We start from the raw sequence: 109,762 nt of genomic DNA, 5'->3' as shown, positions 1-109,762 counted from the left end.
GTAGTAGTTATAGTTGTAGTAATAGTAGTAGGAGTAGTAGTAGTAGTAATAGTAGTAGTAGTAGTAGTTGTTGTTTGTTTTAGTTGTAGTAAGAGTAGTAGTCGTAGTAGTAGTAGTAGTAGTAGTAGTAGTAGTAGTAATAGTAGTAGTTATAGTAGTAGTAGTACCCCCCCAGTACCCCCCCCCCCTACACACACACACACACACACACACACACACACACATACACACCTCCATCCTGGGCTTTTATTAGCAGGTGAAGAATACAATCTGGCACTATATGAAGGAACTGGTTTGACTTTAATTAATGAGAACATCAAAACGCTTCAGTCAGCGTCTGACCTCCAACACTCAGCACCGCTCTGCTCTGAGGAAACACACTCTAAAGCAGGGGTGTCAAACATACAGCCCGTGGCCCAAAACCGACCCGCCAAAAAAGTACAATCCGGCCCCTGGGATGAATTGACAAAGTGCAAAAATTACACTGATATTACCAGTCAAGAGTGTCAAACTCATTTTAGTTCAGGTTCCACAAACAGACCAGTGTGAGGGTTCAAAAAGTTTGTGTTCTTGTGGACACAAAGCCTATCCAATACAAAACTTGTGCAGATACTACTGAAACCATCTTCATCTGGACTGGGCCAAAGTAATGATGTTCAGAGGGATCATGTGGATCTGGACAGGTGTCTGGATCAGCACTTAGGGCATTTTCACGCTGCGTACTCGAGTCCATATCCGAGTACGTTGGACCCCAAAGTCTGCTTAATTTTGTCACTGCAGACTGATCTCATGAAATTGCGTTGTATGTGATGACAGTTTATTGCATTTGGGGCGTTATATGTATGCATTTTCATCCTTTCGCGTGCTAATGCCATTTGATAGCATCTCAATCCGCTAGCCACTAATCGTGCTAATCGCTAACTGCTAACCATAACCGCTAATTGCACTAGCCGCTAATCGCTAATTGCACTAATCGCTGACCCTAAACCTAACCCTAACTGCTAATCACGCTAGCCGCTAATCGCACTAATCACTAACCCTAAACCTAACCCTAACTGCTAATCACACTAGACGCTAATCGCACTAATCGCTAACCGTAAACCTAACCCTAACTGCTAGTTGTGCTAGCCGCTAATCACACTAATCGCTAACCCTAAACCTAACCCTAACTGCTAGTCGTGCTAGCCACTAATCGCACTAATCACTAACCCTAAACCTAACTGCTAATTGCCCTAGCTGCTAATCGCACTAATCACTAACCCTAAACCTAACCCTAACTGCTAGTCGCGCTAGCCACTAATCGCACTAATCACTAACCCTAAACCTAACCCTAACTGCTAGTCGCGCTAGCCACTAATCGCACTAATCGCTAACCCTAAACCTAACCCTAACTGCTAATCGCGCTAGCCGCTAATCGCACTAATCACTAAACCTAAACCTAACCTTAACTGCTAGTCACGCTAGCCGCTAATCGCACTAATCACTAACCCTAAACCTAACCCTAACTGCTAGTCGCGCTAGCCACTAATCGCACTAATCGCTAACCCTAAACCTAACCCTAACTGCTAATCGCACTAGCCGCTAATCGCACTAATCACTAAACCTAAACCTAACCTTAACTGCTAGTCACGCTAGCCGCTAATCGCACTAATCACTAACCCTAAACCTAACCCTAACACTAACTGCTAGTCATGCTAGCCGCTAATCACACTAATCGCTAACCCTAAACCTAACTGCTAGTCGCGCTAGCCGCTAATCGCGCAGGAACACCCACTCCTACTCGGGCACGGGCCACGGTACGTGCTTGTGAACGCAACATCTGCGGTAAAGGTGTGAATGTATCCAGGCACAGTATGGATCCGAAAATACCCTTATGGTCTTCTCATGTTCTAAAAGTGATATTCTGATGTTCTAAAATGAATGTTCCTTTCAAATTACATTTGTTTTTATTGTTTTTGTTCCTTGGATTTTTTTGTTTTTCTTTTTGCCACTTACAGGTAAGAAACCAAATATGGTAACTTCACTGACCTTAATTTTTACATGACAATAAAAGATCTTGAAAATTTTCTCAAAAGTAATAAAGTATTGTTCCGTCCTCCATTAACACACTAAAGTTCAAATGTTGAATCTCAGAGAATTTCTATGAGTGAACTCTAAAGGGTTAAAAAGAGCCAGAAAGTGTTCCTTACATGTGTAGTGACAGCTTTATGATACAGTTACATAAGGATGCATAAAGGAGTCTGTTGCCATGACAGCCAGAATAAGTGTGAAGAGTGAGGCGATAAATACGTCATGAATTATTCAGTGTGTAAACATGTACATGAGTTTCATCACCTGGTTCTAAAGTCATTCCAGTAGAACAGGAGCGTCAAACACAAGAGGAATTTGCAAAATGAAAAAATCACACTGAAGATGTTAACAAGTAAGGGTGTCAAACTGCATAATGAAGATATTTACATTTATAAACTATTCTCACAATAAAATGCGAATAACCTGAACACATATGAACAATTTGAAATCTTTTAAGAAAATGAAAAAACAAGTTACATTTTAAAACTGTTCGTTGTGTTAATTAAAGATCTTTTTTTTGTCAGTATACAGTAAATTTTTTTTACCACATTTTTCTACTTTTAACCCATCAGGAACACAACACACACTGCTTGCCATAACAGGCACCTGGGGAGCAAATGGAGGGGGGGTGCCTTGCTCAAAGACACATCAACCATCAACATCTTTTTTTTATCAGCCCATGGAGTCGAACCAGCAACTCTTCAGTCACAAGCCGACTCTCCAGCCCTCTAAACCACAGCTGCCTTGGTAATAATAATAATAAGCTGAGACATAATATTGTTGAAATTGTTCTTATTTTAGTTCCAAATTCCAACATTTTAACATTATTACGCCTATTACTAAATGTTTGTTGTGTAACAGTGTGTGTAATGTACATGTATAAACATAATATTGTTAAAAATTGCACTTATTTTTCTTAAGAAATGTCACAATTACATGGTTGTTGAGGTGAATCATATTTTCAGAATGCAATTAGACTTTTTTTTCCACACAAAAGTGAAAAATTTGCATTATTATGTAAAGTTTATTATGTTATTTTACTAATCCGGCCCACTTCAGATCACACTGGGCTGTATGTGGCCCCTGAACTAAAATGAGTTTGACACCCCTGCAGTAGAAGATAGTTATGTGATGGAGGTTTGGCGCCATCTTCTGTCCAAGTATACTCAACAGCATTTACAGAGAGACACCACAGGAAGCAATTAGCCATAACATTGTGTCCACAGACAGAACAAGTGTTCTTAACCCATAAAGACCCAAACAACCACCACCGACCAAAACCATCTACTGATCTAAACTGTTTAATACCTGCTGATTCGTTAATCCTATCAATACATGTAAATAACTGGTGTAAAATACAGTTTGTCATCTTTTCACGGTCAACTAAAGTAGGGCCTTTTAATGGTACTTGGTCAGAATACTATTTATATTGACTATTTATGCATTGTAAAGAATATTTTTTTTAATCCTGTGTTATTTAGACTATATTGTTATTATTGCATTTTTAGCTTTGTATTATATTGTATCTGCACTGTGAAAAAGGGGGTATCTTAAAACAAGATTAAACACTAATTCTGAGGAAAAAGGTACTCAAAACAAGTGAAATATCTGGCCATGCAGCAAGAGAATTTCACTTGACAAGATTCTTGAATTAAAATTGAATTAAGATTGTTAAATCTTGAAATAAGCAGATGTACACAGATGTATGAACACTTAAAATAAGAAATGGACTCTTAAAACAAGATAAACTATCTAACACTTCTAAATCTAAGTTGTTTTATCTTGGTAAGAACCAAATAATTTGCAACGTATTTCGTTTTTAAATTGCAGCAGAGCCATAAAGTCCTGGAAGTAGAGGTGGACTTCCATACCTTCTACAGCTGACTTTAACTCTTTAACTCATTTTGTCAATTATTTTGTTCAGTTTTAAGAGGCTTTTACTTCATTTTTTCCAATTTGTTGACTATTTTCTTTCTGTCAGTTCATTTGTTGATTATTTTGTTCATTTTCAATTAGCTTTTATCAACTTTTTTGATTATTTTCCTCATTCTTGCCCTTTGTATTAAATATTTTGGTCATTTTATTGATTATTTAGCTAGTTTTTGTCCATGTTGTTGATGGTTTCTTCATTCTTTTGGCTATTGGTTAAGGCACACATCTGCAGTACACAGCCTCGCCACAGGGGTCCCCCAGGGCTCTGTGCTGGGCCCCTTCCTCTTTGCCATATGTACCACCTCACTAGGTCAGATCATCCACTCACATGGTTTCTCATATCACTGCTATGCTGATGATACCCAGCTCTATCTGGCATTCCCACCTGATGACTCCACAGTCTCAGTGCGAATCTCAGATTGTCTCTCTGACATATCTGCATGAATGAAAGCCCATCACCTTCAGCTGAACCTGCCCAAAACTGAACTGCTGGTTGTCCCAGCAAAGCCAACCATACAGCATGACATCTCCACCAATACTGACTCCTTATCTCTGGCTCCTACCAAAGTAGCAAGAAACTTGGGAGTCATGAATGATAATCAGTTGACCTTCACAGATCACGTTGCCTCTGTCACCCGATCATGTCGTTTCACTCTGTTCAACCTAAGAAAGATCAGGCCATACCTAACTCAACAGGCCACCCAGCTCCTGGTGCAGACTATGGTTATCTCCTGCCTTGACTACTGCAATGCTCTTCTAACGGGCCTCCCAGCTTGTGTTGTCAAACCACTACAGATGGTCCAGAATGCAGCAGCGTGTCTGGTCTTCAGTCAGCCTAAAAGGGCACATGTCACCCCCTTACTCACTGAGTTACACTGGCTACCCATAGCTGCCCGCATCAAATTCAAATCATTAATCCTAGCCTATAAAATTCTCAATAAGTCTGCTCCTACCTACTTAGGTGCACTGATAAAAGCTTATGTTGGCTCACGACCACTCCGCTTGTGTAGGGAACGTTGTCTGGTAGTCCCGAAACCTTGCACAAAACAATCCAGGCTCTTTTCATTGGTCCTTCCACAGTGGTGGAATGATCTACCAAGCACTATGAGAACAGGGGCGTCCCAACCTGTCTCCAAGAAGCTCCTGAAGACCCAGCTCTTCCGAGAGCACCTCCTGTCCTAGCTCTTTCAGACATTTCATTTTAAATGTATCATCACGTTTATTCTGTTGTTTTACTTGGTATTTTTATTTCACAGTTTTAATTGTACAGCTATTTTTATGTATTCTTAATCTATTCTTGTATCTTAGTCTATCATTTTGCCTTTTTATACTTCTGTACAACACTTTTTTTAAATTGTACCGCTGCTTTATGTCTTTAATCTGTTGTATTTTATTTTATCCATCCATCCATTATCTGCCAATTATCCGGGGCCGGGTCACAGGGGCAACAATCTAAGCAGGGACTCCCAGACTTCCCTCTCCCCAGACACCTCCTCCAGCTCTTCCGGGGGGACCCCGAGGTGTTCCCAGGCCAGCCGAGAGACATAGTCTCTCCAACGTGTCCTGGGTCTTCCCCGAGGTCTCCTCCCCGCGGGACATCCCCGGAACACCTCCCCAGGGAGGGGTCCAGGAGGCATCCGAAACAGATGCCCGAGCCACCTCAGCTGGCCCCTCTCGATGTGGAGGAGCAGCGGCTCTACTCCGAGCTCCTCCCTGGTGACTGAGCTCCTCACCCTATCCCTAAGGGTGCGCCCAGCCACCCTGTGGAGGAAACTCATTTCAACCGCTTGTATCCGGGATCTTGTCCTTTCGGTCATGACCCAAAGCTCATGACCATAGGTGAGGGTAGGAACGTAGATTGACCGGTAAATCGAGAGCTTCGCCTCTCAGCTCAGCTCCCTCTTCACCACAACCGACCGGTACAGCGACTGCATCACTGCAGACGCTGCACCGATCCGTCTGTCAATCTCACGCTCCATCCTTCCCTCACTCGTGAACAAGACCCCAAGATACTTGAACTCCTCCACTTGGGGCAAAGACTCCCCACCGACCCGGAGAGGGCAGACCACCTTTTTCCGGTCGAGAACCATGGCCTCGGATTTGGAGGTGCTGATCCTCATCCCGCTCACTTCACACTTGGCTGCAAACCGCCCCAGGGCACGCTGAAGGTCCAGGTTCGATGAGGCCAACAGGACAACGTCATCTGCAAAAAGCAGAGATGAAATCCTGTGGTCCCCAAACTGGACCCCCTCCGGCCCCTGGCTGCGCCTAGAAATTCTGTCCATAAAAATAATGAACAGAACCGGTGACAAAGGGCAGCCCTGCCGGAGTCCAACATGCACCTGGAACAGGTCTGACTTACTGCCGGCAATGCAAACCAGGCTCCTGCTTCGGTCATACAAGGACCGGACCGCCCTTAATTTTATTTTATTTTTATTTTATTTATTTATTTTTTAATTTTGGTTTTCCCCTGTAAGTCACTTTGGAAAAAAGCATCTGCCAAATGCATAAATGTAAATGTAAATGTAAATGTATTTTGCTCATTTTTTCCCTTTTTATGTTTGGATTATTATGTTCATTTTTAGTCCTTTTTTGTCCATTTTGTTGATTGTTTCTTCTTTTTCGTTCTGTTTATTGGTTATTTTCTTCATTTCATTGATTATTTTGTTCATTTTTGTTTGTTTCCATTGATGTTCAATGGTCCTGAGACTAGGATGTCCTTCCTTAGTCCATTTTTGGTCAGTGCTGACCACTGCAGACCAGGAAAAACCAACAACACCTGCAGTTGTGGTGATGCTCTGACCCAGACTTCATCATTACAGTATGAACCTTGATCTTTTTCTGCCTCCGTCACATCAGCTTTGAGGACAAAATGATCACTTGGTGTCTATAATAATATATCCATTCCAGTAAAGGGAACTATTGAAATTAACCCTTTCATGCACAGTGACAGTGGACAGTTATTCTGCATCTGTTCTCTAATATATTCATGGGTTTTGTGGTTTTAGTTCCATGTGAGCTGACACAGTGGACGCTTATGCACCATCCCATAATAATACACTGAAATTCATATTACTGTAACTTTGCTGTTCTTGATAAACCTGATCTGCAGTGACATGTTTGAGTGGAAATCAATTGATAATAAAAATTGGGAATATGATAAAATGTGAAAAAAACATCAGATTAGCTGCAAAAATGTTTAGATTTTATAGTTTCACACAGTTTATCACTTTCTGATATTTGCATTCCTTCCTTCAAAAATTAAACACATGGTGTTCAGCGGAGTGGACATTTTTGGAACTCCACAAAAAATTATCAAAGTAGATTTGTTTCTTTATTGCTTTAACCCCCAAAAAATATGTTTTCATTTTAAAAAAAAAAAATTCTATTAAAAAAATTTTAACTTCAATCAAAGAAAAAAAAAGTGTTCAAATGCAATTTTTTTGGATCACATTTTTTTTTTTTTTTTTGCATTCAAAAACTTTTTTTATTGATTTTTTTTTTGTTTTTTTTTTGTTAAAGCAATAAATGAATAATGAATAAACATCCAGTTTAATATTAACCCTTTCATGCATACTGGTCACTACAGTGGACAGCTATTCTACAGCTGTTCTCTTGTATATTCATGGGTTTTGTTGTTTTTTTGTGTTTTTTTTTTGTGTGTTTTTTTTTTTTTTTTTTTTTTACACATATCGTTATTAAAGTTTTAAGACACTACATATCTTTTCTGACATGAATTGGTAACCTTGTGTAGATCTTCCCTGAGCGTAAACCCCCAGAATCACAAGCCCCCCCTCCCCATAGTTTTCACACAATTTATCAGTAAATACTCGTTTCTTCACATCAAAAATTAAACGCATGGTGTCCAATATTATTATTACCTCCGCCAAGGAGGTTATGTTTTTGCCAGGGTTTGTTTGTTTGTTTGTTTGTCTGTTTGTTTGTCTGTTTGTTTGTTTGTCTGTCCGTTAGTGTGCAACATAACTCAAAAAGTTACGGACAGATTTGGATGAAATTTTCAGGGTTTGTTGGAAATGGGATAAGGAAGAAATGATTAAATTTTGGTGGTGATCGGGGGTGGGGGGGCCCACAGGGGGGGCCACTGATCAGCCTTGGCGGAGGTCTGCGCTCTCTGAGTGCTTCTAGTTATTATTATTATTATTATTATTATTATTATTATTATTATTATCATTATTATTATTATTATTATTATTATTATTATTATTATTATTATTATTATTATTATTATTGTTACTTTTTAAAATTTTTATTATTACCTCCGCCAAGGAGGTTATGTTTTTGCCAGGGTTTGTTTGTCTGTTTGTTTGTCTGTTTGTTTGTTTGTCTGTCCGTTAGTGTGCAACATAACTCAAAAAGTTATGGACAGATTTGGATGAAATTTTCAGGGTTTGTTGGAAATGGGATAAGGAAGAAATGATTAAATTTTGGTGGTGATCGGGGGTGGGGGGGCCCATGGGGGGGGCCACTGATCAGCCTTGGTGGAGGTCTGCGCTCTCCGAGTGCTTCTAGTTTTTTTTTTTAATCTATTTATTTATTTTTTTTATTTTTTATAAGACGTTTTTCAATTACATTTTTTTTTTTTTTATGTTTAAAGAGAAATGAAAACACTCAGGTAAAAAAATCTTGATTAAGGTTCTCATAATTTGTGCATGAAAGGGTTAATAAATAAGTGATGAAACCTTAAGGGTTGTTTTAATGTAAAATATATTTACTATTGCACACTATTGTGTCCTATTTTCCCTATGACAGGCACACAAAAATATGAAGATTCTTAAATGGAAAAACTAAAATGTTCTAGACCTGGATGAATTAATTTATAAAAGTTACATCCATTAAAAATACATGTTGGCAAAGTAGAAGAGTAGAAAACTGATCACAAAGTAATGAAATATAAAGTGTGACTTTGACTCCATCTTTATAATAATAAAAAAAAATACTAAATTAGATGTGGGTAACTTCTGGAGCTGACATAAGAAGGAAAATTAAAACACATGAATTAGGTTATTGTTTCTTATTCTTAGAAGTATAAAAAGTCTGTAGCCTGTTACATTTTACCAGTATCCAAACACTTTCTTCATAAAACATGAGGTTTTAAAGTCCCAGTTTGGATTCCCTGCAGAACAAACTGAAACTAACTTTACCTTTAAATGGTCTCTTGTGATAAGTGACATCAGCTGCTCAGTCATCTCTATCAGCTGATGACCTCAGGGAACCTCCTGTCAGTCAAGTAGAGCTGACTGACGATGAAAACACCGGAAGTGGACCTTTCAAAATAAAAGCATGTCTCTTAAAGGAAATGCACATTCATTGGACTCCCAGGATTTACAACTTTCATTTAAGACAATATCATTAATTTGCAATAAAATTAAGCATATTTATAAATTATTATTAGTCGTGTTATATTCCTAATAACCTAATGTGACAAGGCATTTCTACACACTAAAAACACACAGTCTGCATAACTTTATTTTCTTCCCATCCAAATTTGCCTTTATATAATTTTTTATTTTATTTAATTTTATTTTCTGCCTGCTTACCTTTTCACTGTATACAAAAATAATTTCCGATAAATATGTTAATTTACATATTTTTAAAGAACGTTCTTATCAAAGTAAATGAAGCTGATGTAACGTCTTATAGATTTAAACCTTACAAATCAATATGTACTTTTAGAAGCTATTAACTACCTATTTATTGATTTATTTCAAGCATTTTTGCTCTAATTCAGCACATTTACATCTGAAATTTTTTAACACAGATGTTCAATAATGTGTACTGTCCCTACCAAATAAACTAATAAATAAACATAAATATTATAGCTTCATTTTACAATAAATTCCATGAGACCAAACAGACTCAATCAATACATAAATAATCCACACATGTTTTTAACTGTTTGTTATGCACTGTTATATTTTAAGTGATATAATAAGAAAACGAAGAAATTTGACAGTCTTCAGTGGATCTACACACAATGATTTGGCAAAAAAAAAAACAAAAAAAAAAAACTTCTTCTACAAATTTAGAATAATGGATCTGAAAACTTATTGGAACAGCACTGAAAAATTGAAAAGGGAAAAAAATAAATTAATCAAAACAACTAAATTATACCATGAATTTAAATTTAATGTGTAGCAGACCCCCGAGTGTTGATATGTTGTATTTGTCTTTTGTTCTTGTCTCTTCTTTCATAGTTCTGACCTAAACATGTGTCAAGTGAATGTATGTTTTTATTGTGTTTGTGTTAAGATTGTATGTTAAGAACTGATAATAAAAGTAAAAAAAAATTGGGTTAGATCGAAATTTTTGCTTTCAGGTTACATTGTATAGAGACAACTGTTTATAACCTTTAACTACAACACATGGAAATATTGTACATGTTAGATATAGCCACGTGTGTACGAAAATCCAATAAAATGATTTAAAAAAATCAATAAATCATCCATCCATCCATGATTATGATTTTTTTTTTTTTTTATTATGGCTGGGGTTTCAGTAGCAGTTAGGATTAGTCTTAAACATTGGAAAACACCTAAAGCCCCACAGTTTAAAGAATGAGTCAACAGGATGATAAAGACTGCTTCATATGAATGTGTGTTTTATAAGCTTAACAACAGGGATGGAACTAAAGCACCAGTTTAGGAGTAGGGGTGTGTATCGGCAAGAATCTGGCGATACGATACAAATCACAGTACTAGGATCACGATACGATATATCACGATATATCATGATACTGTTAGAAAAGCTATTTTTTGTTTGTTTCTTTTTTTTAAATGATTATTTCCTTGAAGAATTGAATTACACCAGAAATCTGCGCAAATACTAAACACATTTTTATTTGATCACAATAGGATCTAACGTTATATCACAAAATGTTCCTGTTTTAAAACTTAAATGATGTTTTACAGACATTACAGTTTAAGATCCTGCTCAAATGTTCATATTCTATTAGTTCAGAACTAACATCAGAACATTATTTTTGTGCAATCCCAACAAAGGAACTAACATTATTGAATAAAAGAGTGTTAAATAAGAATACATAAAATATAAACAAAAAAGAAAAACAAAAATAACCTCCACAATAGCTGCATTTGAATAAATACCTAAAAATATTGATACAGTACTTTTTAATATCGATACAGTATTGCGAAATGAAATATCGCGATATATTGCAGAACCGATATTTTCTTACACCCCTATTTGGGAGCTATTCTGGTCTTACATAACTATGACTGACAGTCAGCAGGATGACAGCTAAACCCTCTTGTATGTATTGTCAAGTTAGGTAGAGGAGTAGGGCTCCTCGGGTTGACATGGGCATAAAGTGGGAACGTATGATCCAGGGTAAAAACAGTGATTAAATATAACATAATATTGACATGATGATTTGAGTTGATTTATTAAGTTGAATTTAAACTGATATAAGTATTGTAATCAATAAGTGTGATTAAGATGGAATAATGTTGATTTATTGAATGCAAAAGGGATGTGTTGAGACATGTTAGAGCAGAGCAGGGGCATGTCAGGACATGTTTTCATGAACACAGTAAGTGTTGCGCAATCAGAGAAGTGAGAGAAACAATCGGCTATCTGTCGCACCCAAAACTGGTCAAAACTGGAAAGAAAGGGAAGTTCCAACGGAGACATCTGGATATGACTCATCTGTCGATGAAGTCATCTGGGTGTAGCCGGGGGAAGTCTAAAGTTCTGTTAAAATCTAAAGTGCTATTATAGCATTTTCAGAAGTACGAGACGCTCCGAAGGAGAGGGTGTCCTACGTGTTCCACGTAGAGATTAGACTTAGAGTTATGCTCTTTTAGGACCAGAAAAGAGTGTGGCAGATTGGCTTCTAAGTTGTTAATCTTACTTCTCAGATAATGCTGGAGGTTTCAACAGATAGAGTAACTTTGCATCGAAGAGTCGAGATTTGAAGACAAAGACCTATCTCATCTGTGAGACAACGGATCAAAGACTTTAAAGACAAGAATTGTCTTTTAAGAGACTTTTACCATCTCCACGGGGACATTGACAACAAGGAAGCTGTTCACCGGAGTTTATTCGGTTTTTCCCTGTTTGGTCCGGACTGGAAAAGAAGAAGATTTTTATATTTCTAAATTCTTTTTCCTTTTACCCAGCATTGGATTCATCAGTTTGGCCAAACTGATGAGTTCTTCATTAAAATTGAATTAATTTTTATTTTAGTGAAATTTGAACCTTTTTAAATTTTCCTTAAATTCGGAAACAGAGGTCTTTCCTTTTTCTTCCCTTGAAGACCTCAAGCAAGGCAACCATTTGGGACAATTTCGTAAGGACTCAAAGAACCGAACTGTGGGTTTAAAGATTACAACGTGGTCAGGGTCGAAGTAAGGAAAGTAGAAATCAGTTAAGGTTAATGATCCAGTTGATGATTTATAACTTAGAAGTTCAGTGGAGGATTATATTATTGATTAATTGATTGATGATTTATGTATATGCTTTGCTTTGCTAAATTTGCCTACAATAAATATATAAAAAGTATATTCTAAATTCTCCTTGATTTATTCCCAATGTGGTACATTATGATGGTGTATGTAAAAGGTTAGGTTCTTTGTGTGCATGACAACTAAGGTCCTGAAAATTTCTTAGCCTTAATCCACCCACCATTTTTATGTCCCGAAAGCCTATCTTTCCTGGCTTTTAAATTATTACCTGTCATGTAACAAGCGCACTAATCCATGTGGAACAGCTACCAAAAACCAACTGGACTGGTATTATTACTGACCACAGAGTGGGTTTCTCCTGGCAGTTTTGGTATCAGAGTTAGCGGGGCAGAGGTTGGAATTAAAGGTAGTTAGAGGACAGGCGAGTGTTCCAAATTAAGTTCAGCTTAAGTAGTAATCTCAACGACTAGTGTTCTAGGGTAAGACCCTTGCCTAAGTGACGTGAGATCAGGACCCTATTTAAACGGAGAGCTGAGTCACGGTAATACCCGAGGATTAACACGTGGCACCCCAGATGGGACAAGTTCCGAACCAAGAAAGGATTCGGGGTCCCGACAAAGAATAAACCAGTGGTCAGGGGACTACTGGTCGTGTGAGATCCCCGAAGGACTTCTGGGTGCGGCCTGGCGGAAGGCATTGTGATCCTGACGACACCAGGACCCAGAAGGGCGGGGCAGTTGAGAGGAGCATAACTGCCCCTTCCACGTACCAAGTCTGCGGAGAAGAGGCAGCAACGGGCGTGGCAGCAGCAGTCGCTGAGATCTTCGAGACTAGGGAGAAGCAGTCGACTCTGCGGAGAAACCCAACCAGCTGACACCTCTCCTTTCTTGCCCCGAGGTACTAAGGGGGTTAGGAGTGGTGCAGCCCGGCAATCGACAACGCAGAGATGGCAGAGGGGGGAGATCCTCGCCCCCCAAACACAGATCATCCACCGGAGAGAACCCCAGCGATGGAGGGACCGGGACCAGGGACGTCGGACCAGCAGAGCGGGGGACCCTCATCACCGGCAGCAGAACAGGGACATCCATCTGCATCGACGACTGAGGAGCAGCCGCCACCGCAGCCGACACCTAACCCCACGCCATCGACGGGAGGAGGGGGCTCCAGGGAAGGTGCAGCGTCTACGCAGAGGGTCGAGGGGCAACCACCGCCACGGACGACATCCGAGCTTCACCCACTGCCGCCGGACGAAGGAGACCTGGGGGACCCTGCGGCGACATCGGATGAAGAGGACGACGCGGGATCCCAGAAGGAGAGCATCGGAGTCTACTTCCACATCATTCCGTGGGGACAAGGATGGAGGTTCTGGGATGACACCATCCGGGTCCATGTCTACGAGCGAAGTGGCCGTAGCTCGGTAGAAGACTGTATGACTAAGGTGTGTGATGATATTTCTCAGCGTGGAGAATACACCACACCTAAATTACGAGACAACATTGCTGTGAAGGTGGTGAGATCACCTGATACGGCCAGTACCAAGAAAGACATTAGAGACTGGATAGAATGGGCTATACGGGTTCTGCTTCCCGAGTCAGGTCCGTTTGAGGGAGCAGCAACCTTGATAAGTCCACAAAAGAATTTTGATTCAATTATAAAGATGCTTGCCAAAGAAGCCGGGCTCCAGAGGGTGACCATAAAGCAGAAGGTGAAAGCAGCCAATCGTTACCGAGACCACTACTCGTTGCTGGAAAAGCTGGCCCAATATCAAGACCATGTAACACAGCTAGACAACGACGGAGAAAGCTTGAGAAGCTATGCCACCGAGCTGAGGGATGGTGACTCTGAAGTCTCGTTCGAGTCGGCATCGGCAGAATGGGACGACATCTCTGAGCGCACGAGACTACCGCTAGAGCTGAATATGGAAACACCAAATTTGGCAAAGAAGGTACTCAACCAGTATAAACGGGGTGAAGGATTGTTTGAGGGGCAATCTGCACTACCCAAGCCAAGCTTCGGGAGCACAAGAATGCGGATGCCCCTTCATACCAGTGCCTTGCTTCAGCTGCCCAAGCAGGAGCACGAACGCGGCCTGAAGGCTGTTTTTCCACCCAGCGGACGGGAGCCAATGCTGCCAGTCTTTGGAGGAACAGCGGAGGAGACGCGACGGTGTGTCGAATGGCTGCCCACTTTGCCACCCATGGACAACGGGGTACCCAAGATAAGAAGCCCAGCGGGTTTGGTCCTGTATAATTATACAGGACAACCATGGGATCTGCAAGCCCATGGACTGGTTTTCATTGTAGGTGAAAACTATAAACCACGAGATAAGAAGTTTCGACATAATCTGCTAGAGAATGCTGGAAAAGACTACAGTGAAGAGTTAAAAGAAGTAAGAAAGACAAGTAAACCAACAAGAGATGGGACTTCCATTATGAGATTAACCAGCGGGGGGTCTACCGGCTATTACGGATTCATCCACGTCCCGTTGGAGCAGTGCAGCATCAACGATCGGCCGCAAAGATACAAAGAAATATTGGTCGACGCCCTAGGCCAGGCCCTGCAGTTTGCTAGTGAACAGCAATTCAGGAGAGTGGTGCTGCCGGTCGAGGGGCTACAGTCCGGAGCATTCCCCTGGATGGAGGCTGAAGACGCGGCACTGAAAGCAGGACAGATCCATCTCATGGGCCGGAACCTATGGTCCAACCTGAGAGAGGTGGTGATCGTCACTTCAGAGAAGCAGAGGCAGAAGTGGCAAACCATGGCCACCCAGAAGGTGATGGGGGCCGGGGATATAGAGGAAGCACCCCCAGAGCCAAAACCTACCCCGGGGCTATCAGTAACCATCTCAAAGCCCATGAGGGAAAGAAAGACTTCCACGCCGACGTCCACGAGGGCGAGTGGGAGGACTGAACAGCCAGCTGAGGTAACCTTCGGGCACCCTGATCCATCGACAATCAGGGACCACCACCTGTCAACGATACCGCCGACAGGATCGGCAAAACCCACGTTTGGTACTCCATGGACGCCCCTACCAACGGGAATCACGGAGTTCCTGGACGCACCGACGGCCCCAGTACAACAAGGAGACCAACGAACACCCAGGAAATCGATTCAGCTGGAACAACCCCCGGCGGCCCCACCATCATCGCCAACCAACTCAGCAGCACCGGAGGGAGCGGCACAGTCGGAGGAAGATGGGGGACTCTCGGATGAAAACCCACCATTTTTATGTCCCGAAAGCCTATCTTTCCTGGCTTTTAAATTATTACCTGTCATGTAACAAGCGCACTAATCCATGTGGAACAGCTACCAAAAACCAACTGGACTGGTATTATTACTGACCACAGAGTGGGTTTCTCCTGGCAGTTTTGGTATCAGAGTTAGCGGGGCAGAGGTTGGAATTAAAGGTAGTTAGAGGACAGGCGAGTGTTCCAAATTAAGTTCAGCTTAAGTAGTAATCTCAACGACTAGTGTTCTAGGGTAAGACCCTTGCCTAAGTGACGTGAGATCAGGACCCTATTTAAACGGAGAGCTGAGTCACGGTAATACCCGAGGATTAACAGTATGTATGTATTTATTTATTTATTTTTCTCTTCTTGAGAACTTCCACGCTTTGCAGCATTTCTTTTTGATACTTTTCATGTAGTTACAGAAGCTCTCAATGTTAACATTAACCCTTTCATGTATACTGGTCACTACAGTGGACACTTATTCTACAGCTGTTCTCTTGTATATTCATGGATTTTTTTTTTTTTTTTTTACACATATCTTTACTACAATTTTAAGACATTACGTATCATTTCTGACATGAATTGGTAACATTGTGTAGATCTCCCCTGAGTGTAATAGTTATAGTTTTCACACAATTATCAGTAAATGCATGTTTCTTTGCTTCAAAAATTAAATGCATGGTGTCCAGCTGAGTGGACATTTTTGCAACTTCATGAAAAATAGGTTCCTAAGAATTTTTTTTATTATTATTACTATTTTTTTAAATGTTTTTTTTTTTTTTTTTAACTTTTTTTTTTTTTTTTCATAAGAAAATTTTCAATCACATTGTTTTTTTCATGCCTACAGAGGAATAAAAACACTCAGGAAAAAAAAATCTTGATTAAGGTTCTCATAATTCGTGCATAAAAGGGTTAAGCAACATCGTATGAATGAATGAATGAATCAATCAGTCAATCAAACTTTATTTCTATAGCACTTTTCATACATGGTACATGTAGCACAAAGTGCTTCACAACAAAACCCCCCACTGTCCCGCAGTTGCAAATAAAAATAGAAGCAACAAAGTAAAATTTACAGTAAAGGTTTAATTAAAAGCTAGACTAAAAAGATAAGTTTTGAGTTTACTTTTAAAAATATGAACACTCGCAGCGGACCTCAGGTCCTCAGGTAGACTGTTCCATGGTTTGGGGCCATACAAGCTGAATGAGGCCTCACCATGAGTCTTAGTGTGGACTCTAGGAACAGTTAAGAGGTGACTACCTGAGGACCTGAGGGTCTGAGAGGGCTCATATTTTAAAAGCAAATCAGATAAATAGATAGGACTAAGACCATTAAGAGTTTTAAAAACCAGTAAAAGCACTTTAAAATCCATCCTGAAGCTCACAGGGAGCCAGTGCAGAGACCAGATGAATGTCCAAGTGAAAACTCTAATAAAAACTTGAATTATATAATAATAATAATAATAATAATAATAATAATAATAATAATAATAATAATAATAATAATATATTTTTTTAAAGCACAGTTTTCCGTGGTTTGTTTTGATAATCCCATCCGGAAGTGCTCGGGTTGATTTCCGGTCACTTTGCGGCTGTCGCGGTTCTCCACTTGTTTGTGCGTCAGCTGCTTAAATGTGATTTACTGCAGCTGGGACACACACAAACCTGGTCGTTTTCGTCCCAAACAGGTGGATTCTACCGGACCCGGGTTTTCCAAGTCCACCGGGGTTCCACACGCCTCTTACCGGCCGCATGACGTGACTTTTCTCTCCTTTCCAACATTCCTGGCCCTGGTCCGGACACTTCTCTCGGACCTCCCACACCTCCATCTCTGTCTTTTCGGACCCTCCAGGTTCGTCGACCCCCGCCATGGCCGCCGCTACCTCCACCCCCGTGGCCTCCGGCAGCCGCGTCGGCCGTCCCTCCGCCGGCCGGACACCCGCATCCGGCTCCGGCTCCAGCCCGACCCGCCGGTCCCGCATCCAGGAGAAGGATGAGCTCCGGCACCTCAACGACCGCCTCGCCAACTACATCCAGCGGGTCCAGGAGCTGGAGGGGGAGCGGTCCACCCTGCTGATCCGTCTGGAGGAGACCGAGGAGTCCAAGAGCCGGGAGACGGGGACCATGCGGCGGCTGTACGAGGAGGAGCTGGCCGATGTCAGGGCGACCCTGGACGGGGTGGCCGGGGAGCGGGCCCGGCTGCAGATCGACTATGGGAGCCTGAGTGAGGAGTATAAGAAGCTCCAGAGCAGGTAAAGAGGACAAGGAAAAGAAAACACTGGGTTATTCAACACATGCACATATTTATACACACTGCAATGAATAAATGAATATGTGAACCTGCAGCCAGAAGTAAAATAGAAAACAAACATAACACTGGATTGGATGAAAGGATGACTTTTTTTTTTTTTTTTTTATAGGATATTCACAAAAATACTCTGAAATTCAAAATGTCAGTGTTAGTATGTTATTACAGGACAGTACAAAACTTTTACTACTTTTGTTAAAGTTTTCCAAAAACTGTATTATCATATAGAAAATCAAGGTCAATGAAGTTACCATATTTGGCATGAATGGTAAAAAAAAAAAAAATCCAATAACTGTATATATAACTAGAAAAGCACTGGGAGAGCGCAGACCTCTGCCAAGGCAGATCAACCCCCCCCCCACCCCCCCACCCCCCACCCCCCATCATCACCAAAATTTTTATCATTTGTTCCTTGTACCAGTATCAACATTTCCTGAAAGTTTCATCAAAATCCTTCTGTAACTTTTTGAGTTATCTTGCCAACAGCTAGACAAACAAACAAAAAATCTGCCCCACCCCACGCCCATCACCACCAAAATTTAATAATTTGTTCCTTGTACCATTATCAACATTTCCTGAAAATTTCATCATAATCTGGGCATAACTTTTTGAGTTATCTTGCAAACAGCTTGACAAACAAAAAATCCACCCCCCCCATCCCCACCACCTCATCACCACCAAAATTTAATCATTTGTTCCGTGTGCCAGTATCAACATTTCCTGAAAGTTTCATCAAAATCCTTTCATAACGTTTTGAGTTACCTTGCTAACAGCTAGACAAACAAACCAAAAATCTTCCTCCCCACCCCATCACCACCAAAATTTAATCATTTGTTCCTTAGGGCGTCTCATTTTTTGGACTTCTTTTCCGATCAAGCTCTTAATTTGACCAGTTAATCTCTTATACATTAGTAATTCCCCAAAAAATTTTCGGCCCAATCCATAAAGTTTTAGACCCCCCCCCCACCGCCATCTGTAGGGTGCCTGTCAGCCGAGTGCAGAAAACCCATATTTCAATGGAAAATCATGCATTTGTCAGTTAGTTATGCCATATTTGCTCATGTAAATGTCATATTAGAGGTTTTGGGGGATACTACTGTCATTTATGAAGGTCTCAAATCATGTACAGGTCAAGGTCACATGATTTTAGACAAGTTCAAGGTCATTTGACACTGAAAAATGGGTAAAATCACACGTTTTTGCTGATTTCTTTATTGCCTAGTCTTATTTCAAAGATCTGCACTCAGGGCTTTCACTGGAGAACATTTGATCCTAGATTACCCATCTGGTACCCTCCCTTTTCTTCAGTTCAGTAGGTACCAGATTTCTTTTTCCAGAGAATGGTAACACATTTTCAGTGTAAATATGCCAAGTCATCCTAAAGGCAAAACACCCAAGAGTAGTGAGAAGAAGAAGGTGAAGCACCCTGACAGCTGATGGGCACCCTAAAGATGGCGGTGGGGGGGGTCTAAAACTTTACGGATTGGGCCGAAATTTTTTCTGGGAGTTACTAATATATAAGAGATTAACTGGTCAAATTAAGAGCTTGATCAGAAAAGAAGTCCCAAAAATGAGACGCCCTATTGTTCCTTATACCAGTATCAACATTTCTTGAAAATTTCATCCAAATCTTTCCATAACTTTTCGAGTTATCTTGCTAACAGACAAACGGACAGACAGACAAACTCAGATGAAAACATGACCTCCGTCGTCCTTGGCAGAGGTAATAAAAATACAAGAAAACCACAGCGGAAAAGAACGTTTATTTTAGAACTTTAGACCAACATAAGTGCTGATCCAGACCCCTATCCACATCCACATTCTCCCTTTGAACATCATTCCTTACATTAGTACCATTACTTCATGGTACCGAACAAAGCAGGTACACTCACTGTTCATGCAGAGGTGGACCTTACAGACCCTGGAGACCACATTGGACCTGAGATTGTTGACTCACTGTCCTCACTGGAACTGGTGCTGTCACTGTTTTGTAGTGAATGAGAAAATGACCAAATATAGTCACTTGCCTGATAAAGGGTCAAACCTGTATTAATTGCAGTTTTCTTCTGTTAACCAAGAGAACAAATTACAAACAACAAGGCACATGTACACACAAAAGAAACGACTAATAATATTACGGGGGGGGACACAATCAATGAAATATGAAAATATATCAGTTTCTGTCATCCATCCAGCCATCAACAGGTATATTGTTATTCTCAAGAAAATTGTAGAAAATGCTTCATATTTCCAGAAACTTGTCAAGTCTGTTCTTTGTTGCTTAACTACTTGTCTTTTATAAAGCAAGATATAAAGTCATTCCCCTCAATCATTGTGAAGCAGTACTGGGGGGGTCACATTTCCATTATCTAATTATACACTGTTTAGCTTCCAAAAACAAATATTCAGCAAGGATCTAACATTTATGGAATTTATAAGATCCTTTGGATAAAATTCAACTAGAAAAGCACTGGGAGAGCACAGACTTCTGCCAAGGCAGATCACCCCCCCCCCCCCCCCCCCCCCCCCCCCCCCGCCAATCACCCCCAAATTTAATCATTTGTCCTTTGTGCCAGTATCAACATTTCCTGAAAATTTCATCCAAATCCCCTGCCCCCCCTCCGGTCGCTGTTTTAGGCTTCCTAAATTGAGAACTGGACGTGCTAGGGATTCTTTTATTCTTGTGTATACAAGGAATCTGAATTCACGTGGCTGATATCTACAAATTTTTTTATAATGTGATTATCTATCTTTTCATGCTCATGGCTATTATGGCAATTAACTTGTTAACTGCCCCATTGGACCTTTGTCATTTTTGTTGGGAAGGGAGCGGCTCCATTGTGTGTTGTGTAATTTTATTGTGGTGGCATCAGCTGTTTTTGTGTATGTGTTTATGACGCCTGCTGCACATTGAATTTCCTTTTTAAGGATAAATAAAGTTGAAAGTTGAAGTTAGATGCTTTTGGCCGCTGGAGGCTTTTTAGGGTTAAATTTTGTATATAACTATGGTACTTTTTACCACCTTCATCCACAGCTGGTCCAACAGGGCCCGAGATAGTCACTGTACTGTTGTTTTGTTTTTTGTTTGTTTTCTCGTCAGGTTCCAGAAGATTGAGGGTGATCTGTTGAATACTTCGACCCAGAAGAAGAAATTAGAAGCAGCTCTAAACTCCAAAGAGGCTGAGCGCTCAAAGCTGCTGTTGGAGAACGGGACATTAAATGGTGACATAACGGACCTGCAGGACCATCTGAGAAAGGTATGAACACAAACTACATCTGTGTTGTACAACCTGATGATAAAAGAAGTTGTGTAGTGTCTGACAGTGGACATATTGGATATCCAAGTCGTATAATCACAGGCTTTTATTTTTTCTGGGGAATAGCCTTAGCTAGTAGCATTAGTACCATCATAGATATTCATTCCATGGTATTGGTTACCTGCCCCCTGAAGGGAAGACAAGGGGTATTGTTTTTGGTTTGGTTTGTCAACACTTTAGCAGCAAAATTATTGGTTGAACTCATACCAAGTTGGGTTTATAGGTTGCCAGTGACCCAGAATAGATGTGATTACATTTTGGGAAAAGCAACTCAAAGACCAAATTTCTTATGAATTTTTAAAATCTTTTTTACCCCTGTTTTCTTATAATGGCCGAAATTTGGCAGGGGCATCAAGATAGTCGTACCCATTCCCTCATTGATCTCTCAACCATATCTACCTTCGGGGTGGAACAATTTGGCGCTCATTGAAAGATTGCTGAGAGATCATTGGGAGATTGATGAGATTCGTTGAGGGTTCCTTGAGTGTTCATTGAGAGATAGCTTCCCTTTGTGATCGTTGAGAGATTGTTTTGGACCGAGTCAAAACTTTGAGACTGCGGTAACCGTGGAGATCATTGGAAGATCACTGAGAGATCTTGGTGATCGCTGGGCGCTCATTGAAAGATCGTTGAGAGCTCAGGCCATTTTTTTCATCGCTCAACGATGTGTAAAGGGGGTTTAAACAAATAAAGGTACGAATGAGAAACAAACTAGGCAACATTCATTGGAGGTGGTGGTATTCCTGGTTGTGATCTGTTCTCACAGGTCTGTGTGCATGTCTGATCGTTTCCCCGCAGGTTGAGGATTCTCTGGCAGAAACCAAGAACCACCTGAGCACTGAGACGCTGAGGAGGGTGGACTTGGAGAACCAGGTGCAGACCCTTAGAGAGCAGCTGGCGTTCCAAAAGAACATGAGCGAGCAGGTAACGTACAGGCGCATCCTTCACCTGAACCTGACTCCTGTTTAATTCTGTGCATTATTTATTCAAACCAATTCATGGAAGGATGGGTTTCAGTTTTAATGAATATATGTGGGGTTTGTTTTGTCGGTAGGAGACTCAGGAGATCCGGCATCGTAGCGAGACCCAGTTAATGGAGATGGAGTCGACGCGACGGCGGGAGTTTGAGGGCAAACTGGCCGAGGTGATGCAGCAGCTCCGTCAGGACCACGAGGCCCAGATGCAGCTGTACAAAGAGGAGGTCGACAAGACCTTCAGCGCGAAGGTAGTTCCAGCGTCTCTGCAGCCGTGTTTCTAATGAGTCCAGGATCGTTTTCAACAGTAAAACACACATGCTCCCCGTGGATGGCTGTTCTGTTTACGCTGTTCTTGTTGTTTGCGAATTCTAGCTGCAGATTGCCCAGCAGGCCGCGCTGGACAACAACAACGCCGCCTTGGCCACTAAAGATGAACTGGAGAGCACTAAACTCAGAGTGGAGACCCTCAGCTCGCAGCTTCAGCAGTCCCAGAAAGACGTGAGTGGAGCTGTTTTAATCTTTGTAAACTAGATTTGTTAAAACCGAGCCCAAGTCAGCTTTTTTCGTCGCCTGTTTCCTGTGCTCTAGATCTGCGAAAACCGAACTAGCTGCAAGTCTCTTACATGTTCCGTAGTTCAGATGAAGGACTTCAATCAGACAAATATTTACGAGCACTGACACAGAACAAAACCACCTGAGGACTTTAAACGTATACGAGTGCCCTAATAACGTTTATTATACCTACAATAATCCATTTTATTAGACTGTAATAAACAGCAAAGTAGAATATAATTCCGAAAGTGATATTTGATATGAAGTATGAGTTGGAGGAAAGGAGCCTGGAAATGTCAGTGTGAACCGTATACAGCTGATGTTTGTGCTGACGAAGCAAATAAATGATTAAACAAACATACTCATTCACTTACTATAATTATCTAGTATATGACTGTTGTATAACCTGCATAAAAGTGATATCATGCATGAGGAAGACGACCTCTACACTGGTGGTAAAGTTGGATAAAACTGATCAGCTGGACAAATGTTTGGGAACTGAGCCAGCACAACCTTTAACACACTGAACTATGAAATGTTTCTATAAAATCTGTAACTTCCCTTCTTCTTCAGTGGTTAAGTTGATAGCTTCTAGCCGATCCAAATAGTCAGTTAATTTTTATTGAATTTTTTACAGCAGTAGTACAAAAAAAATGTCTAAATAATAGGAATTGTTGTTGGTGGCCTTTTTTTTTTGTCAGTGAGGCAACAAATACGTTAAGGATTTAAGAGGATTTAAATGTAGGAATGGAATAATAATCATTTTTTTCCCTTTAGAATGAATTAATTTTATTTACAGAAGCAATAGGTCCACAATGTTGGACCATCATGTTTCTGAAATGGCTCAGAACGTTTGTTTCCATTTTTCATTTTTAAGATACAGTCCCATCAAAAAATTATATTCTCTTTCATCTATATAGGTGTTGGTGGTTTTCATATTTTGAGATCCAGGTTTGGTAGGGGGGGGTCGCCATTAGTTCTGGGGGGGTTATACTTTGTGTGTCACAAAATCTTGTATCATAAAATGCGAATTTCTTTCTTTTTTTGTATTGTGCTTTTGGAGATGCACAATGACAAATAAAAAATTTATATAGATTAAAAAAAAAGATACAATCCCATCACCTTCTGCATTTGATTATGGACCTTTTAAAATTATTTAGTAATAATAAAAAAAACAGAATAGATAAACAAATTGGCTGTGTTTTAATAAAATCATTAAAAAGACAAAAGCAAGTAATGGTTTGGAGGAAATAAACTGGCATGGTATTATCAGCAGGTGGCAGTATAGAAGAGATGAAGAGGAGAAGGATATCTTCATATTATCTGGGAAGATGACAGAAACGGCTGATCAGTGACTTAATTTCTACATCTTCTCTATTAGTTTTTATCAGAAAACTTGTGCAAATTTATCAGAAAAGCATATTTCCATTTCTCCTTGTCTGTATTTACTCTTAAAAAAACAAATCGCAAACAACATATCCAGGACTTTTTCTTCAAAACTTCTAAATGTGCATTAAATATGTTTATAGACATGCTTTGACTAACTCTAAATGACATTTCAAGTATTGTTGCTGCAGTCATGTGGAAATGCTGACAACAGGGGGGTGTATTCATTTGTTTGCAATAACTACAGTTGCAGAAAAAAATATTTGACCGCTCTTGTTTTTCTTCAATTTCTTGTTCATTTTAATGCCTGGTACAACTAAAGGTACATTTGTTTGGACAAATATAATGATAACAACAAAAATAGCGCATAGTAGTTTAATTTCAGAGATAATATCTATCCATTCTCCATGTTTTCTTGATAATAACCAATATCATTTCAGTTCTTACATCAATATCTATGGCATTGTACTGACAAAAACAGTGCTTTTAGGCATTCCATGTTTTCTTTTCTGTCTGTTTTAGTCACATGATACACACAGGAGTTGGTACTTGATTGCATAACCATTGTTTTTGATGACATTTGATCTAATTAATCAATTGACTCATAATTTAATTAATTTTGGTCTAATAATTTTTTCTGCTACTGTATGTAAATGCATTACAGATCGAAAAATATAGATTTTTTTTTTTTTTTTTTACTAATTGTCACTTCGGCTAACAATCAATAATTGCTTCTTTGGGTCAGGGTGAGTGTGTGATGCATCCACGTGTTCTTAAAGTTCTGAATAGTGTGTTATGGTCGTCTGTTCTTAAAACACTGGTCATAAACATATTTCCATCGTGCACTGTATTGTTTTACTGCAAAAATCCATTTTACTTTGCACATTATAGTTTATTGTTGCACCTTACTGTTTAATTGTCTAGATTTTTGTCAGTTTTTTTATTCTTCTAATTTATTATGTATTGTGTTCTATTTTTTATTTTTTTTTATTCTATTTTACTGTTTGTCATGTTGCTGTTGCTGCACTACAATTTCCCAGTTTGGGATCAATAAAGTATGTGGGTGCTTCCACGAAACTGGTCTCTAAAAACAGGACAGAGGGGCTAAAAATTTAAACCAGATGTAGACTAATGTTATGAAGCAATTTTGGAAGCAGTCCGGGTCTATTTTAAAAACAAATACTTACTTAGATAAGAGAAGCTATTTTTCAGATAAAACACATTTTTATATTATTTTCCATCATTTTTAATACAAAAATCAGCATGTAACACAGTCAAAAGGACACGAAAATTATGCGCTATTTTTTTTTTTCCTGTCTTTTTATCCTCTCACAGGTACATTTTGGGAATTGAACTAATTATTGAAGGCAGAGTGTTTTACAAAAATGACCACTGTTGCAAAATCATTCACAATTTATTTGTGTTTAAATGGGCAGATTCTGCATGTAAGTGGACACAATGGGTTACACACCAAACCTGGAATGAGACTGAGATTCATGAAAAACCTGCATGTCTGGATTAGAAAAACCACTAGGATCGACACATTTAACACAGCGTCTTTATTTATAGTGCTATATAAGACCATTTACAGCCATGTTTTCCAGATCAAATACACTGACACTGTTTTTCATGTCCCAATTTTGTTGGGACATGTCCCATGTCCCAATTTCGGCCCCAATATTTTATTAAAAATTCATTAATTTTGGGATGGCTCAGAGCAAGAGTATGATTTTTTTTTTTTTTTTTTTTTGCATTTATCTGAAGTCATCATTAGGTGCATCCTGGGGGAAATATGTCTACATTTAGCTTTTATTATTGCAGTGGTTCCCAACCTTTTTTGGCTCGTGACCCCATTTTAACATCACAAATTTCTGGCAACCCCAGACATTTTTTTTTTTTTTTTTTTTTTTTTTTCTTAGCTAAAATTAACTTGTTTTTGATCATGTAACAGTTTGCTATACTATGTTGCAAATAAACGTTAATTTTAAACAACATTTAGTCTATATAATGTATATTATTATGGACGGAGGCAGAAAAGCCAGGTCGCAATTACTGCGTAAAGTGAGAATTTAATTTTCCTTGGTCAGGATATGTACAGTCAGTCCAGCTTGGATTTAAAAGGCTGATAATTAATATCGAACAAACAATAACTCAAACTATGAATTAGTAACACTGGTCAACAACAAATTTATTGTTTAAGTTTTTGAGCTGATTTAGGATCATTTTGGTGTGCTGAATCCGTAAATCACATTAATTTTGCTCAATCAGGTCAACTTTCTGAACTATGCTACATATTGGCTTTTTAACATTTTTGCTTACATTTATGGGCATTTTCACATCATATGATACAAAATTCTTTCATATTTCTTGCAATAAACGAGTTCTGAAGATTTTACTTTTGCCGATTTTTGATTAATGGTTTTTTTTTAATATTACAGGTGAATGAAATGGCTTCAACTAGAAGATCTTGCAAAAATAAGCCTGACGTATTCTGCTACATCTGCGGTGAATACACCATTGTACCTAACAGGAATCCTGTTAGAAAATGATTTTTTTTTCTCTTAAAACCTATTTTGGGTGAGAACTATATAAAAAAATCAACTGATAAAGTCACAAAAATGTAATCAATTTTGTGAGAAGATGAGATTTTTCAAAATCAAATTAGCAAAAAAACCTGACCTGATTGAGAAAAACAGATGTCTTTTTTGGATTTAGCGGTGCAAAATGGTCCTAATTCAGTTGAAAAAACCTAGACAACTTGCAAAAAACATTTTTTTTCTTAACCCAGTGTAATTAATTAATAATTTTCATTGCTGTTTAGTGCTTGTACTTTGCTGCTGTAAACCTGAAATTTCCCCCTTTGGGACTAATAAAGGTATATCTTATCTTATGAAAGAGCTGCAGCATCTGAAACCGACCACAATGAACATTTGAAAGATAAACAGTACCACAGTGCTTCAGTTTCAGCTTCAGTTTGTCATGTCTTTTATGGATTGTGATTGTCTCTCTTAACTCACCATATATTTTTTATTAGTAAGTTTTTATTTATTTTTTTTATCAATTACTAGAAATTTCGGCCAACCCCATGTAGGGTCCCGACCCAAAGATTGAAAAACACTATTATTGGGTCTAAAAAGCTGGCAAAGTCCTCAATACCAAAATGTGCCCAGTTTCATAGAAGCAGGCATATATAGACTCGTATCGCTGCATACGGCCGTAGACCCATGCATACATAGAGTACACATCAGCTGACTACAGGTTTTTGGGGCGTGTCCTGCTGCTGACTGTCATGCTAATACTGTGTGCCGTTTCCTACCTCTGCCGGTCAGAAAATGGTCCTGGAGGATCGCTTCCAAGAGCTGGAGAGGACTCTAGACCTGGAGCGGAAGGTCTGGCAGCAGAAGCTCAATCAGAAGGAGCAGGAGATGCTGAATATGAGGAGCCAGATGTACAGCCAGATGGAGGACTACGAGAACCTGCTGGACGTGAAGCTCGCACTGGACATGGAGATCAGCGCCTACAGGAAGATGCTGGAGGTGGAGGAGCAGAGGTAGGAGATCGGATGATAAACTTTATTTCAAACATAAGTAAGAATAAAACAGAAAGTTGAACAAAAGGCAAAAAGGAAATTCCAAATTTAAACGAAACACTCCAGAATATTGAAGGTAATAAGTTAACCAAAAAAAGAAAATGTCAGAATGTAACAACTGCTTCATGTCCGAAATGAAGTCCTTATATCATCCAACCCCAAATTTACAGTATATGACTAATGTATACATTCTATAAAATAAAAAGGTCAAGATAACAAATTAAAACATACAATCAATAACTATTACTGTTGTGCTCCTCTTCATTATTACGATATCTGTGGAAAATAAGGTTTTTATACATCATCTTAAATGTTATTATACTTTCACACTGTTTGATAATTTTTCTATGTTATTTGGAACTAATTTATTTATTGCTTTGTATAATATTTGTGCTGTTTTAACCCTATAAAACCATTTGTGTCATATTTGCTACACCAGGTTCTGAGACCTCCATCTTATCAACAAAATCAATATTTGCCTTAACCCTTTCGTGCACAAATTATGAGAACCTTAATCAAGATTTTTTTTCCTGAGTGTTTTTATTCCTCTTTAGGCATGAAAAAAACAATGCGATTGAAAATTTTCTTATGAAAAATAAATAAATAAAAAAAAGTTTAAAAAAACCCCAACAAAACATACATTTAAAAAAAATAGTAATAATAATAATAAAAATTCTTAGGAACCTATTTTTCATGAAGTTGCAAAAATGTCCGCTCAGCTGGACACCATGCATTTAGTTTTTGAAGCGAAGAAACATGCATTTACTGATAATTGCATGAAAACTATAACTATTACACTCAGGGGAGATCTACACAATGTTACCAATTCATGTCAGAAACGATATGTAATGTCTTAAAACTTTAATAAAGATATGTGTAAAAAAAAATTTTTTAAAAATCCATGAATATACAAGAGAACAGCTGTAGAATAAGTGTCCACTGTAGTGACCAGTATACATGAAAGGGTTAAAAACCCGATACGTGTTTTCTGCCCCCTGGTGGGTTATTATCCCGCTGCAGCCAGTGGAAGGACTTTTTTTTTTTTCTTTTTCTTTTTTTTTTTTTTTTTGCCTTTTTCAATATGGCCACTATCATTAAATCATCCACACACTTTTTGCAGGAAAGTCTTTGGTAATTTTTAAAAAGTTACGTTAAGAACAACATTTATATTTAGTGTCATGCTTTTTTTTTTTTTTTTTTTTGGAATAAGCACTTCATGTACTGAAACGACGCATAGTTACTTGATAATTGACTCTTTATAATATAGTTAAATTGTGTTTAAAAACATGCGTGTCAAATTTGGTACTGCAGGTATACAAGGGGCTTTATAAAAACTCCCATTGTCCAAAAATATACTATAAACAAAGTGATATGACAAAATGTTTTGTTTGGAAATTGTTGAAAGGTCTAATAAATCCAAAAAATTAGAATTTAGTGGCTGTTTTTGATGGTTTTACAGGGTTAAACTCCACCAGATCCTTTGATGTGTATGTATGAGAGTAAAAACAGTTTATTGGTCTGTTCCCCATATCCTGTATTTATTTTCTGTTTCGCTGTCTTTTGAAGTGTGCATTATGGTTGTAGTTTGGTTTTGTAGGAATTTCCCCGTACATTTACAGTCATTCAAATCCGGTCCTTGAGGGCTGGTATCCTGCATGTTTCAGATATTTCCCTCTTCCATCACACCTGGTTCAATTAATGATCAGCTTATCGTCGTGCTCTGCAGTAGCCTGATAACGATGTAATGGTTTCTAGGTGTTCTGGAAAACAGAAATATTTAAAACATGCGTGATACCGGCCTTCGACGACCGGATTTGAACTCCCTTGAAATAGAGGAACACAAGTGAGTAATAGAGACTGACCCTATACCACGATTTCGCCACTTTTTTTTTTCCATCAGACTGCAGCTATCTCCGAGCCCCTCCCAGCGTACGACTGTCCCTCGAACACAGGAGGAGGGCAGAATCAGGTTAAGAGGCAGGAAGCGGAAACACGAGGACGCCTCCGGGAGCACACCTGCCTACAAGAGGCCCGGTCGGTCCTTGGACGTCGGCGCCGTGAGCGTGATGGAGGTGGATGCGGACGGCAGATACGTCCAACTGAAGAACAACTCTGACACGGTAAGAATGTGGTTCACAGGGTCAACACTAGGGGCAGCGTTGCCCCCTTATCCACCCACTTCCTGTTGAGCTGAAGGTCAGGACGGACCACAGCAGATGCAGTCCATTCAGCACAATTCAGAACTAATTAATGGTAACTGAGTACTTTTAGTCTAGGTTTAACTACATATTTGAGTTACTTCTTTACTTAACCGCTTACCTCAGGCCATTTTTGTCCGTTTTTTTTGTTTGTTTTGTTATTGATAGACGATGAGCTATTGTGAAGGCACTGTGTCCAGTGTAGTTGTTTTTGTTAATCTCTTCAAACATTCATTCATTCATTCATTTTCTGAACCCGCTTTATCCTCCCTGGGGTCACGGGGGTCGCTTGGAGCCTATCCCAGCTACATAGGGGCGAAGGCGGGGTACACCCTGGACATTTCGCCAGTTCATCGCAGGGTTGACATATAGAGACAAATAATCACTCTCACATTCACACCTATGGGCAATTTAGATTAACCAGTTAACCTATGAGTGCATGTCTTTGGATGGTGGGAGGAAGCCGGAGTACCCAGAGAGAACCCACGCAGACACAAGGAGAACATGCAAACTCCACACAGAAAGAATCTCTTCAAACATCTTTGACTAAACTACTGGTCAGATTCATTTAAAATTTTATGTGTAGTATAATATGTGAAATATGAAGAATTAAAAATTAGCCTTTACTTATAATGGTCCATATTTTGATGGTTTATAACATGGAAATGGTTAAGATGTCAATATACAGGGTGGGGAAGCAAAATTTACAATGAACATTTCGTTGTTTTTTCTCAGCAGGCACTACGTCAATTGTTTTGAAACCAAACATATATTGATGTCATAATCATACCTAACACTATTATCCATACCTTTTCAGAAACTTTTCCCATATGAGTAATCAGGAAAGCAAACGTCAAAGAGTGTGTGATTTGCTGAATGCACTCGTCACACCAAAGGAGATTTCAAAAATAGTTGGAGTGTCCATAAAGACTGTTTATAATGGAAAGAAGAGAATGACTATGAGCAAAACTATTACGAGAAAGTCTGGAAGATACTATTAAAGAAGAATGGGAGAAGTTGTCACCCGAATATTTGAGGAACACTTGCGCAAGTTTCAGGAAGCGTGTGAAGGCAGTTATTGAGAAAGAAGGAGGACACATAGAATAAAAACATTTTCTATTATGTCAATTTTCTTGTGGCAAATAAATTCTCATGACTTTCAATAAACTAATTGGTCATACACTGTCTTTCAATCCCTGCCTCAAAATATTGTAAATTTTGCTTCCCCACCCTGTATTTACTATTGAGCACTGACAGGAAGTCATATATAGACTTTCATTTCGGTTCATGACCTTTTGACCTTGAAGGGTGAAACACAAGGTCACCAATGTCTAGATTTCAGCAATCTTCTAGGAAACTAATGGTCGGATTCATTACAAATTTGGATATGGTTTCCTTGGGACAACATTTATTCACAGTTTTGAGAAAGTTTGCTTTGTCAATTTTTGACAAATTTTTGAAATGGCAAACATTAGCCATTACTTATAATGGGTCATATTTTAATGGCTTATAACATAGAAATGGTTTGAGATATCAATATAGTTACTGTTGATCACTTATAAGAAGTCATATTTGGACTTTAACTGAATTAGTTGCGTTGACTTCCAGTGAAAGTACCACCCTTTTCTATTGGGAGATTGATCCGCATCCAGACCACAAGACTCGAACATAGAGACAGAACGTGACAACCTCACAAATTCAACTTGGTATTGATTCTTGATAGAACATGACTGAGATACGAGGACATTGTTCCTGATTTTAGCTTACCAGCTGACAGGCCATAAGCTATTGTCGTCATGCGGCGTCCGTCGGTGTCGTCTGTAGTTGTCGTCTGTCGTCCGTTACAAAAATTTCAATCGTCATCTTCTCCAAAACTACAATTCTGATTGACTTCAAACTTGGTATGCAGCTTCTTTATGATGATGTCAACAAAAGTTAGTGAAATTGTTTGGATCTGGATCTGATTCTGGATTTGGTGCGACTTTGAAAAATTTCCCCATTATAAGAGATAGGAAGTGGATCGATGCAGTAACTCAGTAAATATAAATGATATCCAGTGTAAATTTCTACAGTCCTATCCTGATGGGGAGATGACCAAAACATAATGTCCACATGCTGATCAGGATCTTCTTCTGGATCCGGGAACTTACGGAAAATTTAACATGGGCTCTTATGGGGAAAAAAATTCAGTCGTCTTCTTCTCCGAAACTCCAGTTCTGATTGACTTAAAACTTGGTATACAGCTTCTGTATGATGATGTCAACACAAGGTAGTGACAGTACTTCGATCTGGATCTGATTCTGAATTTGATGCCACTTTGAAAAATTTTCCCATTATAACAGATAGGAAGTAGTTTGATCCAATAAATCAGTGTCAATGATATCAAGTTGGAATTTGAATTCTTTACAGATCTGATTGGAATATGACCAAAACATGGGCTATTTCTGTACTATGATAAATACACAGAACTGGGTGATAATAAATGGCATCTGGATACATTTCCCAAAGCTTTTAATTTGGCCGGTAAGCTACAGGGCCATTGGTCCTTTTTTTCTGTCTTGATCTGGTGATTATTATGGTATGAATTTCAGCAAGAATGTTTCTTTTTAGACATATGTTAGTCAAATATACACATAAAACTGCTATAATGATGATCATCAACAATATTTTTTTTTCCTGCATCAACCTTTAAAACCACTTCAGCCCTGTTGAAAACAACATAATGTTTAATGATTTTCAGCCTTTTAACCCATTAAATGCCACTTTGAATACTGATGCCTGTCTTTATTTAGAAAAACACAAAATCTAAGACTATATAAAATGGATGTGGTATTGTTTAATATCAGTCTTGGACATGTCAAAGGTTAACAATAACACTGATTTCATTGCATTAGTAGCTTTTATGTGAGATTAAAAATGTGATTTCAATGCAAGTCAGTGAGGGTCCTGCACTGAACAAAAACTATCCATGCAATGAAATGAGTGTTATTGATGATCTTTAACATGTCCAAGACTGATACAAAAAACACAGCATCCCTCCACAGTGTATTACATGGAACATTTGTCATATTTTGTGAACTGGAAAAAACACACTCCAAACTGATCTGTAATCCGTTTTCCACATAAATCACTGAATGGCTTTATCTCCAAACCCTGAAGCCTTAACTGTATCTGAGGCAGCCATTGTGCTTTTTATTCCTCTATTGTTCTTGGTCTGACAGCTGTAGTTACTTTCCATTGAAAACTTTAATGGCCAAGACGTTTAAAAGCCTGTTAAATGATCCATTGTGTTCAGATTAAACTCAAGCTTTCCAAGTATTTCGCCGTCTGATGTCTATAAAAAGCAGAAAGAATTCAGCTCCACATATTTTTTTTTTTTCCCCTCTGAAATTATCCAGTTTTGATTTCAATAGATGATCAAATCACGCAATATCTTAGAAAAACTGACAAGAATTATCGCTTTTTTCCTGTGTTCCTTCCTCTTTCTTTTACTTCAGCACTTCAACTTTCATTAAGGTCTTGCTGTAGTAATGGAATATATTTCTGTTTCTATGACTGAAAGGACACATCTCAATACCCATTCTATGAATTAGGATACAGTCTGTGGTAGAAAGTGGCTGAAATCTCTTTAAATATGAAGGCTGACCACAATTTTCTCCATAAAGCCATTTAATGAATATGTAGTATTTTAGATCTCATTTTTCATGACTGAATAATATGCTATTTATTTGCTTATTAGACTGTAAGAGATCAGAAAAGAATATAAAATGTCTTGAACTATTACTGTCGTCTTGAATACCTACCCGTTCTGTAGGTTTGAGTCTTCAGTCTTTAACACATCCTGTCTCCACTTCTTTACTCGGTGCCAGCAGGTTAACAGTTCCTGTTTGTCATGATCTGTTCCAGGATCAGCCGATCGGAGGCTGGGTGGTCCGCAGGGTGTACTCTGATGCGGGGGACATCTCATTCCACATCCCCTCTCCCTGTGTCCTGGCTGGGGGGCAGACACTCACTGTGAGTCCTTCCACCTCATACGTTTATTATATCCCTGAAAGTATTTCGGGGATATAATAATGAACAATAATAGCTGAAACCCTCTATCACAGGGTTTATACTCTTTTTTTTTTTTTTTTTTTTTTTTTTTTTTTTTTTAAAATCATAGTAATAGTACAGTAATGGTAAAGTAGCCACACTGTATATCTTCACTTTTTTTTTTATCTGTTTTCCATTTTGAACTCACCTACACATAATTCCTGTCCAGAATTAGTCTATTTTCTGTCATGGTCACTGTTCTCCATGGTTTTGTGTTGCCTTTTGTGCTGATTTCTTGCCTGAAAAAATGACAGAAAACTTATCGTGACATTTGCAAAGCTGTGATATAATGCATGGACCATAAGATGAAATGATGGTTTTTGCATTGTGAGTCAGCCACTGTTTTGCTGTTTATTTGTGCACTGTCTTTACCCTCTGTTTCATAGTGTAACAGTAGAAAAAAAAACTGCTGAAAGTGCTCCTAGTATGTAAGTATGTAGTGTGTACAGATACTTGCCACCAGGGGGCAGTCAAACAACTGGTTGGACATGAGGGAGTAGATTGTTTTATTCGCCTAGTCTTTTATCCCTGATACAGTGTTTTATTTTATTATTGGACTGTCTTTTCTCTGTAGCACTTTTAGATTCTGCTGAACGAAAAGTGCTTTATAAATGCTATTATTATTATCATTATTATTATTGTTGTTGTTGTTGTTCTTTACATTTAAATTTCTAATTTTGTTTATTTCAAATATAACATTAAAACCAAACAACAACAAAAATTATGGGTCAAGGGAAAGTGAACATGTATGATAAAAATCAAAGTTATTGTTAGAATATACTGCATGGACTCTTTTTAGTTTTTTATTTTTATTTTTTTTTAGCTCAGTCTCTCTGTTTTTTGTAACGCTTTTCCAAATTTCAATTGGTTCAGTACAAAACAAAAGTTACAACCGATGGAACAAAAGTAACTAAATTTATTGACACCTCTTGGCACAGACTTTTTACCACATTTTCACAATACTATTACTTTGTCAAAGAATTTAAAGTAACTTGTATTTGTTACTCGTATTCATTCATATTATTATTGTCCTTAACAGATTTTTACACATTGTTTGTAGAAATCGCAAATCTTCAAGATTTATCATTGCATGGTTCTGATTTTGGGGATGTAGCTCCATAACTAAAAAAAAAACATGTTTTTTATTATTTACTTTTAATATTTTTTTTAATGAAACTTCCAAAATGTAAAGATATTTGAACATACTTTAGAGACCTTAACCAGTTTTTACAAGTATGGAAAGAAAATGTGCATATTTGATGTCCATTTCTGTAGCTCCATAACCAGTAGTGGAGCCACAACACAAAAAGCATTTCATATACCCTAGAAAACTTTCCATTCTCTGTTCAGTCCAGTTTTCTGTCTGCGACTGCGTCCGGGCAGGTTGAAGCGTAGTAACGTACGCAGTCACATGATCAGGTCAATGAAGATATGCCCTCTCAGATATTATAACCTGCATTTTATTTGAACTTGGTTTTTATTAGGAAAAGTGTGGGTTTTTTTGTTTGTTTTTTTTTGTTTTTTTATTGTAATGAAATATATATTTATTGAATCATTAAAACATATTTTTATTACAAATTTTTTTTTATCAATTACCAGAAATTTCATGGTTCAAAAACACTGGTTTATCCGTTAATCTAATTCTGACCCTAATTAAAGCTAAATGCATTGTTGTTTGACTTGTGTGTTTGTACCGGTCAGATCTGGGCAGCAGGTGCAGAGGAGGAGGCCGACACCGGGGACCTGATCCTCGAGGGCCACAGGAGCTGGGGTCCGGCCACCGACGTCCGGGTCATCCTCCTGAAACCCGAATATGAAGTAAGTGACGCCGAGCGCACGTCCCCGAGTCCACCCACTGTGTCGAACGCGTTACTACGACTACGTCCTACTTACAGGAGACGGCTGAGCGCAGGGTTCGTCTGGGTCGGAACGAGGAAACGCAATTGGAGTTCGATGAGGAGTTTGTCGGTGGCAGCGACATCCAGCACTTTAGGAGACAGGTAAAAAAAAAAAAAAGAAAAAAGAAACAGACACTAGTTATTCCACCAGTGGAAATTGGAAGTGAAGTGTATGAAACTGATGCACATTTGTTCACTCTAAAGCCAAAGAGAAAGAAGAAGAAGTGTTGCTCTGTGTCGTGAGTGCACAGTTGAGTGGGTTGAACAGTAAGTGACGTCCACTCGTGTCCTTTCCACTCGGCTGCTGCTCCGTCGTGTCCCTGTTCAGACCTGGCTTTAACATTCGTCCCGAGGCATTCAATCATAAGTGGGAAAACTGTGGTACAAATGTTGAGATACGATCACTCAGACGTCTTTAAAGGTGGTCTGGAATGTGTGTGGGGGGGGCTTCATACATGCATACATACAGTAGCTTTGACATGGTTTCAGTGGCACGGCCCTCAGTTTTACACAGATGGACTTAAAGGCTGGTACCAGCACTTACGAAGTGTATTAACCCAGATGGAGCATATTGTTAGCCTCGTAGCATATTTGCCTAATAACTCGTATTTTTGGCCAAATTGCGATATATATATATATATATATATATATATATATATATATATATATACGTAACTTTACTATCCGAACACTGCTGTTTCATTTTATGCAGATATCGCAGTTTGGCCGAAAATATGACGTAGATTTACTGTTATATAAGCAAACTGTTTCTTTCAACATTGTGACACTTGCTTTATATTTGTTAGAAACATTTGTCTTTGGAGAAATGTAGATTGAAACATAAATACAAAGACGTATGGGTTGTTTAAAATCTAATAAACAAGTTAAAAAAAAAAAGATTTATTATGCCATAAGGCTAATGATTTGTTGAAAAATAAATATAACTTGAACCGTTTTTTCAAACTGTACTTTTTCTGCAAACTTTTTGAAGCCCCCTCGTGTATATACAGGGTGACACAAAAAAACGGGAACTTTTTAACAATCCAATAAAACCAAGAGTGATGGAAGAAAAATATTTTATTCATAGTAATTGAAACCTTAAAACATGCCATTTAAGAAACGATGATGGAATTTTCATTTTTTAAAAATGACTTCCTGTAGATGGCGTCCTCCTGTACGAATGCATTCTTGAAATCTGCTGTTGAGATTCCTCATTGACCGCTGCAACATCTCAGCTGGGATACTGTGAATTTCATCCTGAATTCTCTGTTTTAACTCATCCGGAGTTCTTGGTCGAGTCGTGTACACTTTACTCTTGAGATAGCCCCACAAGAAAAAATCACAAACGGACAAATCTGGCGATCTAGGGGGCCAGGGAACGTTACCGAATCTTGAGATCACACGGTTACCGAACAATTCTCGCACAGCCGCCAATGGTTACTAAAATGGGAGTGTGTTTACTTGCTGAAGGTCACTGTCTCACAGTGCTGCCACTTGCTCATGTCTGCCAATACGCACTTCAAAAATTCCCGTTTTTTTTCCCATAGTAACCACTGGCGGCTGTGCAAGAATTGTTCGGTAACCGTGTGATCTCAAGATTCAGTAACGTTCCCTGGCCCCCTAGATCACCAGATTTGTCCGTTTGTGATTTTTTCTTGTGGGGCTATCTCAAGAGTAAAGTGTACACGACTCGACCAAGAACTCTGGATGAGTTAAAACAGAGAATTCAGGATGAAATTCACAGTATCCCAGCTGAGATGTTGCAGCGGTCAATGAGGAATCTCAACAGCAGATTTCAAGAATGCATTCGTACAGGAGGACGCCATCTACAGGAAGTCATTTTTAAAAAATGAAAATTTCATCACTGTTTCTTAAATGGCATGTTTTAAGGTTTCAATTACTATGAATAAAATATTTTTCTTCCATCACTCTTGGTTTTATTGGATTGTTAAAAAGTTCCCGTTTTTTTTGTGTCACCCTGTGTGTGTGTGTGTGTATATATATATATATATATATATATATATATATATATATATATATATATATATATATATATATATATATATATATATATATATATATGTGTGTATGTATATATATATATATATATATATATATGTATATATATATATATAATTATAAAAGCCAACACACAACAGTAAACACACGTCCTGCTCCCTCAAATTAAGGTTTCCGATGATAGGGGAAAGGAAAATTAGCTGCACAACAGCGGGAGGCTTAGAGGAATTAGTAAAACATCTATAGGTTTCACTTTTTAAGGTCCAGTAGTGATGCGCAAGTCAGACCCACAGGGCTTTTGTGGAATTATTTGACCCAACCCGTGAGTAACCCGCTGATGTGCGCATCACTAACGTACGGCACAGAACGCACCCCCATATAATACCTGGACGGACCTGTCCATAGACCGGCTAACGTTATTAAGAGTCAAAGGTGTGTGTGTTTTAGTTCAGGTTCCACATTCAGCCCAATTATGATCTCAAGTAAAACAGTATAACAGCCGATAAATAATGACTCCAAATTTAAATCCAAATTTTATTGTAAAAAGTCTGTATAGGATCAGTATCAGATCGGTACCGGCAAAACTAATCCTAAAAAGAATCGGATCAGAGGCAAAAAATCCAGATGGGGACATCACTAGTCCAGCCCGTCAGATGAATTTGTGAATTGCAAAAATTACACTGACGATATTAACAATCATTTTAGTTCAGGTTCAACCTACAGATCAGTTCAGTATCAGACTGGTATCGACAAAACTAATCCTAAAAAAAACGGGATTGGAAGCAAAAAAAAAAAAAATCCAGATCGGGACATCGCTAGTTTCAGCTCCTTGATTTGAGTCGAAGCAGACATCACCTCACGCTTTGAATAATATGTGAGACAATATTCCACCTTCAAAGCCCCTACGGTCTGAGGTGCAGATGAGCTTCATCAGTCTGTAGTCCAGTTACATGTGAACTGATCAGAACTGATGCACTTAAACACACATTTGGAGACGGATTCTAACGCCAGCTCTGAACAGAACCGGTGTCATAACATGCATGGCTTTTCTCTAACACGTCTGAGACTCGAACGCTCAAACCTGTGTGTTTAGAATAGAAGTGTGATGCAGCGCTTGAAATAACTTCCAGAGCATCTCCAGACACAACATTCCCATTCCTCATATTAACTTGTACTTCGCTCATACTTTAAGATTGTGTTTTGAGTTCTGTTTTGCTTTTTCAGACTTTACTGCCTGACATTAATGACTCCACTATATGTTTAAAATTATTTGTCTGTAAAGAGTTTTACACAATCTACTGCACCATTTGGGTTGGATAGGAATAACAAGTGGTTTTCTTTTTCTTTTTTTTTTTTTTTCAATAAATGGCATTAGCAATAGACTTTTAAAACGATAAACATGGGCTCAAAAATGTTGAGATGTTACAAAGGCATTAGTTTGTAACATCTCCCATACGGATGTTTCTAAAAATACACAGAACTTCACATGGAAACAGGACATAAAACAGAAACACTGTGCATGGGCTTGGCTGCGTTACTGCACGTTCAGACATTAATGCAAATGAAAGAAAAAAAGGATAAAACATGATTGACTCAAAATAAAGCTTCATTTGACATGGTCCACCTAGTTCAGGGGTGTCAAACATACAGCCCACGGGCCAAAACCGACCCCCCCCCCAAAGGGTTCAATCTGGCCCACAGGATGAATTTACAAATTCATTGATCACAAAGTAAAATTCTATATTTTTCATTCTATATTTTTCCTTTTGTAAATCCACTGTGATGTCAAAGTTACAATATATGTGTGTAGTTGAGGCATAATATTGTTAAAATTGCACTTCTTAAATTTCAGGTTGTTTATGGAACTTCAGGTTATTCACACTTTTGCTAATAACTTTTTTCACTGTAACTTAGCTAATAACTTTTTTCACGAGAACAAAGTGACAAATTTGGAATTGTCCTCTTTTCTAAGTTATTACATTATTATTTTACTGGGCCGGCCCACTTGAGGCTCCTGAACTAAAATGAGTTTGACACCCCTGCCTTAACTGCATGTTTCAATCATAACCAAACCATTCAGTAAAGACTAAAGAAGGGTTTCTGCAGGTATCAGCAAATCTGATTTAAGGCTTTTTAATGCCACTTTAAGCAAATTTAATTCCCATGTTCAACTGCAGATACAGTTTTATATATAGTTTTACATACAGTCGTGGAAAAAATTTGTAGACTACCCTTGTTTTCTTCAATTTCTTGTTCATTTTAATGCCTGGTACAACTAAAGGTACATTTGTTTGGACAAATATAATGAAACAACAAAAATAGCTCATAGTAGCTTAATTTCAGAGCTGATATCTATTCATTTTCCATGTTTTCTTGATAATAACCAAAATCACTTCAGTTCTTAAATCAATGTCTATGACATTGTACTGACAAAAACAGTGCTTTTAGACATTCCATGTTTTCTTTTCTGTCTGTTTTAGTCACATGATACACACAGGAGTTAGGACTTGATTGCATAACCATTGTTTTTCATGATTTTTGATGGTCTAATAATTTTTTCCGCGACTGTATACATGACGGTTTACTGTCGACAGGCTTTAACCAGGTTCTGAATAGTTCCTCCTTCAGTCACTTCTGCTGAAACATGCATTTTCCCATTTTTCTGACATTTGCTAATATTCCATCCGCTCTTTCACCACAGCATGAGCACGCTCACAGCACGTTGCATTCCAAGCATCCGGTGTTGATGCCTTCGCGCATCAGCCTTAAACAATAGCCAATCATCACACTATACTAGAGCCCGACCGATTTGGGATTTTTGGGGCCAATGCCGATACAGATATTGGGGGATAAAAAAAGCTGATATCCAATATTGGCCGATTACCGATATATTGGCCGATATATGAAATAAGAACATTGATCTACACAGGATATAATAATCTTATATTAGATAATTGTGGACAGGTGGATAAACAGTTGCATAAATCTTTGTTTATCTCACAAATATAATTGACATAACTTTTAAATGCAAACTATGCAATCACAAAAATAATTAGAGCAAAAAATATGACTGAGCACAAAATTATGTTTTCACTCACAAATTTGGATGTGTCTGCCTCACGACACTACAACTTCTTATGTGAAGTAAAGACTAAACTGAGCATGTGCAGAGTGAATTAGGTGAGTCCTAAGTTGTTCCTGATTGGAGCAATTGCAAGAGTTACAACTGACCTGTGTTACAACTGTCCCCAGTCTCCCCTACAGTATTAGCGTCATTGTCCAAGCAGGAGTGAAAGTGAAACTAACTCACTTTAAAGTTCCTCTTATTCTCTGGGCAGCGCACAGACACACACACACACACACACACACACTCACACTCACACACACAGAGAGAGACAGGAGCAGCGAGCGATAGAATCTCCGTACAGCAAAAAAAAAAAGTTAATATATCGGCTACATCGGCTACATATTGGCCGATGTTTATTAATTGGTGATATGCTATAATCGGCCTGGCTCTACACTATACTTACAATCAAAATTACTAAATGTTCATATAATCAAAATAACAAAATAAATCCTGAATAACAATGCTTTTCTCCATCAAGTGCATTTAATTTTCTAATGCCTCTGGACATTGAATTTAATGCTTTTTAATGCCATTTAACCCTTTTTCAAGCATTCCTCTATTCCTCTTTATGCATGAAAAAAACAATGCGAATTAAAAATTTCTTCTGAAAAATAAATAAAAATAAATAAATAAATAAAATAAAAATAATTCAAAAAAACTCAAATACATAAAAAAAAATAAATAAATAATAATGAAATACAAAAATTCTTATGAACCTATTTTTCATTAAGTTGCAAAACTGTCCTCTCTGCTGGACACCACAGGTTTAATTTTTGATGCTTAGAAACATGAATTTAGTGATAAATTGTGTGAAAACTATGGGGAGGGCTTGTGATTCTGGGGGTTTATGCTCAGGAGAGATCTACATAATGTTACCAATCCATGTCAGAAAAGATATGTAGTGTCTTAAAACTTTAATAAATATATGTGTAAAAAAAAAAAAAAAAAAAAAAAAAACAACGAAAAGAACAAAATCCATGAATACACAAGAGAACAGCTGTAGAATAGCTGTCCACTGTAGTGACCAGTATGCATGAAAGGGTAAAAAGCCTTAACTTTCACAATCTATTTGACTTGTAATGCTTTATAATGACCTGCAGAAACCCTGTGATTAAATGTAATTTCTTTTTTTTGGGGGGGCGGTTTCTAGGATCTGTCTAAGGAGGCGAGCTGTGCAGTTATGTGACCGCTTATCCATCTCCCGCTGCCTTCCTCGTCAGATTCCTCACTCTGGTCTACAGCAGTCGGATTCCAACATCATGTCATCCAGCAGACTGCAGTTAAAATCCGGACCTGTTAGATTAAGAGCTCACTCAGACGCCTTACAGCCACGACGTTCACCTCGGTATCCCTAACTAACCTCATAACTGCACAAGAATGTTTTAATTTAAAAGGTAAAATAAAGTTTTCTAAACAAATGTAATATTGGTCTATGTATTAATGAGCATTTATTGCAAATCCAGTTGAATTTGGTGGATAAAGCTGTTCAGATGAGACAATATGGGTGACCTGCAAAAAAAAAAAAAAAAAAAAAAAATTAGGATTATGAAAGAATTAAAGGGTTGAATCAGTCGAACTGTCATTTAGAAAACGCATTACAGGATGGTTGGCTGAAGAAAGTGGACATTGTTCCAACTTGTGCTGTTTTCTGAGACTTTTTTTATTTTTTAAAACATACACAGCCTGTTCAGTTCTGCACTGTGTTTTGTTGGATCGCCTTTAGCTTTGATTGCGGCACGCTTTCACTGTGGTGTTATTTTAATACGCTTATACAACATTTATTTCCATCCATAGCTGCCTTAGTTTTTGTCCAAGATCTTATGCTGATGATAGAAAGCTGGACCACTGTGTAAAATCTTCATCATATCCCAAAGATTCTCAATGTGGTTCAGGTCAGGACTCTGTTCTGTCCAATCCATGTGTAAAATGGTGTCTCATGCTCCTGAATCCCTCTTTCACCATCTGATCCTGATGAATCCTGGTGTTTTCATCTTGGAATATGAAGAAAAACTCCAGTTTATTCCGTATCAGCTGAACTCCTTTTACGGACATGGAACATTGTGAAGCAAGACTTGATCAAATGAAACAACCCCAGGTTACAACACTGCCCCCACAGGCTTGTACTGTGGGCACTAAGCATGATGGGTAATCGCTTCATCCTCCTCTGGTCCATCACACTGGGAACAGGGTCAATCTTGACTCATCAGACCTTTTTCCATTGAAGCAGTCCAATCTTTGTGCTCCTCATTGTATCAGTTTAAGGGTTAAATAACTGAAACATATTAATCACTACAGGATCTGAACACTTTTCTAAGATAAAGATCCAGTTTAGCACTTGGTTCAGGAAAGAGACAAGACCTGGGTTTAATACAACGATGTGACTGAAAAAACGCCCCACAGTGTATTGAAAAATACTTCCAACCAAATCCCAATCATGTCTCAACACTAGTCAATGTGCTTTCATTTTCTAAATAATCCATGCGTTTACATGACAACTTTTATTCCTGGTTTAATCTGCGTAAAGGTTAGATCCTATTTAAGATGCCCATATAAACACCTTATTCCAGTTGAAAAAGAATAGTTCGGATTAAATTAAAATCCGAATAAAGTCACTGGTTTAATCCCGTTTTTATTCCGAACTAAATTATTCCTCGGACATGTAAACCCTTTATTCTGTTTGGACTTTATTCCTTCCATTCTGCACATACTCGTCTTGTCCTGTCGTGATGACGCACACATTCTGCGCTGGAAGAAGAATACGCAGTGCAGTCTAGTCAACCCAAACCGTTCCAGTGGGCTATTCTGATGGGATCTACCAGCCTCTAAAACCCTGAAGGAAGAGTTCACCACCTGTTTTTTTTAATTAATTCATTTGTCATGCACGAATGAGTTCGATAAGTGGGCAAATCAGTTTGCACTGCAGTGCACTGACTGCTTTGTTCTTGCAGCCCTTCTGTTAGCTTAGGTTAGCCTAGCTTAGCATAATTGCTTCATTCCTATGGTCAGACGTAGCCAGGCTTTCATGGGTGATTCGTAGTATTTTATGAGTGATTTTGTGAAATTCATTTCTCCCTAATCATTCCTTTAGTCCGGTGGGGTCAATATGATCCCAAATTGAGGCTCAAATCATGGCGATGTGACTTACTGCGGTAATGAAATCTTGGGAAATAAAAAAAAAAAAGCAAAGCTAAAACGGTAAAGGAAGGGGTGTGAGAACAAGGCAACATGAGCACTGCAGCGCAAACCCTTTTGCTCACTTATCTACCTCATTAATACCTCATGTAAACCTTTATTCGGGTTTAACATTTCCATGTAAACAGAAGAGAAAATACTTTAGTTCCGAATTGATTTCTTCTGGAAAAATAAATCGGATTTAAAAAACATCATGTAACCGTACTCATTAAAGCTTATTTGCATCTGGATGCAGACTCCTGGAAGTCCTGGATCATGTGCATCTGTCACCGATCCAACCACTTCCTGCAATCTGAGGGAAAGGCACAAAAAAAGACAGTGTACCCCTCCATGACAAATTACACTGGGATCATTCAAGATCTGATTCTAGCAGAGGTTTTCCATCTGCATGTGTGACTGAAGACGATGGTATACGATTCACATCATCTTCAAACTATCCTCGTGTCCTGTTCATGAAGACATGGTCGTCCTGGAGGAGACCACTCTTCTTAAGATGAAGACACACCAACCCGACTGCCGATCTCCCCGACACGGTCAAAAAAGTGTGAGGAAAACACCAAATTGACTACCAACTATAGTGTATGTTCTGCACTTGTGCGAGACGTAAAACCAGAAAATGACGGAACATCTCTCTAAACACGGATCTCGATGTCGTCAGCAGAGAGTGTTGAGTAGTCAAGAAGGGTTGTTGTTGTACTTGTTGAATGGATGGTTAGTAATAAGAAGATACTGGCATTGTCAGCTCTCGGGCTTCTTGTGGAAGAAGAAAGATGTCACAGGCGAAAACTAAGGAGAAATTGCACTATGCTAACAATGCTAACAGTGTTCACTTCATGGAATAAATGAAGTCCATAGGCCACACTGACCGTCACTCATTCAGATATGAGCAGTTAATGGCCTATTATAGAAGACAATAATAGTGTGAAAGGCTATCCCTCCACCAGTCAGATTGGTCAGACTGAACGACAGGTAGTGGCCGATTACACGTTGAATCAGCCGAAAAGACTGGCGACGGTGTCCTGTTGAGCCACCCTACCTGTCGAGTTGAGCTACCTAGTGCTACTGACCACTAAGCATTTTCACAGTTTAAATGCCCATCGATTTGTGCTCCCCCAGGCAGAAGTGAGTCATATTTGTAAGTATATTTATATTTCTTTTATAGTGCCTTTTGAGCAGTAGCATGGAAGCAATTATGAGCAAGTGCACGAAAGACAGAAGTAGAATATTGACATGAGATGATATTAGCATAAGGAAGTTCTCATTGTATGATATTAGCGTTAAGTATGTGGGTCAGGTGGGTGTTAACAGCGTTTACATAATTGTTTAAGTTAGTTCAACAGACGCCAATAATGGTAGCCTACCATTTATCTGGCTAAATCTATATGAACAATTCCTGTAAGCGATTACATGTGTACGAAGGATAGACGTAGAATATTGAAGTGAGATGATAATAGCGTAACAAAGTTCTCATTGTATGATATTAGTGTTAAGTGCGTGGGTCACCTCGGTGTTAATGGCGTTTAAATTACACTGGGGAACACAATTTTTGTTGAGTTAGATCTGACAGCTGTTTTTAACTAATTTTTGGGTGCGGAATCCAAAACTGATCTCAGTTTTTCCTCTATCACGTCAAGTTTTTGAACTATAGGATCCCTGTTTTCTTAAAAAATATGAAAAATACTGTACTTAACAGATATGTGCTTGTTTTATTAAAAAAAAAAAAAAAAAAATCAAATATTGACATACAATGAAATATCAAATCCCCTACGAACTGAATCCTCGTGAATTTCAAAATCTGCATCACTGCTGTCATTGCGTCCTTCAACATCACTCAGATCTTCTAGAGGAGGTAGTTCGAAAACTGGCACTGGAATTTCAGCTGAATGAGGCATTGGTCTTATAGCTGACAGTAGATTAGGATATTCTATTTTACTTTTATTTTTCTTGTTAAATCCTGATGTTTTCACAAAACAAAAGTAAGTCTGTGTAATCTTTTTGCTCTCACCAAACCATGGAGATACCAAATGCCAACTGCTTGTACACTTTGTGAAGAGCCCATGGCTTGTCTTGATCACTGAGTTTTACTTTAAAATATGCAAAATATGCTTGTTTGACAAATGCACTGATGTTTGCCCTCTGACTTGGAATGGTGAAACTACCACAAATATAGCAAAAGGAGTAAGGGTTGTTTAGGCATTTACGACGAGAAGTAGCAGGAACAGGCTTGATCTGGAACAAAGGAAATATATACTTATGTAAATAAAACACTAAGATGGAATAGTTACAAGCTTTGAAAACTAAAAAAACAGCATAAAAAAAAAGAATAGAACTTACGATGGTATGCCCATGGTTACAAAGTTAAGAGAAAAGCCAGCACAAATCCTTATAATTCCTACTATGCTAGCTTTCTGTTTGCAGATATTGATAGTACTGACCTATTGGGAGCTGCACACACCTCTCACCGCACTGTCTCAATTGTGACTGCACAAACAAGTTGCCACGTAGCTGTAGATGAGTCCAATCGTAATCAGCTGGCAAGTCTTAGTACAGCTAATCAGTGGAATTTTGCTTATCTGGAGGGTAAGCTGTGAAGGAAAAACTTGACGTGCTAGAAAAAAACTTGCTGCAATTTTGCAATCAGCATGCCAATTTTAGTTTGAATCAGCATAAAAATCCAACTCAACAGAAATTTTTTTTTCAAATTGTTCCCCAGTGTTATTGTTTAAGTTAGTTCAATGAATGACAACAATAGTAGCCTACCATTTAACTGACTAAATCTATGTTTACGGAGCTTTATTACCTCCGCCAAGGAGGTTATGTTTTTGCCAGGGTTTGTTTGTCTGTCTGTCTGTTTGTCTGTCCGTTAGTGTGCAACATAACTCAAAAAGTTATGGACAGATTTGGATGAAATTTTCAGGGTTTGTTGGAAATGGGATAAGGAAGAAGTGAGTAACTTTTGGGGGTGATCTGGAAGAAATCCTGGATTCTGGATCACTTTGAAATTTTCGTTAACATTGTGTAAATGGGGCCAAAATTTTCGTTTCCCAATATCTCGCTTAATTATTGACCAAAACTCATGAAATTTAACTCAGGAATTGACAATGGGGTCCTCTATCACATTTCAAAGGCTGATCCGGATCTGATCCAGAAGGCGGATTTTATTTTAAAAAATAAATGTAGGATTTGTATCACCGATTATGTGGGGAATTTTTGCGCTTGGCGGAGGTCTGCGCTCTCCGAGTGCTTTTCTAGTTTAATACAAATTATAAGCCTGTATATATATGTTACCTGTAGCGGGAGCTTGATTTGGTAGAAGTTATAAAAGCCTGTCAAAATGAGCATCCTTTACCCATATTCAAACAAATAAGTAAATAATGGTGTTTTTCTACAGTAGAAGCATTATTACCTCCGCCAAGGAGGTTATGTTTTTGCCAGGGTTTGTTTGTTTGTCTGTCTGTCTGTCCGTTAGTGTGCAACATAAGTCAAAAAGTTATGGACAGATTTTGATGAAATTTTCAGGGTTTGTTGGAAATGGGATAAGGAAGAAATGATTAAATTTTGGTGGTGATCGGGGGTGGGGGGTCCCACGGGGGGGCCCATTTCCAACAAACCCTGAAAATTTCATCAAAATCTGTCCATAACTTTTTGACTTATGTTGCACACTAACGGACAGACAAACAGACAGACAGACAGACAAACAAACCCTGGCAAAAACATAACCTCCTTGGCGTGGGGGGGCCCACGGGGGGGGCCACTGATCAGCCTTGGCAGAGGTCTGCGCTCTCCGAGTGCTTCTAGTTTCATTTTGAAATAGGCGTGTCGAAATGTAAGGTTGCATATTTTGACAGGGTAGCGTCAATTGATAGACGCCGCTGTCGATATAAGCTACTGGTAGCTTACTTCGACGGAGCAGCTCAACTCAACAGAACAACGGCATTAATGACGGCTGACCGCAGAGAACACACCGACCTCACCAGACTGCCTGACAACGTCTGACCGCCAAAAATCGGGTTGGTGTGTCTTCGCCTTTAGACATGTCCTTTCCTTTGTCATCTGTAGATTGAATCCACAAAAAAAAAACCCAGAGTGGATCTAAACGTGAGGTGGATTGTCCATAGCAACATGGGATAAAGCGGTCCTGATTAGATTTGCATTGCATGTTGTAAAAGATTGTCGTCAGTGATGTTTGAACTAATACCACGAGGAGGGAAATCAGGTGGATCGTCACACATTAGGCATTTCTCAATATCAAGTTCACAAGTCTTGGTAAGAATGATCCAAGAGAATGGACTTCCTAAGAACGCAAGTCTCAAGTTGACAGAAGCACGAAATGCATCTGGGGATATTTTCAAACCAAGTCCACACAAGTCACCAATCAGTCCATCTTTGGTTTAACAGACGAGACAGGAACAACATCCAGCGATTCCATCTGAACTTGGTCAGTGCGAACTTTTAAATGGAACACTCCTTGGGCCCCGACTGAATAGAACAGACGAGAAGGTGTGTTGAGAGAGTCCTTTTGTCCTCCTCTGTCGCTGTGGACTCTGAGACAGAAATACTGTTCCTGTTTTATAGATGAGGAGGTGAGGCAGTTTTCATCAAAAGACACAAAAAGTCAGAAACGTATGAGTCATCCTGGCACCGAGTCTCCAAACTCTCCCTGTAAGTTGGTGAAAAAAAAAAAAAGTTTCTAGAGGCTGGTGTAATAGTCCTCCAGGTCTCCGAAACCTCCACGCATCCTTCATCTGCTGTTGAGTCAGGATGTCGTCTGATCTTTGTGCCTTTCTTCCTCGTACGTGAGCTCCATTCAGTCGAGTCCAGCTCTGCAGTCTACACCACGGTCTCTTTGTTAGCTTCTTTGCCCAGAGCGTTTATGGACACAGTGTGCTGGTTGGACGTGCTGTGGGCCGGTAAGGGCATCTGAAGACGCACTTTCTGGTCGGTCGTCTTCCACGTGTTGAACAGATGCTGGTGGTAGCGCAGAGACACCTGAAAGAGAAGAAAACAAGAAAAAATTCAAAAATACGATGCTGATGTGGAGCTGCAAAGACACTCAACAGCAAACGGTTTTCGTCACTCTATTATTTGATTTTTTTGTGCATTTATCATTATTATTATTAATTTTCTATTGTTTGATTTTTTTGTTTATTGTTTATTATTATTTTTATTTTTGTTCCATATGTTTTGTATTATGTCTGTGTCTGAAATAAATTAACCTAAACTCTAAAAAAACGTATTAAATGACTTAACCCATAAAGACCCAGTACTAGGTTCTGTGGCAGTTCCCGAACGAATGTAGTCTCTATTTTTTCAGATTCAGAAAACTTTATTTATCCCATATGGGCAATTCATTTGCAGCTTACTTCCGATATTGGTCAACATTCAAAGTACAATGTGACAAACGTGAATAAGTAAACGAACACAAGAACATTGGAAGGCAACTACAAATAAATACATTAAATAATCAACAATTAATAATCAATAAATACCAATGCACGCTAAAACACTAAGAGAAGTTGGTTCTGCTAACATTAAAAAATTTCATAAAAATAACTAAAATGACTGCTTTTTAACCTTTCTCACCATTTATTCTCATATTATGCTCTGTTTTTTTCATTTTTAAGTGCAAATCAGGTATTTTCCTATATTCAATTCACTGATCATGTAGATGTTAATTAAAGCACAAATTCAGGTTGAGGGTTATTATCTCAAAAACAGTGAAAATTGAAGAAAAAGAGACTTTTTTTTAGTAAAATATGTCATTAACTGAACATAAACCCAGCGTCTCCATCCACTGTAATTTATTAAACTCCATGGGTTTTACTGGTGAATCAATGTTGTAGATGATGACGGTGTTTCCACGGTAACTACGGAGCCTTTGAACGTCCAAATGGGTCATATCTGATGACAAACTACATTTTACACCAATTACTTACATGTATTTGATAAGATTAGTGGATCAACAGATATTAAACATTTTAGATGAGTAGATGATTTTGGTCGACAGAGGTTGTTTGGATCTTTACGCGTTAAATGAATAATTTTAAATCATATAATTCTGGTCGTCTTTGTAAATGACAGCTGGTTCTCAATCGACCTACCTGGTTAATTAAAGGCTAAATGAAATAAAGAAAAGATGATATATGTAAAAGTTGTGCTGATGCGTTTGCCTTTTCATAAAAGTATGAAGCTTGACCTAAAATAAAGTCACTTAATATGTCCTTGATTTGAATGATACCAGATACATCCCAAACTATTCAATGTAACGATGTTTTTTGTTGTTTGCTTTTCTATGTGCTTTGTAAATGTATAAATTCTAATACTTTTATATTGATGAGAAATCATGTTGTTTTAAAACAAATCTTAAGAAATCTGTGATCAATAATGAAACAATGCTAAATTAATGTAACTATGTTTTTTCTATCTATGTACTTTGTAAATGTGTAAATTGTAATACTTTTATATTTGAAATGGACCCCAGGTAGAATAGTCTCTACTTTGATAGAGACTAATGGGGTTCCTTAAATAAATAAAGCTAATAAACACTGGAAACATTCATTTCATTAAAAGAAAAGGGGTTATAATGTCAATATGATCTTTTTATTTTCAAATATTTAAAAAATAGCCCGAAATCATCATAGGTGTTGAGAATAAAGATCTGTGAAGTTCTATCAAAGATGTCAATGTATTGGATTGTAGAAATTTAACTGGATTTATTCCCAGTGATGAGCTAGGGGATTTATGCGACCACTAGAGGGAGTAGTGAGTCACTCTGCCGGTCTTCCATGTTGAGGAAAACAAACACCACAGGCCTTTGATCAAAACATGAGAAAGTGACCAGATGGGATGAGAACCATTAGGAAACAGTTTTTAGAGTGGGTGAAAGTGATTCAATGATAGAAGATGTTTTCTCTACTGGAAACAGCTGTAAATGAAAAATGGTGTTTGATTCTGAAATGTTACCATTTCTTCTACACGGGTGAGTTTGATCATGAGGCTTATGAAGGTATAAAGTTATTATGGGATGTTCTTATCTTTGCTAAGTTGCTGTTTGTTGATCCATGGTTCAGACTAAACTAGTAGTAGTAGTAATAGTAGTAGTAGAAGTAGTAGTAGTAATAGTAATAGTAGAAGTAGTAGTAGAAGTAATAGTAGTAGTAGTAGTAACAGTAGTAGTACTTAGTAGTAGAAGTCGTAGTAGTAATAGTAGTAGTAGTAGCAGAAGTAGTAGTAGTAATAGTAGTAGTAGTAATAGTAGTAGTAACAGTAGTAGTAATAGTAGTAGTAGTGGAAGTAATAGTAGTAGTGGAAGTAATAGTAGTAGTAATAGTAGTAGTAGTAGAAGTAGTAGTAATAGTAGTAGTAGTAGTGGTAGAAGTAGTAGTAGTAGTAATAGTAGTAGTAGTGATAATAATAGTAGTAGAAGTAGTAATAGTAGTAGTAGTAATAGTAATAGTAGTAGTAGTAGTAATAGTAGAAGTAGTAGTAACAGTAATAGTAGTAGTAGTAGAAGTAGTAATAGTAATATTAGTAGTAGTAATAGTAGAAGTAGTAGTAACAGTAATAGTAGTAGTAGTAGAAGTAGTAATAGTAATAGTAGTAGTAGTAGTAATAGTAGAAGTAGTAGTAGTAATAGTAGTAGTAGAAGTAGTAATACTAGTAGTAGTAGAAGTAGTAGTCGTAGTACTGGTGTAGTTTTAGTTCGAGCACACAGAATCATCAGAACACAGAACCATACAACATGGTCAAACAAAATTTTTCTGCGCTGGAAAAGGAGTGGGAAGAAGTATAACTTACTGATTCCCAATGCTTTTTACAAACTAATAATTAAATCTGCTTCCTTTACTTTGTTAACACACCTTTTCTTCTGTATTTTTTTTTTTTTTACAATAACACAAAACATCCATACAGACCATTTACATACACTTTTTTGGTCACCTCACACACAGGCAGATTTGCTGAACTGTGACAGTTCTGACCTTGTTTGTTGGATTCAAACAGATCTTTAGTTTAGCTACTAACAACAAACCGAACAGAAAACAGAGGTGGTTTGTGTTTTACTGTGGCTGTTTTCGTCTAAAAACAGAGCTAAGTTAACAGAGCTAAGCTAACAAAACTATAGATCAGTTTCATGATGACGTAGGACGTATGCTGCTCGTGCACCTTGGAGGCAGAAAGCACGCTGAGTTCGTAGCAAAGCACTGAATGCCAGTGTGAATAATGCCGTCGTATTGCTGTGCCGTGGGTTGTCAGAACAGAAAGAACACACAGAAGGATTTAATCTTCTACAGAATTCCTGCTGGCAAACATCCCTTCCAGAAAAATCGGCGAAAGTTATGGTTGCAGGCATTAAGATGTGAGAACTGGTCTGAGGAGGAACTTCAGAATGCTGGTCTGTGCAGTGTACACTTCAGATCTGGTAAGTACTGGAGATCTACCATACAGAGGTCGCCTTAACCGGAAATATTCCGCCATTGATGGATTTTTTTTTTTTTTTTTTAAAAGACGGAAAATTCTGAAGGCCGTCCGTCATTTTGACAGATTAAAATACTGAGAGTAATTGTTGTTTAGCTAACTTTAGCCTAAATTAGATGCTACTTTGCTAGCGCAAACTGTGAAGACAGCCGTGTCTCCTTAGTTCTTTTAAAAGCCCAGTAAATGTGATGGCACTGATAAACACGGTGAAAAAAGAGGGACTGATGTGGTGAAGGATGACAGACAAGCAAGTTATACACCAGTTCTGATGGCATTTTGTGTGTTATATGTACGCATTTTCTACCTTTCATGTGTTATTTGATGGCATGTAAATTTGTGCCCAGATTTGTGGTTCACATAACCTGAACCCTAACCCTCAGTGCATGGGACTGACACTGTGTAAACAAACACAAGGAAAGTTTAGAATGTCTACAGATAACACACCAATTAAAAGTGGTGCAAATAATTATGTGAATCGTGATATCACGTTGGTTTATCAGCCAGCAGCAACTACAGCTGCTGCATCACTGAGATGTTTTTGAACATTAAATACTACTAAATATATCTCATTATCATTAAAAAATAATGTTATGACAGAATTTTTACAACCCTGTCCATCAAAATGACGGACTATAAAAATGTCTAGTGCAACCTCTGCTGCCCACCCGTCTGTGACAGTCTGCTTTTCTAGTATGGGACAGCCTTTCCAATGCGGTCAAGTCAAATTATGCGGCCCTGAAAGAGAAGATGGGATCGGCTTTTGGACAGAAACAGTTAATGGACAGTTTTACAGCTAACATTCGCTCGTTCACGAGTTCCGGGGGAGAGCCTGGAGGTGTATGTGAGCCGGCTGGTAGCTGGTACTGGTGTTTTTGCCTCCGAGTTGCGTGCGCATCACTGTTGTTAGTAAACACTGAAACTCATCTATGATGTAAACTATCAGCTGATGCAGCACGTGAAGATTATAAGACACAGTGTTATTTTGAGGGACTGTCAAAGTGTCTATGAGTTTTAGTTTGAAGAAAACTTGATGATACCATAATACAGATGTGTGTAAACAATGAGCTTTATACTTTATTCAGTGACTGATACGGTCTGTGGATACATAGGGTTGATTTGTTGGGGTTTTTGACCCCCTACTGGTCAGAGTTTGGAATATTAATACTACATAAAACCTCTTTAAAGACAATTATCCAGAATTCATAAACTTCAATAAACTTTACGATGTTAAAACAGTAAGGGCACAGCTCATGCACATACAACATTTTAGAATAATTTAGTGTGTAAAGAGGCTCTTTGTAATTACATTTATAGAAATACTGCTTTGCAGAATAATTAATTTATTTTATTGTAGGATAATGAATGAAGTGAGTTTGTTCTGGTGCAGTATATAATCTTCAGCAGAGACTCTGAACATACCACAGTCCAGAAGACGTAGATGGTGAAGAGTGCCAGCGTGAGGACCAGGAGCCCCAGCGCCTCCATCCCATTGGTGTAGTAGAGGTCCATGGCTCCCTGAACACACAACCATCCAGACACACAGGCCAGAGGGGTGATGAACAGGAAGCACGCCGCATCACCGTACAGAGTCCTCCTCTGCTGCTGTATGGATGGAGAACACAACCACTGGAGGAGGAGGAGGAGGAGGAGGAGGAAGAGGGAAGAGGAGGAGGATGAAGAGGAGGAGGAGGAAGGATGGAGGATAGAAGAGGAGGAGGGGGAAGATGACGAGAAGCAGGAAGAGGAGGATGGAAAAGGAAGAGGAGGAAAGATGAAGGAGGAAGAGGAAGAATGGAGGAGGAAGAGGAGGATGGAAAAGGAGGAAGAGGATGAGTAAGAAGAGGATGAGAAGGAGGAAGAGGAGGATGAAAAAGGAGGAAGAGGATGAGAAGGAGGAGGATGGAAAAGGAAGAGGAGGAAAGATGAAGGAGGAAGAGGAAGAATGGAGGAGGAAGAGGAGGATGGAAAAGGAAGAGGAGGAAAGATGAAGGAGGAAGAGGAAGAATAGAGGAGGAAGAGGAGGATGGAAAAGGAGGAAGAGGATGAGTAAGAAGAGGAAAGATGAAGGAGGAAGAGGAAGAATGGAGGAGGAGGGGTAGGAAGAGGAGGAGGAAGAGGTGGATGGAGGAGAGCGAAGAGGAGGAGTAAGAATAGGAATGAGCAGAAGGAGAAGGAGGAAGAGGAGGAAAGATGGAGGAGGAGGATGAAGAGGAGGAAGAGAAGCAGGAAGAGGAAGATGGAGGAGGAGGAAAGATGGAGGAGGACAACAAAGAGGAGAAGTAAGAAGAGGAAGAGGAGCAGGAAGAGGAGGATGGAGGAGGAGGAAAAGGAGGAGGAAGAAGAAGAAGGAGCAGGAAGAGGAGGAGGAGGATGGAGGAAGAGTAAGAAAAAGCAGATGAAGGATGGACACTCGTTTATTCTGGGTGGTTCTACTCATGTACTAGATTTACATACAACAGGTCCTTGTACTTTTTAATTCCATTTTCTGACATATTCCAGTTTTTATTCCAGTAAAATAAAAACTTCTGATAGTTTGGAAATGTTCATTAACTTTCATTTTCATATAGACTGTTTTCCAAATAGTTTTAGATCTAGTGATTCTAGTTGTAGCTCCATTTTGAAGACCTGACCAGTTAATATTTAATTTTCTTTATTACTGCTCCTGATAATGTGTCACAGATTTATAGAAACTGAAAAAGTAGAATGAACAAATGGAAGCTGTCTAATATGTCCTGTCCCAAAACAAAACTCATTTCACCTGCACTTCTAATATTTTTCTTAATGTTTTTTTAGTACATCGTTCACTGAAGTTTTTTGTAGTGTTTATGTTTTTGAAGTGTAATGTTTTTACTTGTATTTCAGTTAAAATTATGCCAGAATTAGACTTTTTTAACATCCCTTGTGAAATCCTCATATCTGTAAATATGTTGATTTTTATTGTTTGCAGTGTTAAGATCATGCTTAAGATAAATAAACTAGGAAATTCATCCTCATGAAGATAGAAACAAGAAATAAACACAGGATTTACATGGATCTCAGAGAACAGCAGTGCTACAAACATACACTATGTGGACAAAAGTATTGGGACATGTTGAATTCAGGTGTTTCTTTACTAACAGGGGTTGGGGATACAAAACAATAATGACAAATGTCAGAATATAGTTTTATATTGTGATAAATATCATTGCATTGCTTAGTTTGGTTAACCCTTTCATGGATAGTGGTCACTCTAGTGGACAGTTATTCTCCAGCTGTTCTCTTGTATATTCATGGGTTTTGTTGTTTTAGTTCCATATCAGCCAACACAGTGGACACTTACGCACCATCCCATACACTGACATTCATTCCATTAATGTAACTGTGCTGTTCTTGATAAACATGATCTGCACTAACATGTTTGACTGTAAATCAACTGTTATTTGTTAGACAAAAAGGTTGTTTTTTTTTTGCATATTATCTCCATGAAGTGAGTAATTACTGGCATTAGAATATGTTAAAATGTGAGAAGACATCAGATTAGCAGCATTAAAAATGTTTTTATTTCACTGTTTTCATATCACTTTCTGATATTGGGTTTAAACATGTTTCTTTACTTCAAAGATTAAATGCATGGATATTTTTGTAACTCCACAGAAAAAAAAAAAAAAAAATTGTTTTTTTCATGGCTAAGGAGGAATAAAAACACTCAAAAAATAAATCTTGACTAAGGTTCTCACAATTCATGCATGAAAGGGTTAAAATTGTTATCTTTGCTTATTTGTATTAGCTCTGTATCTGTTCCATAACTGTCTTTGCCCATTTGTGGAGTGTTTGTTCCTTGGCTGCTTATTGTAAAGTGTCTTTGAGTGGCTAGAAAAGCACCATATAAAACTGATGTATTATTATTATTATTATTATTATTATTATTATTATTATTATTATTATTATTATTATTATTATTTTATTATTATCAAACTGCCTCAGAGATGGTTTTGACTTAATTTCTCTCAAAATGTATATATTTATTTTTATCCACAACTAGAATTTTGAATGTTCTACCTCTAAATTTCTAAAATATTTTTCATGCTCTGACTGTAAATAATAATTTTCTACCACATCTTAACCATCTGCTTTCTTCACATGTCACTTAAGACAGAAATTCTACAAGTAAACTTTAAGGAAATGTTAATGTTTTTATCTCAAATCCGCATGAACAGGACATCTTACAGCTGTAGACATGATGTGTCCCAATATTTTTGTCCATATAGTTTATAAACATCAACATTGGAAGCAAAGATAACAATTTAAACCAAACTAACCAATGCAATGATATTTATCACAATATTATCCAATATTTACACCCCCACCCCCCGATCACCACCAAAATTTAATCATTTGTTCCTTGTGCCAGTATCAACATTTACTGAAAATTTCATGAAAATCTGTCCATAACTTTTTGAGTTATCTTGCTAACTAACCAACCAACAAACAAACAAGCAAACAAACACACCCTGGCAAAAACATAACCTCCTTGGTAGCGGTAACTACATTATACAGTTTTCATCATTGTTTTGTATCCCAGACCCCTGTTAGAAAGAGAAACACCTGAATCCAACGTGTCCCAATACTTTTGTCCATATCATGTATGATACTTTGCTGTCGGTCAAAATTGAAATATAATGGTAGAAATGTAAACATAAACCAGTTCTATACCCAATTATACTTTTCTTTTTTCTTTTGTTCAGACAAGGTATAGTTTTTCGATGTTACCTGCTTGACAGACATCTAAAAACCATACCTTGTCTGAACTAAAGAAAAAAGAAAAGAATCATTACATTAATCAGAAGACAAAATGAATGTCATTAGCCTTAGTTCTATACCCAGTTCTCAAAGGCCTCATGATGCATTCAGGTGTACTTTGTAAAGTGCATTGTGTGGGGTGTTGCCTGACAGCGGGTTTACGGCCGTTCACTGTGGACGTGGACCCAGCACATGGTCTTAATCAGCAGATTAACAGCAGTGACAGTGACAGGGAGGCGCGTGTCCTGTCCTGAAGCAGAGCCGTGAACAAACCAAACCTCCTCCATAATCTGGATCTGAGGCTAAGTGGCTTTAGCAGCAGAAGCAGCAGGTGCTTCAACGTGAAGGAAGGCTGCCACTTCCACTCCCACTCATGACATCTGCTCTCATTGAGAAAAAGAGCTCAGTGACACGGTGTGGTTTGGACGTCAGTGCAGACCAGTCACATGTACTGGAACTGGTCAGGTTTTATTTAACCCTATAACACCAAACGTATCATATTTGACACATGAGTTTTGAAGCCCTCTACATCAGGGGTGTCAAACTCATTTTAGTTCAGGGGCCACATTCAGCTAAATTTGATCTGAAGTGGGCCGGACCAGTAAAATAATAACATAATAATATATAAATAATGTCAATTCCAAACTTTTCTCTATGTTTTAGAGCAAAAAAAGTTAATTTACATTTTGAACAGGTTTACATCTACAAACTAGCCTTTCAAAAGATATGAATAACATGAACAAACTGAAAAAATAAGTGTAATTTTAACAATATTATGCCTCAGTTGATCATTTCCACATGTACATTATAATTTACAGATCACAGTGGATCTACAAATACTCTAAACATTGAGTAACAGGCAGAATATTGTGAAAGTTGTACTTGCTTCTCTTAAGACATTTCAGGTCATTTGCATTTTTTGCGGTAAAATAAAAACATAATATTATATAAATAATGTTAACTCCAAACTTTTCTGTATATTTTACACTGAAAAAGTAAAATTAAACAATAAAATTGTTTACATCTACAAACTGTCCTTTCAAACAATGTGAATAACTTGGACAAACTGAAAGAATAAATGTAATTTTAACAATATTCTGCCTCAGTTTATCATTTCCACATGTACATTATAACTTACAGATCACAGTGGATCCACAAACACACAAAACATTTAATAACAGGCAGAATATTGTTAAAATTGCACTTATTTTTCTGAAGACATTTGAGGTTCTTCACATTTGTTCAAATTATTCACATTTTTTGTGAAATTATACTTTATTTTTGTGTAAATACATGAAAATATTTACATTTACAAAGAGAAAAAATTGGAGTTGTGAGTATTTATAGATTATTATGATAGTATTTTACTGGTCTGACCCACTGGAGATTGAATTGTTCTGAATGTGGAACCTGAACTAAAATGATTGTTAATTTCTTAATATCAATTTTTGCATTTCACAAATTCATCCCAAGGGCCGGACCAGACCCTTTGGCGGGCCGGATTTGGCCCCCGGGCCACATGTTTGACACCTGTGCTCTACATGATCACTGTGATTTTTTTTCTTGAAAAACCTGATGTATATAATTAGATACATGCAATACACAGATAATCCACTGGGGGGGGAGGAATTTGCTCACCAGAGGCCTTTACAGCAACGCTATAAGATTGTCAGACATAAAAAATTGGATTTCACTAAAAATGATTGATATTCCATGTTTTGAATTATATCATATTTTTTATACAGATAATTTGGCCTCATCTGTTTCAGATATTTTTAACATAATTTTATTATTGGGTAAATATTATATCCACTGTGCAAAATGGAAAAATAACAAGCCCTCCTTTTCTGGATTTACAAACTAATTTAAAATGTTTGTCTTGTCCCTGAGAAAATTAGTAAAAAACAAAACTGCACTGAAAATAAGCCGGAACATTGCTCGCTATCTATTATTTTAATTTAAAAAGTCTTCTCTGTTGCATCTCTGCTCCTATATGTTGATTTAAAATGCCCAATGAGTTGCACTGTATTGTATTTGAATGTATTTTTGCTCTTGCCCTACATATCCCCATGATTTTTGTACTTTATTTATGTTCATTTGTATTAGTGTAATATTATCTTCATTGAGAGTTTGTAAGTTTCACAAGTTCAATAAAAAAAATTTAAAAAAAAATCTGCAAGATTGTCAATAATAAGGAAGGATGAAGAACTTTGACAATTTTGAAAAGGAATTACCAATTTGTTAGACATGTTTGTGTTATATTATGTTTTTGTTTGTTCAAAAATAAGAATATTTGAGCATTGTGACCCGATGTATCAAATATGGTACAAAATTGAAACTCATACATGGAAATTAATTTTTGAAAAAAAACAAAAAACAAATAGGTTGTTCAGAAAGACCAATAAAGGCTCCAGTTTGAAGGAACTGGAACTTTCTGTCAGTGATTTAATGGTTCAGGCTTTACAGGGTTAATATTAGCGTTAGTCTGACTTTTTCTAGTATTTTGAGTAAAAACTTTTGAAGCTAAAAAATAAAAAAATATGATTTAACCTTTTAACATCCATCCTTCCCTTATTACCCCTTTCCTTCCTTCCTTCCTTCCTCTAACCTTAGTAAAAATGTTAAGAAGGTAAAATTACAGCTGAATCCAGATGCTTTGTATAGATCAATTTCGTTGTCTGTATTGGACGATGACAATAACGACTATTCTATTCTATTCTATTCTATTCTATTCTATTCTATTCTATTCTATTCTATTTAAATAATAAAATGTCCTGTTTAGTATTGAAACCTTTTCTTAAATATAAAGTAGATATGCCTCATAATAAAACACTCATCTCACAGATTACTATCTCTGCTTGCGGATGCTGAAATGCATGGTGCCGCCCATCTGTCCGTCCGTCTGTCTGTCTGTGTCCAGTGGAGCCTTACCTCAGAGAAGGTCTTGGGGAGGCGCTCCAGTGTGAAGTGGTGGTGGCAGAGCTCACAGTGGCTGCTGTTGGAGGTGCAGAGCCAGTGCTCCAGGCAGCTCTGATGTACCATGGCCAAGGTCCCGGCGCATTCACAGGGGGACAGCAGATCCCCGGACGACCCGCCCTCATGACAGATCCTGCAGATGGGCTCGTCACTGTGCATCAGAGACAGAGGTCAAAGGTCAGGACTGGGTCACAGCCTGCTCCGAACACTACGGACGCTTCAACATTTGATATCAATTACTCTGTATGATTAGGCTCAATCCCAATTTACCCCTTGGCCCTCCCCTTTACCCCTCCCCCTTGGCCCTTGCACTTGGCACTACCCCTTGAAATGGAGCTGCAAGGGGTAGGGGTTGAAACATTCCCCTATGAAATGGGACAACCCTTCGTGAACTGTTACGTCATCGATGCCACCATTAACAGATGCGACAACTTTGTTTCCGAAAGAATTCCCCAAAATATCAGCAGTTGTAACCCTCTGCACTCAAAAAAAAAAAAAGATTCTTGGCTCTAAATAAACATGAAGTAATATTTTAAAGTAAAATGTAACTGAAATATATGAAATTTAAAGTTTATTTATCTGAAAAAGTCAAACATAATGGGAATATGCTTAGTATAAAGTGAATCTAAACAAAGAAAGTAAACTTTATTTACTAGATCACATAAAAAGGCTGAGCGTCACAGTCAAACACAGTTTATGTAAAAGTTTGCATTAACTAAAGCAAATCTGACTGAAGGTATTTAATTCATTCATATTGACTCAATATGATAGAAAAAACATTGTATTAAATGCAACTCTTTACATTAAGCTTATGTAATAAAATTACATGGAAAATTTACATGTAATTAAAATACATAAAGTCAACATTTTTGGCTTAATTATTTTTTTGAGTGTGTTCCATGGGCTTTGGTCATCTTTTTACGGCTATCAACACATTAAAACAGCATTAAATGGTCGATCAAATGATTAAGTTGTTTACGAAGAAAAATACGTACATTTGTGTGTTTCTTTCGTCACACTGCTGCACTTTTTGGCTGTGTTTACCTCTATCTTACAAATGATTTGAACAGAATTATGGGAAATTTCTCATACCCCTTCGTTTGTAGTGTGATCCTAGAAAATCTCTGTTTCAAGGGTATAACAGCCCTCCCCTCTGCCTCATTGAGAATCGGGAGATCCCTACCCCTTCATGTGAATCCAATCCAACTTTATTTGTAAAGCACTTTAAAACAACCACAGTGGAGCAAAATGCTGTACAGAAGAATAAATAAAAACCAAAATAACAGAGTAAAATACATGAGTACATAAGAATACATAGAACTGTAAATAAATAAATAAATAAATAAATAAATATATAGAAGAATAGATAAAACCGAAATAAAATACAAGAATAGATTAAAAACATAAAAAGCTGTACAATTAAAAACAACAACAAATAAAAACAATAAACCAATACCAAATAAAACATTTTTTTTTTTTTTTTTTGTGAATGCACAAAACGGAGGGGGAGGGGCCAAGGAGTGAATTGGGATTGGGCCTTAGTCTAATATAGTACAGAGTGTGAATGTGAGAGTGAATGGACAATGAATTAATGAATGAATTAATAACACTGGTCAACAACAAATTTATTGTTTAAGTTTTTTGAGCTGATTTAGGATAATTTTGGTGTGCTGAATCCAAAAATCACATTAATTTTGCTCAATCAGGTCAACTTTCTGAACTATGCTACATATTGGCTTTTTAACATTTTTGCTTACATTTATGGGCATTTTCACATCATATGATACAAAATTCTTTCATATTTCTTGCAATAAACGAGTTCTGAAGATTTTACGTTTTCCAATTTATGATGAATGTTTTTTTTTAATATTATAGGTGAATGAAATGGCTTCGACTAGAAGATCTAGCAAAAATAAACCTGACGTATTCTGCTATATCTGCAGTGAATACACCATTGTACCTGTTAGGTACAATGGTGCAATGTTAGGTACGACAGGTACAATGGTGAAAGGATTTTTTTTCTCTTAAAACCTATTTTGGGTGAGAACTATATAAAAAATCAACTGATAAAGTCACAAAAATGTAATCAATTTTGTGAGAAGATCAAATTTTTCAAAATCAAATTAGCAAAAAAACCCTGACCTGATTGAGAAAAACAGATGTCATTTTTGGATTTAGCGGTGCAAAATGGTCCTAATTCAGTTGAAAAAACCTAGACAACTTGCAAAAAACATTTTTTTGTAACCCAGTGTAATGTAAAGTGCTTTGGGTGCCTTGAAAAGCGCTATAGAAATGTAATCCATTATTATTAGTAGTATTTATACATAATCTGACTGGATTCAGTTCAACCTCCAGCTCCTCCACACACAAATATATAATGTAATAACATTTCCTAAAAGGGGTGTAAATTTTCCACCACACGATTCACAGATTTAATGATTGAAATAAGGCCAGATGAATGATTTTCTGTCAACACAAAGAACTGATACTTCACTTACTTTCCCATCAGATATAATATAAATGCACCGTTAATTCAGACATTAACTGACGGAACTATGTTTTTATCTATTCGATTATGAACTACATTAAACCATGTGGGACTTAGTCTGACCATTTACTCATGTAACGACATGTAAAAATTCACCCCTTTTGACCAGTATCCTTTTTTTTGGGAAGGAAATGTTTGGTTCTAAATGTAACATGTTGATGCTTTACATAAAGTTCTATCAAAGGTGTGAGTTCTGGATGACGATACATGATCCATATGCCTCTTTGTTCCTTTCTTTACATCTCTTTTACTCTTCTTTTCCGATCTTTTCTGTTGTTTTTCTATGTTTACTCTGATCAATATGTAAATTGTTTTCTATCTGTTCTATGTGTTTGAGCAGGACTCTGATGAATAAAGATTAAATTAAAAAAAACAAAACAAAACACACAGTTGGTTCTGTTTTGTTTACAGACACAATCCAGGTAATTTGATAGTAAATCTATGAATTAACGTGTAAATTAATGTTCCCTAATTAATGAGCTTGTGCGTTTACATAGATCTGTTGTGGTCAAAGTTTTGACAGTGTCATAAATTCCATGAAAAGTCTTTGAAAGTTGTAAAAATGCTCATAATTGTTCTTCATTGTACCTCAGAAACGTGGAGAAAAAAATCTTAGACACTAAAGCAGCAAATTCAGCGAAAACAAAACCTTTGTCCGTGACTGTATGTTCTGTATCTGCCTGTATGAGGTTTACAAATTCAAGTGCCATATGTGTAGAACTTGAACTTAATAGCTGAGGTCTGACATTTATTTAGATGTTAAAATAATTCAAGCTTTTCACAAACAGCAACACTATACTGCTATTATAACACAAGGACAGATGTTTTACAGAGAAAACAATATATTAAATATCCTATTTTAGCATTTAAGTAAATTGAAGGAACTTTCAGCAATATGATGCTAAATTCACTATGTGCACATGTTCGTGTTAAACTTGTGAAGTGACATGGCAGTTTGTCCTAATTCAATAAATGTCTGAAACAGGTACCTGTTTGTTGTGGCATTTTTAATAGTGTTATGATGCAATTGCTCATTGAAATGGAAGTTTGTAAACTTGTGATATCAATTAAATTTCATAATATATACGCAACCAATTAAGAATTAAGTGCATTCTAATATTTTTTTAAATGCAGCCTTTTTTTAAAAACATACTCAATTTATTCAAGTTTTGTTTAGGTCACCCTCCGGTGTTCCGTCCAGCAAGGCCCTTACTAAGCACCATTTGACATTATTCCACACTTGTGGAATAATATCAAAAAATTTTTCATACAGTTTGTTTTTAATTCTTTTATACTTTTTTTCTATTTCATCAACTTGAGCCGTAAATAAAAATACCAAATACTCAATAACTGTCACATTTTTTAACCCTTTAAATGCTGTGTTTGTAATGTAAACAAACCATTTTTTTTGGATGCAAAAAACAAAAAAAAAATTTATTTTTTTTTCAGTATACTACATAAAAAGTGGATCACATATTATTTAATTTTTGCAGCCTGGCATATGTCAATGATTAACTCCAACATTGGTTAATTTGCATTATTATTTTTGGCACTAGGTCAAATGTTCAAAAATGCCAGCATCTGTCACCAAGTGTGCGTAAAATGCACACCTGTAAATCAAACTATTAAATATTATATATTGATTTATTTTTCTGCTCTAATTTGATTTTATTTTTGTAAATCAAGGTCAGCCTTAATCATACATATCAAAAGGAAGAAATAGTGTGTTTTAGGCACACTTGGGAGACAGCTGCTAGTCTTGTAATTTTCTTTTGTTTACAATGTGCAAATTTTAGTTGGTGGCCAGAATTTTAAAGATCATGCACAAATGAATAACTTTGGAATTCTAACCTTATTTAAATTGTGAAAAATAATATGAAGTTTTTTAAAATGAAGTGCAAAGTGTGTCTAAAAGGCTCACCCGGATACCGGAGGGTTAATATGTTAACTTTGCCTGAACACAGTTTTTAAAGTAATACATTGTAGATGAAGCATATTTTTCAAGAAGTTGGTTGAACATCCAAAAAGTACAGTCTACTCTCGTTAAACCGCCCGCCGTTATACCGCCATTTTCACTCACCGCCGACCAAAACCATTGCACAAAAATCCCCAATGCATTATTCCATTAGCTACCGCCATTTCCGCCTATCGCCATCCGCCAGCCCAGTTCCATGCACAAACAACACTTATACCATTGATTTCCCGACCGTTATACCGCCAGCGTGATTGCCATCGAGTACACATAAATTTTAACAATGCACTGAAACAAACGCGCCAGACGCTGATCGCGACAAGCTACGAGTAGGTCTACGGAACGGCCACCGTTCATTTATCGCAGAACACTCAGTAGGTCAGGATGTCGGGAAGAGGACGTGGGATTAAGCCAAAGCCTCAAGATGATGGGGTGTCATTTCCCGACACGGTATAATAATGCTTAAAATGTTTCCCCACTTTAAATGATCCCTTACAACATAACAGAATCAAGATTTATTTAGAAACGCAATTAGAACGGGTTAACGGAGGCAGCATAGACATCATATAGTAAAGACATGCACATTATGGACGCAACCCGTTGTAACGCCATTTTTGCTATACCGCCAATTTGGCCGTGAACGGAAGTTGGCGGTATAACGAGAGTAGACTGTAGTTGGAAAATGTTGCCTTTTACTCAAGTAAAAACATGCAACAGTTTCTACAGTGCCTCCTAGGAAGACATATAAGTGTGAAGGACATGCAAAATCACCACCATGGAACAACTAAGATTAATGTGTAAGTGTGTTCTACACTCCTGTACACAGTCCCTAAATACATCCAGAATCTGGTAAACTCTTCATTCTGCAAGACAAATGGCCTCCAGCAGATGGAGGCAGCTGAAAATAGAGACAACTGTTATTTTATTCAGTTTCCTCAGACTGAGCTCAACAGGAGAACACAAGCAGATGAAAGCCTCCAGGAGGGCGTTGGACGACCAGCAGGACGACAGCCTTATGTCAGGGCTACTTAAGGTAAAAGCAGGGTGGATAGATTTTCCCACCTCCAGAGAATAGCAACTAAATCGGTTTCTGGAGAGGAAGTGTTTAACCCTTTATTGGGCACTCATTGAAATACACTGAAATTCCAAATTTCAACCTTAGTGTGTTATTGGATATCGTCATCTACCTCCTTGTTAGTTGGCGTGACAACAGTCTCCCTCCTCTTGGCATAAAACATGCAATAAAACAACTGTTAAAATAGTGAATAGAATAGAATGGAAATAGTGACATTGCACTTTACTAACTTATTTAGTTATTTTATTTTATTTATTTATTTTTTTGCTGTATTTATTATTATGTGACTTCCAGTTTTTTTAATTTTTTATTTATTTGTATGTTCTTACTCAGGTTTTTATCCCGAATTGCTTTTATTGTTTTATCTGTTTTATCTTTTCTGGTTTTTATTGTGTTTTATTTCATCGTGTTTTTTCATTTATTTGATCTCACCTATTTTATTTACTTATCCATGCTGCTATACCGATGAATGATGGAACACTGAGAACTTTTTGTTTTGTGTTTTGTTTTGTCCTGTCTTTTTGTCCTGTCTGTAAGCGTGATCAAGTACCTGTCTTGCATGTTCAATGTATGTGTTGTTGTAATGCCAAGGCAATCACCTAGACTGCAAAACAAATCTACCTACGGGTATAAATAAAGTAACCGTGACCTTGACCTTGACCTTGACCTTGTTATAAGGTCCTTAACTGACAAAAATCACTCATATTCACTATTTAAAGCTTCAAAATGTCTTTAAAAATCTTTCTGAATCACTGTTTAATGTTATAAAAACTACCATGCCTCTGGACCTCACTGAGGCACAGGATTGGCCCCATATTTAATGTTTGTGAAAATTACCAAGTGACTATTTTTGGTAATTTCCGCATACGTTACAAGACAGTGACAGCAACAGTTACAGTGGGTCAACAATCTCAGGTCCAGTGTGGTCTACAGGGTCTGGAAGGTCCACCTCTGTATGAACAGTGAATGGACCTGCTCTATTATGCTGCGTAAATTTAAATCCGAATAAAGTCACTGGTTTAATCCCCTTTTAATTCCGATCTAAATTATTCCTCAGACATGTAAACCCTTTATTCCGTTTGGACTTTATTCCTTCCATTCTGCACATGCTCGTTGTCTTGTCCTGTCACAGTGATGCACAGATTCTGCGCTGGCGGAAGAATATGCAATGCAGTCTAGTCTTACCAAACGGTTCCAGTGGGCTATTCTGATGGGATCTACCAGCCTGGAAAACCCTGAAGGAAGAGTTCATCACCTGTGTTTTTATTCATTCATTTGTCATGCACTAATGAGTTCGATAAGTGGGCAAATCAGTTTGCACTGCAGTGCACCGACTGCCTTGTTCTCACAGCCCTTCTGTTAGCTTAGCTTAGCCTAGCTTAGCATAATCGCTTCATTCCTATGGTCAGACGTAGCCAGACTTTTATAGGTGATTCGTAGTATTTTATGAGTGATTTTGTGAAATTCAGTTCTCCCTAATCATTACTTTAGTCCAGTGGGGTCAATATGATCACAAATTGAGGCTCAAATCATAGCGATGTGACTTACTGCAGGAATAAAATCTTGGGAAACAAAAACTAATGCAAAGCTAAAACGGTAAAGCAAAGCTAATTTAGCGCATGCATCCGTTCCAACAAAAAGATTTTCCAACTTCCTTCAACACAACAGTCCCAAGATTGTATGAGTGCAGTAAGTCGCAGATCTAAAGAAATAATTAGGGAGAATCGGATTTCACAAAATCGCTTACAAAAGACAACAAATCACCTTTAAAAAAACTGGCTACGTGTGACCATGGAAATGCAGTGACTATGCTAAGCTAAGCTAACAGAAGGGCTGTGAGAACAAGGCAACGTGAGCACTGCAGCGCAAACCCTTTAGCTCACTTATCTACCTCATTAATACCTCATGTAAACCTTTATTCGGGTTTAACATTTCCATGTAAACAGAAGAGAAAATACAGGGTGACACAAAAAAACGGGAACTTTTTAACAATCCAATAAAACCAAGAGTGATGGAAGAAAAATATTTTATTCATAGTAATTGAAACCTTAAAACATGCCATTTAAGAAACAATAATGGAATTTTCATTTTTTAAAAATGACTTCCTGTAGATGGCGTCCTCCTGTACGAATGCATTCTTGAAATCTGCTGTTGAGATTCCTCATTGACCGCTGCAACATCTCAGCTGGGATACTGTGAATTTCATCCTGAATTCTCTGTTTTAACTCATCCAGAGTTCTCGGTCGAGTCGTGTACACTTTACTCTTGAGATAGCCCCACAAGAAGAAAGCACAAACGGACAAATCTGGCGATCTAGGGGGCCAGGGAACGTTACCAAATCTTGAGATCACACGGTTACCGAACAATTCTCGCACAGCCGCCAGTGGTTACTAAAATGGGGGTGTGTTTACTTGCTGAAGGTCACTGTCTTGCAGTGCTGCCACTTGCTCATGTCTGCCAATACGCACTTCAAAAATTCCCGTTTTTTTTGGGTCACCCTATAATTTAAAAAAAAATGAAAATTCCATCATTACCTCCGCCAAGGAGGTTATGTTTTTGCCAGGGTTTGTTTGTTTGTTTGTCTGTTTGTTTGTTTGTTTGTCCGTTAGTGTGCAACATAACTCAAAAAGTTATGGACAGATTTGGATGAAATTTTCAGGGTTTGTTGGAAATGGGATAAGGAAGAAATGATTACATTTTGGTGGTGATCGGGGGTGGGGGGGCCCACGGGGGGGGGGGCCACTGATCAGCCTTGGTGGAGGTCTGCACTCTCCGAGTGCTTCTAGTTGTTTCTTAAATGGCATGTTTTAAGGTTTCAATTACTATGAATAAAATATTTTCCTTCCATCACTCTTGCTTTTATCGGATTGTTAAAAAGTTCCCGTTTTTTTGTGTCACCCTGTACTTTAGTTCCGAATTAATTTCTTCTGGAAAAATAAATCGGATTTAAAAAACATCATGTAACCGTACCCACTGTACTGTTTAGTGTCTTCCATCTTTATGGGTTTGTTCTGCTGCCTGTCACTACCAGATCAACTGCCCATTTGTTCATGCCCGACGCTAACTCTACTTGGACAAACTGACCCAAATGTGTTTGCAGAGACGTTCAGAGTCATTCTGTGCTGCAGATGGGTTAATTGCATTAAAATTTGTAATCAGATTAATCATGATGATGGATTAATCTGCGTTAACACGTTAATTTTGACAGCTCTAATTATAATAAATGGTGATAAATCACTTAGGAAAGGTTCAATAAAGAGAGAGAAATAATTTTGGAACTGCTTTAAAAGTAGCTCTGGGTCTTTATGGGTTAAATACATGTATGTATCATATATATTTGCATAAGTAAATACATTAAAATCAGTAAAAGCTACAAGTAAAATATGTTGTTTGTTCTGATTCATGATGCACTGAAATATTCTTGTTCCCAGTTTTTTTCCGTCTGATTTTCATGTAAGATATCCCTGTAACCAACCATACTGTACAGTTGTTGATAACACGTACTCAGATCCAGCCCATTACACTTTTCTCTGTCTTGTCAACAATGTTATGGATTATACATTAGTGATTTGCAGAAATGTGTGCTCTCAGTCCCATTTGTGCAACATATTACATTAAGACACAAAGGATAATGGCAGAAATGGGGGATTTTTTTTTTTTTTTTTTTACCTTAGCTGCGTCTTTCTTTCAGCAAGATACAATTTTGTCTGTAGATGTAAAGGTGAGGCATGTAAGAAAAACAGATGGATGTGTACATTCTGTTTTTTTCCCTTTTGGTACCTTTCAGAGATCGTCGACCCTTCCTCGGGGGGTTTATCTTCGTGCTGGTTTGCTGTTTCCTGGTTGCGATTTTTGAGCTCTTCCCCTGAAATCAACTTGACCTCGGTCACAGAGGTCAGAGGGGTCAGCGACGGGACGGAGGGCTCCTCTGCCGTCATGTCGTCAGTCCAGGGTCCATTCAGTCACATCAGGAAGGTCAGCCTCGGATACTGAGACACAGATGGACACCAGGTTCACATACAGGAAGACTGGCACATGCAATGTACAAATACTCCAAACAGTGCATGAAAAATCCTACAAATACAAAATTTATTAGCCAAAGTAATTACACTGCAAAAATCAAAAGCTTACTAAGTGTGCTTTTCTCATTTCTAGTCAAAATATCCCATCACACTTAAACTAAGACATAATCACCTAAAGAGGAACTTTTCAGTGAGATATAAAAACTTGTTTTTAGACAATAGATCTGGAAAATCTTATTTCAAGAAATCTTACCAAGATAATTTTCACTTGTTCCAGTGGCAGAATTTTTTATTTTTTGCTTGAATTAAGCAAAAAAAAAAAAAAAAAAATCTTGAATTAAGCAAAAAAAAAAGGGACAGACAGACAGACAGTAGGGCTGCACGATTTTGGCAAAAAAAAAAAAAATCCCAATTTTTTCTGCTAAAAACTCGATTTTCGATTTTGATTTCGATTTTTTGCTAAAACTACAAAAGACAACAGAAGTCAGCATGTCGTTTTCGTGAGCAGCCCACAATGCAAGGCACTGCTCTGACCTCAAATCTGTAATGGTATCACGTAATGAACCCACAGAAGTTTTTTTTTTTCTTAATTAAATCTTTACTGAATGAAGTAGAGTATACAACTAATGTATACAACAAGAAAATAACATAAGTTTGCCAGGGGGAATACACTATAATACAATGTCCAAATCAGAGCAAATACTTATGTTTTTTTTATACCTTTTTTATACCTGCCTTTTTGTTTCCAGATTTATCTAACAGCTTTAAAAAAAAAAAGTTCAACATCTTTCAAAAAAATAAATAATATTTGGTTTTGTGTTACAGAACTTACATTTGTGAATGAAAAATTTAGCAAGTAAGAGGACTAAAGTAATTATTAAAAAAATAGATAGATAGATAGATAGATAGATAGATAGATAGATAGATAGATAGATAGATAGATAGATAGATAGATAGATAGATAGATAGATAGATAGATAGATAGATAGATAGATAGATAGATAGATAGATAGATAGATATTGAATTGAGCAAAAAAAATCTGCCAATGGAATAAGTAAAAATTATCTTGGTAAGATTTCTTAAAATAAAATTTTTAAGATCTATTGTCTAAAAATAAGTTCTTATATCTCACTGACAAGTTCCTCTTTGTGTGATTATGTCTTATTTTAAGTGTGATGAGATATTTTGACTAGAAATAAGAAAAATACACTTGATAAGATTTAGATTTTTGCAGTGTACTGGTTTGGTCTCCTTGGCTGTTTTCTGTATTATCAGAATCAGAATACTTCATTAGTCCGAGGGGGAAATTGTTGTTACAGTTGCTCCTTTAAAGTATAAAAAAAGTAGCAAGAAATAATTATGAATACAACAAAAAGAAGAAAAAAATATATACAGGGTGGGGAAGCAAAATTTACAATGAACATTTAGTTGTTTTTTTCTCAGCAGGCACTACGTCAATTGTTTTGAAACCAAACATATATTGATGTCATAATCATACCTAACACTATTATCCATACCTTTTCAGAAACTTTTACCCATATGAGTAATCAGGAAAGCAAACGTCAAAGAGTGTGTGATTTACTGAATGCACTCGTCACACCAAAGGAGATTTCAAAAATAGTTGGAGTGTCCATAAAGACTGTTTAGAATGGAAAGAAGAGAATGACTATGAGCAAAACTATTACGAGAAAGTCTGGAAGTGGAGGAAGCAACAAAAAACATACCAAAGCTTTTATTAAAGCTCTCAAATCCAAAATCCTAAAGGATCCAACCAAATCCGTGAGAAAAATGGCAACTGAACTTGAGGTAGACAACAAGACCGTTAGAAATGCAGTAAAATATGATTTGAAGTTAAAATCTTACACAAGAACACCAAAACACTTGTTGACAACAGCAACAAATCCAACTTTAGCAATTTTTGGGAATCCTGTTTATGGCCGCCTTCTAGCCCAGATCTAAACCCTCTGGATTCTGCTATTTGGAGCGTTTTAGAACATGCTACCAATAGAACATCACACAGCAATGTCGACTTTCTTAAAGATACTATTAAAGAAGAATGGGAGAAGTTGTCACCTGAATATTTGAGGAACACTTGTGCAAGTTTCAGGAAGCGTGTGAAGGCAGTTATTGAGAAAGAAGGAGGACACATGGAATAAAAACATTTTCTATTATGTCAATTTTCTTGTGGCAAAAAATTTCTCATGACTTTCAATAAACTAATTGGTCATACACTGTCTTTCAATCCCTGCCTCAAAATATTGTAAATTTTGCTTCCCCACCCTGTATATACACACACAAAGCTCTAAATCAATGTTTTTCAACCTTGCGGTCATCTGAAATTTCTACTCATTAATAACAACAACAAAAAATTACTAATAAAAATATTTTTTTAATGATTCAACATATATTTCATTATAATTAAAACACCACTCACTGTTTCTAATAAAAATCAAGTTCAAATAAAATGCAGGATATAAGATCTGAGAGGGCATATCTTGATTGACCTGATCATGTGACCACGTGATCATGTGTATGTTACTACGCTTCAACCTGCACGGACACAGTCACAGTCAGAAAACCGGACCGAAATGAGAATATAAAGATTTCTTGACCTGCCTGGCCTTACCGAGACATCTCCAAGAGAAAAATGTCTCAATTTTGAATGTCTGGGGTCGCCAGAAATTTGTGATGTTAAAATGGGGTCACATGCCAAAAAAGGCTGGGAACCACTGCTCTAAATATACAAACATATATGTCTTTGAATACACATATTTACCAAAAATACATATTTAAACACTATATTAAACATAATTAGAACAGCAATTTGTACTAGACAATATATTATCAATATGACAATTCAGGAAATATATATAAATAAGTGTGCAAAATGAATATATATTATATGATTCGACTATAGCACAGGTGTCAAACATGCGGCCCGGGGGCCAAAACTGGCCCGCCAAAGGGTCCAGTCCGGCCCACGGGATGAATTTGCAAAGCGCAAAAATTACACTTAAGATATGAACAATCAAGGATGTCGAAGTTGTTTTTGTTCAGGTTCCACGTACAGACCAATGTGAGCTCAACTAAAATAATAATAGTATAATAACCTATAAATAATGACTCCAAATTTTCTTAGTTTAATGTGAAAAACATAAAATTACATTATGTCTATAAATAAGTAATGACAACTCCAATTTTTTCTCCTTGTATTAGTGTAAAAACTTACAATAAATAATGAAAATATTCACATTTACAAACTATCCTTTAACAATAAAATGCAAAAAACCTGACATTTTGAAAGTGAAATTTTAACATTTTACTTCCTGTTACTAAATATGTTGTGCCTCTGTGGATCCAGTCCGTAATACGCATGTTTAAATGGTAAGTTGAGGTGTAATATTGTAAAATTGCACTTATTTTTCTCAAGAAATTTCAGTTTTTTTCAGGTTGTTCACATCATTTTTGTTTGGATAGTTTGCAAATGTACATATTTTTATAATTTAATTTTGATTGCTCTAAAACAAGGAGGAAAAATTTGGAGTTGTCATTATTTACAGGTTATTATGCTACTGTTTTACTGGTCCGGCCCACTGGAGATCAATTTGGGCTTAATGTGGCCCCTGAAAGAAAATGAGTTTGACACCCCTGGACTATAGGAATTGAGTCATCAGTGTGGCTGCTGAGGGTGGAGCTGGTTTAATATAATTTATGTGCAGTTTTAGATGATTTGAAAATGTATTCGATAAATCATATATGAAGTTGAATGTGAAATATCACCTTGACTACACACTGCTTTTTGCAAATCAGCATTCATTGTTTACACTTGTCTTATATATCCTCTGCATTGTTATAAATCCTCTTTGTCTTGCATGGATCAGCTGTCAAATGTAATGGAATAAAAAGCAAAACATGTCCCACATAGATGGAGGTGAGGTGAAGCGTAAAAGTAGCTCAGATTGGTTCTTAAGGACAGCTGTCACTTTTCAGCGCTCATACCAAAGTCAATATCAACACAGAATTACAAAAAACATATATTAAACACTTCTAAAAGTTATATGTTACGATATTCTTCATATTGTTAGATGAATCAGTCAAACTGATCGACTGATAATAAGAGATAAAAAAAAATTATGCAAATTTTAAAGTGACATGAAAAGAATAAAAAAGAGCATCGTGAAAATTACAGTGAAAGCCTCCTTTAATATTTTCTGTTTTAAAATACTATTTCTAGAAATATTTAAGGTGTTTTTCTCATTATTATGCTGCACACGTAATGCACAACAGTGATTATTTTACTGATTTATTAAAGACATTTGAGTACAAGTGGACATGGAATAAAAGCAACACCATGTCCTCTATTTTATCAAACAAATGGATGTAAAATACTGTAAAATAAAGTAAATAAACATCAACCTGCTAGTGCAATGTCATAAAACAGCAGAGAAATGCTTAATAATTCACTGTTTCCTAACACGTCAGCCATTAGAATGTAAAAAGTCAGCAAATGCAACAAAAGCTGCTCACTTTTTTAATGTTATTTTCCTTTTCGGTGAAATAAAACAGGCTTTAAAATCTCTCAAAACAATAAATATCAATTGCACCTGACAATACTTTCACCAAAATACAACTACATGTATTATAAAATGCAGTTTTAAAATTTTGTTAACCTGTCTTTGGTTTTTCTAAAGTTCACGTTTGCTGAAACTTCATTTCATTCAGTTTAGTGCTTCAGATGAATGATAAGCCGACAAAAAGACACAACAAACCAAAACAGACTGACAAAAAAAAGAAAAAGTATCATTAAATTTGCAGTGCACGATAGTTTCTTTAACATAACTGCACAAAAATCCCATAAGTTTATTCAGCATATTTTAATTCCAGTGGTGTAAGAGGACATGAGACTTTTAAAACGACTTTTTTTCCTGTGTTTTTTTTTTTTTTTTCTAATTATGGGCATTTTCAGACAGATGGGAGGGTTAAATATGTGATTGACAGCTGTAATGACCAATCACTGATTAGATTCTGTCAGAGTGACCTTAACATGATCCCACGACTCTAAGGGTCAACACAAAAATTTGGGATGTGCTTTCACTTTTCTATAACAGCATGAAATAACAATAGTTTCGATTAATACAGTTGTTTACATACATTTGTTTGGACTGAAGAGGAAGCTCCAGATAGACGGTGTGTATTGTAAAAGTTTTTTCCACCTGATTTTGGCTCCTGCAGCTTTAAATGTAAAAAACAATAGAGTGAAATCCAATTCCACTGACTTGTATATACCCATAAATTAGAGATTTACCTCATAGTACTTTACAATCCGTCCAATATAATAACACCATCGTTCTCAAAGAAACCCTATACTCAGGACATTACACTACACACTTTATTTAAAGACTTAACATTATAGTCGTTACTGTTGACTGTATATTCTGCACATTTTGACACTGGACTCACTCGTGTGTGTGTCTTTTATTTTTTTACTTTACTGTTTTTATGCACCTTACAGAACATAAAATAAAATTTTGTTGCACTGTGCAATGGTATTTTGCAATGACAGTAAAGCTAAATCTATTCTATTTATTCTATTCTAGTCTTGTCTATTTATTCTATTCTATTTATTTTCTACTCTATTCTACTGTAGTCTATTTTTCTATTCTATTTATTATTTTCTATTCTATTCTTCTGTAGTCTATTTTTCTATTCTATTTATTTTCTATTCTATTCTACTGTAGTCTATTTTTCTATTCTATTCTATTCTATTCTATTCTATTTATTATTTTCTATTCTATTTATTATTTTCTATTCTATTCTATAGTCTATTTTCTATTCTATTCTATTCTATTCTATTTTTCTATTCTATTTATTATTTTCTATTCTATTGTGTTGTAGTCTATTTTTCTATTCTATTCATTATTTTGTATTCTATTCTACTGTAGTCTATTTTTCTATTCTATTTATTATTTTCTATTCTATTCTATTCTGTTGTAGTCTATTGTAGTCTATTTTTCTATTCTGTTCATTATTTTCTCTTCTATTCTATTCCATTCTATTGTAGTCTATTTTTCTATTCTATTCTATTCTATTCTACTCTATAAAAAATCTTATGTTAGAATTGTTGGAATAAACATTTGGAACAAGTTAAATCCTGAGTTTAAAAAAAACTGTACAACATTATTTGTTTAAAACTATGTTTAAAAGAAATGTCATGAAACTGTTTGAAGAATGTGAATGTTAACTTTTCCACTACTAAAACTATTGAATTGTTTTGTTTTTTGTTGTTGCTATAGTTACTAAAGAAAAGGCATTGGTAGCTATTTTATCTCCTTTTGTTTGGTGAAATGAATAGAAGGGTAGGAATAATACAGGCACGGAAAAAACGTATTAGACCACTCCTTGTTTTCTTCTATTTCTTGTTCACTTTAATGCCTGGTACAACTAAAGGTACGTTTGTTTGGACAAATATAATGATAACAACAAAAAAAAAGCAAATAACTACGGTACTCATTTTCCATGTTTTCCTGATAATAACCAAAATCACTTCAGTTCTTACGTCAATATCTATGGCGTTGTACTTACAAAAACAGTGCTTTTAGACATTCCATGTTTTCTTTTCTGTCTGTTTTAGTCACATGATACACACAGGAGTTAGTACTGGATTGGACAGCCATTGTTTTTGATGACTTTTGATGGTCTAATCATTTTTTCTGTGACTGTAAGCTTCAGCCTTTTCCTTTTCAAACTTAGAAACACAAACTGTATTCTGTTTTATTCAATAAAAAACCTTATGTTAGAACAAATATGAAGCAATTTTGTCTTTCTGTTGTTGGAATGAATGTTTAGAACAAGTTAAATCCTGACTTAAAAAATCTGTATGTTATTTATGTTTAAAAAAAATGTCATATGAAGAATGTGAATGTTAATATTTCCGCTACTCAAACTATTGAATTATTTGGATTTTTGTTGTTGCTATAGTTACTAAGCAAAAGGCATTGGTAGCTATTTTATCTCCTTTTGTTTGGTGATATGAATAGAAGGGTAGGAATAGTACAGTCACAGAAAAAAAACATTGGACTACCCTTGTTTTCTTCTATTTCTTGTTCATTTTAATGCCTGGTACAACTAAAGGTACATTTGTTTGGACAAATATAATGATAACAACAAAAATAGTTCATAGTAGTTTAATTTCAGAGCTGATACCTATGCATTTTCCATGTTTTCTTGATAATAACCAACATCACTTCAGTTCTTACGTCAATATCTATGGCATTGTACTGACAAAAACAGTGCTTTTAGGCATTCCATGTTTTCTTTTCTGTCTGTTTTAGTCACATGATACACACAGGAGTTAGTACTTGATTGCATAACCATTATTTTTGATGACTTTTGATGGTTTAATAATTATTTCTGCAACTGTAAACTTCAGCCTATTCCTTTTCAGACTCCTGTTTTTAAACATTGTATCCTGCACAAATGCATGTGTAATGCTTGTCTGAATAAACTAAAACACAAACTCTATTCTATTCTATTCTATTCTATTCTATTCTATTCTATTCTATTCTATTCTATTCTATTCTATTCTACTAAAAACCTTATGTTAGAACAAATATGAAGCAGTTTTGTCTTTCTGTTGTTAAATCCTGACTTAAAAAACTGTACGTTATTTATGTTTAAAACTATGTTTAAAAAAAATGTCATGAAAATATATGAAGAATGTGAATGTTAATATGTCCACTAGTCAAACTATTGAATTATTTGGATTTTTGTTGTTGCTAGTGTTACTAAGCAAAAGGCATTGGTAGCTATTTTATCTCCTTTTGTTTGGTGATATGAATAGAATAGGAATAATAAGGTTCAGCCTATTCTTTTCAGACTCTTGTTTTTAAACATTGTATCCTGCACAAACGTATGTGTAATGTTTGTCTGAATAAATGACAAGCTCTATTCTATTCTATTCTATTCTATTCTATTCTATTCTATTCTATTCTATTCTATTCTATTCTGTTCTATTCTATTCTATTCTGTTCTGTTCTGTTCTGTTCTGTTCTGTTCTAAAATATACATAAAGAACAATTCTAGTAAGTAACCCTGTTTAACTTTACTTCTTGGAAAGTTTCAGGTAAATTTTGTCCAAAAAACCCCTCAAATCAGACACAAAAACTCAGCAGTTATAAAATAATGTCCTTACCTCTGTCTTCTGGAGCTCACTGCCAAGACTCGTCCTCGCTGTAATCATCACAAACATATAAGACAAGACAGAAATACAGCTGAGAAACACATTTTGCAGTAATAAGGTGTCATTATGAAGGTGCTGTTATGGTCTGGTCTGTTCTGAGCAGCACGTGAAACAATGTGAAGTGTAGCAGAGTTGAACCAATGACACAGAACTAATGACAGCGGAGCCAATGAGCGGCAAACAACACCTGAAGGAAGTCACAAGTGAATTTCCAGATTGAGTCCTGTGAGCGCTTCGATATCCAGATCTCCTCTGGGTTGTTGGACCTGCAGCTTCTTCCTTCGGTGTTTACCCCACTCAGGTTGTGTGTGAGTGTGTGTGAGTGGAAGAAGCTTCTTCCCCCTAAAGCCTGCCAGCAGATTAGTGTATCTGACGGCCGGCGGTGAGAATAGTGAGGGATTAGAAGGAGGAGAAAGCAAGGACCCGGGCCAGACTCATGGAAATCACATCAGAGTGAGTTACACCGAGTGAGGAGCGTCACCTCACCATATCCCCCCTTAATCCTGTTAGGGGGGCAGTCAGGCAGCCAGGCAGGAAGACAGGCAGAGCAGCCAGCCTTTCTCTGGCCTCCACCTCCTATGGAAATGGACAGAGGCTGGAGAAGCTGCCACCAGGTTGTTGTTGTGTTTGGGTTTTTTTTTTTTTTTTTTTTCAGATGAGTCTGTGGAAAAGGAAAAGGGCCTCATGTCTTTCATCAGATGAACAGAGCAAGTCTGGCTCAGATGGAAATGTGATGGATAAATGCACTGTGTCTAACAATGTCTTCAATTTCCCTCGAGATTAAAAGTATCTATGTGCCTATGTATCCATCTATGTATATGTCGAGGCCCAAAACGGAATCTGGCCCGATTCAGAATCGGGCCGGCCCAGAATGGAATTCTATTCTAGGCCGGCCTAGAATGGAATCCTGCTGCTATAATGTTATTTTTATACCATGTTTAATGCAAATGATCTAAATTATTACAAAAATCAATACATGGAATTTGCAAATATGTGAAAAAAATGAACAAACCATGTATGTATGTATGTATTATGTGTAGTATGTATGTATGTATGTATGTATGTATGTATGGGTGTGTATGTATGTATGTATGTATGTATGTATGTATGTATGTATGTATGTATGTATGTATGTGTGCAGTTATGTATGTATGTGTGTATGTATGTATGTATGTATGGGTGTGTGTATGTATGTATGTATGTATATGTATGTATGTATGTATGTATGTATGTATGTATGTATGGGTGTGTGTATGTATGTATGTATGTATGTATGTATGGGTGTGTGTATGTATGTATGTATGTATGTATGTATGTATGGGTGTGTGTATGTATGTATGTATGTATGTATGTATGTATGTATGTATGTATGTTGTGTGCAGTTATGTATGTATGTGTGTATGTATGTATGTATGTATGTGTGTATGTATGTATGTGTGTATGTATGTATGGATGGGTGTGTGTGTGGATGTATGTATGTATGTGTGCAATTATGTATGTATGTGTGTGTGTATGTATGTATGTATGGGTGTGTGTATGTATGTATGTCTGCAATTATGTATGTATGTGTGTATGTATGTATGGATGGGTGTGTGTGTATGTATGTATGTATGTATGTGTGCAATTATGTATGTATGTATGTATGTATGTATGTATGTATGGGTGTGTGTATGTATGTATGTATGCATGTATGTATGTATGCATGGGTGTATGTATGTATGTATGGGTGTGTGTATGTATGTATGTATGTATGTGTGCAGTTATGTATGTATGTGTATGTATGTATGTATGTATGTATGGGTGTGTGTGTGTATGTATGTATGTATGTGTGCAATTATGTATGTATGTGTGTATGTATGTATGGATGGGTGTGTGTGGGTGTGTGTGTATGTATGTATGTATGTGTGCAATTATGTATGTATGTGTGTGTGTATGTATGTATGTCTGCAATTATGTATGTATGTGTGTATGTATGTATGGGATGGTGTGTGTGTGTATGTATGGACGTATGTAATTATGTATGTATGTATGTATGTATGTATGTATGTATGTATGTATGTATGTATGTATGTATGTATGGGTGGTGTGTGTATGTATGTATGTATGTATGTATGTATGTATGTATGTATGTATGTATGCATGTATGTATGTATGTATGTGTGTATGTATGTATGTGTACAATTATGTGTATGTATGTTGTATGTATGCATGTATGTATGTATGTATGGGTGTGTGTGTTGTATGTATGGTGTGTGTGTGTGTTGTGTGGGTGTGTATCTATGAGTGAGATATAAGAACTTATTTTTAGACAATAGATCTTAAAATTTTATTTTAAGAAATCTTACCAAGATAATTTTTACTTATTCCATTGGCAGATTTTTTTTTGCTTAATTCAATATCTATCTATCTATCTATCTATCTATCTATCTATCTATCTATCTATCTATCTATCTATCTATCTATCTATCTATCTATCTATCTATCCATCCATCCATCCATCCATCCATCCATCCCAACTGTATATCATTGTAATGTTATAAAAATGTTCTTTTCACCTTAATGTGTTTTTCTTGTGTTTTCTATATTTACCTTAGATTTTTTTTTTTTTGCCACTTACAGATAAGGACCCAAATATGGTAAATTCATTGACCTTGATTTTCTATATAATAAAAAATTGAAAACAATAACACACTAAGGTTGAAATTTTGAACTTGAAAATAAAAACTTTTTAACAAATAAAAATGGTGTTAAAAAAAGCAAAACCTAATGTACTAAGACAAGCACACATTAAAATGAATATATCGCCTCTGTCGGGCGGAAACCTCTTATGTCCAAAATGTTATTTTTTTCAGAAAACTGGAAAAACAATGTATATTCTAAATAAATGGATATAGTTAAGAGAATTAATCACAATTTTCAACACTTTTCATTGGTTAAATATTTCTAAAACTATCAGGCCAACGTCAAGACTGACCAACAGAGTCATTCTGTGACCAAAAAAAAAGACCAAAAATGAACTTAAAAGGTCTCCGCCAGACAGCGACGATATCCAACATGATTTACCAACCTATAAAACACAACACATAAGCATGAATATGACGTACAAGCTGGAAATGACATCTGATTTTGTGTTGTAGAGCTTAGTTTGTTAATTTATAAGTCAAGAAATAAACTGAAGACTGATCTGAAAAAGAAAAACAGACAAAACAGACAAGTTATGTTATATTATATTATATTATATTATATTATATTATATTATATTATATTATATTACATTATATTACATTATATTATATTACATTACATTACATTATATTATATTACATTATATTATATTATATTTTATTATATTATATTATATTACATTATATTACATTATAGTATATTATATTATGAATGTCATATTAGTTTTTCAGCTTTATGAGGAGCTCTAATGGGTTTAACCCTCCTGTATCTGGGTGCGCTTTTTAGGCACACTTTGCACTTCGTTTTAAAAAACTTCACATTATTTTTCACAATTTAAATAAGGTTAGAATTCAAAAGTTGTTCATTTGTGCATCATCTTTAAAATTCTGGCCACCAACTAAAATTTGCACATTTTAAACAAAAGAAAATTACCAAACTAGCAGCTGTCTCCCAAGTGTGCCTAAAATGCACTATTTCTTCCATTTGATATGTATGATTAGGGCTGACCTTGATTTACAAAAATAAAATCAAATTAGAGCAGAAAAATAAATCAATATATAATATTTAATAGTTTGATTTATAGGTGTGCACTTTTGGCACACTTGGTGACAGATGCTAGTATTTTTGAATATCTGACGTATTGCCAAAAATAATAACGAAAATTAACCAGTGTTGGAGTTAATCATTGACATATGCCAGGCTGCAAAAATCAAATGATATGTGATCCACTTTTTATGTAGTATATTGAAAAAAATATTTTTTTTTGTGTTTTCTGCATCCAAAAAAATGGTTTGTTTACATTACAAACACGGCATTTAAAGGGTTGAAAAATGTGACAATTATTGAGTATTTGGTATTTTTATTTACAGCTCAAGTTGATGAAATAGAAAAAAGTGTAAAAGAATTTTTAAAAAACTGTATGAAAAAATTTTTGACATTATTCCACAAGTGTGCCAAAAAGACACACTTGGTGCTTAGTAAGGGCCTTGCTGGACAGGATACCGGAGGGTTAACTGCATCAAAGTTCATCTTGGAAAGCAAACATCCTTGAGAAACACCTGTATTTCTATTGTACATCCCTATACGTCACATTTTTACTCATGACGACTCCACTCTACTCCTAAAAATAAGGCGAAGGTTATCAAAGTTGAGCAAATGATAATGACAGTCTGGCGTCTTAAGGAAGGCCTTTCATTCATATTTATGGTCTTTTCTCCTCAGATAAAAGTCCCGCTAAGAAAAACGAAATAACTCCTAAGCACTGGGAAGAAAAAGAGGGACTTTCTGTGAGCGACAGAGCACCACTCCTTCTCTTTTTCTCCCTTTTTGCGTCTAATCCTGTCTGTTATTCATTCCCAGGCTCCTCCTGACAAAGCCGAGACGGAAGGCACATCATTGGGAATTCCTTCATGAACAGACTGAGAGGCTGGATAATTCCTTTGACAGCAGCGGAACAGCGGTGCTCAGGGCTCCAGACGTGCCGGATTACCATCCAAAATAAAACATACACAGGACCCGGTCACGCCACGCTGAAGAGACGCCACTTCCTGTCCCTCGCTTTGGACACGAGCCTGAGGTTGGGACTCTGGCCTCTGGGTGCAGGTCTAGGTCTGCTGGTGTTGTGTCTGGGCTTTAGTCAAGGTCTACTTGCGATTGGCGGACCCTTCCATCCACTCCACCCCCACCCTCCCCTTACTCCATTATCTTTGCTCTAGACGGGACCGGGGCCCTCTTTAATCCCGGTCGGGGCAGGAGCGAGGGGCCACTTCTCTAGTCTATCGATCTCTCGCTTCATCAGGTCCCACAGCAGCCATTTAAAGATGTTAATCTGGCGTGGGCCTCGGCCTGGATCGATAGCAGACAAAAGCACCGTAGGAGGCTGTCTGGATATTAATACACATATGTGCTTCATGGTTCACCTGTGAACCAGAGCGAACGTGGAGACGACACTGACGCTCCTCAGGAACCACAGCCGCAACAGGAACCACAACTGCACTTAACTCCTTCATTCCGCTAGTCGTAAATTCGCGACATACCGTTTCCGTCACTTAAACAGCTGACATAGTGTGTATATTCCCCCAATAATGGTTCAGGCATATTCAACATGTAAGGGCAAAATTCCATACAGGGTGGGGAAGCAAAATTTACAATGAACATTTAGTTGTTTTTTCTCAGCAGGCACTTCGTCAATTGTTTTGAAACCAAACATATATTGATGTCATAATCATACCTAACACTATTATCCATACCTTTTCAGAAACTTTTCCCATATGAGTAATCAGGAAAGCAAACGTCAAAGAGTGTGTGATTTGCTGAATGCACTCGTCACACCAAAGGAGATTTCAAAAATAGTTGGAGTGTCCATAAAGACTGTTTATAATGGAAAGAAGAGAATGACTATGAGCAAAACTATTAGGAGAAAGTCTGGAAGATACTATTAAAGAAGAATGGGAGAAGTTGTCACCCGAATATTTGAGGAACACTTGCGCAAGTTTCAGGAAGCGTGTGAAGGCAGTTATTGAGAAAGAAGGAGGACACATAGAATAAAAACATTTTCTATTATGTCAATTTTCTTGTGGTAAATAAATTCTCATGACTTTCAACAAACTAATTGGTCATACACTGTCTTTCAATCCCTGCCTCAAAATATTGTAAATTTTGCTTCCCCACCCTGTATATTCATGTATTTCATATATCATATAGGTTTCTAACTTTATTTCAGATAGTGTGACTTCTTCTGTGTTGTGTCCAGAGTAGAAGGCCAGGCCAACACCTGAGTAGCATAGAGAAGATTTCTCCCAGGGGTCTTATCTCTAAGTTCCTGACACTAGCCAAAACACTTTCTACACATCATAATTTTCTCATGGGAGACAGAAGACTACATTGTGATTTGTATTTTTGGGTTCAGACCGTCTCAGTCTTTTGTCTGAGTGATATCTCTTTCTATGGAGCTCCAAATAAAGTGATTTCTTTGACACTGAACGTTTGAACTTCTCCTTCTTTATTGAAAACGAATTAGTAGAGTATTATTTTTCCATAACAAACACAATAACATTTCTAGGAACCAGTTGTGCTGGATGTGGTCAGTTCTGTCTGAGGTTCAGGTGGGCTCAGCTATGGAACACTTCTATTCAAATCACATCTCAGTCGAACTTAGTTTCAGTTTAGGCTTAGGACATATCTGATTCCACAAATTTAAATATTCCTCATACACACACTTACACACAATCTTTTTCTTTTATTCTGTTTATATTTTTGTTGTACTTTTATCTTGTTGTTTTATCCCTATTGGCTTTCTTTAACCCTTTCATACATAGGTCACTTCAGTGGACAGTTATTCTCCAGCTGTTCTCTTGTATATTAACCCTTTCATGCACGAATTATGAGAACCTTAATCAAGATTTTTTTGCCTGAGTGTTTTTATTCCTCTTTAGGCATGAAAAAAAAAAATGTGATTGAAAATTTTCTTATAAAAAATAAATAAATTTTTAAAAAGTAAAAAAAAAAAAAAACATTAAAAAAAAAAAAAATAGTAATAATAATAAAAAAAAATTCTTAGGAACCTATTTTTCATGAAGTTGCAAAAATGTCCACTCAGCTGGACACCATGCATTTAATTTTTGAAGTGAAGAAACATGCATTTACTGATAATTGCGTGAAAACTATAACTATTACACTCAGGGGAGATCTACACGATGTTACCAATTCATGTCAGAAATGATATGTAATGTCTTAAAACTTTAATAAAGATATGTGTAAAAAAAAAAAAAAACAACACAACAAAATCCATGAATATACAAGAGAACAGTTGCAGAATAAGTGTCCACTGTAGTGACCAGTATACATGAAAGGGTTAATGGGTTTTGTTGTTTTAGTTCAATATCAGCCAACACAGTGATGCTTATGCACCATCCCATAATACACTGACATTCATACAATTACTGTAACTGTGCTGTTCTTGATAAAGCTGATCTGCAGTAACATGTTTGAGTGTAAATTAATTATTTGTTAGACAAGAAGTTTTTTTTTTTTTTTTTTTACATATTATCTCCATGAAGTGAGTAATTACTAGCATTAGACTATGTTAAAATGTGAGAAGACGTTAGCAGCATTAAAATGTTTTTATTTCATTGTTTTTATATCACTTTCTGATATTGGGTTTTAAACACATGTTTCTTTACTTCAAAAATTACATGCGTGGATATTTTTGTAACTCCACAGAAAAAAAACTCGATCACATAGTTTTTTTCATGGCTAAGGAGGAATAAAAACACTCAAAAAATAAATCTTGACGAAGGTTCTCACAATTCATGAGTGAAAGTGTTAAACTAATGCTGTCATGAGGTGAGATGAATTTTATCAGACCCATGGGGTTTTCTGATCTCACCTGCTCAGTTTGTTTCTTTATCCTAATGTTTGATTTGTTGTGCTAACTAACTGACTAACTAAATAAATAAATAAATACAGGGTGGGGAAGCAAAATTTACAATATTTTGAGGCAGGGATTGAAAGACAGTGTATGACCAATTAGTTTATTGAAAGTCATGAGAATTTATTTGCCACAAGAAAATTGACATAATAGAAAATGTTTTTATTCTATGTGTCCTCCTTCTTTCTCAATAACTGCCTTCACACGCTTCCTGAAACTTGCACAAGTGTTCCTCAAATATTCGGGTGACAACTTCTCCCATTCTTCTTTAATAGTATCTTTAAGAAAGTCGACATTGCTGTGTGATGTTCTATTGGTAGCATGTTCTAATCCAGAGGGTTTAGATCTGGGCTAGAAGGCGGCCATAAACATGATTCCCAAAAATTGCTAAAGTTGGATTTGTTGCTGTTGTCAACAAGTGTTTTGGTGTTCTTGTGTAAGATTTGAACTTCCAATCATACTTTACTGCATTTCTAACGGTCTTGTTGTCTACCTCAAGTTCAATTCCCATTTTTCTCATGGATTTGGTTGGATCCTTTAGGATTTTGGATTTGAGAGCTTTAATAAAAGCTTTGGTTCGTTTTTTGTTCCTTCCTCCACTTCCAGACTTTCTCATAATAGTTTTGCTCATAGTCATTCTCTTCGTTACATTATAAACAGTCTTTATGGACACTCCGACTATTTTTGAAATCTCCTTTGGTGTGACGAGTGCATTCAGCAAATCACACACTCTTTGACGTTTGCTTTCCTGATTACTCATATGGGCAAAAGTTTCTGAAAAGGTATGGATAATAGTGTTAGGTATGATTATGACATCAATATATGTTTGGTTTCAAAACAATTGACGTCGTGCCTGCTGAGAAAAAAACAACTAAGTGTTCATTGTAAATTTTGCTTCCCCACCCTGTAAATATCTTTCTCAAGCACTTGTTTCTCGTTGGATCAGTCTGTGATTTTCCAAATAAAACTGAAGAGAAAGAACTGAGTCCTGGAAAAACATTAACTATGAACATTATTAACATAAGAAACTAAATATAAGTCTATGGGGGTCAGCTACCTCCGGTGGCCATCAGTGGTATTACAACATTAAACTGTATCTGTATTCTTCCGCAGTCTTTACTCCTTGGAATGAATAAAAGTCTTTGTTTGTGATGTGTCCGGTATTTACTGACAGGTGTGATCTCCTGCTGAATTCTTTGTTCTGTATATTGTATAAAACATTTTTATTAATACAATATTACAATGAGGACAGTTTTGATATGCAGAACAAAAGGGGACAAGGACCTAAACTTCCCTAATTTTTACCGGTCAGGACAGGTGCTGAGTGTGAGCACCAAAATAAAGTATTTAGGTCACTTTATTACGGCTCAAATGACCGATGATGATGATATGTACAGGCAATGTCGGATGTTATATGCCCAGGCTAATGTGTTGGCAAGAAAATTCTCAATGTGTACAGAAAATGTCAAGAAGAATCTCTTCAGAGCATATTGTACTCCTCTTTATACTGCCCCCTTGTGGTCCAGGTTTAAAAAGGCTAGCGTGCAGAAGCTCAAAGTTGCATATAATGATTCCATGAGAATACTGTTTAAAAAACCTTGATGGACTAGTGCAAGTGAATTATTCTGCAATGCAGGAGTTCACACTTTTCAGGCTTTTATGAGAAACTTCATCTACAAATTTATCTGTCGACTGAACGATTGTCAGAATTCCATCATTCAGCTTTTGATTAATCCCAGTCATACAGGGGTTGGACAAAATAATGGAAACACCTTCACCTCAAGATGATAATGCCCCAATCCATACAGCTAGAATTGTTAAAGAATGGCATGAGGAACATTCTAATGAAGTTGAGCATCTCGTATGGCCGGCACCGTCCCCAGACCTCAACATTATTGAGCATTTATGGTCAGTTTTAGAGATTCAAGTAAGACGTCGATTTCCACCGCCATCGTCTCTAAAAGAGTTGGAGGGTATTCTAACTGAAGAATGGCTTAAAATTCCTTTGGAAACAATTCACAAGTTGTATGAATCAATACCTCGGAGAATTGAGGCTGTAATTGCCGCAAAAGGCGGACCTACACCATATTAAATTATATTTTGTTGATTTTTTAAGGTGTTTCCATTATTTTGTCCAACCCCTGTAGTTCGGTGCGATACTAGTCATCCCTGTGGCGACACTGGTACAGCTGTCTTCTATAATATTGATGATTTTTTTGTTTGTATTTTTAACCTGTATTTTTAAATGTATTCTGTTTGTTGATTGTTTGTTTGTTTGTTTTTAAATGGACTCCCAAGTCTGCAAATAAAGATGATGATGATGATGATGATTCCTAACAGACGGCTGGACTATGGGTGATAACTTTAACTAATTAGACCAGTGTTTTTCAGTCTTGGGGTCGGGACCCTACATGGGGTCGCCTGGGATTCAAATGGTGTTGCCTAAAATTTCTAGTAATTGTTAAAAATAAAACTGAAAACTTACTCATAATAAATATATGAGTAAAAAAACATATTCAACACAATATGTGGAAATCAAATTGGAAAAGGAAACCACTATTATTACTGATGAAGAATGGCAAGGTTACTGTACATTTGTGTGGAAATGCACAAACTCATATTCTTGGAGGGAATTCAATTGGAAATGCTTGATTAGGTTTTTCATTACTCCTAAACAAAAAGGCCACTGTTGCGGGGAGGAGCTTAAGTGCTGGAGACTGTGTGGAAGCCAAGATGCCAATCACTGGCACATATTCTGGGACTGCCCAAAAATAAAACAATTTTGGAAAGATAAACACAAAAATATAGAATATACAGGGTGGGGAAGCAAAATGTACAATGAACATTTAGTTGTTTTTTCTCAGCAGGCACTACGTCAGTTGTTTTGAAACCAAACATATATTGATGTCATAATCATACCTAACACTATTATCCATACCTTTTCAGAAACTTTTGCCCATATGAGTAATCAGGAAAGCAAACGTCAAAGAGTGTGTGATTTGCTGAATGCACTCGTCACACCAAAGGAGATTTCAAAAATAGTTGGAGTGTCCATAAAGACTGTTTATAATGGAAAGAAGAGAATGACTATGAGCAAAACTATTAGGAGAAAGTCTGGAAGATACTATTAAAGAAGAATGGGAGAAGTTGTCACCCCAATATTTGAGGAACACTTGCGCAAGTTTCAGGAACCGTGTGAAGGCAGTTATTGAGAAAGAAGGAGGACACATGGAATAAAAACATTTTCTATTATGTCAATTTTCTCGTGGCAAATAAATTCTCATGACTTCAATAAACTAATTGGTCATACACTGTCTTTCAATCCCTGCCTCAAAATATTGTAAAATTTTGCTTCCCCACCCTGTATACTTAATATTACCTTACCTTTTGAATTTGCCAACTTGATTTTGGGAAAAACTGAAATTTTAGTGAACAATGCCTACTTGTATAGAATTTTAATAACTGCTGGCAAAAAGGCTGTGACCAGGCACTGGCTCCAACCTCAACCACCTAATCTGGAAAAATGGGTAGATATTGTGAATGAAATTTACCAGATGGCAAGACTAACCTTCTCTCTTCGATTACAAATGAACAAATTTTCAAATCTATATTCAAAGTGGATATTTTTTGTTTACATTTACCAAACACAATCTGTTGGAACCCTAAATGTACAAGAAATGACAATACAATGATAATGTATCTGGAATTGTCTTGTTTTTTGTGTAATTAATTAATTCTACTTTTCATATTTTATTTATTTATTTTTCTTTTTTTCTGTAGAGAGAGGAGGTCAAAGTCTCTTTGTCTTTCGTACGTGTTTTCTTTATGTAACAATGCATCCATTGTTCACTGTTCAATTGTTTTGTTTATTAACAAAAAAAACAAACAAAACTGAAATGTTGAGAATGGAAAGATTGGTCATTGGTCACATACTTGTTACGTGACCACAATGTAATTTAAATGTATGTTGAACTTTTCTCAATATTTCTAAATAAAAATCTGAAAAAAAAAAAAAAATGAGTTGAGAGAGACAATCCCAACACATAAAAGACATGACAAACTGTGAGTCTGAAACTGAAGCACTGTGGTTCTGTTTATCTTTCAAATGTTCATTGTGGTCGGTTTCAGATGCTGCAGCTCTTTCATAATTCACAGTTTGAGTTCTTGTTTGTTCAGTATTAATTGTCAGCCTTGTAAATCCAAACTGGACTGACTGTACATATCCTGACCAAGGAAAATCAAATTCTCATTTTGTGCAGTAATCTACACCTGGCTTTTCTGCCTCCGTCCATAATAATATACATTATATAGACTAAATGTTGGCTAAAATTAACATTTATTTGCAACATAGTATAGCAAACTATTACATGATCAAAAATAAATTATTTTTAGCAAAAAAAGTCTAAAAAGTCTAGTTTTGAATATCGGGTCACCAGAAATTTGTGATGTTAAAATGGGGTCACGAGCCAAAAAAGCTTGGGAACCACTGAATTAGACCATCAACTGACTCTATGCAAATATTTAAGTTTATTATTTTATCATGTTGATAAGCTAGCGTTTAGCATGAGCCCACCCATCACCCCCTGCCCTCCCACAGCTCCGTCCTTTATGTGAGTATGGTCACATCTGGCCCTAGAGAAGCACACGGTGACACCAAAATGCAAATGTGATGATTAAAAAATGAGATGCTGTGTTCAAAGCTCCTTATAAAAATAATGGTCAGAACATACATTTATTCAAAATAAAGCAGGAATAAAATGGATCATATAAAGACAGAAGAAGTAAAAACATCTGGTGATCTGAGTATTCATTTTATATGGAAGTACTCAGCTTCTACAGGGTGGGGAAGCAAAATTTACAATATTTTGAGGCAGGGATTGAAAGACAGTGTATGACCAATTAGTTTATTGAAAGTCATGAGAATTTAAATCTTCAAATCATATTTTACTGCATTTCTAACGGTCTTGTTGTCTACCTCAAGTTCAATTGCCATTTTTCTCATGGATTTGGTTGGATCCTTTAGGATTTTGGATTTGAGAGCTTTAATAAAAGCTTTGGTACGTTTTTTGTTGCTTCCTCCACTTCCAGACTTTGTCGTAATAGTTTTGCTCATAGTCATTCTCTTCTTTCCATTATAAACAGTCTTTATGGACACTCCAACTATTTTTGAAATCTCCTTTGGTGTGACGAGTGCATTCAGCAAATCACACACTCTTTGACGTTTGCTTTCCTGATTACTCATGTGGGCATAAGTTTCTGAAAAGGTATGGATAATAGTGTTAGGTATGATTATGACATCAATATATGTTTGGTTTCAAAACAATTGACGTAGTGCCTGCTGAGAAAAAACAACTAAATGTTCATTGTAAATTTTGCTTCCCCACCCTGTATACGCCGCATGTCTGGAACAAATTTCCAGAAAGCCTCAGATCAGCTGAAACACTCAGTTTATTTAAATCCAGGTTAAAGACCCTCCTGTTTTCAACTGCATTTGTATAGTTTTTATTCAGAAGCTCAGATCTGCACTTTCTTTTAAGCTTTCGGTTTTTAATCTGTTTAATCTGTTGTTGTTTTTTTCTTCTTCTCTTTTTTTTTTTCTCTCATGCCTATACTTTTTAATGCTTCCCTGTTTTAATGCTTTTAAAGTTTTATGTATAGCACTCTGAATTGTCTTGTACATGAAATGTGCCAGAAAATAAACCTGCTTAGCCTTGCCTATAGAATGATTTCACCTGCAGAAAACCAGTTTTCCATCATCATCCATTCAGCAGTTTCAAGTTTATCAAGGCCTAAGAGTATGACTTATGAGCAGTGCTGTGCAAGATACTTCCAAACTGTAATCTATTACAGATTACTTGTTAATGTTATTTAAATGTAACTCCTTACCTTACAATATTACTGTCTCTGAATTGTAATGTGTTACATGACTCCTATATTACTTCAGAGTTACATACAGACTCTTGTCATAAATGGCACATGCTCAGTAGACCCCCCCACCCCCACCCACCACCTCCAGCAAAGTCAATTAATAATCCTCAATATTTTACATGTTCAAACAGGGGTTGAAGTGCTGAGGACACCAGTAGATAAATCCACAATAGATAAAGAATTCTGACAAGTCATAGAATGTGCAACAACCTGTTCTACCTCCCAGTACTTTTATTATTATTATTATTATTATTATTATTATTATTGTTGTTGTCATTTTCTGATACAGTACTCTATTTTACAAGTGTGTATTTGTGTTTGTGCAATAACTGTTTTTATGTTTTAGCTGTGTTTATGTTTTGTTTCTGTTTTTGTTCATGTCTTTTTTTCTTTGGATTCCTTGACTCAGGGAAACGCACAAGAATTCCAGCGTACCTATACTGGGATGTATCTGTGCAAATGGCAAATAAAGTCTATTGCATTCTATTGTGTTCTGTTCTATTCTAGAGACGTTAGCTTACCTTGTTATTGCAGATTACAGTAATCATGCTAATGCTAACTAGCTTCTTAAAGCAGGGTTAGGCTTAGTAATAATGAGCATACATCCATGTGGACAATGGAATGTCTTCTGTCGTCTTCACCCATTGGCTGAACACCGACAGGAAATAGAAGTTTTTTGATTCCTTAAGGTCTTGTGGTCTTGCTGTTTTTTTTGTTTGTTTGTTTGTTTAGTTTTTGTCATTTGAGGAATTAAAATATAGGCGAAAAGTGTGTTGTAACGCAAGCGCTATTGAACATGTACGAGTAAAATATTACTGAAAATTGGTAATGCCTTACACTACTGCATTACTGTAATGCAAGGGTGTCAAACTCATTTTAGTTCAGGTGCCACTTTCACCCTAATATGATCTCCAGTGGGCTGGAACAGTAAAATAATAACAGTGAAAAAAGTAAAATTACATTATGATAATGTTAACATCTACAACGTTTCCTTAAAAATCGGAATAACATGAACAACTTGAAATGTTTTAAGAAAAAAAAGTGCAATTTTAACAATATTCTGCCTCAGTTTATCATTTAATCATTTACACATATGCGTTACAACTTACATGACAATTACAAATACACAAAACATATAGTAGCAGGTATAATATTGGTAAAATTGCATTTACTTCTCTTAAGACATTTCAGGTTGTTCAGATTTGTTCAGATTATTCACATTTTTTGCAAAAGGATAATTTTTTCATGTAAACCTTTTCATGTAATTTGACTTTTTTTCACTAAAACAAATATAAATAAAATGTGCAGCTGTCATTATTTATAAGTTATTATGATATTATTTAACTGATCTGACCTAATTGAGATCTAATTGGTCTGTATGTAGATCCTGAATTAAAATGATTTGTACACCATTGATTATTAATGTCTTCAGTGTAATTTTTTCACTTCACTAATTCATCCCACGGGCCAAATTGGACCCTTTGGCGGGCTAGATTTGGCCCCCGGGCCACATGTTTGACACCTGTGCTGTAATGCATTACTTTTGTAACACATTACTCCCAACACTGCTTGTGAGTGACATTGAATATTAAACTACCAGTATATGTTTGTTTTTTGCAAATGTTAAAACTACTATCATTACACTGTACTGTAGTAAAGGTAAACCTACTAGAACAAACAATTTAATTGGAAGAAAAAAAATGAAAGAAGAAACATGAACAGACAAAAACACAATAATGACCAATGAAACCAAACTAGTCAAAAGACAGTTGGAGCTAAAAAAAAAAAAAAAGTATCAGTGGTTCATTATGTACAAAAATATAATGAATTTGTACAATATGAGCCCAAATCAGTCTCTCTTTTTGAGTTTATCTAAACCAAGGCTTCTCTTATTATACCTGAAAAACAAAACTAAAAAAGAAACAAATAGACTCAAAAAACTAAACTGAGCAGCTAAAAATAAACACTAATGAAATTTTCTGGTCAGAAATAGAAAGTGAGACAGAGCATCGGCCGGGCCAGCGGTGTTTGAAGTAAAGACGGGGGGGGTCACTGAGTGTTTTATCTGGGGGACGTGGTGATTCGATGCTAGCAGACCTTCCAAGGGTCTTTTTTTAAAAGCACAGATAAGACGACTGGCGAGTGGCTGCAGAGAAGCCGTCAAAACATGGCCTGAGCAGAAAACCACAACAGACACCGGTGACGTGGAAAAAAAAGGCCTCGTCCACTTTACTGTTTTTACTATTATCTAAGACGCTTGTTTTGATCAGATTCTCTACGTATAAATTCTACAATATAGTGGATATAGTAGTAAGTGTTTCTGAAGTTGTAAACTGAATGTGCACACTTTTGTCCAACACTAGAGTTAATGAACTGTGACACTTAAAGCACTCTCTCTGAAACCATTTACACCTCTAGTCAATGATTTTACAGAGGGTGACTCCTCTATGGATGTGACTGTGATGAAATCTTATGGCTGCACTTACAAAGAAGGTCAGATTTAACCATTTCTAGTCTATTTTTTGTTTCTTTTTCATGCATTTTTAATTGTTTAGTCATGGAACATTGTTATCTTTCTTATTTCTATTAATAAGTTCAGAATACTTGAAGATGTGAGGGATTTTCATTTGTTGGTCACTTATATTATGATTTTATGCGGACTGTATTAACACAAAAACACCGTTTCTCAATTCTAACCCTAAGTATTTTATGAGTTTTGCAAGAATTATCTGATTTATTTATTTATTTTTTTTAGAAAAATTGGGCTCATTGGGCTTCAATTTCCAATTCTTAGGAAACAACTTAAGAAAAATGAAGTAAATTATCCAGAGAAAGATTATGACATAAAAGAAATAAATAGTGTTTTCAATCTCTCAAATCGCTTCATAGTAATGAAGTGAAAAACCAAGATTAGAACTACAGCAACCAATTTCAAACAGTACAAGCAACTGGTTGGGACTGCATTTAAATTGCATTTTTACCTGCAAGGATAAAAAATTGGAGGAAAAATAGAATCGGTCAATAGGGTAAAGTCTCCAAAATCACTCCCATGTAGTGTTCAAGGACAGTTGTGCAAGTGGAGTACAAGTGGTTCTTGCATGAGGTCCATGGTTTCACTCTTTTGGTTCAAGTTTAGAAAGAAAAAGAAATGAGCCTGTGTAGTAGTAGTGCCTCAGCAATCAGAAAAAAACCTGTAGAATCTGCCTCTCCATTAAAGGAGCCCATTAACTGGCAGAGGAGTAATCTGTGAAGAATGCTGTATCTGGCAGCGCTATCAGCAGGTGCTCCACGACTGGACGGACGCTGTCTCCTGGTTTTAAAATGGATCCGAAAAGACAAGAGAGAAGTGAGTGTGCCAAGTGACTCATGTCAAGTGGACATCCTTATCTGTGAAGGATGGGCTGGCTCTCTCCTGCAGCTGCTCCACGGCTCTCAGAGAAGGAAGGCAGAGCTGGGAGAACATTCAGAGGAACGGAGCGAGGTCTTTGAGAGTCAACGCCGAGAAGAAGCAAGGCTGTCAGAAATTGAGAGATATTCAAGAACAGAAAGTGATGTAGGTTAGTTGGGAAAGACTTGGCATATCAGGTCTTTTGCAGGTTTGAGGCGTTGGCATATTTGACTCGGTTGGAGTTCCGGAGGAGGAGAGGTGGATCAGACCGGAGCAGACTGCTCAACCCGAGGCAGTTTGTCCCTCCTCGAGGCCGCGGGCAGCCTCAGGCCGCCATGACGGAGTGGACTCTGCTCAAACGTCTCCTGGATGCCGTTCACCAGCATTCCACCATGATCGGCCGCCTCTGGCTCACCGTCATGGTCATCTTCCGGCTGCTCATCGTTGCCGTGGCGACCGAGGATGTGTACACCGACGAGCAGGAGATGTTCGTGTGCAACACCCTGCAGCCCGGTTGCTCCACCGTCTGCTACGATGCGTTCGCGCCCATCTCGCAGCCTCGTTTTTGGGTCTTCCACATCATCAGCGTCTCCACTCCATCTCTTTGCTTCATCATCTACACGTGGCATAACCTGTCCAAGCTGCCCCACAACGCCACCCAGAGGCAGGGGCAAGGACAGGGAGACTTCCCCGGGCCAGATTTAGGACAAGACAGCGGTCGAGAGGCCTACGATCGGAGCTGCGACTCGGACAGCTGCTCCATCCGATCCCACAAACATCTAGGTCACAGCTTAGCAGATGTACTGGAGGGTATCACGATCCAGAACCTCAACACCAACAACACCGTGTCCTTGAACCAGGCCCCAGCGTGCACCTTCAAGGAGGGGAATGCGGAGGTAGTTTCTGGAGGAGTTCTGTCCAAATGTTACATCTTCCATGTGTGTTTAAGGGCCGTCCTGGAGGTGGGCTTCGTCCTGGCTCAGTGGAAGCTCTTTGGGTTCCAGGTGCCGGTCCATTTCCTCTGCACCTCCCCCCCTTGCAGCCAGCCGGTGGACTGTTACGTCTCCAGGCCGACTGAGAAGACCATCTTCCTGCTCTTTATGTTCTGCGTTGGGGTGTTTTGCATCCTGCTAAACTTACTGGAGCTTAACCACCTGGGATGGAAGAAGATCCGGCAGGTGGTCAGGTTACGGGAAAGGGGGGCTTGGGGAGGCTGTTCGGGAAATAGAAGAGGGTATGAAACCTTCCTTCCCGACAGCCCCTCCCCAACATCCTCTATGGGCTTCAGGGACGTTACCAGCACCACCTCGTTTCCGACTTTGAATCTGGTTGTGGGACACCAGCCGAACTGGACCTGTGCTGCAAACTGTGGCAAAGGAAAGGAAACTCAGGAGGTCCGGGAGATGAGACCAGGACAACCAAAGAGACAAGACCTCCATAAAGGGGAGAAGCAACCTCTGAGGAGTAAGAGGGAGAACAGAGGGTCTAAGCAGAGGAGTACTGAGGTCTGGATATAACCTAGATCAGAGGTGTCCAATCCTGGTCCTCGAGAGCTACTATCCTGCATATTCTAGATCACTGGTGTCAAACATGGGGCCCGGGGGCCAAATCTGGCCCGCCAAAGGGTCCAGTCCGGCCCTTCGGATGAATGTGTGAAATGCAAAAATTACACTGAAGATATGAACAATCCTTTTAGTTCAGGTTCCACATTCAGACCAATTCAATCTCAATGGTTAAAATACTATCATAATAACCTATAAATAATGACAACTCCAAATTTTTCTCTTTGTAAATGTAAATATTTTCATGTATTTACACTAAAACAAAGTATAATTTCGCAAAAAATGTGAATAACCTGAACAAATATGAACAACCTGAAATGTCTTAAGTGCAATTTTAATAATATTCTGCCTGTTATTAAATCTTTTGTGTATTTGTAGATCCACCGTGATCTGTAAGTTATAATGTACATGTGGAAATGATGAACTGATGCATAATGTTGTTAAAATTACTTGTTTTTTCAATTTGTTCAAGTTATTCACATTGTTTGAAAGGACAGTTTGTAGACGTAAACCTGTTCATAATATAAATTTACTTTTTTCGCTCTAAAACATAGAGAAAAGTTTGGAGTTGACATTATTTATATATTATTATGTTATTATTTGACTGGTTGGGCCCATTTCAGCTCAAATTTAGCTGAATGTGGCCCCTGAACTGAAATGAGTTTGACACCCGTTTTAGATGTTTCTCTCTTCCAGTCCACCTGACAGTCATTATCATTCTTCTGCAGAGCTTGATAATAGGCTTATCATTTGAATCAGGTGTGTTGGTAGATTGATACATCTAAAACGTGCAGGATAGTAGCTCTCGAGGACCAGGACTGGACACCCCTGACATGACCCATGAGGATCAGAACTGTCAGGATTTGCTGCAAGATCAAAACTGAACCCAAGACATATTTAAGTCACACAAACTGGTTTTGTTTGTACATTTCAACCTTCAGTCAAAGGAAAGGACACAGAGGTTGTGAAAAGGAAGTATGGAAAAACACCACATGATATCATTTCTAAAAAAACATTTTGTAATGCACAGCTTAAATGCAATATATAATAAGTGACATTATCGGGATGATAAAATTGATAGAAATCTGACAGTTATTGCTTTTACGTGACTAGTTAGACTAAGATCAGAAAACATATTTAAGAGGTGTAACTCATCTTATTTGTTAAAATTAGGGATGTCCGATATTGGCTTTTTTACCAAAAACCGATATGCCGATATTGTCCAATGCTTAATTTCCGATTCCGATATCTATCGACACCGCTGCGGATATATGTGGGATATTAAACTAATTTTAGGTAACGTCACATATCTCCTGTCATGGAATTAACACATCATGCCTAATTTTATTGTGATGTCCCATTGGATGCATTCTCAAATGCAACAAGGCTTTCAAAATGTAAACACTGTCTGTGCAAAGAATACATACTTCAACTTAAGTTGTGGAAAAAATGCCATGTCTATTTATTTTCTCTCCCTCCCTCCATGAGTCTATTACAGTGTGGCAACTCTACTGTGCAATTTTGAAAACTGCACATTTCTTACAGCTACAAACAATGCTTCATTTACACGTCGGTAAATGCCGGTGAGATCAAGGCATTATTTTATCGGTTTTAATGATAGGCAAAAAAAAAAACAATATTCACCGATATTACATTTTTATGCCAATATTGGGCCGATAATACAGACCTGATCAAAATCTTAAGACCAGTTGAAAAATAGCTAGAATTGACCTTTTGCACATTTGGATCTTAATGAGGTTTTAAGTAGAGCTACAACATACAAAAGCAAGAAGGGGGAGTGAGACAAAAAGCACTTTGAAAAAGTAATTTATTGAAAACAACAAGTAAACTGAAATAGGCTGTTTATCAGCTGATCAAAAGTTTAAGACCGCAGGCTATAAAAGCCAAAATCTGCTCAAAATTCTCATTTTCTGTCGGGCATTCACACGGTCATGCCCTCCTGATGGCTAAAGCTAAGAAGCTTTCTCTTCTTGAACGTGGTCGGATCGTCGAGCTGCATAAGCAAGGCCTCTGGCAGCGTGCCATTGGTGCTGAGGTTGGACGCAGTAAGACAGTCATTCTAAATTTTTTGACAGATCCTGAGCATTATGGAACAAAAAAGTCAAGTGGTAGACCCAAAAAAATTACACCTGCGCTGAGCCGGAGGATCCGACTGACTGTCCGTCAAGACACAGGGCGGTCCTCGACCCAAATGAAGGCCCTTACCGGTGCCGACTGCAGCGCAATAACCATCAGACGGCATCTGCGGGAAAAGGGTTTCAAAAACAAAAAAGCGAATTCAAAGACCTCGTCTCCTACAACGCCACAAAACTGCCCGTTTAGACTTTGCCAGGAGCATCAAACATGGGACACTGAAAGGTGGAAAAAAGTTTTATTCTCTGATGAGAAAAAAATTTAACCTTGACGGTCCAGATGGCTTCCAACGTTACTGGCATGACAAGGAGATCCCACCTGAGATGTTTTCTACCCGGCACAGTGGAGGGGGGTCCATCATGATCTGGGGTGCTTTTTCATTCAGTGGAACACTGGAGCTTCAGGTGGTGCAGGGTCGTCAAACGGCGGCTGGTTACGTGCAGATGTTGCAGCGGGCATCCCTCATGACTGAGGGCCCTCGTCTGTGTGGGAACAGCTGGGTTTAAAAACAGGACAACGCAGCAGTTCACAATGCTCGCTTGACGAAGGACTTCTTCAGGGAGAATAACATCACTCTTTTGGACCATCCCACATGTTCCCCTGATTTAAATCCCATAGGGAACATTTGGGGATGGATGGCAAGGGAAGTTTATAAAAATGGCCATCAGTTCCAGACAGTTGATGCCCTTCGTGAAGCCATCTTCACCACTTGGAGCAATGTTCCCACCAGCCTCCTGGAAACACTCGCATCAAGCATGGCCAAACGAATTTTTGAAGTGATTAACAAGAACGGTGGAGCTACTCATTACTGAGTCCTACTGAGAACATTTTTTGTTCTGGTTTGGAGAGTTTTTTGTAATTTTTTGAGCGATGGTCTTAAACTTTTGATCAGCTGATAAACAGCCTATTTCAGTTTACTTGTTGTTTTCAATAAATTACTTTTTCAAAGTGCTTTTTGTCTCACTCCCCCTTCTTGCTTTTGTATATTGTAGCTCTACTTAAAACCTCATTAAGATCCAAATGTGCAAAAGGTCAATTCCAGCTATTTTTCAACTGGTCTTAAGATTTTGATCAGGTCTGTATCAGTGGGCCGATATTATCGGACATCCCTAGTTAAAATGATCATAAATGATTAAAACATAATGCACAGTATTATTATATTTGCTTATAACAAATGTGCAAGTGCCATATTTTACAAAAAATCTGAATAAATTAGTTAGAAATATGATAAAATATATTAAATATTGCCTCCAAGTTGTGTGAAAATGGTGGAAAATTATTGCAAAATGTAAGTTTCATCCAGGTTTAACAAAATGTGTTCTTGAATGTGTGAATTTTCATTGTTTGTCTCAAGTGATTTTGCTGATTTAACTTGAAGCTTTCGTTTGTTTCTACCGTTAAAGAACTTGAGTGACTAGTTGTTTTGATCTGCATGATGAAGCTCCACCGGCCCTTAATGTGTTATCGTATGTGACGGTCCTGAATCTACAGGACTGAGTGGACAAACAGTGACCTGGGACCCAGACCCACGTCCACTTGGTGTAGATCCAGCTGAGCCAATCACAGCTGTTTATCTTCTCTGGGGCGGGTTGGATGACGGGCTGCCATCTGTGATTCTTTAAGTCGAGCGATGGCTTTTATCTGTGTAGGAAAACCCAACAGTCTGGCGATGACAAGCAAGACAAACCTGAACACATATCAGCGAAGCACAAACTGCAGCTTCTGAAATGTCCATAAAATGACAAATACATCCTTCAACACAAATTAGCAAACACTGAAACAGTCACTAAGGTCATTTTATATTTAATTTATTTTCTTTTTTATAAGATTAATTATTGATCTCAGTCTAATTCTACTAAAAGTTTGAGTAAATTCTCAGGTACATCTAAATCAGGGGTGTCAAACATGCGGCCCGGGGGCCAAATGCGGCCCCCAAAAGGGTCCAGTTCAGCCCCTGGGATGTTTTTGCCAAGTGCAAAAATTCCGGGCTTGAATTGAATGAAGCAAAAAAATAATAATTTAGCTTGAATTAAGGAAAAAATCTTGAATTAAGCCAAAAAAAAAAAAAAAAAAATCTTCAATTAAGTAAAAATTAAGCCAAAAAAAAAAAAAAAAAAATCTTCAATTAAGCAAAAAAAGCTAAAATTTAGCAAAAAATCTTGAATTAGGCAAAAAAAAAAAAAAAATCTTCAATTAAGTTAAAAAAAATCTTGAATTAAGCAAAAAAAAAAAAAAAACTTCAATTAAGCCAAAAAAATCTTCAATTAAGTAAAAAAAATTCTTCAATTAGGTAAAAAAAAAAAATCTTGAATTAAGCAAAAAAAAAAAAACTTCAAGTTTAAAAAAAATCTTGAATTAAGCCAAAAAAAATCTTCAATTAAGTGTAAAAAAAATCTTGAATTAAGCCAAGAAAATCTTCAATTAAGTTAAAAAAAAAATCTTCAATTAGGCAAAGAAAAAAAATCTTCAATTAAGTTAAAAAAAATTTTCAATTAAGCCAAAAAAAATCTTCAATTAAGTCTAAAAAAATCTTCAATTAAGCCAAAAAGAAAAATCTTCAATTAAGCAAAAAAAAATCTAGAATTAACAACTTAAATATTTTTCTTTGTTTTAGTGCAAAAAATAACAAATTATGAAAATATTTACATTTACAAACTATCCTGAAACACTAAAATGTGAATAACCTGAACAAATATGAACAACCTGAAATGTCTAAAGAAAATTAAGCACAATTTTAACAATTTTTCTGCCTATTCCTCAGTGTTTAGTGTCTTTGTAGATCTGATCCATAATGCACATGTAGAAATGATAAGTTGAAGAATAATATTGTTGAAATTGCACTAAATTTTCTTACGTTTTTTTAATTTAAATTTCAGTTTTTTCAGTTTTTTTTTTTTTTAATAGTTTATAAAAGTAAGTATTTTCATAATTTAATGTTTTGGGTTTTTTTTTTTTTTTTTACACTAAAACACAGGCAAAAATTTGGAGTTGTCATTATTTATAGGTTATTATTTTTCTGGTCCGCCCCACTGCAGATCAAATTCAGCTTAATGTGGCCCCTGAACTAAAATGAGTTTGACACCCCTGATCTAAATAATCAGAATTAAATGAATTAACCAGTTTTTAACCCATAAAGACCCAGTGCTACTTTTGTGGCAATTACAAAAAATAATTATTCTCTCAATTTAACCTTTCTTAAGTGTTTTATCCCCATTTACTATAATATTATCCTCTACATTTCGCATGTTTTAATTAAAATTCAGGTATTTTCCTAGATTAAATTCACGGATCATGTAGATGTGTGTATTGGCATTAGCTGCAAAGGACAAGATGCATGCACCAGATTTAGCAGAGAAGCTAATTTCCATGTGTTGTCCTGGACAAACGATCCACATAATAAAACATCACATAGGTAACGAAGTATTAACACACTGGAAGAAAAGTGTTAAATGATGACAGATAGAGGAAAGTTTGCTCAGGCTGAACGGTTACAGCCAAATACATAAAAAGGCTTATATTTTAAAAGTAGAATAACATTTCCTAGAATAAGAATAACAAATAAAAGAAAGGAGAGAAGAAGAGAGAGGAGGAAAAAAAAGAAACTAGAGGAATAAATATGCTAGTTGTACAATAGCAAACCAGACATGGAAAGAAGTGCGAGAGTAAGACCTACTGAGCTAAAAACTTCTGTAGAATTAACCAAATTTATACAATACATGTGTATATCAGAAACACAGAAAACTGAAGAAAAAGTGACATTTTCAGCAAATATATCATTAAATGAACATAAACCCAGTGCGTCCATTCACTGTCCTTGATCCAACTCCACGGGTTTTACTGGTGAATCAATGTTGTAGAAGATGACGGCGTTTCCACGGTAACTATGGAGCCTCTGAACGTTCAAATGGGTCATATCTGATGACCGTGAAAATATGAGAAATTTCATTTTACACCAATTATTTACATGTATTGATAGAATTAATGTATTAACTGGTATGAAACAGTTTAGATGAGTAGATGATGTTGGTTGCCGGTGGCTGTTTGGGTCTTTATAGATTAATGATTGATTGAAATAAACACTTCAATTAATCAAATATGGCACCCCCCAATAAATAAATAAATAAAAAACATTTAAACATAAGACAGAAAACACAAATTCAAAAAGGAGTGGGAGGAAGCATAACTTAACTTACGAACTCTCACTCCTCCTTAAATAACACTGGGTTACAAAAAAATGTTTTTTGCAAGTTGTGTAGGTTTGTTCAACTGAATTAGGACCATTTTGCACCGCTAAATCCAAAAATGACATCTGTTTTTCTCAATCAGGTCAGGTTTTTTGGCTAATTTGATTTTGAAAAATTTGATCTTCTCACAGTCTGCGCCCAAACTTTATCTTGGTCACCAAGTTTAATACCAAAATAAGATTGGTAAGCACACTTTATGAAACTTGTGACTTGATTCCTGTTAGGTACAATGGTGTATTCACCGCAGATGTAGCAGAATACGTCAGGCTTATTCGTCTAGTCGAAGCCATTTCATTCACCTGTACTATTAAAAAAAACAATCATAAATTTGCAGAAGTAAAATCTTCAGAACTCGTTTATTGCAAGAAATAGGAAAGAATTTTGTAGTATATGATGTGAAAATGCCCATAAATGTAAGCAAAAATGTTAAAAAGCCAATATGTAGCATAGTTCAGAAAGTTGACCTGATTGAGCAAAATTAATGTGATTTTTGGATTCAGCACACCAAAATGATCCTAAATCAGCTCAAAAAACTTAAACAATAAATTTGTTGTTCACCAGTGTAATTAATAACAATCATCATCATAATCAATGCAGGTTTTGGACAATGAACAGAACCCATTCAAATGTTTGTGCTCATAGTGGAAAACACAGTTGGATCATTTCAGATATATTAACTGGTTAAAGAGAAAATGCACAGACACAAATACACATGAGAACAACAGATGAATATTTGTCATTTATTTATGCAATATATTTATTAATATATTCATTTACAACATCTATAAAACACCTTTTGCATAAATTATGCTCCTGAAAAAATAAAACACACAAATGTGCAGCCAGTTTCCTTTGCCTAGAAGTTGGTTTTACGATGAATACTGAGGGGAGACTGTTTCAGATTGCGAACAGAGGTACAGTGGCGGAACAAAAAAAAAACAAAACAACGTTGTAGTGTCTCAGAATGTGTCCGTGACTGTTGGGTCGAACTGTAATAAAGAAGTGAAAACAGGCTCATCCTGCGTTCAGTGTTAAGTTTGAAAACGAAGAGGAATGTTTCGGAAATGGAAGAAAACTTCACTTTGTTTTATGATGATAAAGTCTGACTGGAGGGAATTTATTATAAAAGAAAATACTTCAACTGTTCTACAGAAAAACCCAAGACTTTTACATGGCAAAAATCTAAATCTTACCAAGTGTATTTTCTTTTTTCTTGTCAAAATATCTTATCACAATTAAAATAAGTCAAAATCACCTAAAGAGTAACTTTTCAGAGAGATATAAGAAGTTACTTTTAGACAGTAGATCTTGAAAATCTTATTTCGAGACATCTTACCAAGATAATTTTCACTTGTTCAATTGGCAGATTTTTTGCATGAATTAAGCAAAAAAAAAATAAAAATCTTGAATTAAGCAAAAAAAATCTGCCAATGGAACAAGTGAAAATTATCTTGGTAAGATTTCTCGAAATAAAGATTTTCAAGATCGATTGTCTAAAAGTAACTTCTTATATCTCACTGAAAAGTTCCTCTTTAGGTGATTATGTCTTATTTTAAGTGTGATGAGATATTTGGACTAGAAATGAGAAAAATACACTTGGTAAGATTTTGATTTTTGCAGTGCAGGACTGAACGCAGGAGAAAACCTTCGCAAAACATTCACATTCTTGTGTGTAATGATACTAAACTGCAGACAGCACCCTAAAAAAAAAAAAAAAAATTAAATCTCCCCAGTATCCATTATCTATAGAAAAACATGTCACCATGCAACATCTAAGCAATTGCAAGCTAACAGTATCCAATACAATCAATAAAACAAACAAACAAAAAAATACAAATATAGTCTGGAAATGCACTCACTTCAGGAGATAAACAAGACATTTGTGAAGAATTGCCATGAGAATATTCTGTAAAATAAGACCCGGCAATAAAATTACAGTCTAACAAGAACAAATAAAAGCTGGTTGTGTCTAAGGCTGGTAAACACTGAGGAGAAGTGGTCCCCTATCAGCTCCGACAGCTCACATGGTGCGTTCACACGTCTAATGTCAACTTCCACAGCATTAATTCCATTAGTAGAAGTCAGTCACATAACAGAAACACCCTTTCCATTAGCGATTCATTTTTAATCACTACCATGTTTTAAGATGGATTAAATTAATGCCATTATCAGTGCTGGGGAGCAATTTATCACATCTTATGGTGTTAAAAAATTCAATTACGAAACAAATATAGTTGTTATAATGGCATATTGGAGCCACTTTTGATCCTGAGATTAAACTTGTAAAATTACAAAAAAAAAAAAAAGCTAAAATATAAGAAAATTTACCATAAAATTCACATATTTTTGGAAAAAAAACTTGGATATTCTCCATAAGTATAAAAAAAAAAAAACTACATCTGCAGTACATTTTGAACATTTTTTTCTTCTTCTAATTATTAATTATTTCTCAAAACAACTGTTGTACAGCTTGAAATGAGCTGAAAATATTATCATTTTGTTCATCACAATATTCTCATATATTCCCACTGCAGTGCACTGATGTAGTGGTTAGCATTTACACCTCATTGCTAGAAGGTTCCATGTCCTGTATGAACCAGGACCTTTCTCCAGTTTCCCTGCCATTTAAAACAGGTATATCATCACTGCTGGGTGGAAACCTCTTATGTCCAAAATGGTTATTTTTCAGGAAACTGGCACAACGATATATATTCTTAATAAATGAATGGAGTTAAGAGATGTAGTCACAAGCTGTTTTCAACACTTTTCATTGGGTAAATCAGTGTTTTTAAACCTTGGGGTCGCCTGGAATTCAAATGGGGTCGCCTGAAATTTCTAGTAATTAATAAAAATACAAATAAAAACTTAGTAATAAAAAAAAATATATGGTGGGTTGAGAGAGACAATTCCGAAACATAAAAGACAAGACAAACTGTGAGTCTGAAACTGAAGCTCTGTGGTACTGTTTATCTGTCAAATGTTCATTGTGGTCGGTTTCAGATGCTGCAGCTCTTTCATAATTCATAGTTTGAGTTATTGTTTGTTCAGTATTAATTGTCAGCCTTGTAAATCCAAGTTGGACTGACTGTACATATCCTGACCAAGGAAAATCAAATTCTCACTTTGTGCAGTAATCTACACCTGGCTTTTCTGCCTCTGTCCATAATAATATCATTATATAGACTAAATGTCATCTAAAATTAACATTTATTTGCAATGTAGTATAGCAAACTACTACATGATCAAAAACAAATGAATTCTGTTTTGAATGTCTGGGGTCGCCAGAAATTTGTGATGTTAACATGGGGTCACCAACCAAAAAAGATTGGGAACCACTGGGTTAAATATTTCTAAAACTGCAAAGACTGACCAATACAATCATTTTATGACTAAAAAAAAAAAAAAAAGACCAAAAATGGACTTACGAGGTTTCCGCCCGACAGCAACGGTATGTAGGTTAATGCTCTTGAGCAAGGTACTGATGAAGAACTGGAGTTGGTCCCTGAATGCCATCGATGGCAGCTGTCTGCTAATGCTAAATACTAATATTATGCTAATGCTAATTACTAATGCTAAGTTATTTTGAGTCAGATGCAGACTGAATTTCCCTACAGGTATAAAAAAAGAGAGTTAACCTTAATAGTTTTTTTGAATAACTGTGCAAAAATACCATTATTAACATTCAGTAGTAGTCAGGGATTAAACATGATTTCTACCCCCTTTTTTATGGAGTCTGTTGTGAAACTGTGGAAAACCCTACATTTTGGCAGGAAAGCTGCAAAACAAAGGTGTGAGTTTTCTAATTTTGTTATTTTTTTCACCTAATTTCCACTCCAGCATCTTAAAATGAATGCTGTGAAACTGGACATCATACTGCATTGCACACTTGGAGCGTCAAAAGCACATTAAAAACAGGAATGGGTCCGAAAACAGGAGGCAAAAAGAAAAAAAAAAAATTAGAAATATACTACGACAGGTCTTTTTCTTTAAAATAAAAGCCTGGTTTTCTCTGTGGTTGAGGTAAATAAAGGCCGTGCCTGCCACTGAAGTCATGATGACAGTTTCTGTATATGAGCTCTGGTCCGACGGCTGTTAAATGAACACGGCACATGACGGAACTTATGTGGCATGACGCAGGGTTCCTACACATCTGTAACTCAAAATTCCATACTTTTTCCAGACCCTAATTTCCAGATGTCTTGGTAAAAAAATTCCAACTAGTCTTTATATTTGGGATTTATGAGTTAGCCGTCAGAGAATTTACATCGACCCATTATGAGTTCTGCCAACGATCATACAATAGCTCGTTCACGAACAGTGTGTGGACATCATCTGTCCGTCAAAGGAGCAGTGAAACTTCATGACATCTGGGCGGGGCTTAAAATGGGTTGGAGGAGGATAAGAGCAGAAGGCGGGACATTCAACTTGTCAATCTGCCCAAATGTTTTCTGGGACATGTAGCCGACTGTATTTGCTCTCACAAACATTTTAGCCGCGTTAGCAAGAGCCTTTAAAAAAAAAAAAAAAACAGATCCATTTCTTAATTTTATGTTTTAGAAAATAGAACAGTGGCAGTCTTGGAAATGTGAATATTTTTCCATACATTTGTTTCCATTTTCCATACTTTTCCAGACCTGGAAATGTGTAAAATCAAATTCCATATTTTTCCATACTTGTGTAGGAACCCTGTATGATGGGACTTTGTGAAAATGATCCTACTGTTCATCACCAGCTAATAAACAACCTGAAATGAGGTTCACAGGGTAAACAGGAAGAGCTACTTCCACAGACTTCACCTAATGTTGGATTTTTTTTTAGATGTCATAACAATATTCCAATCTAAGGTACAACCACTGAGAGAGTAGATTCATTATAGTACAGTACAAAGCACATCTGTGGTTATAGAATATCTACGTATCTAGCATTTGGACTTCACACATACTGTATATCTGATATGGTAGTGATCAGAACCCCCGTGGTGAATAACACAAAGTGCAACACGGAAGAAAAAGAAGAAAGAAAAAAAAACCAAACATTAAAAATGAAAAGGTGCATGTTCATAATGTGGTAGGTAGACTCTAAAGCTTCAGTGCAATACAGACGACATTTAAAAATAAAAAGCACTTCCATGTGGGTTTTAAGGGGACAAAGTGTCCGTTCCCGTCTGAGAGCGTACAATCCTTTCTATCAGGGTGTCGTGTAAACAGAGACAGAGGGACATTCAGAGACGTGTCACAGTCGAACATCAGAAAAGATCCAAAAAATAAAACAGGGCAAAACACTTAAGAGCACAGCAGGCAAACAGGCAAAGTCAGTGTGGAGAACAGAAAGAGCACAGAGTCACATGATCACTAGACGAGTCCAACAGGAGAAGCAAACGTCACATACAGTGGATCCCAGTGGAATGTGAGTGGATTCCAAACACCGGGAAGACTCTGTGGTTAAGTGTGATCACTGTCGAGAGGGCAGCGGCTTTAAGACGACAAACGACATAAAAACACGTGGAAAATAAATTGAAATGTTTGTGTGTAAAGGTAGAGTGTCTCTGAGATCAACCAAACATGATGGGATGTTTCAGTGTGAGTTCAGGCAGGTCACAGATGTCAGACTGAACCATTGCTTATTCAATGGTATTGGGATGAAAATTATCGATCAATTCATTAATCAATAGTTGGTTGACCTTTTCGACTGATTAACCATTAATTGTTAAGTGGTGATTTTCCTGTGAACCTAAATTTCTCTTTCAATAGGGTCCATAATACAACAGCATATTAGGGCCACATAAGAAAATAAAAACGCTTGTCACTACGAGAATAAAGCCGCAATATTTTGAGAATAAAGTCATTATATAATGAGAATAAAGTTGTAGTTTTAAAAACTCATAACTTAACGAGAATAAAGTTGTAGTTTTAAAAACTCATAACTTAACGAGAATAAAGTTGTAATATTTTAAGAATAAACTCATTATATAATGACAATAAAGTCACAGCTAAAAAAACCCCTCATTATTTAACAAGAATAAAGTCGGACTTTTATGAGATTAAAGTCACAATATTTTGAAAATTCGACGGAGTACTGGTCTTCTCCCGAGATTTTAAGTCCAGTTCAGTCTAAAGACTCAAAAAGGACTGAACTGTTTTAGTTACCACCAAGTGCAGTGTTTTTGCCTTAATCCTTTATTGGGCAAGTGACTATTTTTGGTCATTTCTGAAAACATTAAATACTGGGCCAATCCTGTGCCTCAGTTTGTTAGTTTTTGTAACACCATACAGTGATTCAGAGAAATTTTATACACACTCTGAAACTGTAAATAGTGGATATGAGTGATTTTTGTCAGTTTATGATCTTCTAACAGTTGTTTTATTGCATGTGTTTGTTTTTTTTTACAAGTGTTGCTCAGATGTTTTAAGGCCAGAGGAGGTAGATGACGATGTTCAATAACACACTAAGGTTGAA

General features: G+C 36.8%; 3 protein-coding genes across 7 annotated transcripts; 2 read left to right on the top strand and 1 right to left on the bottom strand.

The window, feature by feature from the left end:
• Nucleotides 1-17,243: 17,243 nt before the first annotated feature.
• Nucleotides 17,244-43,459, top strand: lmnl3 (lamin L3). Of its 2 annotated transcripts, XM_030126060.1 has the most exons (12): nt 17,244-17,925; nt 21,082-21,238; nt 22,097-22,222; nt 22,353-22,523; nt 22,648-22,773; nt 27,543-27,763; nt 29,703-29,922; nt 33,907-34,014; nt 35,794-35,910; nt 35,988-36,092; nt 36,195-36,257; nt 42,287-43,459. In XM_030126060.1, the coding sequence occupies exons 1-11, from the start codon at nt 17,543-17,545 to the stop codon at nt 36,231-36,233; spliced, it is 1,773 nt and encodes a 590-aa protein (XP_029981920.1). In that variant the 5' UTR covers nt 17,244-17,542; the 3' UTR covers nt 36,234-36,257; nt 42,287-43,459. The 2 variants fall into 2 exon arrangements, with proteins under 2 accessions (XP_029981920.1, XP_029981929.1); XM_030126069.1 differs by lacking the exon at nt 36,195-36,257.
• Nucleotides 43,460-48,380: 4,921 nt separating this feature from the next.
• Nucleotides 48,381-78,738, bottom strand: marchf3 (membrane associated ring-CH-type finger 3). Of its 4 annotated transcripts, none has more exons than XM_030126124.1 (6): nt 78,603-78,738; nt 78,368-78,405; nt 69,934-70,142; nt 60,514-60,709; nt 54,223-54,429; nt 48,381-49,317 (listed from the first exon to the last, which is right to left on the bottom strand). In XM_030126124.1, the coding sequence occupies exons 3-6, from the start codon at nt 70,089-70,091 to the stop codon at nt 49,159-49,161; spliced, it is 720 nt and encodes a 239-aa protein (XP_029981984.1). In that variant the 5' UTR covers nt 70,092-70,142; nt 78,368-78,405; nt 78,603-78,738; the 3' UTR covers nt 48,381-49,158. The 4 variants fall into 4 exon arrangements, with proteins under 4 accessions (XP_029981984.1, XP_029982010.1, XP_029982002.1 ...); XM_030126150.1 differs by having other exon boundaries at nt 69,934-70,134; XM_030126142.1 differs by having other exon boundaries at nt 69,934-70,134; nt 78,368-78,733.
• A 16,943-nt stretch (nt 78,739-95,681) lies between these two features.
• Nucleotides 95,682-96,863, top strand: LOC115417173 (gap junction delta-2 protein-like). Its single transcript, XM_030131184.1, has one exon. It carries the CDS (start codon nt 95,682-95,684, stop codon nt 96,861-96,863), a length of 1,182 nt encoding a protein of 393 aa, XP_029987044.1.
• Nucleotides 96,864-109,762: the final 12,899 nt, after the last annotated feature.

Source organism: Sphaeramia orbicularis, chromosome 3 (assembly GCF_902148855.1).
Source record: "Sphaeramia orbicularis chromosome 3, fSphaOr1.1, whole genome shotgun sequence".
In the NCBI taxonomy this organism is placed as follows: Eukaryota; Metazoa; Chordata; class Actinopteri; order Kurtiformes; family Apogonidae; genus Sphaeramia; species Sphaeramia orbicularis.
This window is presented reverse-complemented; position numbering and strand designations above follow the sequence as displayed.

Excerpts from the sequence above, each read along its gene's own strand:
- marchf3 (XM_030126124.1), bottom strand. The coding sequence starts at position 70,091 with ATGACGGCAGAGGAGCCCTCCGTCCCGTCGCTGACCCCTCTGACCTCT. Across the intron at positions 60,710-69,933 it reads GGGTCGACGATCTCTGAAAG|TGACGAGCCCATCTGCAGGA; the intron begins GTACCAAAAGGG and ends TCTGATGCACAG. Across the intron at positions 49,318-54,222 it reads TCTACGTCTTCTGGACTGTG|GTGTCTCTGCGCTACCACCA; the intron begins GTATGTTCAGAG and ends CTTCTCTTTCAG.
- lmnl3 (XM_030126060.1), top strand. The coding sequence starts at position 17,543 with ATGGCCGCCGCTACCTCCACCCCCGTGGCCTCCGGCAGCCGCGTCGGC. Across the intron at positions 22,223-22,352 it reads AAAAGAACATGAGCGAGCAG|GAGACTCAGGAGATCCGGCA; the intron begins GTAACGTACAGG and ends TTTTGTCGGTAG. Across the intron at positions 29,923-33,906 it reads TGAAGAACAACTCTGACACG|GATCAGCCGATCGGAGGCTG; the intron begins GTAAGAATGTGG and ends GATCTGTTCCAG.
- LOC115417173 (XM_030131184.1), top strand. The coding sequence starts at position 95,682 with ATGACGGAGTGGACTCTGCTCAAACGTCTCCTGGATGCCGTTCACCAG.